Source organism: Engystomops pustulosus, chromosome 5 (assembly GCF_040894005.1).
Source record: "Engystomops pustulosus chromosome 5, aEngPut4.maternal, whole genome shotgun sequence".
Taxonomy (NCBI): Eukaryota; Metazoa; Chordata; class Amphibia; order Anura; family Leptodactylidae; genus Engystomops; species Engystomops pustulosus.
Genome location: NC_092415.1, coordinates 19479165 through 19623343, shown reverse-complemented (window position 1 = coordinate 19623343; position 144179 = coordinate 19479165). Strand labels below are relative to the sequence as shown.

General features: G+C 45.1%; 1 protein-coding gene, 1 long non-coding RNA gene and 2 other non-coding genes across 4 annotated transcripts in view; all 4 read right to left on the bottom strand.

Annotated features, from left to right (window-relative positions):
- Positions 1-42971: 42971 nt before the first annotated feature.
- EIF3H (eukaryotic translation initiation factor 3 subunit H) lies at positions 42972-123345 on the bottom strand. Its single transcript, XM_072151290.1, has 8 exons — positions 123158-123345; positions 101380-101536; positions 65303-65470; positions 59147-59246; positions 58014-58163; positions 51008-51128; positions 47259-47391; positions 42972-43169 (listed from the first exon to the last, which is right to left on the bottom strand). Exons 1-8 carry the CDS (start codon positions 123236-123238, stop codon positions 43072-43074), a joined length of 1008 nt encoding a protein of 335 aa, XP_072007391.1. The 5' UTR covers positions 123239-123345; the 3' UTR covers positions 42972-43071.
- A 17178-nt stretch (positions 123346-140523) lies between these two features.
- Positions 140524-144179, bottom strand: part of LOC140132481 (uncharacterized) — a 4217-nt gene continuing 561 nt past the window's right edge. The window contains exons 2-6 of the long non-coding RNA XR_011855663.1: positions 143013-143048; positions 142337-142403; positions 142025-142059; positions 140931-141063; positions 140524-140624 (exon numbers count right to left, since the gene is read on the bottom strand). This is a non-coding gene — a long non-coding RNA (uncharacterized lncRNA). The remainder of the gene's footprint in view (positions 140625-140930; positions 141064-142024; positions 142060-142336; positions 142404-143012; positions 143049-144179) is intronic.
- LOC140134482 (small nucleolar RNA SNORD103/SNORD85) lies at positions 140718-140796 on the bottom strand. The gene has a single exon (XR_011856308.1). It is a non-coding gene; the product is annotated as a small nucleolar RNA SNORD103/SNORD85 (small nucleolar RNA).
- On the bottom strand, positions 141910-141995 carry LOC140134481 (small nucleolar RNA SNORD103/SNORD85). Its single transcript, XR_011856307.1, has one exon. It is a non-coding gene; the product is annotated as a small nucleolar RNA SNORD103/SNORD85 (small nucleolar RNA).

Sequence of the window (144179 nt, the reverse complement as noted above, 5' to 3'; positions counted from 1 at the left end):
TAGGTATGGCTCACGCTCCCAACGCCCATCTAGCTTACTGGTAGGATGGTTGTTGCGCAGCCACACTTGATCTCCTGGGGCAAAAGGCTCAGCACAGGCATTACGATCGAAGTCCCTTTTTTGTTTCTTCCGGGCCTCTTCCAACCGCAGATCCACAACTTCTCTGGCATCCGCCAGGCGCCTCTGGTGTTCATGAACCCAGTCAGTCTGGGGGAGTAAAGACTGGGAATCAGGGGACTCCATGTCCCAGGTCATATCCGCAGGGAGATGGCCGTGCCTCCCAAACATCAGATAATACGGGGTGTATCCTGTGGAGCAATGAGTGGTATTATTGTACAGGTACACTAATTCGGGCAACAGTTTTGGCCAGTCAGCCCTTTTTGCAGGTGTCAGAGTCCTCAGCATATTGATTAGAGTCTGATTCATCTTTTCACAAAGCCCGTTGCCTTGGGGATGATAGGCTGTGGTCCTCAGCTTTTTGCAGCCATATAGAGTGCACAGCTCCTGGAAGACTTGGGACTCAAATGCTGTTCCTTGGTCCGTAAGGATCTGGTCCGGACAGCCATAGGGGAGGATGAAGCTCTTCCACAGGGCCGCTGCGGTGGTCCTTGCAGATAGATCTCTGACAGGTACTGCAACCACAAATTTGGTATAGTGGTCGATGATCGTGAGAGCATAACTGAGACCGGATCTGCTGGGCTCCAACTTCACATGATCCAATGCCAGAATCTCTAAGGGCCGTTGGCTCACAATGGGATGTAGAGGGGCCCTTTGATTGTGTCGCTCTCCTCGAGCGATGGCGCAGGCTGGGCATTCCCGACACCAGGCTTCGATATCGGGCTTCATGTTGACCCAGTAGAAGCGCCTTCGGAGGGTGGCTTCAGTCTTCTGAGCGCCAAAGTGTCCGGACTGGTCATGGTTAGAGATGAGCGAACATACTCGTCCGAGCTTGATGCTCGATCGAGCATTAGCGTACTCGTAACTGCTCGTTGCTCGGACGAGTATTTCGCCCGCTCGAGAAAATGGCAGCTCCCGCCGTTTTGCTTTTTGGCGGCCAGAAACAGAGCCAATCACAAGCCAGGAGACTCTGCACTCCACCCAGCATGACGTGCTACCCTTACACGTCGATAGCAGTGGTTGGCTGGCCAGATCAGGTGACCCTGGGATAGACTAGCCGCTGCCCGCGCTGCTCGGATCATTCTCTGTCTGGATGCCGCTAGGGAGAGAGCTGCTGCTGGTCAGGGAAAGCGTTAGGGTGTTCTATTAGCTTACTGTTAGGCAGGAGTGATTCTACAACAGCCCTTCTTAGGGCTACAATAACGTTATCCTTTTTTTTTTATTTGCTTGTGGCTGGGCTTGCTGGCACTAGTAGTGTGGTAGTAGTACCATATTGTGAGGAATTAGCAGGGGGACTTGCTACCGTTGTGTTTAGCTCTTAGTGACACACATATCCACCTCAAACACCAAAGTGGGAAAATTTATTAGGGGTTTGATTTCAATTAGGCACAGTCTGCCAGTTTCTTTTTATTTTACGTTTATTTTTTTCATAACTCAGCGTCATCTCATCTGGCATAGTAGTGTGCTTTAATACTTGGCTAGAAAATAGCCATAGGAGAATCCAAACGGCTTACTTACGCCTACAGTAGCGTTATATATATTTGATTTCTGGTTGATCTGCTGGTGGCTGTAGTTGTTGCAGTGCATCTACTAGCAAATTGTGAGCAATTTGGAGTGAGACTTGCGACCACTGTGTTTTGCGCTTAGTGACGCACATATCCATCGCAAAGACCGAAGTGGGAAAATTTATTAGGGCCCGGGGTTGGATTTCAATTAGGCACAGTCTGCCATTTCCTTTTTTATTTTACGTTTATTTTTTTCATAACTCAGCGTCATCTCATCTGGCATAGTAGTGTGCTTTAATACTTGGCTAGAAAATAGCCATAGGAGAATCCAAACGGCTTACTTACGCCTACAGTAGCGTTATATATATTTGATTTCTGGTTGATCTGCTGGTGGCTGTAGTTGTTGCAGTGCATCTACTAGCAAATTGTGAGCAATTTGGAGTGAGACTTGCGACCACTGTGTTTTGCGCTTAGTGACGCACATATCCATCGCAAAGACCGAAGTGGGAAAATTTATTAGGGCCCGGGGTTGGATTTCAATTAGGCACAGTCTGCCATTTCCTTTTTTATTTTACGTTTATTTTTTTCATAACTCAGCGTCATCTCATCTGGCATAGTAGTGTGCTTTAATACTTGGCTAGAAAATAGCCATAGGAGAATCCAAACGGCTTACTTACGCCTACAGTAGCGTTATATATATTTGATTTCTGGTTGATCTGCTGGTGGCTGTAGTTGTTACAGTGCATCTACTAGCAAATTGTGAGCAATTTGGAGTGAGACTTGCGACCACTGTGTTTTGCGCTTAGTGACGCACATATCCATCGCAAAGACCGAAGTGGGAAAATTTATTAGGGCCCGGGGTTGGATTTCAATTAGGCACAGTCTGCCATTTCCTTTTTTATTTTACGTTTATTTTTTTCATAACTCAGCGTCATCTCATCTGGCATAGTAGTGTGCTTTAATACTTGGCTAGAAAATAGCCATAGGAGAATCCAAACGGCTTACTTACGCCTACAGTAGCGTTATATATATTTGATTTCTGGTTGATCTGCTGGTGGCTGTAGTTGTTGCAGTGCATCTACTAGCAAATTGTGAGCAATTTGGAGTGAGACTTGCGACCACTGTGTTTTGCGCTTAGTGACGCACATATCCATCGCAAAGACCGAAGTGGGAAAATTTATTAGGGCCCGGGGTTGGATTTCAATTAGGCACAGTCTGCCATTTCCTTTTTTATTTTACGTTTATTTTTTTCATAACTCAGCGTCATCTCATCTGGCATAGTAGTGTGCTTTAATACTTGGCTAGAAAATAGCCATAGGAGAATCCAAACGGCTTACTTACGCCTACAGTAGCGTTATATATATTTGATTTCTGGTTGATCTGCTGGTGGCTGTAGTTGTTGCAGTGCATCTACTAGCAAATTGTGAGCAATTTGGAGTGAGACTTGCGACCACTGTGTTTTGCGCTTAGTGACGCACATATCCATCGCAAAGACCGAAGTGGGAAAATTTATTAGGGCCCGGGGTTGGATTTCAATTAGGCACAGTCTGCCATTTCCTTTTTTATTTTACGTTTATTTTTTTCATAACTCAGCGTCATCTCATCTGGCATAGTAGTGTGCTTTAATACTTGGCTAGAAAATAGCCATAGGAGAATCCAAACGGCTTACTTACGCCTACAGTAGCGTTATATATATTTGATTTCTGGTTGATCTGCTGGTGGCTGTAGTTGTTACAGTGCATCTACTAGCAAATTGTGAGCAATTTGGAGTGAGACTTGCGACCACTGTGTTTTGCGCTTAGTGACGCACATATCCATCGCAAAGACCGAAGTGGGAAAATTTATTAGGGCCCGGGGTTGGATTTCAATTAGGCACAGTCTGCCATTTCCTTTTTTATTTTACGTTTATTTTTTTCATAACTCAGCGTCATCTCATCTGGCATAGTAGTGTGCTTTAATACTTGGCTAGAAAATAGCCATAGGAGAATCCAAACGGCTTACTTACGCCTACAGTAGCGTTATATATATTTGATTTCTGGTTGATCTGCTGGTGGCTGTAGTTGTTGCAGTGCATCTACTAGCAAATTGTGAGCAATTTGGAGTGAGACTTGCGACCACTGTGTTTTGCGCTTAGTGACGCACATATCCATCGCAAAGACCGAAGTGGGAAAATTTATTAGGGCCCGGGGTTGGATTTCAATTAGGCACAGTCTGCCATTTCCTTTTTTATTTTACGTTTATTTTTTTCATAACTCAGCGTCATCTCATCTGGCATAGCAGTGTGCTTTCATACTTGGCTAGAAAATAGCCATAGCAATAGGATAGCAATAGCATCGTTTGGTTTTAAAAACTAAAAAACACAAAAAAAAACAAAAAACACAAAAAACACAAAAAAAAGTAAAAAAAAAATTAAAGTTATAACTCTCATTTTCAAAATGTTTAACCCGAGGGCTAGGGGTAGAGGACGAGGGCGGGGACGTGGGCGTCCAACTACTGCAGGGGTCAGAGGCCGTGGTCCTGGGCGGGGTGAGACACCACCTGCTGATGAGGGAGCAGGGGAACGCCGCAGAGCTACACTCCCTAGGTTCATGTCTGAAGTTACTGGGACTCGTGGTAGAGCACTGTTGAGGCCAGAACAGTGCGAACAGGTGATGTCGTGGATTGCCGACAATGCTTCGAGCAATTTGTCCACCAGTCAGTCTTCCACGCAGTCCACCCATGTCACCGAAATCGGCACTCCTCCAGCTCCTGCACCTCAGCCTCCTCCCCCCCAGTCTGCCCCCTCCCAGCAAAATTTGCCATTTGAACCGGCATACTCTGAGGAACTGTTTTCTGGACCCTTCCCACAGTCACAAACCACTTGTCCGGTTGCTGATGAGCAATTTTCCGATGCCCAGGTTTTCCACCAGTCGCAGTCTGTGGGTGATGATGACCTTCTTGACGTAGTGGAAGAAGTGTGTAAAGAGGTGTCCGACGATGAGGAGACACGGTTGTCAGACAGTGGGGAAGTTGTTGTCAGGGCAGGAAGTCCGAGGGGGGAGCAGACTGAGGGATCGGAGGATGATGAGGTGACAGACCCAAGCTGGGTTGAGAGGCCGGGTGAACACAGTGCTTCTGTGACGGAGGAGAGTCCTCGACCAGAACAGGTTGGAAGAGGCAGTGGTGGGGCCAGACGGAGAGGCAGGGCCAGAGCTGGTGCATCAGCGCCAAATGTGTCAACTAGTGAAGCTCCCGTGGCGAGGGCTCCTGCGGCGAGGGCTAGATTTTCAGAAGTCTGGAGGTTCTTTAAGGAAACACCGGATGACCGCCGGACTGTGGTGTGCCACATTTGCCAAACCAGGATCAGCAGGGGTTCCACCACTACTAGCTTAACTACCACCAGTATGCGCAGGCATATGAATGCTAAACACCCCACTCAGTGGCAACAAGCCCGTTCACCTCCGGCCGTGCACACCACTGCTCCTTCCCCTGTGTCAGCTGATAGTCAGCCCCCTGCCCAGGACCCTGCCACAAAAACCCCATCGTCGCCTCCACGATCCTCCACAGCATCCACCAGCATTCAGCTCTCCATACCCCAGACGCTGGAGCGTAAACGCAAATATAGTGCAACCCACCCGCACGCCCAAGCCCTTAATGTGCACATCTCCAGATTGCTAAGCCTGGAGATGCTGCCCTATAGGCTAGTAGAGACCGAGGCCTTTCGCAGCCTCATGGCGGCGGCCGCCCCTCGGTATTCGGTCCCCAGCCGCCACTACTTTTCCCGATGTGCCGTCCCAGCCCTGCACCAGCACGTGTCAGACAACATAATCCGTGCCCTGACCAACGCCGTTTCTGACAAGGTCCACCTGACCATGGACACGTGGACGAGTGCTGCCGGGCAGGGCCACTATATATCGCTGACGGCACATTGGGTTAACTTGGTGGAGGCTGGGACCGAGTCTGACCCTGCGGCTGATCATATACTGCCGACGCCGAGGATTGCGGGGCCTACCTCGGTCCAGGTGTTTCAGGCCTACTATGCCTCCTCCTCCTCCCACCCCTCCTCCACCTCCTCCTCCGAACGACCATCCGTGGGCATGGCGCCATCAGTCGGTAGCTCTAGGCACAGCAGCAGTGCAGTCGCTAAGCGACAGCAGGCGGTGCTGAAACTGCTGAGCCTAGGCGATAAAAGGCACACCGCCCAAGAACTATTACAGGGCATCACGGCGCAGACTGATCTGTGGCTGGCACCGCTGAACCTGAAGCCAGGCATGGTTGTGTGTGACAACGGCCGTAACCTGGTGGCGGCTCTGCAACTCGGCAGACTGACACATGTGCCATGCCTGGCCCATGTGTTAAATCTGATAGTTCAGCGTTTCCTCAAGACATACCCCAATCTGTCTGATTTGCTCACGAAGGTGCGCCGCATCTGTGCGCATTTCAGGAAGTCCAGCACAGATGCTGCCACTCTCAGGGCAGCGCAGCGCCGCCTCCAACTGCCCGCTCACCGACTGTTGTGCGACGTGCCCACGAGGTGGAATTCAACACTGACCATGTTATCCAGAGTTTACCAGCAGCGCCGAGCGATTGTAGACTGCCAGATGTCAACTTCCACCAGAACTGGTAGTCAGGTCAGTCAGCTTCCTCAAGTCTACAATGAGGAGTGGACGTGGATGTCTGATATCTGTCAGGTGCTGAGTAACTTTGAGGAGTCAACACAGATGGTCAGTGGCGATGCCGCCATCATCAGCCTCACCATCCCGCTGCTTGGCCTGTTGAAAAACTCTCTGGTCAGCATGAAGTCGGAAGCTTTGCGCTCCTCACAAGAGACGGGGGAAGAAGATTCCCTTGTTGATAGCCAAAGCACCCTTAGGTCTGTTTCTCAGCGCATATCGGAGGAGGTGGAGGAGGATGAGGAGGAAGAGGAGGAGAATGTTGGCGAGACACAAGAGGGGACCATTGTTGAGTCCTTCACTGTTGAGCGTGTATGGGCAGAAGAAGAGGAGTTGGAGGAGGAGGAAATGGACAGTCAGGCCAGTGAGGGGAGTGAATTCTTACGCGTTGGTACTCTGGCGCATATGGCAGATTTCATGCTAGGCTGCCTATCCCGTGACCCTCGCGTTCAAAGAATTTATTCCAGCACCGATTACTGGGTGTTCACTCTCCTGGACCCACGGTACAAGCAAAATCTTTCCACTCTCATCCCTGGAGAGGAAAGGAGTGTGAGAATGCATGAATACCAGCAGGCCCTGGTGCACAAGCTGAAACAGTATTTCCCTTCTGACAGCGCTAGCGGCAGAGTGCGTAGTTCTGCGGGACAAGTAGCGAGGGAGAGTAGGCGAGCAGGCAGCTTGTCCAGCACTGGCAAGGGTACGCTTTACAAGGCTTTTGCCAGCTTTATGTCACCCCAGCAAGACACTGTCACCTGTCCCCAGTCTCGGCAGAGTAGGGCTGATCTTTACAGAAAGATGGTGAGGGAGTACGTAGCTGACCATACCATCGTCTTAAATGATCACACAGCTCCCTACAACTACTGGGTTTCAAAGCTGGACATGTGGCACGAACTGGCGCTGTACGCCTTGGAGGTTCTTGCCTGCCCTGCCGCTAGCGTCTTGTCCGAGCGGGTTTTCAGTGCAGCTGGTGGCATCATCACCGATAAGCGTACACGCCTGTCGACTGACAGCGCTGACAGGCTGACGCTTATCAAGATGAATAAAGCCTGGATTTCTCCTAATTTCCAATCTCCACCAGGTGAAGGAAGCTCAACCTGAATAATTTATCCACTCCTCCTCCTCATTTTCCTCCTTCTCCTCCTCTTTGTACAGTAAAGCAGAGGAAACTGGCTATTTTTTTACAGGGCCCACTGGCTCTAGCTATAGTACTTTATGCATTTAATTTTTATGGAGGGCCACCGACCCGGTCCTCTGTTTTAAACAATTGTTGGGAGTGCCACATACAGGCACTCAATCTATTCCATTTTTCTGGAGGGCCACCTACCTGCTCCTCTGGTTTGAAAACTTTTTTGGACTGCCACATACAGGCACTCAATCTATTCCATTTTTATGGAGGGCCACCTACCTGCTCCTCTGGTTTGAAAACTTTTTTGGACTGCCACATACAGGCACTCAATCTATTCCATTTTTATGGAGGGCCACCTACCTGCTCCTCTGGTTTGAAAACTTTTTTGGACTGCCACATACAGGCACTCAATCTATTCCATTTTTATGGAGGGCCACCTACCTGCTCCTCTGGTTTGAAAACTTTTTTGGACTGCCACATACAGGCACTCAATCTATTCCATTTTTCTGGAGGGCCACCTACCTGCTCCTCTGGTTTGAAAACTTTTTTGGACTGCCACATACAGGCACTCAATCTATTCCATTTTTATGGAGGGCCACCTACCTGCTCCTCTGGTTTGAAAACTTTTTTGGACTGCCACATACAGGCACTCAATCTATTCCATTTTTATGGAGGGCCACCTACCTGCTCCTCTGGTTTGAAAACTTTTTTGGACTGCCACATACAGGCACTCAATCTATTCCATTTTTCTGGAGGGCCACCTACCTGCTCCTCTGGTTTGAAAACTTTTTTGGACTGCCACATACAGGCACTATCCAAATTGAATTGTCTCCATAGCAGCCTCCACACGTTGTCTCCATTGCTACCTCCAAAAGTCGTCCATATAGCTGCCTCCATACATCGTCCCTTTATCAAACGAGGTGTGTCAGGCCGAAATTTGGGTTGTTTTCATGGATTCCACATCAAAGTTGTTAACTTTGTCGCCACCCTGCTGTGTTATCCACAAAATACACTGGCAAACTTTTACCATTTACGGATATTATTTCAGCGCTTCTTGCGCATCTGTTTACATTCCCCTCACCCGCCATATCCTAAACTTATAAGAACGCTACTACACTTGATCTTATACAAAAGGTTCTTAGAAGTGCTGTTTGGGGAGTAGCCTAGAGACAGGGGCTTGGATTGGCGAAAGCTCGCCTGGCAGCGGAGCGCCAGCTCCATGCCAAGAACCAACTAACATAGTTTTAACTGCAGCACCTTTAATCTACTACTAGTTCACTGCCTCCATACATGGCCGCCTTATCAAACGTGCTGTGTCAGGCAGAATTTTGGGTTGTTTTCATGGCTTCCACAACAAACTTGTTAACTTTGTCACCACCCTGCTGTGTAATCCTCAAAATATACTGGCAAACTTTTACCATTTACGGATATTATTTCAGCGCTTCTTGCGCATCTGTTTACATTCCCCTCACCCGCCATATTCCAAACTTATAAGAACGCTACTACACTTAACTTGGTGCAGACTGGGACCGAGTCTGACCCTGGGGCTGGTCATATACTGCCGACGCAGAGGATTGCGGGGCCTACCTCGGTCCAGGTGTTTCAGGCCTACTATGCCTCCTCCTCCTCCCACCCCTCCTCCACCTCCTCCTCCTCCTCCGAATTACCATCCGTGGGCATGGCGCCATCAGTCGGTAGCTCTAGGCACAGCAGCAGTGCCGTCGCTAAGCGACAGCAGGCGGTGCTCAAACTGCTGAGCCTAGGTGATAAAAGGCACACCGCCCAAGAGCTATTACAGGGCATTCCGCATCAAACTTGTTAACTTTGTCGCCACCGTGCTGTGTAAGCCACAAAATATACTGGAAAACTTTTTTCATTTACGGATATTATTTCAGCGCTTCTTGCGCAGATGTTTACATTCCCCTCACCCGCCATATCCCAAACTTATAAGAACGCTACTACACTTGATCTTATACAAAAGGTTCTTAGAAGTGCTGTTTGGGGAGTAGCCTAGAGACAGGGGCTTGGATTGGCAAAAGCTCGCCTGGCAGCGGAGCGCCAGCTCCATGCCAAGATCCAACTAACATTGTTTTAACTGCAGCACCTTTAATCTACTACTAGTTCACTGCCTCCATACATGGTCCCCTTATCAAACGAGCTGTGTCAGGCAGAATTTTGGATTGTTTTCATGGCTTCCATGTTAACTTTGTCGCCACCCTGCTGTGTAATCCACAAAATATACTGGCAAACTTTTATCATGTACCGATATTATTTGAGCGCTTCTTGCTCACCTCCTTTGGTTCCTCTCTGCCACCCATTGGTTTGAAGCCTGAGTCCATTTAGGGTATGTCGCCATGACACTCTCTAGCCTGCTGCCGCTGCCTCTGCATGCCGTCCCCTATAGTGTCAGGGTCAATTATTGGATGTTTTAGATGCTATCTAGCCTTATTCGGTCACTCTGTCATGGCCATGCTGTTGCCCATAATTTTGGCATAATGGTGCGATTAAGCAGCCTCAGAGGCATCCATGCATGCTGCCCCTGCTGTTTCCTGTCCATTTCCGTGGTGTTTCCATCCTTTTCTGAGGTTCCCAGGTGTTTGGCCAAGCTTCCCTGTGCAGAGCCTTGGTCCCCTTGAAAAATGCTCGAGTCTCCCATTGACTTCAATGGGGCTCGTTACTCGAAACGAGCACTCGAGCATCGGGAAAAGTTCGTCTCGAATAACGAGTACCCGAGCATTTTAGTGCTCGCTCATCTCTAGTCATGGTACATTTCCAGTACTATCTTGGCGTCCCTCCTGGGAATCACAATCTGGTACAGCCGGTCATAAGTGATAGGGTCCAGAGTTCTTCTCTTTAGCAGACCCTGATGCATGTTCAGAGTCTTTCTCTGGCGCCACAATTGAGACAGTTCTCCGTCAGCTCTTCTGCGGCGGATTCTTTCTGGCACTCGCCCACTAGAGAGATAGTCCATTACTTCTCCTATGGCGCGGCTATCAGCCTGAAGACTTATCCAGAGGTCCTTTTCCGCAGGGGGCTCTGACTCTTCTTGAGGAGTAGCTGGCGCTGCCTCTGACGGTAAGGAGTAAACTCTCTGGGCATCTTGACGCACAAACCGGGCATAGAACGCTGGCATCTCCACATCTTCCCACTGAGCATCCGTGGAGGGTCCCTCCCATTGGTCAGGGAGACGGGACAGAGCGTCGGCGTTGTCATTGGTCTTACCAGCCCGGTACTTGATGGTAAAGTTGAAGTTGGCAAGTCTGGAGGCCCACCGTTGTTCCAGTGCTCCAAGACGAGCGGTGTTCAGATGCGCCAAGGGATTATTGTCTGTGAAGACAGTGAAGAATGATGCAGCCAGGTAGTCCTTGAACTTTTCGGTCACAGCCCAGACTAACGCCAGAAACTCCAACTTGAAGGAACTGTAGTTCTGGTCGTTTTGCTCCGGTTCTCGGAGGGAACGGCTGGCGTAGGCTATGACCCTTTCAGTTCCGTTTTGGAGCTGGGATAGTACAGCCCCTAGGCCTTGCTTGCTGGCATCAGTGTATAGGGTGAAAGGCAGACTGTAGTCTGGATATCCCAACACCGGAGGCTCAGTCAACCGTTGCTTGAGCATCTGGAAGGCAGCTTCTCGTTCGGCCGTCCACTCAATGGATACTCGGGAACGTTGGCTCTCTTTTAGCAGGCCCCTTAGAAGCTCTTGCAGGGGAGCCGCCAGCTGGGCAAACTTTGGGATGAAACGCCTGTAATAACTGGCAAATCCCAGGAAGCTTTTGATGTCCCGTACGGTTGATGGGGTAGGCCAGTCGTGGACAGCTGCAATCTTCTCTGGATCTGGCTCAATTCCATGAGCGCTCACCACATGTCCCAGGTACTTGACGCTAGGTTGTAGCAGGTGGCACTTGGATGGCTTGACCTTCAACCCATGTTGGGTCAGGATTTGAAAGACTTCAGCCAGATGGTGGAGGTGGTCTTCATAAGTCTTGGAGTAGATGATGATGTCGTCCAAATATAGCAGGACGGTCTCGAAGTTGCGATGACCCAAACATCTCTCCATCAGCCGTTGAAATGTGCCTGGGGCGTTGCATAGCCCGAATGGCATGTTGTTGAACTCGAACAGGCCCATTGGGGTGGTGAAAGCCATCTTCTCTCTGTCTTCCGGCGCCATGGCCACTTGCCAGTAGCCACTGGTCAGGTCCAGGGTAGAGAAGTAGGCAGCTGACCCTAGGGCTGCGAGGGATTCCTCGATTCGAGGCAGAGGATAGGCATCCTTGTGGGTGATATTGTTGATCTTCCTATAGTCAACACAGAATCGAAGGGTTCCATCCTTCTTTTTCACAAGGACCAGCGGGGCAGCCCATGGGCTGTGACTCTCCCGGATAACGTTGGCTGTCTTCATCTCTTGTACCAGCTTTTTCACCTCTTGGTAGCGGGCTGGAGGTATGGGCCGGTATGTTGGATGAGGGTAGTCTGCCCAAAATCCAGTGGGTGTTTGCTGAAGGCCTGGTGGTGCTTCATAACGACATCCAGGACACCTTGTACTTGGTCTGCAGGAGTAAAATCGTCGTCTCCAATATTGAGCTCAAGCCACCAGGATTGCTCGGCAGGCTCACATTCAGCACTTTGCTTCAGTTCCAACTGCTGGGAGGCAGACAGAGAGGTTTCCACCAAGTCTTCAGGATGGACGCTGAAGAGAGTGGCTACGGCTTGGTACTTTCTCAGATCCACTGGGGAGTCTCCCACATTTAGTAGTCGAATGGGTACTTGTCCTCGGGATACCGTGACTAGGCTCCTGGCGGCTAGAATGGGCAGGTCTTCATCAGCTGGTAGAGGTTCTACTATCGCCTGGTAGTCTTGACCTTGGACGCCCATGCAGGCTCGACACCATACTAACGTCTCAGTCCCAGGTTGAAGGCGGACAGGTTGGGGATCCTTGATCCAGGCTCTGCAGATTTCTCCATTAGGGCCAGCAAACTTCTGTTGCGCTGCTAGAACCTGCATAGTCTCCTGGATTACCTTCCGGGAACCGTTGGGCACTGTTGGCAGGGAGTCGTGGAGAGCCTTCAGCACTTCAGGGTAGCAGTTGCGGAGGACATTGGTACCCAGTACCAGTGGGAAGTTACCGTTTTCGGGCACTCGTGTCACCACTACGCCCTGTCTGGTTAACTCAGTGTCTCCAATGGTTAGTGTGGGCTCCCAGTAGCCGCGGATGGGTACGGGTTTTCCGTTTGTAGCAATAATGTTCAAATAAGCCCTGGGAGGCTGGACTAAGGATGCCCCTCCTCGGCATTTCTCGAAGGTAGCACTCCGGAGGGTGGTCACTTGAGAGCCGGTATCAATTAAGGCAGGTAGGGTAACTCCGTTGATGGTTACCTGAACCATGGGGCGAGTCCCCACGAACCTGGGCATCCAGTTGGCATCTCGGGGACTTACGGGTTCTTCCCTTGGAGGTTGTCCCTTAGCTCCAAGGGTTTGTCGTTTAACTGACGACATCCATCCTCTTCATGCCCATATTTACGGCAGTAACTGCACCGCTGGCGGGGTCCCTTCTGACTCCAGGTGCTTAACGACTTCGCTTCCCTTGGGCGCTGTTTGGCTGGGGAGTCACGAGGGGTAGCTGACCGTACAGAGTTCTCTGGAGGTTTCCTCCTCATGGCGGAGACAGTCACTTCCAACTGGGTCAACCAATCGAGTATTTTATGCAGGGTGTCTGCCAGATTAGAGACCTGTCCTGCTAAGTCAGCAACTTCCGTAGCCGCAGGAGTAGGTGATGTTGACTGCGTTGGATGGCAAGCTAGAGCAGATTCCTCCATTTCCACGGATTCAGGCTCTTTCTGCGGTCCAGTAGGCGGTCGGTCCCCTAATATGTCAATGGCAATTTCCTTAAACTCAAGAAAGGAGGCCTGGGCATGTTGAGAAGAGATAATCTTTAGTTGACACCTTTGATTTCTATCAACAAGTCCATTAATGAATTGTTCCCTCAGGGTTTGGTCAGAGGTTTCAGCGTCTTTGGGATCAAGACGGGTTATGGCCTTCCATGTCTCCTGTAGGGAGAGGGCAAAGTCTCGGAGGGACTCTTGGGGCTTCTGTCTTTTCCCGAAGAATTGCTGCTTCAACTCTGAGGCAGTACACTTGTCAAAGGTGTTCCGCAACCTATCAAGAATTTGGACCACATTCTGACACTGTTCTCGGGGCCAAGACTTGACTTCCCGGAGAGCGGGTCCTTTCAACTGCCCGGTTAGGATGCCCACTTTCTGTTCCTCTGTGAACGGGTACAGGGCCAAGGTGGCTAACAACTTGTCTCTGAATTCAGGGAGACTGTGTGATTCTCCCTCGTAGTGGGGTAACCAGGGGGCCCCCGGATAGTAGGGCATAGTCAGAGGCATCATGGTGGGGGTCCCAGGGACACTAGCCGTAGCAGGGCTGAAGGGACTCTCTGGAGGACTTAACATGCTCCGGTACCCTGAGGAGGGACCAGGGGACGGGACTTGCTCCAGTCCCGTATCTTCGTCCTGGGCGGACATGACTGGCCTAGCTGAGGGAAGTCTGTAGGGTTACACAATGTCCGTTGCTATGGGCGATGGCTAGAATGGGACGTGGGCACTTTAAGACACAGTCACTATTCCCTGGGAGGTGAGCCAATAACCTAGCGTCGGAAACAATCTCTACCCCCCTTTAACTTCCCCAGCGGTACTCACTCAGGATCAGCCGCGGTGACAGGACTGCTCCGGTGCATGAAGGACTCTGTTCCCGATGTCCGGCAGGCAGCAGGGGATCGGTGATGCTCGGCGGTGTTCTCCTCCAGTCGCAGGACACGTGCGCCGGAACTCCGGATGAGGCGCACGCTGCTGGCAGGCTTCAGGCGCGGCCTGCGCCGAAATCCAAGATGGCCGATTAACCCTCTTCGTTGCCGGCCGCACACGCTCCAGCTCCTCCTCCACGGTACTTCGCGCCACTCGCGCAGGGGGCGGAGCCTAGTGACGACTCTGGAGTTCCCGCCAGTGAGGATTTGGCGGGCTGGAAATACTTGCTGCGCCACACGTCTCTGAGGTAAAATGCTTCAGGCACAGCAGCGCCGGATGTAGCAGAGCTGACAAAGTTCTTTGCAGGATTTAACCTCTTGAGTGCTGGAGCGGAGCTCGACAGCACGTGGCAGCAGTAATACAGTTCAATGTGAAACACACAAAGTCACTTGGGCCTATACCCGAATGGCAGCAGGGTTAGGCAGTACAATCGTTTCTTAATAAAGTACAGTCTTTAGTGCCAGGATAAGGCACAGAAGTATATATCCTGTGTTCGTGACGCCACTTGCAACATCCCCCACCGGGGCCTAGCCTTTTCTTGGGGCCTGGAGTCAGCCGGGGCCCGCAGTACCTGAGTGGCTGGCGGTTGCGGCCTAAGCACGCTTGTGTCACGGTGCTTGGTATGGGGAACCGGAGGGCTGTCCTACAGCCTGGCAGGTCTCCAGCAGGGTGGTGTTGGCAAGAAATGATGAGGGAGAGGCTGCTATAGCGGATCTCCTTGGGGCGACCCTTTGGTGTCTAGAGTATGAGTCTCTGTGTGGTGGACAGGGTGCCTGTGATGATGGCAGCTGTAGTAGCAGGGACCAGACGGAGGCAGAGGTTGAACAAAAACAACTTACAGTTCTTTATTGGAACCGACAGGAACCGCAGCAACGTGCCTTTAACAAGATGGTGGAGTACTGAGATGCAAGTTGGAGGGAGCCACAGGAGGGATTCTCAGCCTGGATGCAGAGGGCAGGCTGGGAGGTAGCTGTGTCCTTGTAGGATGCTTCAGCTTTATCCTGGATTGCTGCAGGTATCACCCTTAAAGGTAGGATGATACCCCTTTCCTCACTCACTAGCTATTAGCTTCACTCTTCAGGCAGGGGCTAGGCTCACCTGCTCTTGGTCTGGTGTGCTGACTGCACAGACTCCTCTGAGTCTCTAATCTGAGAGAGTGAACTCTCTCCTCACACTGCACTCTCTTCTGAGAGAGGACTAACTTCTTCTGGAAGTTTCCAGGGATCTTGTTACTCCCCTGGTCAGGTGGTGGCTACTCCTCCAATTACATCTCAGCTCACAGCTCAGCTCACAGAGACAAAGTATAACACCTGTGATTGGCTGACACATATGACATCACATAAAGCAATTAACGCCTGCCTTACCAGGCAGGATCTACCACTGCAGAGTTCATCTGTGTTATGTAGTGACATGCTGTGAGGCTAATCAGACCCTACACAGGCTGCAAGCTACATGGTGGGACGTATTCGCAACCACTCCTCTGCCTTGCATCGGCGAGGGTGTTGCACATTTTTTAGAACTTTATTTCTGATTATACATTTCTTTTAAAACAGATTTTTGCACCATCTCGACTAACTGTAACTTATTAGAAGGTGTTGACCCATTGATTCTTGTGAAGTTGTCATTTTTTTCTCAAGTCTTAAACTTTTCCCAAGAAATCTGTTAGTTTTGGAACCCAATGGGGCAGATTTACTTACCCGGCCCATTCGCGATCCAGCGGCGCGTTCTCTGCACAGGATTCGGGTCCGGACGGGATTTATGAAGGTAGTTCCTCCACCGTCCACCAGGTGGCGCTGCTGCGCTGAAAATCATCTGAACGCGCCGGAATACACCAGCTCGGACCAAGTGAAGGTAAGCGCTTCCCAAGCGACACTTTTTCGGTTTTTAAATGCGGCGTTTTTTCCGAATACGTCAATGCGCCACAATCCGATCGCGTGTGCCACAATTCCAGGGCAATTCAGGTACAATCGGCGCAAATCGGAAATATTCGGGTAACACGTCGGGAAAACGCGAATCGGGCCCTTAGTAAATAACCCCCAATATGTTCCTGTTGGGTGGTCCTGTGCTGGACTAGACAGGTCTGCACAATGCAGTTTTCAGTAGAGAGCCTACAGGATGCTTAGAAGTGCTCGGGAATGGAGCTGCTATAGAAAAAAATTCCACCTGTGGCACATTCAGTAGAGTAAACGACACAGAGAATTGGAATTGGTGCAGATAGTGAAAGGCCCATAAAGAGGACCTGTCAGTCAGGACCTACAGCGTTCCGGCGTTCCGTGGTTATGGCACTGCATAAATCTAGCAGTCTAACACTGCTACACCTGGGGTAGGTACTTTAGTAAGCAGCTCCTAAAGTGTTTTTTTAGGGTGACAGGTCCTCTTTAAGGAATCCAGTGTAACTTGTATTCATTGTGCACCTAGTAGGCTTACATGTAGCCTTGGGGAACATGGTTTTCTCCTTCTGTATATTACAGGACCTGGCATCATTTATAGTGTTTATGAGTTACATCATATCATCCTTTCCAGTAACGTATAAAGAAACATCTTATTTCTGCAGGTTTCCTGTAAACTCCCAGGTTGCATGACCTCACATCTCCTGGTAACCCACTGCTGGTCCAGGGTCTGCACAAAGTATTCTTTATTGCAGTTCATTTTTGAAAACCTGAGGATTTTTATTGACTGAGAAAAATATTCCACTCCATCCACTTGTGCACCAGATTTATCACATGGTTTTGATACTTTTTGTGCTTCTGTAGGCCCTTGTAAAAAAAAAAAATGAGCCGACCCCTTCCAATTCAGGTTTGACCGAGTTCGACCTCACCAGAACCGCAAAAGTTCTGTATACGTCTGGGTCCCAAACCTAAACGCTCAGCAACACAAGTAACATCCACGATCAGTATCACAGTTTCATTACGTGGCATTTAGATGGCAATGTGATTAGTTGTAAATAGATGTAATGGGGGGTGAAATAATTTCTTAGGTCCGGAGGGGGGGGGGGGACATTTGAAGACCTATGCATTGGACTCTGAGTGGGGAGTTATTAATGGTTATAAGATTGCTCAACCTCCACCTGGTCTCTAGTGGAACTTTTTGGACTGTTGAAGGCACCTTGTGTAAGATCACTTATGAATCACCTGCTATATAAAAATCCTCAAACTGATAAGACAAGGGGAACAATGTTTTGAACTTCTGGGCTCCATATCTCACCATCCACTACAGCTTTGAACATGAAAGAACCATAATTTTATAGGTAATAATCTTTTTATGAGCTACATCCACTCCCGTGTCTAATAGCTAATAGACCTTGTGCTGAGCCGATCTGTGGACAATATTATACTTGGACATCCAACTCTTGTCTTTGGAATGGTTGGGCAGTCTTCATCCTAGCTGATAGGGGGCGCCAGGCAGTCAGGACTATATGATTATATGGTTATATGTTTAAAAAAAAGTTACTGCAGAATGGATGGCCCCAACAAGGCTTCTGGGGCACCCAATTTCTCCACAAGATGCTACTTCCACTAGTACTTTGCTGGACATCTCCTCCTCCTTTTACTTTAAGTAGTCAGATTAATTAAAGTAGTAGTATCAGCCTGATGTAACTGAAGCATGAGAGTTGTAGAACCAGTACTTCCCCATATATAGATGGTTGTGCACCCAATAATTATTCCATAAATAGACTTGGTGAGGAGTGGTCTGTTATCTATAAGAATGTCTAAGTCTTGATAAAGGAATGGCCTCTCAAAAAGTAGGTCATAAAATAGAAATTCCCTTCAAAATACATCTTTGGTTAATGGAAAGTCGTTACTCAATGGGGCAAATTTACTTACCTGGTCCAGTCGCGATCCCCGATTCAGACGGTCTGACGAAGATGAAGTCCGGCGCGATTCACCTAGCTTGTGCGCCCGAGTTCCTGCATCTGACGCTTCCACGCCGAGGTTTGCCGGAGTTCACCTTCTTCTTCCCGGTGCTTGTAAGTGCATGTCTTGAGACACAATTCAAAATGTTAAATCCTGCATGTAGTCCGAATCCGTCAGGTTGTCCGACGGCCCGCCCCCCGATTTGTGCCACATGCAAGCCGGCGCCAATGTGCCAAAATCTGATCGTGTGCACCAAAATCCCCTGTTAAATGTGGCGCAAAATGGAAATTGTCGGGAAACCCAACTAAAATGTGGTCCGTGGACCCTTAGTAAATGAGCCCCATTGTATAAAAAAGCCTGAAATGTGGTCTAGATACCTGGCCTTCCTGTTCAGAAAGAGGATGTTTTAAGGTTGGTCCATTGAAAATCAGGACAGTGATTCCAGAATTTTGAGAAGTTATCTGCTACCTGAGGCTCTAGCTGTAGCAATAGTATAACTCCCATCAAGTTATAGAAGAGGGTGTGGCATTGCGGACCCAGGAAGGGTAAGCAAGATCAATTAATTTCTGTATTCACAGACATCAAACACACAAGTTACGGGAGGGGCATCCCTCCGGTATTGCACAACACTAGCTCACAACCAGTTCAGTAGACTGCCACCAATGGTCCCTAACAGGATTATATTGGATAAGAGTCAACCAAGTAGTGTATTTATAACCAAAACATGGATGTAGGGATTCCGAGATCGAGATAAAAGAGCAACACTGGTTAAATTTCATTGCCTAAAGGGCACACTAGACAAAACAATACACAGTATACACAATAGATATATATACAGTTTTAGGCTGCATTCACACACATGTATGGGGTCGTATATACGGCCCATATCCGTCCCCCATACACTTCTATGGGCTCACGGCCCTGTACAGGAGCGGTACGGTGCCGTACACGTGCGGCACCGCACCGCTCCGTAGCCCGGGAAAAGATAGGACATGTCCTATCTTTTCCCGTAATACGCGCCATGGCCCATATCTTCCTCCTCTCCCCACGTTGCCGTGTGTCCGCCATGCTACGGTGCGGCGGGCTCACGGCAGTGTGCATGTAGCCTAACAGAGTAAATTATGCAAGTGTTGGACTACAAGTCCAAACAATTCTGTTACCTTGCGCTGGGCTAACTGGAGAAAGAGGTTAATCCGCACTTGTTGATCTTTCCTGCTCTTGACGATGGTAAAAGTTCCCCCTTAACACCCATAGGAGGGATCTAGGTACCCTTCTACCTTTCATCAAATCCAGGACCTTGGAGGAGTTCTATCATCTCAATGGGAAGTCATAGGGTACAGTTCTGGCCTCATTGAGACCAAATATGAACCACTTGCTATGCTCCCATTGAGAGTAATCTACATCTCTGTTTCCAAGGGTGCTAGAATTAATTGAAACCCAGATATTTGTTCCCTTTGCTTTCCAGATTCCAAATATGCATTTGGCCTTGGGCTGGGATGGACCAAAACTCCATTACTGTTCATAACTGACATATTGGTCATACAAGCGCATGGTTTTTATGATCCTTTGTCTGAAAAGCGGAGGGACTCTAAGAAAAGCCTGGAGTCGCTAAGGCTAAGCACGTGTTAGTTGATGACTACCCCTACAGAGCCAGAGTCCCTCTCCAGCCTTTGAAGTGGGGCTTCCAGAGAGTTCATTAGTTAGTCAGGATAAGGTTAGGGGGAAGTGAGGGACATGTGTGATGCACTGATGAAGAAGACAAAACCTGGTATGGGACCCATCTCCCTTGTGCATGTATATTCCTATATTCCATCACAGAGGGCATAGTAAAATTGTTGTTTTGAAACAGTTGGAGGCCTCGGTTTTTGAGAATGACAGAGAAAATATTTAAGATTTAGGAACATTGAGTAGTCCTCCGATCTCCAGGTGATGCTGATACAAGATTGATACCGTAAAACACTATCTGCATTTCAATCATAAATTGTATCCACGGTCAACACCTCATCTCCCACCGCGATTGTAGTCCACTCTCATTTTTTGGGAATGTATTACTCTTGTGATACCTGTGTACTAATATTTTATCCTTCCGCTGCTCTGACAGTTTAATCAGTGTGTTGTGGTGTACAGAACATTCGATAAACTGGTCCTTTCCTGACGTACGGCGGCCATAACAAATGTGCTCTTGTTTCCGATGGTAATAAGCAGGCTGCCGTTATTGCACTTGTCCCACTGTAATAGACTGAACTAATGTGTATTCCAAAATGTGAGAGCTGCTCGAGGGGGAAGACTGTGCCATCTATGTACAAATGTATTGTTCTCTGGAAATACACGACTGAAACCCAACAGTTCTTCACCTTTTACTGAGCAAGTATTCAATTACAACAGAAGATCACCCCGGCAATGTGGTAACGACTTTCGATACTTTATTGATCCATGTTTAAAAAAATCACCAACCAAAATACAAGAGTTCTCTAACATGTTTAGGGCAATATGTTACCCTTAAACGTAGATGTCATGTTCGGGCAATATACTGCCATTAATCATAGATGATTAAGGGCAGCAGTATTGCCCGAAACGCGCTAGCGAATTCCTATATTTTGGTTGATGACTTTTTTTAAACATGGATCAATTAAGATTTGACCACAATGCTGGGATGATCTTCTGTTGCTTTCTTACCTGTGGTCCAAAATGCTAATTGTGAACTATAATGGAGCTTTTAAGCGGAGATTCATAAGAAATATGGTGTCTCAAAAACATAGAGGGGATATTATTCAATTTGGGCAACGTCACATGTTGATGTGCAGTAGAAATAATACACATCACTCTATATATAACACATCGGGTGCTCCAGAGGATCCTCTGATACGTTGGTGGGCCAGTCTAACGTTGACTGCACATCAACATTGATGTTACCCAAATTGAACCCCAGAGATACAGCAGAAGACAACCTAATTTGGAGCCTGCTTGACTCCGAAGAATCTCCAATCAACACTGTCTACAAATGTATTGTTCGTTAAGAAGCGAGTCAGGACAATATTACTCAGCTACATTATATCCTAGACGTGACAAAATAAAATATTGTGCATATTGTTCTTGTATATCGGATTTGGGTGTCCATTCCAGTGTCTATCAAGTCCTTTTCTGTTGGATCTTCACATTGCGTGTGAAGAGACACTATTTTTAGGTTTCAAGTCCTGATTTATAGCAGATGACTGTGCCCCTGATCCTTCCCCCTGTCTTGCTGCAGGTGGTGCTGCCTGAGGCAAGAGGCTCAACTCACCCCTGCAACCACCGATTGAGTGGCCTCCATAGCAATGTCTGGAGGCACATAATGGACAGTGCAGCACTAAGAAAGAGTGGCACTACTGGAGTGGGGTGAGAAGCAGTTAGAAGACATCCCCCGTTATTGAAATTATAGGATATCTGGCAGCAGCGTACATCCCTTTTCCCATTCGAAACACATGCATGCTTGGCCAAGTGGTGTGATTCTGTGGGGTGTTTGGAAGGAACAACTGTCGACAGAATGAGCATTAGTACAGGAGTATGGCTAGCTTTACTCATTGCCTTTGCAATACCAACAAGTTATGCCCCCTTTGGCCATCAAAACGAGTCCACTATGCCTGTCCTTAAAGGGAAAGTCGAGAAAACGAGAATCCAGCTAGACTATCTGAAATATTCCATTGTTCTGTTCTACAGACAAAAAGGCTAGCCACTTCATTATCCTCTGCCTTAGATCCATCCCGATAAAGAACCTATTAAAAAAAAATCCCAGAGATATCTCCCGAAATATCGGTTTTGACAGATGAAAACAAATAGACTTGTGTTTTTCTAGGCTACTAGAAAAACACAAGCCAGAAGAAAATGAGATGTGAATATCTCCTCTAAGTCCGTCCTAACCCAATACTTAGCAATTCTCCCATTGTGTTAGTCACACAGCAAGAATGTAATGCAATTATTCTGAGATTCAGACATGGTTGCCCCCCCGCTCACACGAGTTGACTTTGAAGAGGCAGCTCGGCTCTCGCAAGGCGGAAAAAGCAGAACATCTAATTACTTTCCTTATATCCGAGATTGTTTTTTGTGTTTGGGGTTTCGCATATTGTGCGCTGGGTAGACAGGGAGGTTGCGTCCTTCACATTATTATTATATTGTTTTCGTTTTTTTTTGTTTTAAGCGTTTTTTTTCGGATCGCGCCCCCCCCCCCCTTCCGAAACCTAAAAAAAACGACTGGTGGAGAGGGGCGGCCGATAGAGCGAGGATGTGCTGTAATGACATGGCGGCTGAAGTTTCAGACTAACGAGGTACTTTACGAGGAGAAATAGCATCCGATGATCTCAGCCACCGCTCTGCCAGCTGTGCAGAGAATGAAACTCTCATTTTTTATTTTATTTTTTTTTTTTTTTTAGGGAATTTATTGGAAAGAAACAAAGAAGTCAAACGAAAATCTCAGTCAATTGTAAAAAATGTTTTATTGTTTTCTTAATTACCGTCCTGTTTTTGTTTATTTTGTTCTATATTAAGAATTTTTTAAATTTTTTTTAAGGGAAGGGAGAGGAGTTGTCCAAATGTAAGTTTTATACAAGTCAAAAGTCAGGGTTAAAAGGATTATACATTTGGGATTAGAATAATATGGCCGCTTTCTTGCCCATAAAATAGTTGCACTTGGGTGGGTTTGGGCAAGTGAACTTGTTCTGGGTATATACCGGAGATAGCCGCCCAATGCCAGCTCTGAAGACCTATATGAATCATGTCAGTTGACTTGAGGTCTGGTTGGGGTATTTCAGGCCTACGTCATGGGAAGTAGTGGATTAAAATAGAGGTAGGTAGTCTGAGGCCCAAACCATCTAGGGGGCCAATGGCCACCCTAACCACCCACCAAATTTGATACCGAGTTGCAATGGGCAACTAGAAATATTCAGATTTTAAGACAGCTTGATAAATCTGCCCCTATGTGTTAGAAAATAGCAAAATGTGACATTTCAGACATTTGGGCGTTATTTTCCACTACAGGCTTCACCGCCAGGAATAAACGTTTTTATATTGTGACAGATCAGGCATTTGGGAACGTGACGATACCCAACATGTCTATGATTTCTACTGTTTATTTTTATATCAGTGGGAGGGTGATCTGAACTTTTAGGTTTTAATTTAAAAATAATATATTTTTCTACTGTATATTTAGAACCCCTAGGGTACCTGAACCCTACACTACAGTATTGCAGTACTTATATTGATCTCTAATAGTGTGGCAGGGTGTACGAAGAAGGCTTAGCCAATGAGCCCTCTTCATGCACCCACTGTCGTACTATGAGGTTGGGAATCGTCATGGTGTGGCAACAGGTTAAAGGGAACCTGTCACCACATTTTACACAAATACAGCTAGTGGAAAGTTCCCTAGTGACTATCTGCAACCCTTATTTTATCTAAAAATAGTTTTGCTCAGATCTCCATAAAATCAGTTGTGATCTTCCATGTCATGTGACCAGGGCAACAACATCACAGGTCCTTTAGCCTCTTAACATTAGCAAACTGTGCTCCATGCACATATCTGAGCACATAAAAAAATCACAGCAGTCTCCATGGGCTTCTACTACTTTCCATGCAGGCTGCTGTAATGACATATGATATGCTGAGATTTCATGAGATATATGCTTGGTGTACAGTTTGCTAATATTAGGAGGCTAATGGACCTGCAATGATGTCATCCTGGTCTCATGATACTGCATGAAGAGGAGCTGCTGGATTCATCCCAAGGAGGCCAAGCCCACCTCGACTCGCTACAGATATCCTTGGATACCAGGTAAAATTATAAAGTTGAATATATGAGAATCTGCGGGGAACAATTTTTAGCTAAAAGAAGGGTGTTAGTTAGTTACTAAGGCCCAATGGGAGCCTGCCACTAGCTGTAAGTGAAAAATGTGGTGACAGGATCCCTTTAAGTTTTGTTTTACTACTCTATCAAATAAATATTTCATTCAACATAATAGTAATTCTATATTCAAAAATCAGACAGTGTGATTTGATTTTGATGCAAAAAACTTTAAAAAATTGATATGGTTTGTGTAAGAGTGTGTAAGTTTTGTAATTTTCCAATAAACCATCAAAGTTTAAGCCGAGTTCACAGGACAAAATGTCATGAAAAACCCTAACTTGGCTTATATTTGAGTCTATGAAAAAAAAAAACCTCTCTACTCACCTTTCCAACGCCCAATGCCCACCCCCACCCCTGGTGGTCTTGTGATGTCTTTGGGTCCCTGTGCACTGCATCACACACATTATGAAGTCAGCTGGTTGCCGAAATCATAGAGTGAATGCAGGAGCTTTAGAAGATAGAAGAGGACCTGCGGGTGGCTTTGAGAAGGTGAGTTTTTTTGGGGTTTTTTTTATAGGCTGGGCATACTTGGCGCAGGGGGCTGCTGGCTATATACTTTGGGGCAGGGGCTATAACCTGGGGTCTTCTGGCTATATACAAGGGGGCTAGGGCTGGCCGGCTGCTTACTGGGTGGAGGCTGTGATCAATGCATCTCCCTTCCTAGGCTTATACTCGAGTCAATAGATTTTCCCAGGTTTTTGTGATAAAATTAGGTGCCTCGGCTTATACTCAGGTATATACGGTACTTTCACTATGAGTTGATAGCGATTTTCTAGATCTCTGCTTGCTGCCCTGCTATAGAAAGCTTCTATGTTTACTTCCAGTGGATAGAAATCTGTCCATAGTCTCTTGAAGAACTCCCAGGTGCAGGAGCTACGTGACAAGACCATGTGCCTTTACTGACTCAACAATAATCGCTAAATGTTCATCTGAATGCTACTTTAGAGCTGTCTGTAGACTCTCCGTGGATCTTTGTTAACAAATCTGAACACTGATAAATGTGCAAGAATATAACTACTATAATACTGCCCCCTATGTACAAGAATATAACTACTATAATACTGCCCCCTATGTACAAGAATATAACTACTATAATACTGCCCCCTATGTACAAGAATATAATTACTATAATACTGCCCCCTATGTACAAGAATATAACTACTATAACACTGTCCCCTATGTACAAGAATATAACTACTATAACACTGCCCCCTATGTACAAGAATATAACTACTATAATACTGCCCCTATGTACAAGAATATAACTACTATAATACTGTCCCCTATGTACAAGAATATAACTACTATAATACTGCCCCCTATGTACAAGAATATAACTACTATAATACTGCCCACTATGTACAGGAATATAACTACTGTAACACTGCCCCCTATGTACAAGAATATAACTACTATAATACTGCCCCCTATGTACAAGAATATAACTGCTATAATACTGCTCCTATGTACAAGAATATAACTACTATAATACTGCCCCCTATGTACAAGAATATAACTGCTATAATACTGCTCCTATGTACAAGAATATAACTACTATAATACTGCCCCCTATGTACAAGAATATAACTACTATATTACTGCCCCCTATGTACAGGAATATAACTACTATAATACTGCCCCCTATGTACAGGAATATAACTACTTTAATACTGCCCCCTATGTACAGGAATATAACTACTATAATACTGCCCCCTATGTACAAGAATATAACTGCTATAATACTGCCCCCAATGTACAAGAATATAACTACTATAATACTGCCCCCTATGTACACGAATATAACTACTATAATACTGCCCCCTATGTACAAGAATATAACTACTATAATACTGCCCCCTATATACAGGAATATAACTACCATAATACTGTCCCCTATGTACAAGAATATAACTACCATAATACTGCCCCCTATGTACAAGAATATAACTACTATAATACTGCCCCATATGTACAGGAATATAACTACTATAATACTGCCTTCTATGTACAAGAATAGAACTACTATAATACTGCCCCCTATGTACAAGAATATAACTACTATAATACTGCCCCCTATGTACAAGAATATAACTACTATAATACTGCCCCCTATGTACAAGAATATAACTACTATAATACTGCCCCCTATGTACAGGAATATAACTACTATAATACTGCCCCCTATGTACAAGAATATAACTACTATAATACTGCCCCCTATGTACAAGAATAGAACTACTATAATACTGCCCCCTATGTACAAGAATAGAACTACTATAATACTGCCCCCTATGTACAAGAATATAACTACCATAATACTGCCCCCTATGTACAAGAATATAACTACTATAATACTGCCCCCTATGTACAGGAATATAACTACTATAATACTGCCCTCTATGTACAAGAATAGAACTACTATAATACTGCCCCCTATGTACAAGAATATAACTACTATAATACTGCCCCCTATGTACAAGAATATAACTACTATAATACTGCCCCCTATGTACAAGAATATAACTACTATAATACTGTCCCCTATGTACAGGAATATAACTACTATAATACTGCCCCCTATGTACAAGAATATAACTACTATAATACTGCCCCCAATGTACAAGAATATAACTACTATAATACTGCCCCCTATGTACACGAATATAACTACTATAATACTGCCCCCTATGTACAAGAATATAACTACTATAATACTGCCCCCTATATACAGGAATATAACTACTATAATACTGTCCCCTATGTACAAGAATATAACTACCATAATACTGCCCCCTATGTACAAGAATATAACTACTATAATACTGCCCCCTATGTACAGGAATATAACTACTATAATACTGCCCTCTATGTACAAGAATAGAACTACTATAATACTGCCCCCTATGTACAAGAATATAACTACTATAATACTGCCCCCTATGTACAAGAATATAACTACTATAATACTGCCCCCTATGTACAGGAATATAACTACTATAATACTGCCCCCTATGTACAAGAATATAACTACTATAATACTGCCCCCTATGTACAAGAATAGAACTACTATAATACTGCCCCCTATGTACAAGAATAGAACTACTATAATACTGCCCCCTATGTACAAGAATATAACTACCATAATACTGCCCCCTATGTACAAGAATATAACTACTATAATACTGCCCCCTATGTACAGGAATATAACTACTATAATACTGCCCTCTATGTACAAGAATAGAACTACTATAATACTGCCCCCTATGTACAAGAATATAACTACTATAATACTGCCCCCTATGTACAAGAATATAACTACTATAATACTGCCCCCTATGTACAAGAATATAACTACTATAATACTGTCCCCTATGTACAGGAATATAACTACTATAATACTGCCCCCTTTCTGGGAGGTTGTGTCAGAGTAGAGCTCCTGAGTCTCCTGATGCCTGGAGACAGCCCAGGGCGGGGCCACCCTGGGTGGGGAGATTCCCCAAGCAAGGCCCAGGCTTCCAGGCCTACACCGGGAGAAAACTCCCAACCAATTTCTACAAGGGATGGAAATCCCAGAGTCATTTGTAAGGAAGAAAGTCAGCAGAATATGGATGCTGTAAAGAAGACACAAGAAAAAAAAGTGAGTGAAGCAATGATGGAAGTGAGTCCCAGGCCCGGCCAGCATGGAGCAGCACAGGTGGTGAGTGCAGGACGAGCAGCAGGTGCACAGCCCCCCACTCCTGCACCCAGACAGAGAAGAACGTCCCTGGAGAGGCAAACCCTGCAAGAGAACTTACAGCAGAAGGATGTGGTGTCCAGCATGGCCTGCACAGGCCGCACCAGATCTACAGCTAAGCCGCTGAGTGTCCCTGCACAGTGTGAACAGGCCTCAAGCTCTGCCACTGCAAGCAGAAAGACTGGAGCAGCAAAGGAGACGGGTGCTCCAAAACCACCTGGGGCAGCACCCCGACCAGCACAGCAGGGACTGTGCGAGCGCCTGAGCTGAGGCTAGCAGAGGAGATCCCAGGACTGGTAAGGAGGATGGGGGAGCTTAGCCACCACAAGGAAATGCTGCAGATGCAGATAGACTGTTTGTATAACCTCAAAACTGCACATCCAGAGAGTAAGAGACTGTATGATACCAAGCTGCACTCACTGAGCATAGAGCTGGCACAGGTGGTGAGGGACATGGACTATATTCTGGAGAAGATGGGACCCCTGGCCAAGACATATCGGAATAGGGAGCGCTTCTCACAGCAGAAGCAGAGCTGTGACCCCAGACCCAAGATCCCAGATGTGCCCCGTGTTACAACACCTGTACTGAAACCTGCTAGTTTCTCCTTCCAAAAGGGACAGTCGCAGGATCAGCCGCAGACCTCTGCAGCAGTCACTGAGGAGCACGAGGATGTGGTACAACAAGTCCCAGCAGTGACTGCACAGCAGCAAGACAAAGCATTTTCTTCTGTGTGTCAGACTGATGCATTGTCCCAGGAGAACTGTTCTGCTGTGACCGAGACTGGGGACACTGGGGGACATTCTGATGAACCTGAGGGGTTGGGGGATGGAGGGGACCCTCAGTCTGTCTGGGATGTACAGCCATCTGATAATAGCATAGAGGTGGATGGGGGGCAGGGGGTTGCACAGGATGATGTATGTGATTTCCCCCCTCTAACATCAAGCCCCCCAAATAAGTCAGATCCCCCTAGATCAGACCCTCCCCCCAATAGCCAGAATGAACCCCGTCAAGAGCCTCCCAGAAACGCCTGGAGCCGCGGCGCTCCCTCTTTCACCTCCGGCGCACAATACTCTGGGCAGGCGTTTAAGAGGAGGAACGTGGTGCGCTTTAAGAACAGAGGCGCTAAGGAAGATCTCCCAGATAGGAGGTTTGTGGTGCGGGATCTCCTGTGCTACCAGATGGGGTTCATGCCAGATGACATCCTGGCGGTCATAAACCTTCCAGACAGACAGGGCTACGATGTCAGCTTTAAGCTCATGTCTAGTCTGGACAGGTTCTGGGATAAATTCCCCCGGTTCAGGGACAAGGACGGCTGGAATAAATTTACATTTGTCCCCATATCCAGACCAGGTACCGTAGTGGTAAATATCATCTTCTGGAACGATTCTGTTCCCGCTCAGGATATTCTGGTGTGGCTCAGGCGCCATTGTGATCTGGTGTCTGACCTCACCAAGAACCGAGACGCCGACGGTATCTGGACTGGAGGGTGGAAGGTGCTGGTGAAGTTACACCAGTATAATAATATCACCCTGCACCTCCCCAACAGCTTCTTCATAGGCAGAGAGAAAGGCGTTTGCTTCTATCCCATCTACTACCGAATATGAGGAGGCCAAAAAGAACAAAAGAAAGAAAAAAGACAAATCCTCTTGTAAGCCTGAGACAGAGTATGGTGCAGGGTCTAAGACCATAAAAAAAAGCCAGTGGTGATGCCGGGGTGATGATCCTTTCAAATAGATTTGATGCCTTATCAGAGTCAGATGGAGATTTTGAGTGTGACGGGGACACAGAAGACCCTCCAACAAAAAAGAAGCCCCCTTCTTCTGAAGCTGGAGACCCCCTGTCAGACATGGAGACTGGTGATAGGCAGCGGGAATCTGACTCAGATACATAATGATGGGGGTTGCTGCTCTGTTTTTCTGTTTCCTTATGATGGCTGGGTTCTCTCTAAGAGTTGCTTCTACTGTTGCAATGTCAACAGCATTAAAGTTAGAAGGACTAGACACGCTGTGTATGACCACCTAAGATATCTGGACGCTGATGTCATCTTCCTGCAGGAGACCCGTCTGACCACCTTAGGGCATCTCTGTGAGGCTGAGCGTGAGTGGCGGTCTGGTCCTTCTTACTGGTCACTGGCTGTGGAGCCGTACGCCGGGGTCGCCATATTATTTAACACCACAGATGTGACGGTGCACAGGCTGACGGAGGTCGCTATGGGGAGGTGCCTGGTGCTAGAGGTGACCGTCCATGGTAGGCGGCTCCGGCTGATCAACATCTATGGCCCACAGACAGTGACTGAGAGAATCCAGCTGTTCAATGAGGTACAGCAATATCTATTTACCTCGATCCCTGTAGTATTGGCGGGTGACTTTAATGTTACCATGACATCAGGTGACAGGTCCTCGGGCAGAGCAGTGGTCAGAGACTCAAAAGTCCTAAAGAGCATCATATCACAGGCCGATCTATGTGATGTATTTACCCTGGGTGGCAGGAAACCCAAGTACACCTACACATGTGCTGACAGGAGCAGTAGGATTGACATGGCGTTTGTGAGTCCCTCGGAGACTGTTAGTGGGATGAGCGAGAGAGTCGTCCCATATTCTGATCACCTGGCATTATTATTTTGTATGGGAGTCTCTAACCACTCTGTTATTGGTCGGGGGCTATGGAGGCTTAATTCCAGCATCCTGGATGATGTCTATGTCCAGAATTGTGTCCACTCTCTTTTTCAGGACCAGCTCCAGAGAGTAGACTTCTACGACAACATATCTGACTGGTGGGAGAACGTCAAGGAGGAGATCCGGTCCCTCTTAAAGAGACTGTCAGTGAAGAAGGGTAAGAGTAAGTACAGCCAGTATCTCAAGCTGCGGAAAGAATTGGAGTCACTGTATTCGGCGGGTGGGGATGACAAACAAAAGATTGACCGACTGAAATCTGAGATAAAGCAGTATCAGTACAGCCGCTACACGTCTCTCGTTGTAGAACGGGATTATGGGACTCTGGGGGTTCCTGATCCGTATGAAAATTGCCGGTAACGTGTGGCCAAGAAATCAATCACAGGTCTCACTGACTCCCAGGGAGTTTTACAGGAATCTCGGGAGGGTATCGTGGGGGTGGTGAGATCGTACTGTGTTGAATTATTTTGGAAAAAGGTTTTGGATAAAGAGAAAATGGCTCAATTCTTGGAGGCAACTCCAGGTCCTGACACTAAACAGAGGAGGAGGTTAAGAGGCCATTGATAAGTTATACCTGAAGAAGGCACCAGGTCCTGATGGTATAACATGTGAATTCTATAAGAAGTTCAGAGACCTCTTAGCCCCGATCCTTGTGGATGTGTTTACTAACTGTCCAGAGAATCACCTGATGCCTCCATCCATGAGAGTGTCCTCCCTTATTCTGCTGTCTAAAGGTAAGGAGCCTAGTGACATCAAGGACTGGAGGCCGATCGCCCTCTTGAATGTTGACCGGAAGATTTTGGCAAAAATTCTGTTTTCTAGATTAGTCTGTTTGTCCCCGTCACTGTTGGCAGGCTCTCAGTACGGCACAGTAAGAGGGCGGAACATCTCTGGAGCAGTCATCTCGATAAGGGAGTTGTTTGAGAGATGTAAAGCTCTGAGGTGTGGGAGATATGTTGTAGGTCTGGACCAGGCTAAAGCCTTTGACAGGGTTGACCACGATTATCTATGGGCCACTTTATCAAAGTACGGTATTCCGGTACAATTTATAGATTGGCTAAGAACTTTGTATAGAGAGGCGAAGAGCTTTCCTCTGATCAATGGTTGGCAGGGGGACACTTTTGAAGTAGAGGCCGGGGTGAGACAGGGCTGCCCCCTGAGTCCACTGCTGTATGTGTTTGCCATAGACTTGTTTCTGCGATCACTGCAGCGGTGTGATTTTCAGGGGGTGCCGGTCCCCTATTGCTTGCCTTTGAAGGTAGTCGCCTACGCGGATGATGTGACTGTGGTGATATCTGAACCTCGTGAGGTGGAGATGTTGTCTGCAGCCATCAGAAGTTACTCAGAGGCCTCCGGGTCTCTGGTCAACCTAGAGAAGAGTCAAGCTTTCTGGACATTGGATGCTGCTCCTGGCTTTGATCTGCCACAATTCGCCAAGGCCTCCACCCATATTAAGATCCTTGGGGTTAAATTCGGGAGGGAAGACAATGCCAAGCTAAATTGGGAAGAGAAGTTGGAAACGGGAAATGCAAAGGTTCAGCGATGGAAGAACTGGAGGCTGACCTATAGAGAAAGGGTTACTCTGATGAAGACTTACCTAGTCCCTGTCTTCCTCTACGTCTCTGTCGACTTTCCTTTGCCAGAATCTTTCTCCGCTAGGCTCTTTAGCCTGTTCTTCCAGCTTTTATGGGGGAACAGGTTGAACCCAGTAAAAGAGGGATCACCTACCTGCAGAGGAGAGAGGGTGGGCTGGATATGTTAAATCCAAGGGTTTTCTTTGACTCCATGTTTCTGAATCAATTTCGGTTGCCTGGACTCAAATGATGGTCTCCTGTGGGTAAGTAGTGTCAGGGACTGGATATTGGTGTTGGGTGCAAGGCGGCAGTCTCAAGAGGGGCCGATGGACTCCTGGCTTCCTCCCACCGTATCTGTTGTATGGTCTGAAGTGTGTCAGGATGTGGAAGCTGGAGAAGTCCTACATTGTCAGTAACACCAGGAGAGACCTCTATACTAGGATATGTCGGGCTTTCTACCACTCACCACTTGCTCTCAGAGACTGTGTGACCACCACCTTACAGAAGAGTCTCAGGTTCCTCAATGGGAAGCGACTTCCCCCCAAGTTGTTTGATATCGCTTGGTTGTCACTACATGGGAGGTTATTTGTGAGAGGGAACCTAAAGTTTGTGAGTGTGGCAGATAGGAAGTGTCCCCTGGGGTGTCAGCAGGAGGAGACGATGGAGCATTTCATCTCTGAGTGCTGGGGAGGGAGGAAGATCTGGAAGGAAGTATCTGACCTGCTGAACATCCTGAGGCTGCAATTCCTCCAGTATCCAGACATCATCTATGGCGTCCCATCTCCAGATGGTGATATAGATCCGGGAACCTTGTATTGCATAATAACTGTGATAAAATATTATCACTGGCATGCCAGAACCCGGGTGTCCCTACACAGAGAGGACTATAACTACACGGCTGTGGTATCCCAAATATTGTCTGAGCTAAGGTGGATAAAATCACTAGAAATCAGGAAAGACCAGAGAAATAGGAAATTATGGAGGAATGTATCTGGTGTTTAATTTCTATATATATTGATTTAGCTATTTTCTTTTTCCTTTCCAGCAGCAGCAGCAGCTATGGACTCTAAGTTACATTTACGATCCCTTGACAAAGACCTGCTGCGATTGAAACGCGCGTCGGGGTGCACACCAGGTAATATCATGTCCTCCTCTTGGTCACACTAGCTTCCACTCATTTTGCACTATTTGTATGTGTTTATCCATGTTTATCATTTGGCGTCTGTGACCTCTGTCATTATTACAGTATACCTGCTAGCTATATAAGGGCTCTACCTCATTATTACTTTACACCCATTGTCGTTCATTACTGTTCATTACATGTTTGGGTCCCTTATATTGTACATTTTACATTTGTTTATGTATTTTAGGACATATTACCTGGCGTGCTTTTTTGTATCTTTTCTGAGATGCTTCTCAGTCTATTTTATGCATTACCATTGTTGTTTACTAAATAAAGATTTTCCCTTTTATGTTGTTGCATTGAAGCCTTGTCCTTTCCTCTTGTTTTTATTTATTTGGTATTTTTTACATTTACTTTGAGTTTATATAGAAGAATGTATTTATGATTTTGTTTAATTGTATTTTGTGGTTTTTACAATAAAAATTGCCCCCTATGTACAAGAATATAACTGCTATAATACTGCCCCGTATGTACAGGAATATAACTACTATAATACTGCCCCCTATGTACAGGAATATAACTACTATAATACTGCCCCCTATGTACAGGAATATAACTACTATAATACTACCCCCTATGTACAAGAATATAACTACTATAATACTTCCCCCTAAGTACAAGAATATAACTACTATAATACTGTCCCCTATGTACAAGAATATAACTACTATAATACTGCCCCTATGTACAAGAATATAACTACCGTACTATAATACTGCCCCTATGTACAAGAATATAACTACTATAATACTGTCCCTATGTACAAGAATATAACTATTATAATACTGCCTCCTATGTACAGGAATATAACTACTATAATACTGCCCCCTATGTACAGGAATATAACTACTATAATACTGTCCCTATGTACAAGAATATAACTATTATAATACTGCCTCCTATGTACAGGAATATAACTACTATAATACTTCACCTAATGTATAGGAATATAACTACTATAATACTGCCCCCTATGTACAGGAATATAACTACTATAATACTTCCCCTATGTACAAGAATATAACTACTATAATACTGCCCACTATGTACAAGAATATAACTACTATAATACTGTCCACTATGTACAAGAATATAACTACTATAATACTGTGCACTATGTACAAGAATATAACTACTATAATACTGCCTCCTATGTACAAGAATATAACTACTATAATACTGCCCCCTATGTACAGGAATATAACTACTATAATACTGCTCACTATGTACAAGAATATAACTACTATAATACTGCCCCTATGTACAAGAATATAACTACTATAATACTGCCCCTATGTACAAGAATATAACTACTATAATACTGCCCCCTATGTACAGGAATATAACTACTATAATACTGCTAACTATGTACAAGAATATAACTACTATAATACTGCCCCCTATGTACAAGAATATAACTACTATAATACTGCCCCCTATGTACAAGAATATAACTACTATAATACTGCCCCCTATGTACAAGAATATAACTACTATAATACTGCCCCCTATGTACAAGAATATAACTACTATAATACTGCCCCCTATGTACAAGAATATAACTACTATAATACTGCCCCCTATGTACAAGAATGTAACTACTATAATACTGCCCCCTATGTACAAGAATATAACTACTATAATACTGACCTCTATGTATAAGAATATAACTAATAATACTGCCCCCTATGTACAAGAATATAACTACTATAATACTGCCCCCTATGTACAAGAATATAACTACTATAATACTACCCCCTATCTACAAGAATATAACTGCTATAATACTGCCCCCTATGTACAGGAATATAACTACTATAATACTCACCTTATGTATTGGAATATAACTACTATAATACTGCCCCCTGTGTACAGGAATATAACTACTATAATACTTCCCCTATGTACCAGAATATAACTACTATAATACTGCCCCCTGTGTACAAGTGTATAACTACTGTAATACTGCCTCCTATGTACAAGAATATAACTACTATAATACTGCCCCCTATGTACAGGAATATAACTACTATAATACTGCCCCCAGTGTACAAGAATATAACTGCTATAATACTGCCACCTATGTACAGGAATATAACTACTATAATACTGCCCCCTATGTACAAGAATATAACTACTATAATACTGCCCCCTATGTACAAGAATATAACTACTATAATACTGCCCCCTCTGTACAGGAATATAAGTACTATAATACTGCCCCCTATGTACAGGAATATAAGTACTATAATACTGCTCCCTATGTACAAGAATATAACTACTATAATATTGCCCCCTATGTACATGAATATAACTACTATAATACTGCCCCCTATGTACAGGAATATAACTACTATAATACTGCCCCTATGTACAGGAATATAACTACTATAATACTGCCCCCCTATGTACAAGAATATAACTACTATAATACTGCCCCCTATGTACAAGAATATAACTACTATAATACTGCCCCCTATGTACAGGAATATAACTACTATAATACTGCCCCCTATGTACAGGAATATATCTACATATCTACTATAATACTGCTCCCTATGTACAAGAATATAACTACTATAATACTGCCCCCTATGTACAGGAATATAACTACTATAATACTGCTCACTATGTACAAGAATATAACTACTATAATACTGCCCCTATGTACAAGAATATAACTACTATAATACTGCCCCTATGTACAAGAATATAACTACTATAATACTGCCCCCTATGTACAGGAATATAACTACTATAATACTGCTAACTATGTACAAGAATATAACTACTATAATATTGCCCCCTATGTACAAGAATATAACTACTATAATACTGCCCCCTATGTACAGGAATATTACTATAATACTGCCCCCTATGTACAAGTATATAACTACTATAATACTGCCTCCTATGTACAAGAATATAACTACTATAATACTGCCACCTATGTACAAGAATATAACTACTATAATACTGCCCCCTATGTACAGGAATATTACTATAATACTGCTCCCTATGTACAAGAATATAACTACTATAATACTGCCACCTATGTACAAGAATATAACTACTATAATACTGCCACCTATGTACAAGAATATAACTACTATAATACTGCCCCCTATGTACAGGAATATAACTACTATAATACTGCCCTTATGTACAAGAATATAACTACTATAATACTGCCCCCTATGTACAAGAATATAACTACTATAATACTGCCCCCTATGTACAAGAATATAACTACTATAATACTGCCCCCTATGTACAAGAATATAACTACTATAATACTGCCCCCTATGTACAAGAATATAACTACTATAATACTGCCCCTATGTACAGGAATATAACTACTATAATACTGCCCCCTATGTACAAGAATATAACTACTATAATACTGCCCCCTATGTACAAGAATATAACTACTATAATACTGCCCCCTATGTACAAGAATATAACTACTATAATACTGCCCCCTATGTACAAGAATATAACTACTATAATACTGCCCCCTATGTACAAGAATATAACTACTATAATACTGCCCCCTATGTACAAGAATGTAACTACTATAATACTGCCCCCTATGTACAAGAATATAACTACTATAATACTGACCTCTATGTATAAGAATATAACTAATAATACTGTCCCCTATGTACAAGAATATAACTACTATAATACTGCCCCCTATGTACAAGAATATAACTACTATAATACTGCCCCCTATGTACAAGAATATAACTATTATAATACTGCCCCCTATGTGCAAGAATATAACTACTATAATACTGCCCCCTATGTACAAGAATATAACTACTATAATACTGCCCCCTATGTACAAGAATATAACTACTATAATACTGCCCCCTATGTACAAGAATATAACTATTATAATACTGCCCCCTATGTACAAGAATATAACTAATAATACTGCCCCCTATGTACAAGAATATAACTACCATAATACTGCCCCCTATGTACAAGAATATAACTACCATAATACTGCCCCCTATGTACAAGAATATAACTATTATAATACTGCCCCCTATGTGCAAGAATATAACTACTATAATACTGCCTCCTATGTACAAGAATATAACTATTATAATACTGCCTCCTATGTACAGGAATATAACTACTATAATACTGCCCCCTATGTACAAGAATATAACTACTATAATACTGCCCCCTATGTACAAGAATATAACTACTATAATACTGCCCCCTATGTACAGGAATATAACTACTATAATACTGCCCCCTATGTACAGGAATATATCTACATATCTACTATAATACTGCTCCCTATGTACAAGAATATAACTACTATAATACTGCCCCCTATGTACAGGAATATAACTACTATAATACTGCTCACTATGTACAAGAATATAACTACTATAATACTGCCCCTATGTACAAGAATATAACTACTATAATACTGCCCCCTATGTACAGGAATATAACTACTATAATACTGCTAACTATGTACAAGAATATAACTACTATAATATTGCCCCCTATGTACAAGAATATAACTACTATAATACTGCCCCCTATGTACAGGAATATTACTATAATACTGCCCCCTATGTACAAGTATATAACTACTATAATACTGCCTCCTATGTACAAGAATATAACTACTATAATACTGCCACCTATGTACAAGAATATAACTACTATAATACTGCCCCCTATGTACAGGAATATTACTATAATACTGCTCCCTATGTACAAGAATATAACTACTATAATACTGCCACCTATGTACAAGAATATAACTACTATAATACTGCCCCCTATGTACAGGAATATAACTACTATAATACTGCCCCCTATGCACAAGAATATAACTACTATAATACTGCCCCCTATGTACAAGAATATAACTACTATAATACTGCCCCCTATGTACAAGAATATAACTACTATAATACTGCCCCCTATGTACAGGAATATAACTACTATAATACTGCCCTTATGTACAAGAATATAACTACTATAATACTGCCCCCTATGTACAAGAATATAACTACTATAATACTGCCCCCTATGTACAGGAATATTACTATAATACTGCTCCCTATGTACAAGAATATAACTACTCTAATACTGCCCCCTATGTACAAGAATATAACTACTATAATACTGCCCCCTATGTACAGGAATATAACTACTATAATACTGCCCCCTATGTACAAGAATATAACTACTATAATACTGCCCCCTATGTACAAGAATATAACTACTATAATAATGCCTCCTATGTACAAGAATATAACTACTATAATAATGCCTCCTATGTACAAGAATATAACTACTATAATACTGCCCCCTATGTACAAGAATATAACTACTATAATACTGCCCCTATGTACAGGAATATAACTACTATAATACTGCCCCCTATGTACAAGAATATAACTACTATAATACTGCCCCCCATGTACAAGAATATAACTACTATAATACTGCCCCCTATGTACAGGAATATAACTACTATAATACTGCCCCCTATGTACAAGAATATAACTACTATAATACTGCCCCCTATGTACAAGAATATAACTACTATAATACTGCCCCCTATGTACAAGAATATAACTACTATAATACTGCTCCCTATGTACAAGAATATAACTACTATAATACTGCTCCCTATGTACAAGAATATAACTACTATAATACTGCCCCTATGTACAGGAATATAACTACTATAATACTGCCCCCTATGTACAAGAATATAACTACTATAATACTGCCCCCTATGTACAAGAATATGACTACTATAATACTGCCCCTATGTACAGGAATATAACTACTATAATACTGCCCCCTATGTACAAGAATATAACTACTATAATACTGCCCCCTATGTACAAGAATATAACTACTACAATACTGCCCCCTATGTACAAGAATATAACTACTATAATACTGCCCCCTATGTACAAGAATATAACTACTATAATACTGACCTCTATGTATAAGAATATAACTAATAATACTGCCCCCTATGTACAAGAATATAACTACTATAATACTGCCCCCTATGTACAAGAATATAACTACTATAATACTGCCCCCTATGTGCAAGAATATAACTACTATAATACTGCCCCCTATGTACAAGAATATAACTACTATAATACTGCCCCCTATGTACAGGAATATAACTACTATAATGCTGCCCTCTATGTACAAGAATAGAACTACTATAATACTGCCTCCTATGTACAAGAATATAACTACTATAATACTGCCCCCTACTGTAGTAATGACAACACTGTGCACAGAGTTTGGCGTCTTGGTAGGTGTCAGGGTTACTGTGGTCCTAGGTTGGGGGTCGGAGGTTGAGGCTGTGTTGGGACATGTTAGACATATGGAGAGGAGGCATCGAGGCTCCTGACTAATCAATCATGGTTTCTGCATGTAGTTAGCGCGTTCTGTACGGTCACACGCGTGTAGTAGTGTGGAAGTGCTTTCGCTCCTCTGATAAGAGACAGCTTGTCACGCCGCTCTCTTAAAGGGAAGTTATACTGAGTATAAAGAGATGGGTGTAATTACCATTAACTAATGCGCGGCCTCTCCTCGCAGTCTCCCTGATGTGCGTCGCTTGACACCGAATCACAAAACCAGAAAACGAGACAGAAGTGCGGTGACTGCAGATGTCTGGCCGCGCCGTCTGTTACTTGTTACACTGACATATATTACCCCCCCACCTATGTGTATTCTCTCAGCACAGGGGTAGGGAAGGGGCAGGAAGGGGTTAAGGACGACACAGGATTTTATTGCAAATGCCTCCCGATTTATGCAAAATGCCTAAAGTACCGGCACATTGTGACTATAGGCTCCTGTCCGAACTCTCTGCCGCCACCTGGTGGTAACTGCCGGGACTGAGCATCCAAACCTGGTACCAACTGCTCCATTATTACTTACAGAACGCCCCCCCCCCCCCCCCTGAACATTTAAAGGGAACCTTCCACCAACTTCAACAATGTTCTTCCTTAAACTAGAGCCACCCCACGGATTCCAGTACATTTGGAATTTTGCATCTAGCCCCCGCCGTTCCCGAAGAATCAGTGACATCAATTTCAGCACTTAAAAGGTCATCTACCACCAGGATGAAGAATTGTACACAAAAGAGCCTCCGGGGCTCCAGGCTCCATAGGTGTTAATGGAGCCTGGAGCCCCTCAGGCTAATCTGCATACAGTCTTTCATCCTGCTAGTGGATGTCCTCGTACCATCCAAAATCAAGCATGATAAACCAGGGACACTTAAGAAATGATGCTAATAAGTCAGAAGGGCTTCTATGGGTTTTACCATAGCTCCTGAGTGATTTAGCTTCACATGCTGTTACACTGTGCAAGGAGCACTTCCTCTTCTGAAGTGAGATTATATCAGAAGTGCTGGAAGAGAAGGGGGAGTCTATGTGTTAGACTGTGAAGCTACAGTACAGAAGGGTGATAGCAACCCCAGAGCCCCTCTGACTCATTAGCATAATTTTAAAAGTTGATTTTATAAGGAAGAAGGTCATGGATAACAAATATAAGAAGATTACCACAGTCACAGGGTCTGGATCTACTAGTAAATGTTCCTGGTTGATCAAGATCGATTTTGATTGTAGTTTTTAAAAAAAAAAATAAAATAAATCATAATAAAAATTTTCTTCTAGATTATTAAGGGAGTATACAAGAAGAAGTTTTGACCATACAATACTGCAGACAGTGTTTTGCTCCGCCCCCCCCCTTTCATGATGTATGTAACCATACCTTTGTGTGTTATTAGAAGCAGGAATGCGAAATATGTCTCTATATCCCAGGATTGTAGCTGGACATAAAGCACTGAAGGGAGGGGCTTTTCTTACAATGCAATATTTTCTGATCTATTCCAACTTCTCCTGAGCCCTATCGTTTTAAAATCTAACCAGAAACGATAGCACTGATCAAAGGGCAGGAAGGGCTGTGGCGTGATCTGAGTCCAGCTACAATCCTGGAATATTAGACAAAATTCTACCCTCCAGGTAGAATATTTAAAGGGCATGTAGCACCAGGATGAAGGACTGTATGCAAATGAGCCCGATAGGCTCCAGGCTCTATAGGTGTTAATGGATCCCAAACGTGAGACATCCGATTTGCTTATAGTCTAATATCTATAATATGCGTCCAGGATATTCCGACCATAGAAAGATTTAGGTCCTCAAATAGATGCAGATTTTCACAAAGACTAAATGAAAAAAAAAAAATAAAGATTTAGAAACCCCCCAAACACACGAGGGACACAAATAATAGTAATTAATAAAGCGTCGCCTGGTTTGTGTTACTGTGGAGATGATTAAGTATTCAGTAATACGATTTTATTGCGGGGACCTCCAAGGCTTTCGAGCCGCTTTCCAAATCCCTGCGCTCGGAGGGAAGGCGTCTGCTCAAGAGATTAATTTTTCTCTAGTTTAGCACATTCACCTCCCGAAGATGTGCAGGGAAAGTAATAGGATTGTCAGGGGCACTGAGTGCTGGGTGCTGTCTTATCGGGACGCGATGCTGGGAATCCCGCAACGGCTATAGGTGGCGGTGACTGGCGACGGTGGACGTCCATGTGTTGTAGCAATGAGATAAGGCTTCATATTTGAAACTAAAAAAAAAAATTATTAGTTCATAAACGGTTAAAGTCGTCCATTTCATTAGATCTTTATCAGGAGCTTTGATCGTGGGGGGGGGGGGGGGGGGGGTCGATGCATCTTTGGAGATTTTACCAGAAGAGGCAAAGGCTGAACATGGTTTTTCTTGCGATCTACAGTCTGGATGGAACCCGATGCAGGATCTGTGCTAAAATTTCCTTTTTCACTCTTTTTCTGAAAAATATTCAAATGAACTGCAAGTGCTCTAAGGGGCGTCACCAGAGCACCTCCAGCAGCACTGGTAATTATCCACTCCCAAAGGATCTGCTTTAGCAAGTACGATCCAGACAGTAGATTTCCAATCTAAAATACTGATTGTTAAAGGGCATCTACCACCAGGATGAAAGACTGTATTGCAAAGGAGTCTGAGGGGCTCCATCAGTGTTAATGGAGCCTGGAGCCCCTCAGGCTCATTTGCATACAGTCTTTCATCCTGGTGGTAGATGTCCATTAAAGTAGCAGAGTTACTGAATGAATGTCTGAAAGAGCAGTTTCCCACCTGTCCCATAAGTATTGCAATGAGGTTTTTGCTACAAACGGCTCAAAATGTTCCCGCTTTCCCATTGCCTTCGTGTCGGTCCTTCAGCAACTCCATGGGTAGGTGATGACCTTCCATCCGAAGAAATTGTCATCGCTCAACCAATTGAAATCAGGCACACGGCTTTCCAAACAAAAGACACCACAAGGATACCATAGGGTGAAAATACCATACATGATTGGGTCCCATTATGGGTGGCACGCACAAGTAACGGATTACACCCGCTTCCCTCTACTGCACTAATATGGCATATGGAAATAGGTTTACTAAGTGGCTTATTCCATACAATTTTGAGGAAGTTTTAGTGAAACTGTCAACAGGAATGTAATTTTTAGCTGGTGACAGGTTCCAGATTTTAAAAATGCCTTTGTCAGCACTCTTAACACTGCCACTACTTTATAAAACTTTATTTCACATTACCTGGTTCGGTCAATCTCAAAGGCTTGGAACGAAGCAAGGTCACGGCTCAATCAAACTTCCCCCGAAAAAGAGTTACTAAGTTACTTAGAGGGGGACAACTTCTCGAGTTGCTCAATTTAGAGCTTGCTTTTAGACAATTAACAAATGTGCACGTTATTACTAGATCATAGCACAAAGGGAATACAGAAGGTGCCGAAGAAGTGAGCGCCAAGAAATGACCAACCACCACGATAACTCTGGATAAAAGATGTATTTATTAAATTGTACAGGAAATAATAGTTGCTATTGAGTCAGGGCAATGCTGTGGGTGGTAGACGCTCCGCTTTGTGGCTTGGTTAGTTGACCTGGTCTTGTAGAGCTTCAGCCATGAACAACTTCCCGAGGTTCTGAGAGGTGCATTCTTTAACGTTCTGGATGTATTTGTCAATTTGACCTATGGAAAAGAAAAGAAATAAAAGGTCAGGTGGGTACGTCCACAAATCCCATGAGCAAGAACTGAAATAGTTACAGAACAAAAAGACAAGAAACGACGGATCCACCAGATAAAGAGCACGAGCGTCAACGTTGGGTCATCTAGACCATGGTTAGGATCAACATCACAACAGAAGACGACGCCACGGGGGACTGGTTGTGGACTTGGCATTGGTTTCTGGCAATTTTTGAAGTACAGGCGGTCCCCTACTTAAGAACACCTGACTTACATACGACCCCTAGTTACAAACGGACCTCTGGATATTAGTAATTTATTGTACTTTAGTCCTAGGCTACAATAATCAGCTGTAACAGTTATCACAGGCGTCTGTAATGAAGCTTTAGTGTTAATCCTGATTCTTATGACAACCCAACATTTTTAAAATCCAATTGTCACAGAGACCAAAAAAGTTCTGGCTGGGAGTACAATGATAAAATATACAGTTCCGACTTACATACAAACTCAACTTAAGAACAAACCTACAGACCCTATCTTGTATGTAACCTGGGGACTGCCTGTATTGTCAAGTGTACAACTTGAAGGAAACCTACCATCGGCAATCAAGGTAGATCCAATGGTAGGTTTCTCCTAAGGTCCAAAGCCCTAAACTATCTCTAATCCGTTAATACGTCCTGATATAAACTAACTTGTACGCAACTTTTCGGCAGAGGCTACCGGAGCAGTGGAGTAGTCTCTGCCGACTGTGGGTCGCAAAATCTAGTGTACTAAAGCCTGTTCTGGTACGGATTACTAGGACAGAAGTGTAGGGGGCGTTCGGGTCACACAGAACTCACTTTGACCCAGGACAGGAAGTGGATGTCAAGTAGTCCAACAAGGCCGAGGATACCACCGACGCCTGGGGCTAACGACATGAAAACAAGGAGCTGGAGCAGACCAAGATTACCTAATGGTCACTCATGCTAGGCCTTCAAGGGTTTCCATGATTCCACCCTGCCCTTCCATTAAGCATCCTCAAACTAATGTTCTTCAAAATGTGTCAAGACTCAAAAAGTAATTGGTTTGAGGACATCCTCTCATGTAAAGCAGAAGAACATAGACCAGGTCCTCTAGATACCAAGTACTCAGCCTGCACTACACGTACTCCAGGAGGCATCCGATCTATCTTTAAGATGGCAAATCCTACAGTTAGTAACCACGGTTTGTGTTATGGGGTTTGCAGGTTATTGTTGGGGGTCACGGTCATCGCGGATCGGCAAATGCTTCAGAACCTGTGACATCATGCAGTCTCTCCGTACGCGTAAAGTCCGGACAATGAGGTGGGTTTTCTCGGTAATGGGCACACTTGCTAGCAATTACCAGCCACTTGTATATATACATTCAGGATGATGTCATGCGGAGAAGACTTTCTCTATTTTTTTGAATAGGCGTCTTTGTATTTTCTCCTCGGGCTTCAGAAACTTTGTCATTTTAGCAGGAAAGAAAATTAGGTTCCAATTTCTAACTTTCAGGATATGAGTAGCTGCTTTGTCCAGATTTATGAAGAAAAACTAGGTGTCTGGGACGTCTTGCCTTCACATGGGCACTGAGAATGATTAATAAGCTCGTGGCACGAGGCAGACTGTGGGAGTAATGGCCGAGAACCTGGGAATGAAAGGCGACTCCTTACATACAACCTGCACCCACACAGTGGAGATACCATATGGAGGCCAACCTATAGCCGCAAGAACATATCCCAGCATGGACAAGCCACAAATTTGTATTTACGCTGCATATTTTCAGGATTAACCCCATAATGCTGAGGAAATATAGCGGTGTGAAGTCAAGCAATGGTGCGCTACCACATTTCACCTCCTGAAAAGTCATAGTGCAACCCAAAAGTTGCTTTTGCCTCGACAGTCGGCAGAACCACATTGGGATCAGAACAAATTATGGACAGTGATATATTGCTGCCTGTTCCAAAATTAAAGGTCTAGGAACAGACCTGGAATGTGAGCGATGGGAACCCCCGAATCGGAACGGCAACGATGACCAATTTTGGTATGGGTACAGATTACTACTGGGTGCCACCCAGACGCCACCTTCAACATGGGAGGACTATGTATAACAATGTAGATTCTAACCTCTACACAGAATTGCAGGTATCTACATAACAACCACAACGCGGCTCTACTCGAAGTCCCATCTTCAAGAGAGACCGTAGAAATTTGGGTCTGGGACAGGTTACAAGATCACATTGAGGAATGAATCGGAAAACTTCAACATGGCCTATAAGGATGCCCATAAATTAGAGGAGAAGCAGCTCCTACAGGAACAGACCATAACTAATGTGTAAGGGCAGCACAGAAGCGACGTTACTAGACAGAACCTCCTAGGTCCATTACTTCACATCTAGTTCAGTAGCCCTATAATCTATCATGTGGACTGATGCCCGCTCCCTCCCTTTCCCCGGGGGTCTCTCCGTGTATTACAAGGCGTCTGTATAGCGAGGGGTGGGCCGCGCGGGCACGGTATGTGCTTTACCAGTGTCTGGAATGTAAATACACAATGTAATTACAGAACAATAATTGATTTCACTCACAAAGTATCCCGGGGTCTCGGAGGTGCATGAAAAGCACAGAAAGTATAATTGAGATTTTTTTTCTTCCTACCCCATATAAATACATGGCTAAGAAACCGTCTGTAGCTGCAGTCAGGTTTATTTATTGTAGACAAATGGTCTTCAAGTAGCAGGAAAGAAAAAGCTGCTGCTCCGAGAGTCCATCCGAGGGCAAACCGTATTCTGAGCCCAGTGAGCTCCACAGCAGTCACATATCAAGACCGGCCGCTAACCATGGGGCCCAATAACTAGATTTTCTTGCAGACTTCATCCGGGAAACTCAACCCCAATAATCAGACAAAGTAAAAAAAAACGTTACGTGCAAAGGGTTAACCCGTTAAAAAACCATTTGCTTTGTATATTCATGTGATCCTGCATAGTTTCCTTAACCATTAGGTGTAATTAGGCTGCAATTACGGACGGGTGGGGGGGGAACACTCAACCTTGTCAAGACCGGGAAGACTCGGAGGAGGGGGCGGAGGAACGTTCCCTGGAGAGGGGGGTGGTCAGCCGGAGACATGTGCGTGATGGTACAATTACTCTAAAGGAAGAACTAGACATAGACGTAGTCCTGAAAGATGTAATCAAGAAAGCCATAGAGCGTCACACACACCTCTCGACCATCCACCATACTGGACAGGGCGGCAATGGCTGCTCTGAAGACACCCACAATTGTCTGGTGAAGGGACCATTGTCAGTAACAGGAAACTCACTGCACATCTTATACTAGGGTCATAGGAGCATTGCAAAAACCATCACCTGGATATCAGTCAAGTGCCCCCGACTTTCGTAATTTTTTTTTACTGATACAATTGGACCACTTAATGAAATTAAAGCCCGAATGACCCAGTGTAAAGAGCTTCTCCAGGGTCAATCAGATCAGGGTATACCACCAACCAGCTGGTTGAAGTGGGCAGAAATTCGGTTCACAGGATTGCAACGATGTGTCCATTTCTTGGCCTGTTCCATTCAAGTTAATAAGGCCTTCACTGCAGTACCGAGCACCGCCACTATACAAAGTAGCGTGGCGCTGCTCAATAAAAGTCAGACTGTGGACTTTTTAGACAGTTGGTTGTGGGGGTGGGTTTCCAGTGTTCCCAAATCCCTTGGGGACCCCAAGGTTGGGTGACCAAAAAAAAAAAAAAAAATCTGGCTTTAGCTCTGGATAAAAGTAAATGTCCTACAAAATTATTTCCATTCTATATGAAGACCTAATGGGGGTGTGAACACATGCTCCCGGATATATAGATTACTTTTTAGAAAGTTGTGACCCGTCGTCAAAGTACGCTGTCCCGTCATCCAGTGTTACTTGCCCCCCTGCCCTCACACTCACCTCCGTAGTTTGCCATCCAACCCCTGATGCTCTGACGACACAGTAGTGGAAGTCAACTTCCTGTGACAACGTTTCGCAACTTTCTAAATACATTGACAACCCGCCATCATTTTGGACTATATGGACCAATTCGTTTTACGTGTAAGAAAGAAACAATTACCTGCAATGAGGAGAGAGTCCATTCGGGGTGGAGGAAGAGGAGGCTTAAACAACTTGCTAACATCTTCTTCAGGCAGCGGAGGTTCTCCACGACTCTGCCTCTGAATGTTTTCCTGCTGCCGCCTTTGAACGTACTACAAATAAGAAAAAAAAATAATCACATTAATTATGCAGGAAATTAACATATTCCTCACTGCGGCACATCTGGGGGCTGAGAGTCTCTTGTTTCTGATATGGGTGTAACGGTCTACGACAGGAGACATCTCTTTCTCAAAATGTGAGCAGGCGCGGGAGTCACAGCGCGGGCGACAGGATGAACACATTATCAAACGCACATGCAAATGTCACATACAAATAAGATGCAGTACCCCAACACCGGTCACGGCGGCCCTACCAGCCATATGTGGGGTGAGCCTTCTACAAACAACTGGATAAAGCAACAATCACCCAAACGGGTCGTATACTCCCACCAAAAGATGATACACACCCAACGGGAGAATGTTAATTGGGCTTCTTTTTATAGAGTTTCCATTTATACCCTGAAGAAATCCATATTATAGTTAGAGTTCTGTTTACCCGGAACCCACATCAGGACCCTCGCAGCCAATCACTGTGTGTGGGCGGGGTAATCAGGCACCGCGCTGCCAATCACTGTGTGTGGGTGGGGTAATCAGGCACCGCGCTGCCAATCACTGTGTGTGGGCGGCGTAATGAGGATCCACGCTGCCAATCACTGTGTGTGGGCGGGGTAATGAGGATCCACGCTGCCAATCACTGTGTGTGGGCGGGGTAATGAGGATCCACGCTGCCAATCACTGTGTGTGGGTGGGATAATCAGGCCCCGCGCTGCCAATCACTGTGTGTGGGTGGGATAATCAGGCCCCGCACTGCCAATCACTGTGTGTGGGTGGGATAATAACTCTCTCATCCAAGTAGGTGGGGTCATCAAACCATTTTTATAGTAAAGATCAAAACTAATGAACCTTTTTGTGTGCAGGTGATCGGTTATTGTGTAAAGGGCTGGTGCATAAGAAGAATTATGTGCACTAGGGAGACGTGCCCACCACAATGGCATAGACCGGTTGCTAAGAAGCCTGTAAAGTGTCCTGCATCAGGTTGTGTTTTTTATGGGATAAAACGGGAGTTACAAGTCCCCTTAGATGGACAAATTTAGAAACAAAATTACATATGTACTTTGCAAAAGAAGAGGAGGAGAGCAGAGCCGTTGTTGTAGCCGAGAGGCTCCCAGGTAATAAGAACGTCTGCATTACATCTTGCAGCTAACAGAGCAGTAAAACAGGTTCTTCACCTCTCACAAAATTAAGTTTGATCTTTTAATTACCTTCAATAACGATTTAAATGCACTTTCCCCGGCGTCTCCTGGAGGGATTGTGCTCGCTGCGCTGTGCAGGCGGCTGCTCATTGTTTGCACGCTCGGCCCTGGGTATACATGGCGTTACTGCCCGGAAAAAGATAGCCGTAACCGGCACTGGCCGAGAGGAGCTGTAGGACCCCGGGCCCCAATGTGCAGGGTATTAATGCTCATTTTCACCAATGTAACATTAGTATAAGTAACATGTCACAGATGGAGGAGTTTTTTTTCCCACCGTCCCCTGCAGCACATCCCCCCCCCTCCCTCTGCCTGCTTTCACACAGTGGGAGAGAGAGGAAGTGCTCCTGCACAGTGTAACATCTGGTGAAGATACAGCACAGAGCTGCTCTGATAACCCCAGGGCACTCATGGCTCATTAGCATAATTGTAAAAGTTGATTTTAGAAGGAAGGAGGCCATGGATGACAAATATAAGAACATACCACAGTCCCGGTGCCTGGATCTGTGACTAATGTCACTGGGTTATAAGGATGTATTTCTTATAATCTGTCACCATCAAATAGTGAGTCTGGGAGTCATAATCTTCCCGATTGGCTTGGTATAGACAGAGGATAACAATCATAAAGGATACAATCCCTTTAAAGGCCTATCAGTGGCTACATGATGAGTCCTCCTATGATATATCAAGGGGATGGGATAGTCCATGATGGGTTGTGTTACGCACCTTTATCTAGGGGGATGTGTAAGCTCACTGATGGGACACACATACAGGACACTAAGGTGCTCATTATAGGAACAATTAATATAAAAACCTATGAAGGTTTTCCCCGCCAAGTCATTAGAGCAGAACAATCCGAGCTGGAGAGGAGGTGTAGATTCTCTGGTTGGTATTTAGACCGGGAAACAAGGCGGACATCGCTTTTATAAATGACATTTAAACCAGGACGCATTTTTCTATCGGAATAAACTCCCCCCCCCCCCCCACCCCGGAACAAATGAGAATCCGGCTGATTGATGTCCGAGATATTAAGCATGTTGTAATAAACCAGAACCTGGAGCAATTAGGAATAAATGAAGCCTGCATGGATGAACTTTCTCCTCTGGCTTCATGCGATAAAATTCTATTCTGCCGAGTGATATTCTGCGAGAGATAACGTTGTAAACATATTTAATGACCGAGGTTCCGCTCGGCTCCTAAGTGCCTTTAAAGAGGATGTTGTTTTCCAGAAACAAATCCTAAAAAAATAAAAAATAGTTTATGTACTTCTGGCAGGGGCCGCTTCTATAGTCTACGTAGGGTGGAGAGGAGAGTGAGGGACCGTAAAAAAATGATGATGGGGAGGGGTCTCCATATCGGCAAATGTGGGGAGCACATAAAACACCATCTGAGAAGTACTAATAATCAACAGCAACATCTCTACCGCTTGTAAACTGCATCATTTCACTTGATTGAATGGTCAGTAACTTTTCAACCAACTTCTGAAAACAGTGTTACAAATCACTACATAAAACCAGAGGAAATTGCTTCCTTCTCCACTTACTTTGACTCATCACCCCCCTCCCCCTCCGACAATATGATTTTCACTCTGAAATTTCAATTGAATTTCATCTTGCTCACGAAAAGACAAACACACTTAGGTGTCAGATTACATAGAGGAGTAGCAGTGAGGTCTCCACCCACCAGGATACAGATATATATGGGGGAGATTTATCAGAAGTGTTTGACTGCAGAACTATTATAGTTGCTCAAGGCAACCAATCACAGATCAGTTTTCATTTTATAAACAGCTGTTTATAAAATGAGAGCTGAGCTCTGATTGGTTGCTATGAGCAACTATAACAGTTTTGATCTGACACTTCGGATACATCTCCCCCTACAGACGGCAGATGGAAAAAGTAATGACTGAAGTAACCACTTTATTCATTGTATGGACAATCCACTTCTGCAAAGTTTAGACTGTTCACTTGTGTAAGAGCAGTTCTGTCTCACAGCGGGAAATCCCAGCACACACTGAAGCACCGATACACACTACCTGCCACCAGGTATGAGGCCATAGCCATTAAAGGTAGTAGTGGAGAGACCTGAATGGTGGTGCAGCCAGGAGAATCGGGCATTGACTGTAGTCTGTAACCATTGAAGTGTGGCCTGGTGTAGAATTGTATGCCAGCACATCCATTCGCCAAAAAGATCAGGAGGCATTAGCCTCCCGATGTATCCAGCGGCACCAGGGGTATTATCACACAGCTGTAGTGGGCTTCTGGATTATTAATACAGCAGTCACTTGGCCCAAAGGGCTGGTGCAGAAAACCAAGAGCACAGCAGTGTGAGGACATAGTCCCGGAGCATTTGGAGTAGCTAGAACACTGAAACAAAGGTTTTTTCACTAGTTCTGGCACTATAGGTCTTGGATCCCCTACCTGATGCTTCTGTTGTGTCTGCTTGCTGGCGTTCCTCAGGAAGGTGTTGTACTTCACGATATCCTGGCTCATTTCATCCACTCTGTCCATGAGGAGCTGGAGACTCTTCTCTAGATGATTACTGCACAGGGAAATAAGCCAGACATTAGGATTCAGCAGTACACATTGGGGTATCAAGTGATTACACAGTCCAGCACTTCCACTTTCGTTTGGGGAAAAGAAGGCACCACGTGTGACGGATCCATACAACAAGCCAAGATACGCTAATGAGCCCCTAAGCTGCATCCGAGTGTACAACAAGCGGCCCCAACACAGTACGGAAGAGTAATGGGAGGGTGAAGACATGGGGTTAACACAAAATAACCAAAAACAAAAAAAGAAAAGAGACAACAATGCAACAACAGTTAGAACTGTTACCAAGAAGAAAACCTTCCACGTGAGTCACTCCAAATTGCTACATACAAGAGCTTCGTGGGTAGAATGAGTACACAATGCCGCACAAGGTCGGCTGCTCGCTTCGGGAGAAGTCGTTTAATAAAATTTCTACTTCCGTCTGATCCATTGTAAATTTTCCTTGGTAACGACACAAGTGGCGTACAAGTAGTTTAACTACTTCTCGCAGCACAACGTCTCGCGAAACGATCAAGGCCCAGCATCGGGGAGCTGCACATACGGAAATTAATTCATTGAATAACTCCAACACCAACGCATTTCGCATGCCACTCGTACATCCTTTGTAATAACCCGTGCCTTGCCCCCTAAAATTATCCAATATAGTACTCTTAATTATGAACCCAAGACCAAGATACAGCTGACAAAGTGCTTTTGGATAGGACTGGAGTCGAATCCGAGCCTCGGTGGCTTCTGTCATGGTTCTGCGTGGCCAATGCCAAGACTAGTGTTATCAGTCCATGAATCAGTGTGTCCCATTTCACGGACCAACCATGGTATCTATATATCACTACAATGTATTACAATGAGTCCCATCCTCCAAGACGCTGCGGTCGGTCTGTCAAAGAGGACACAACACGGTCCGTGCATCACAGAACGGAAACGTCAACCAGAAACGTCCTACGGCTCATGGGACAACATTACTGCAAATTTGGAGGCAAATCCGTAGCTGAAAGCGTGGGAAATAGTCATCTCCCACCTCTCTCTGCTTCCCACTTCAATAAATGTGAGCCATATTACCCAAGTTTGTCCGGGAAATCCCCTCTACAAATAAGGAGAACACATATAGAAGCATAGGATCAGAAATGCATAAAGCGCCTGCATGGATTAGAGATTGGTTCACATATAGATTTTGCAGGGCAGCAGTTAGATCCCCAATGACATAGGAACCAAGGATATGGCCATGTGATGTGTAGTGTCCAGCATTGTATACTATTTCTCAACGCAAATCATAAAAGGATATAATAGTCTACTACAAAACCCTATACACCTCAGTTTCCCATGACCGCCCGGCCTGTGAGAGACAATATAAAGCCGCATTCCCTGTACACAGCTGTAGACACGTAATGTACAGGGAGGACACATGTTGGAGCAAAGCAGAAGCTTCAGGGAGCCAACACAGGAGCCGGTCCAAGCGCTTCTATATAATACATCCAAAAGAGGGACAATGGGATTCCACGGCCAAGCCAAAAGAGGGACTACTGGGACCTACAGAAACATTTAATGATGTGCTGCAAGTGGAAAAATGGATCTGTTATTCAGGGACTTCAAATCTCTGTGTGTTTACCAGGTAATGAATGTAGGATTGTGCGGGAGAACTGCCAAAAACATTTAAAAAGTATGAAAAATATTGTACTCCGCTTCTTTATACTAATCCCATAGAAAGAAAAGGAAAGGGCATGAGCAGTCATAGAAACGAGACCCCTGATCCTGTGATTGGGGGGAGGGGGATACCAGAAGTTTGACTGCTAAGAGTCTCTAATTACCCTGCCCTCTAATTAAACCCCAAAAAATAATGTTATAATAAGGCCTCATGCACACAGGGGAAATTTTGAGGACTGTATTGCACAGGTGGACACAACAGGATAACCACTGAGTACCCTGCCAATGTCCATAGGAACATGACCACCATCTGGACCAAGTGCATCCATTGCCCCAATCAGATCAGTAACATCTCTTGTGGATCAACAGTGATCTGCACAGATTCTCCATAGATTCTCCCTCAGGTTCATAATGATTGGATCCAGCGCCTTCAGCTCTGTGTTCAGCACCAGAGACAACACGTCACATAACTGTGCATCACAGGGAACGCTTCTGGTTGTTGCTGTAACTTTCTGTGTTAATAACTTCTAAACCACAAAAATATTACAGATCTGAATGGGGGCAATCAATGTCCTTGATCCAATATGGGGGCCAAGTTCTGGAAATATCCTAAAGAAAATAGACCACCTCACCCATTACTAGTAGGGGTAGCAGGTCACTTTCCCTTTCATTTCTGAAATAGGGGGACTTGTGACTCGCCCTGTATATACTATAGTGACAACAACCCCTATGAGAAGACCCAACCCAAGATGTTTTTTCCCCCCCATTATGGAAGCTAACCCCCATGATGAGACCACCCCTATAATAAACCAAGGTTCTGGGTACAATTGTTCTGCTCAAACAAGTTTCATTCTGTGTGTGGGTATAGAGGTATATAATTTTCTTCACATACAAGTAATCGTGCAGCAGTCAGATAACATCTGGAAGTTGAAACCATTAACATAGGATTGGGACAGACGAGTCATGAAGAGACGTATCTAACATCTGAGGTATCTAAGAACACGAGTCCTGCTGACTGACTGACTGACTATTAGCGAGGATCTGCCCCATTTTCCTATTCTCCGGGGTGCGAAGTCTAACATTTACTTCACAGACGTCTGTCAGGAACAATAAGTGACAAGGAACAAGCTGCGAGGCCTAGGCGCAGGAGCCAGGCCCTCTCCCCCCGGTGTACCACAGCCATACATCACTATTTTTTTCCCTCCTTTTTACGACACTAACGCTATGAAAGAAAATGAGCTGTAGGAGCGGATTTTTATGTGAAACTCTGGGACCTGGGCCGTGGAACAGGGAGTTATTGTTAGGACTTTGTGGTAACGCGCTGTTTGCTTCTGTAGTCACGGAAACCCAGGCCTGGAAACCGATAACTAAAACAGATGTGGTGCGAGACATGAAGTAACTGATAAGTAAGGTCCAAGTGGACGGCCCCTTCTACTTTCCATAGATCTGCAGTGTGCGATACGCCCCCGGTGCTCCTATATAAGGGCCGGCGCTGACTGACACTACGCTGGTTTAATAAAAGGGAAACATGAATAAGGCAAGAAGCGAGGCTTAAAGGGACGGGACGACTCCCACACCAAGAAAAAAAAAAGTCACAAAATATTAAAAAGAGTGAAGTAAAGTTGAGAAACGCAGGCGAATACACAATACCGGAGACTAGATCAAGACAATGCAGAGATATAACAGAGACTGACTTGTTATATAAAGGTCCGACACTAAGTTCAGGCAGCTCTCAGGCATGAACAGCTGTAGGGTCCATATAGCATCAGAAACTTCTATACAAGAACCAGACCTCAGGCTAGGTTTTCATCGGACCTCCCACTAGTCTGATAATATATGTAAAGGTCATTGATATTAAACTGGAACACTCCTTTAACTATTACAGTACCCTGTAGGGGTGCGCTTTGGTTTGAGGCCTTAGTGGTTTGGACAGAGTCTAAACAAGTCTCAATTTGAGATCTGCCTCATCCTATAATTTAGTCCTCATAATTTGATAGGGCAGGATTATTCCTGTGGTGGTGCAATTGGGGGGAGAAAAAAACTAAAAAAAAAAATAAAAAAAAAAAAAAGAGAACCCGTTAGATAAACTAATCCACACTAACAGCTCTATGAAAGCTGCTATTATACAGATATACAACTATCCCTATATTGTTTCACACACTGCATATGTAAAGGTGAATTATTTATGCAAATGACCCTGTGAGCAAAATCCAGCTCATTTGCCCCATTGTCAGGAAGAATTCCTGAGGGAGGAGTGAATGAGAAGCAGATTTCTCTTTAGTCACACACAGATTCCCTCATTTCACATGAACATGCGCAGTCTGGGAGCATGCGTCATTGGCTTGCAAGGTCCGTTTTGGTGACAGCAGCAAAAAAAACAGCAACGACTGCAAACATGGGCAGGAAAAGGACCAGCTCTAATATGTGGCTTGGGCAGTCAGCTCATACACGGTGCCCGTCTAAACACTGCGCATGCACCACCTGCATGAATAAGACACAGGTCAGTGGAATCTCACAACTTATTCCATCTCTGGGGGTGCGAGGTGTTCGACGCCAACCAATGCAATATTTATCCCCTATTATAAAGTTATAAGGGTTAATCGGATATGTGTATGAGCCCATTGAAGTACACAGGGGGTGTGCTAGCCATTGCAACGACGGCGCATGCACAGAAACAACATTGGTGTCCATGAGGCCTAAGACTTGCTGCACACACCCCATACCTGTGAACACGGGATCTTATAATACTAAAAAAATACCAAACTATCAAGTTTAAATTGTACAGATGATTGCACATTCAATACATAGAATAGTTTAAAAAAAAAAATTAGAATTAAAAAAATCATTCAAATATAAATCATCGTCATGCCGCAAACATCGACCTATTACATGATTTATATCATGCCTGCATAGCCCAGAGAGCGACCCTGGCTCAAGTACTTACATTTAACGATCATAAATATCCTGTCATGACGGGTCATAGCGCGCTCACCCCACTTACATAAAACGGTCGCTGGTCGGGAGCGACACCGAATGTTGTTACGGAAAGCCAATGTGTGAACACCGTCAATAAAACTCAGGAGATCCCCGTGGAGTAAGGGAGGCTTTAGTATAAGTTGAAGGGGGGGGGGGGGGGGGGGGGGCGGTAATTCATTTTATTATATACACAGAAACGCTAAGGATGTTGTGGACCTGTGATTTTGCTTAAAAGTATATAAAAATACTATTTTTTAAAATATATAATGAAAATTTGATGAATTAAAAATAAAATAGTAATAAAAATAAAATAGAAAAAATAAAATAGAAAAAAATAATAGCAATAAAATAGAAAAAATAAAATAGTAATAAAAATAAAATAGAAAAAATAAAATAGAAAAAAATAATAGCAATAAAATAGAAAAAAGATAAAATAAAATAGAAAAAATAAAATGGTAATAAAATAGAAAAAAAATAGTAATAAAATAAATAAAATAGTAATATATTAGAGGAAATAATTTCAAGAGCTCTGGGCGCAATCTGCAGCAATGTGACCCCCTGTAAAAGTATAGAACGGAGCCATACGTTACACATTAAGCAGTAACACAGCCCGCAGACGGGAAAGCTTTATAGCGTGTATCATGACATTATATTAGCTCAGTTTATAATGTTACCGGATCAGCTGAAGTGTTACGCCTGGCCTAACGCCCCCGCCGTCATTCGTAACAAAAAAAAAATAAATAAAAAAAAAACCCCAACCAACTGTCATTTTCCCCGAGCCAACGAGATGATATATAGCGTGTCTTTCCACGGCGGCGCAGTAACAAGTACTTAATTCAATATATGCATTGTTCGGGAATTTGATTTCGGAGATCTCAGATGGCAAAATGTCTTTGGCAGGCTGCGAAATTGTGAGCTACCACTACAAAGTAATAAATGTGAGCGATCTGCCCTGAGCTGAACCACGGTCACCGCTTTACCTCCCCCCCTCCCCCGTACAGCCAGTGTATAAAAGCTTCATGAATCAGGAAACACATCTGCGGCTGTCAGTGACGCCGGCCGTTACTCGCAGGTAGCGCGGCCCCGCGTCCCACGGCTGGAGAAACGTAATAAAAAATAATAACAAGGTGATGTTTAGAAGGCTGCGCGATAAGGCGGGAACATGTCCGGGGAATGATGGAGGATGAAAGGTTCACTGATTGCCCGAGCGTTACGACCAGGCTCACAAATATGTGGGTGATAAAATGTTCCCGGAGACGATTGATAGAAGGGAACTGGACTGTGATGCTGTGTGCAGGGAAGAGTCATGTACTGCGTGCGAGGGAGGCAGATATACATTATATATACAGCTGTGCTATCTGCAGGCAGCATGTTATAGAGCAGGAGGAGCTGAGCAGATTGCACAATGTCCTATGTTATAGAGCAGGAGGAGCTGAGCAGATTGCACAATGTCCTATGTTATAGAGCAGGAGGAGCTGAGCAGATTGCACAATGTCCTATGTTATAGAGCAGGAGGAGCTGAGCAGATTGCACAATGTCCTATCTGCAGGTAGCATGTTATAGAGCAGGAGGAGCTGAGCAGATTGTACATAGTGTCCTATCTGCAGGTAGCATGTTATAGAGCAGGAGGAGCTGAGCAGATTGTACATAGTGTCCTATCTGCAGGCAGCATGTTATAGAGCAGGAGGAGCTGAGCAGATTGTACATAGTGTCCTATGTTATAGAGCAGGAGGAGCTGAGCAGATTGTACATAGTGTCCTATCTGCAGGCAGCATGTTATAGAGCAGGAGGAGCTGAGCAGATTGTACATAGTGTCCTATCTGCAGGCAGCATGTTATAGAGCAGGAGGAGCTGAGCAGATTGTACATAGTGTCCTATCTGCAGGCAGCATGTTATAGAGCAGGACGAGCTGAGCAGATTGCACAATGTCCTATCTGCAGGCAGCATGTTATAGAGCAGGAGGAGCTGAGCAGATTGCACAATGTCCTATCTGCAGGTAGCATGTTATAGAGCAGGAGGAGCTGAGCAGATTGTACATAGTGTCCTATGTTATAGAGCAGGAGGAGCTGAGCAGATTGTACATAGTGTCCTATCTGCAGGCAGCATGTTATAGAGCAGGAGGAGCTGAGCAGATTATATATAGATTGCTATATGTAAACCACATGTTATACAGCAGTAGGAGCAGGGATCCTTGTAGTTTTGATAAACCACCTGTGACCCTGAACATATCACAAAAAAACTCTTTCCATATTCTCACCTGCTGGACAGACTGAGGAGTTCGTGCTTCTCGGTTACGGGCGCCTTTTTGTCCAGCTCCCATACTAGGACGTTGATGAGATGCGAGTTCTTAATGACAATGGGAACCTCTTCAAACATGTGCTCATACGCGATGCTCGCCTTCTTCAACCTGCGAGGAGGAGAACATTTCCATATCAATAGAAGGACAATGACAATCAATCCCAACTGGAAGAAAACCAAGGACACAAAAACATTGTAGCAGGTGGCGGAGGTTCTTCTAAGGGTCCACATGCCGGTGCGCTGAAGATCGGAGTCATTGTGGAGTAGGAGCAGAGAAGAGGAGCAGAGAAGAGGAGCAGAGAAGAGGAGCAGAGAAGAGGAGCAGAGAAGAGGAGCAGAGAAGAGGAGCAGAGAAGAGGAGCAGAGAAGAGGAGCAGAGAAGAGGAGCAGAGAAGAGGAGCAGAGAAGAGGAGCAGAGAAGAGGAGCAGAGAAGAGGAGCAGAGAAGAGCAGCAGAGAAGAGGAGCAGAGAAGAGGAGCAGAGAAGAGGAGCAGAGAAGAGCAGCAGAGAAGAGCAGCAGAGTAGAGCAGCAGAGAAGAGGAGCAGAGAAGAGCAGCAGAGAAGAGCAGCAGAGAAGAGCAGCAGAGAAGAGCAGCAGAGAAGAGCAGCAGAGAAGAGCAGCAGAGAAGAGGAGCCACAGACTGGCCACAATACACCCAACTGATAACTCAATGTCTCGTTCCGTCTACCCTTGAAAACTGCCACAAAAACTATTTGTGGAAGTTGCGATCAGTTGCGTCTATCACGTAATCCAAGGGCCACCCAATCCCACCAGAACAGGAGGTCGAGGTCTACTTGACCAAATCCAATGGCGCCCTTTGACTTGAATCACATAAAAAGTATAGCAACTCAAAAGCTCCACCCCTTTTTGACGCCCAATTTTGTTTAAAAATAAAAAATTTAAAAAAAAAACGCATCACCATCCATACGCCAATTCTGCTTTAGTATTCACCAGCGTCGGGAATGTGGACAGACAGAAAAGATTTTTGGAGCCTGTACGCGGTAATCCGTCGCTAACCACTCACCTCTACAACCCGAAAATAGCCGCCTGCCAAGCTGTGCACACACACACACACACACACACACACGTACCCTTCCGCAGAGAAGTCTTTTTCCTTGCAGACTTCCATCAGTTTTGGAGTCAGTCGATAAGCCTTGAGCGACAGCGAACCCTGAGAAGTCTTAATGGGATCTAAAAAAAAAAAAAAAAAAAAAAAAAAAAATAGTAAGGAGAAAAATTGTAAAAAAAAAAATATATCATCAACGGGCACAAAGAAATCATCAAGAATAAACAGGAAAAAATAAAATTTAAAAAAAAAAACATTTCAATAACCCACAAAAAAAATAAAAAAAAATAAAAATCAAACACCTTGCCGTATACTTGATCAAGGGAGGACAATATCAAGAATTTTTATTTGTGTTTAGATCTTAAAGGAAACCTAGCATCAGGAATCTACTTATCCAGGTAGATCTGATGGCAAGTTCCTACTAACATCCTAAGAGCTAAACTATCTTTCCCTATTTCTTTAACACTTCCTAAACTTATCGACACCAACTAATATGCTAATTTTCGGCAGAGGCTACTAGGGCGTGGAGGAGGAGCCTCTCCGGGCTACGGGAGTAAAGACTACTCTACGCCCTAGGAGCCTCTGCTCTCCGGCCTACTTCTGCGCCGACACACTCTTAATATACAGATTGTGCGCCACCTGCTTCGAGCACCGCGCATGCGCAGTAACCCGTTCAATGCTGGCGACTGCCATGATATTCCTGTGCACGCCGACTAATGAACACGACTGGTGCGCGAGTTTTATATCAAAAAGCTTTGATGCGAAAGGAGGTGGGAGACTAGAGGCTACTGGGGCGTGGTGTAGCCTTTGCTCCAACAGTGGCCTCATCCAAAAATGTGCATATTAGTTATATAAAAGAGAGTGTAGGGCTCAGGTTGCAAGTAGGAACCTACTATCGGATCTACCTGGATACTTGCCCAAAATTAACAAGGACACACATCTGGTACTTTTTAGAGGAAATATTTTTTAAAAATAAATTTTCATAAATAGTGTCAGATTTATGGCCTATAAAAAAAGTGTGGTGGGACGCTTAATTTTTTAATATTTTGTTAGAATAGATGTGGGCAAAAAAAAAAAAACTTTTTAAAAATACTATAAATAAAATATTTAAAACAATTTAAAAAAAAATAAATAAAAGTTGCAATAAACCTAACTCTACACCAGTTCTCACGTACTAAAATGATATCAGTAAAGACTAATGTCAGGACAGTTCATGCATCATCCTACGCCAGAGTCATAGGCAACGTGAGGTCTGAAGACACCATCGCCCCCAGCCAGACCATTAGTAAAGTGCAGTAACTATCCTTGTACCACCTCTCACCCCCGACCACCCCCACAGGGTGTACACGGTCAAGTGTGCACTATCCAGGGGGTAGAGTTCTGCTGGAAGGTTTCTACTCCATGGAGGTTAATTGGTTGGAAGAAGCCTCAAGCTCAACGTCCACCGGATACATTTCCATACAGGTCATCAGCCTAACCCTACATCATTCTCAGCGGCATCTCGGTGACGTGTAGATTGTCTGCCATCTTTTTCTGCTTACCCGTAATGAGACAAACTTTAAAAAAAAAAATTTTTCAATTTCTATCAGAAACTGAATAAGCGATCTGTAGACAGAGCAAAAATGACAATTGGGAGGAGCCTAGCAAGAAGAGTCCTAATGAATAGCTTCTCCCAGTAAAGTGATTGTTTGGCGTCTGTTCACACCTGACAATATTCCCCATGAAAAGGATTTCCTAAAAATTTCTAGCTTCATGACGAAAATAAATTTAGAGCCGAGAGGGGAGAAGATTCACTTCATTGAACAACGCGGCTAATCCTTGTTGGTAAACGCTGGGGATCCATTTCATACCCGCAGCATTCCCAGTCCTCGAGGTCACATCACATATCGTTACCGATGTTTGAAAATTTTTGCTCCAATTTGTATTCAAAACATGATACTTCACCTTCCAGAACAACCGTGGGAGAAAATCTCATCTGATATTTTGATTTCCCCCAAAGTCGTTCTACCCAATGACTGCCAAGTGCCGGCCAATCATAACCAGTAGTGCTGTGGCCACGGTGAACAAATTGCCTATTGGTTGGTTCAGAGCACAAAGCTCCTCCCAAGTGTCATTCCAAGCCAATGATCTCGCACTTGTTACTCTGCTACCCGGGGACTGTACAATGGAAGCCTCTGGAATGTAGCGATTCATTAACCCTTTATGGGGAAGCACAAGATAAAGGTCTGAGGGCGGTTTTATGTACATTCCTGTGTCCTGTTAAATACCAAAAATAAAGAAAAATCAGCAATTAGTTCATCTATTTGTCTCCTCTCTTTGATTGCTTGCACCAGCGATTAGCTGGACAAAAGCCCGGGCGCTGAAAAATGACTACAATTTCAATGCTGGGCTTATTAGCATGCAGACTACGGAGCTCGCCGGCACACTGCTCGCCTCCGGTGCATCTCAAATCAGGGATACAATGGCCACAGAGCCGTCTTACTAGTTCACAGAGATACAAATACCCTCCGAGCATACAACGTGTGGCTCATGTCCGCAGGCCGAGGGGGTGAAGGAGCAGGCGGGGGGGATTTATATGGCAGGCCAGGGGTGGCTTTACATGGTGCACCGTGTTTTCATACGGAATATCGATGGTAAGGAAGGTCTTGTGAAATAGCTGGAGTTCTAGGGGGGGGATGACCCGATGAATACAATTTTTATGCGCAGACTGGGAAGTCAACACCTGCAGACCGCAGGCTATACTCAAAGCGGAGAGAGGGGACGGCAATTACAGAGAGGTCCCCAGGCTATAAAAGAGAAGCTGTAATTCTTCTTAAATCGGTCCAACTCCACAACAGTCACCATCACGGGACCATCGCAACAATTATCATTAATGAAAGGTTTAATCCCGTCACAAAATCTCCAAAAAAAAGACAGTTCTATGCAGCTGAAAATTTACCCAGACTCAGGAATTGATCAAAAAGTGGCTCAAAGACAGTCTTGGGCTCAGTCCACACCTGTGATCGTCAGGTTCTGTTCCCTCTACGGCTATCAAATAGCGAAAAATCTGCCACAGTAAATTTGGGGAAACTTTGGGGCACAGTGGGGGGGGAGGGAGGGGAGTTAAGGACCACCAGTCCATTTCGGTGCCTCCCTTCACTACAGGGCTCTGTTGGTATACAGAGTCTCTCCGTTGAGGTCTTGCCAACACCACGCTCCCGTGGCAGGTGTCGCACTGTTGACGCATTGCTGCCACCGATCCTCTGTATGCCAACACTGAGGTGAAGATTGGAGGAGCCACATTGGCCTGAAGACTACAACAAAAGGTAAGAGATCACTATTTTTACACCACCTAGGGCCAACGGAATAAAAAACATATTGGACAACCACCCTTTTAGGGTCAGTTCCCTATATTTCGTATTACACATGGGAAGATGCCTTAACCGTTACCATGTATTGAACACAGTCGGCCAATAGGAGGCGGCCGTGGTGGACTAGAGATGTGATAATAGGCGTCAATGCAATATGGCAGCGTTTAGGATCTTTTTGTCGAAACAAAACCAAGGTCGGAAGAAAACTTGGAGCAGCTGCCACAGTAGATTCCATAACATTTTCACCAAAAAAATTTAAAAAAAAGAGAACATTTTTTCGAGTAGACTGACAGATATTAATAGGAGTCAACAGAACCCATTATAAGTCACTGAAGTCTGTCGAGCTTTGCTGGCGTCCATCATGTCATGGATCGCTCACGGCTTGAACTACATTCTTCTGCTCCTATGATGGACTAGAAAAATTGTGCACCCAAACTAAAAAAAAAATGTAAAAAAATTGCCGCCTATTTGCAATCTGATCAAATAAAACTGCATCTGTTAAAAAAGAAAAAAAAATTTAAAAAAAAACACATAAACCTGCTTAAAAATCAGCCAGTATAATGAACAAAAAAAAAATTAAAATCCTAGCGCCAACCACCACAAGAAAACCTGGCCAGTGCATTATGATGTAGACAAAATTTCCTTCTCGCGTATTACAACAAATATTAAATCACGGCAGGAAGAGCGGCCAAAAATCTTGACACCTGGAAGTGAGGTGCTGGAAATATTCGGTTACCCCTAGCTGGAAAATATCTGGAAGCCTGAAGGACTAGGAATATTAAGGATTGCAGCATTTACATTGTCTGGAAGAACCGATTGGATTTTGGTTTTTTTTTTTTTTCCACATAATGCACTTTTTTTGCCCATTTTATAGTAGAAACTACTAGGGGTAGCGAGATTGATACTTGGGGTATTCTTAATACCTTGTTCCAATAGTTTTTGCATTCTGGGTTCAATCACAAATCCTTCGGCTGCACTCACTCTGCCGTGTGCTTGCACAACAGGTGCCCATGTTGTCCCTTGTCCTTGGATACGACCACCCCTCAACTTTGGCAGAGGTGACCACACATGCACTATTGAGGTGTACGACCTCCTGGATCCAGAGTTTATTACCACAGAACAGCCGAGGGACATGCAGTAACTTCAGTGCATTTCACATGCCAAATCAATTTGCTTCTTCGTGCAGTCACTCCAGCAGAGGTGGTCGTATCCAAGGACAACAATCTTGTTTCTAAAAGGACCACATTACTACATTAAGTTGAAATTATCTTTACAAAAAAGGTACATTTTTATATAAGATCCAATTGAAGAAATTACGTGTACGGCAGATGAATTAAAGTAAAATGTCAATGCTCAGATGAGATAAAATCCCATTATACTGCGTTTTATCCCTCCAGGTAGTGCCATTATCAGTACAAATCTACAATGCTGAAATAACTTACAAAAGTTCAATACAGGTCAAAAAACAAAAAAAATTTCCAACGTGCAAAGCAAACACAGTTTCAAATATTATCAAAAAGAATAAAAAATTGAAAATGAAAATAAAATAAATATGTAAATTTTTACATAAATATCTATACACACGCACAAAGTTATACTCATATACACATATGCTTCTTTGGACGGGTAGGAATACAGAACTGTTAGACAACTTTGGAACCCTCCATACTGTTCCTAACTTCCAGGTTCCTTTTTGAGAATTAATATTAATTTTGCCAATTACATTTTCATAAAAGTCCCATAAAACGCAGCGTAAGCACATAATAGGTTCCTCATATTGTGTTTTTAAAGAAAATTGTTCTTGGCTACCTCTCTCCCCGTTACGCGCCTCTGCACCGGCACATTTTCGGGTTTTTGACTCTCGGTTCTCGGAGCGGCATCTGTTCGAGCAGAAAGGCGACAAAACGAGACACGAGACGCGGAACAAGTGGAAAATTCATCAGGCCGTGATGTCATGTTTCCAGCCAATCTAAGTCCGACTTTAACAACTTGTTCTCTCCTGTAATCCGATTGTTAACATACTGGAATAATTTGGTAAGATTGATCGTGTTCATTAGGAATTTTTTTTTTTCCTGACAGATACGAGGGACGTTGACATTCGCCTCTCAGCTGGAAGCTATATATATATGCTGGACGGCCAGATACGCCATAGCGAACGCTCGAAGAAAAGAGGGGGGGGGACAGGGGGGCCATAAAGCTGTTAAATTGCCTACGGTCCTGATAGAGCACAGAACATCTGGTCTGGAGAGCTTGAGGAAACACCATTAAACCGGTCGGGGAAAAAAAAAAAAAAAAAAAAAACATTTGCATTCAGTGGAAACAAAGTAACAAAGTCGTATTTGTGAGCCCCTGTCAGGTAAAGATTTTTTTTTTTTTTTTAAATTAATAAAATGAAAAAAACTTTTTGGAGAGACTTGGCAAACGGCCTTAGGATTGGTCAGTCACGTATTCCAGAGCCAGACGTTCTAGTAATCGAGGTTTGTTAGACATCTGGTCTGGTTCCACCAGCCTTCACCGAGGGAGAGAAGCTGAGGAATAAAAATGAAGCGACCACTCTCCGGCATTCCTGAGCGTACACATCAGGTCTCTGATAGCAAGAAAAATAAACACTGAGAAGGAAACGCTGTCTAGACGGAGCTGCTGCTCGGGCCGCTACACACACACACAGTTGGTATTTACTTAAAAGGGACTGCCAGGCTACTTCAGACAGCTAACCCCTCCGACCCCCCCAACCCAATCACCGAGAGAGCACCTCGAAGAGCACAGCTAACGAAAACCAATACACAAAGCAAGAAAGTGCACAAAAATTAAAAATATATATCTCCCCTTACCGTAAATGAGCACGACGGATTCCTCAATGGCGTGCTGGTAGCTAAACTGGGAGTCCAGGAGGGCACGGCTGACGAAAGTGCCATAGTAGGTGGACTGGTACCAACCCACGTGGAGATGGTCAATGTTGACATGACGAAGGCTTCTCATCATTTCCATCTGATACTGAACTGTAGAGAAAAAGAAAAAAAATGGAATTGTAACTAAAGAAAACCATAAAATCGGGAGGAGAGATCAACTTTTCTTATTTAGTAAATTACTACAGATCTGTTGCTATTACTCAGCACTTGAGTTCTCATTTTTACACGAGTTACTTCAAGACCTTTCATAGAGATTTTCATTCTATGGTTGGGTTGGTTTTAGAAAGTTGATGCGTCTCAATCCTTACAAGACAACGGGGATCATACATCTCAAAACAGGACAATTTCATTCAAAAGAAAGACTCCGACAAGGGTCTCCTCACATGTTGGGTCCCCTTTATCCTATGATAATAACTGATGGGGGGTCTCAAGGGACCTACATTCAAATAGAGCCACCATATGGGTCTTCCAAGTCAGGGCACCTATATCCCAAGGTAATAAGCGAGTTGCATCATAATAAGGAGGGACACTTTCATACCGATAAATGGGTCTTGTGTCACATGGGACACCTTTACTCTAAGATGATAACCACTAGGTGGTCTCAAGGCAACTTCATTCGAATAAAGCCACAAAATGGCTCTTGTATAACAAGTCAGGGCACCATTATCCTTAGTTGATTCGTAATAGGGGTGGCATTATAAGAGCAGGCACTTTCATACCACGACAACCATCAATAAATGGTCCTTGGGTAAAAAGTTGGGTTGCCTTAATCCAAGTAGATAACCAAGAGTGGACTCGTATCGGAATTTGAAGGACCTTCATATTGGTAAGAAGGTGCTCATACAACAAGTCAGGGCACCTTCATGGCAAGATAACCAATAGTGATCTTATAGATCACAAATAGGGGAACCTTCATTCCAAGGTGACCAACAGAGACCTTATATGAAAAGTCACGGCAAGATCGAATCGGAGAAAGCCAAGCTAAATTTTTTCTTCAAAAAAACTCAACTTTAGAAAACTAACAATGGAGCGACACCTAAAAATTTTCCCCGTTCATGGCTACGACTTTATTTTGCGATGTATTGCCCAAACAGAAAAAGTGCAACCCAACTTGTGATCAGTGACTTAAGACCAAGTGGAAGCTGTTGGCTTTTTTTTGTTTAATCCTTTTCCACAATTTCGAGGCCGTCTCCGTGCAATCGAGAGCTCATCTAAGCCGTGAATGAAAAGCTTTGTCTAATATTAACAGATCGCAGCGGCGAGGCAGGAAACCAGAGCTAGTGAAGGGGAAAAAATGAGAGCCCTTGTTTGATTGAGATCTATATGTATGGCAATATTGTTATGCAAGTGGCTCGGGAAGGTTTTTTTTCGCCTTCTCATGGCAAGACAGCAAAGTTTTTGTTTGGCAGAAGACAGAAGTCCAATCAAATGGGCATCTGCTTTTGTTTATCCTTAATCTTCCCACACGTTTTAGATTTGTAAGTCGCTAGAGGCGGCCAGCGCAGTATCTCAGATCCGTATCATCAAGATGTCCATTCGCGTAAGTGAAGCATAATTTGTTCCGACTATGTGCCTAGCTCAACTCATGCGGATACTGAAGATATGGCCGCCGGGGGCAGGGGAGAAGCCAAAGTAATAGTTCATTTACTATCGACAGGGGCACTTCCTTAATTTGGAGATTTTAGGAGCTCAATGTAAATTCTTTAAAACACCAAGGGAAACTAAACCTGTACATGATCGCACAACCTATAAGACATGTTTCGGTCATTGACAGGGGGATCCCTGACCCATGATGGCCTATTAAAGTCAATAGTCCCGAGAATTGAACTTTAAACCTTTGAACAATGGAGTGATAAATGGTATGAATTTTTTTTTGAATTCTTGGCCTCCATTCTAAAATCAACTTTCAAAGTTGTGTTTAGGAAACAGAAGGGCTCTACTAAAGCCCATATAAGCTTTGAGCACTTTCCCCTAACACTGTGTGCTGCTGCCATGTGATTACAACAGAATGAGGGAGTGGGAATGTGCTGAGGGAGCAGTGGGGTAAGGGGGAGGCAGTGTAACAGTCTGTGAACCTAACACTGGGCTCTGGAAACCGACCCAGTAGTCTTTCAGTCTCAATAGAATGAATTTTAAAAGTTGATTTTCGAAGGAAGGAGACCATGGATAACATATGATTACTGCAGTCACGGCACCTGGATCTATAAGTAATTACCCCCAGTTTATCATGAAGGATTTTAATAGATTTCCTTTAGGCAATTTGTAGCATCCAAATTGAGGGCAAGATATAAGAGGGTAAATTGATGTTCCCACCCTCTTGTCGATACAGGGTGGTTCATGGCAAGAATCGGAAGAATCCTGTCCACAAACAGTGGTATACAATCTCTTGCAAGACCACTCGTTGATACAAAGAGCAGTCAATCATTGTGTGGGAGTGCCAACCAGGACTCTCTCCGCCTCTCCAAAGAGTCCACTGAAAATATACTCATAAATCCAAAATAATCTGGGCATCACTGCTTTATCTGTCATGGTCTTATCAAATACTGTCCATGTGAAGCCCCAGGAACACTAGAATTGATGCCCGTTACTTCATAAGTGATGTCCATCCAAAAAGAAGTCATACTTGACTCGACTAAAGAAAAATTAACATTATTACACTAATAGGCAACGCAAAACAAAAACAACTCATCCCTTTAAATAGGAGCAATGACTAATTATCATAAGTACCACAGGAAGTCATGGTCATCTCAAAACTGCGCACCACGTCTCCGACTTCGGATTGACGTGGAAAAAAAATTCTGCAAATAAACACATTTCACTTTTTTCCCCCCTTCTTTCTCCTCTCCTCCTTCTGCTTTGCTGGAGGAAATGCTTACAGACACTTATGAGACTGAAACAATCCCACGCAAAGTTATCAGCAGTAAGGTTAATCCATTTTTAATGATAAGAGGCACATCTGCTCAAGGCATTAAGATACATCTGAGTAGATTCACTGAAAACAAGGAAAAAAATCTGAATTCTGTACGCCACGCGGATGCAGTCAAACGTTGAGAGACAGGGTGAAGAAAATATACAGATGATGTTGACCAATCTGTAAGAAATCTACGCGTAAGATGTCACGGTAGAAATAACTCACCATAAGTCAACCGGTAGAAACTTCCCGATATGTGGGACTGTCACAGACATGTAATCTGAAGAGCCACGTTTGATAAATGTTCTACGTAAAGCCCAAGCACAAGGAAATCACTGGTCTACCTGGTATATCTATATGGACAAGTGCCTAAAAGCATAAATTTGTCCTTCCTGATCTACGTCTATGGCCAAACCAGTTCCCTGATGAGAGGTCAACATCAAAATCATCATCGAAGTCTAAAGTGTGAAGTCTATTCCTCTTGGAAAAGACCAACTGGTTTGGTTTTAAACTCACTTCATGTCAATAGGCTTCTTGAAACTCAGACATTGATAAAGGGAGCTGCCATATTTAAGGTGACTAAGCCTCCATTTTCTGGAAAAGGTGGTTTACAAAGGCAATCTCCATATAGATGAATGAATTCCTTTAAGTCCTATAATATCTCAGGAGCAAAGAGACTAGCCACCTGAGTGAATGGTTCAATTGGTAAGGAGATTGTTTAATGTCCATTGGCCATTGTGTAGAGAACATTGTAGGTCTTGTGCAGACAATCTGCTTAAAAGTCCTGTCTTTAATGGGCTTTCCAACCCGTTACGTCAAGTTGCAAAACTTCCGTTGGAAGAGTTCCAATGTAGAAGTGCAGGAGCATCCGCCCCAGACAGAACTATGGTCCTGCATCTGGAGGGAAGGTGGAAATGAGGTCTCCTAGTCTAGCGACTGGTGAAAGTAGAGAGGAGAAACATCAGGTGCTCTATAGTTTTCCCACAGATACTGGTTTGAACAGGACAGATGAAAGTTTTGGTGGTCTATATGACTAGAGTCATAATTCTCATGCTCAAAGTGAGCAACCTCATGGAGATTTTACTACAGGTACCAATAACGTGTGCAATCAATGGCTTCGGATATCTTCAGCATTCTCAAAATCACATGGCCAATTGATTCCAACACACCCATTGTTTGGGTAGTACTAAAACCAAAGTATTGTAGTTGATGTGGACAGAATCACAAGATGAACACAGCAATGAGCAACGATGAACATCCAAATAAGACTAGCAACCGGTTTTCATTCGATTGCAAAGGATTGGGTCATCCTTCTGGCCATCCTTGAATCAATGAAACCACCAAGCCCCAAAAAGATAGAGTCCGGTGAGGGTCGTCTTCACATCAATGCTTTGTTATGTTGCGTTAGGTCGAAAAAACATGGTCCAATTTGAAACAAACTTCAATTCTTCAATGCTGAGGAATACAATGCATCACGTCCTACGAGCCAAGATCTTCCAAGACAGCTGATTAAGGATTAATCCAATAGACTGCCAAAATTAATAAATCTAGCGCAAGAACTAGGCTCATGTATCGGGGGACAGAGAATAAAGGCATCGAACAGATTGTGAGCTCCTGTGGCCCTCAGCTTGCTTTTCGCCTTGCACGGCAATGAATAATGTTTATCTAACGTTACCCGTTGCCACAAAATATGTCAGAGGTTTATACATAATGTATAAACTTTGCGGTGGCTCCCGAGAATGTCAACATCTTGAAAGAAAGAGAGAAGCTCCCCTGGCCGCCCTTCAAAGATATCCCACAACTGTACAGGCTGAGGTAGCAGGGCTTTCATGCTCCGTCACTGAAGACCTGCTCGTAGATGTCCCTGGTTGTCAGTCTCTTATGGAAACATGTGGCAGTGCAGTCTTCTCAGCCATTTTATTTTTATCGACACCGAGGCTCACAGAAGAATGCGAGATAACAAAGGACGGCTCTTCTAATTTGCAAACTTTTGTCTTCAAGAGTTTTTGAGTTTGGAGAACTATCACAAGGATCTCCTGTACAGAAGTACTTCCCACTGCCGTCTCCTGAGCTAAAGCAATGACATCAATGATCACTCCGGCCAATCAGTGGTCACCTGTAGTAGTCAGGTGACAATCTCAGCTTCAAGAATGGCAACGCCAGAGACTAATCACCATGGCAAGCGATTGGCTACATCAGCCGTGTGCAGTTAATTCACATCACTCAAGCTCCGGTAACCGATCAAGAGAAACGGGCAAGGTAGTTTTAGGGTCTTCCTGCCATGACTGGGAAAACATGCCAATAAGTTTTCCAGGATGGGATAAGGAAATCCACAACTCTTTTAGGTACCTTGGAAGGCCTATTTGGTACTGAAGAGATCCAACAAGGTCGAAACAGAACGGTCTACAGTTGGGACTCTGTTCTTTCTGAAACATTTATTCTGCTTTGGTTTTAATCCCACATGTCATAAGGCTTCTTGTAGGTCATGCTTGATGTCAAGGAAGCAACCTTTTTAAGGTAGCTAAAAGAGGCGTGGTTTTCCTTATCCCATCATGGAAAACTTATTTGGATGTTTCTCCAGAATCCCCTAGTGGAGCGTCCATTGACACAAGTCTCCACAAGCCTACAAGGCGGCCTTAATTGGTTGTCTCCGTAAGGTGACAGGTGAACTCTTACTTAGTAGTTGACAGTCGTCTATGCTCAGTCACGAGAAAGGGTCGGAAAGTAAGAGTCCAGTGGGCAGTTCTAACCTGAGCACGTAGGCTTAAACACGCACATAACCAGTCTATAAAAGAGGAGCCAGGGAGGTTACAAAAAATAATAAATTTGCCTCAGTTCTATGGAAAAGGGGTAAATGCGAATAAACCGACTTAACAATTATTTTCTTACAAAACTATAAATCTATCTGCTCAGTTACTCCTCTATTACAGAGGACTTGCGAATTGCATATCTGATATTACGTCAATAGCCAGAACCGCCGAATGGTTTATAAAAACTGATCATCCAAGGCACTGGAGGTAGGATTGTCCACGTGACCCCACACGCAAACCCTAGGAGCTAGGATTGAAAAATTCTTCTAGCCGGTTAGAAATCCTAGCCATAAGCCTTCCTATATATGGGGCTTGTTTGTTTTCTCCGCTGACACTGCGGCTGACCCTAGAGATTTACAAAGAAAATTACATATAAAGAATTGCAGCCGCTGCTCTCCGAAGCAAGACGTTCGAGAGTATTAGCAACCCGTGGTCGTACAAATGAGGTGACCGGAACCCGCACACGCTGCTTTCCATAAGAGCGCCGCGGACACCTTGCAGCACATCCACACACTGTGACTTTGTATTAACACATCCAATAACACGCACAGTAGCCCTGACCACTGCAGCCTCCAATCTGAGCATGGTCAGGTCAGATCTCACGCAAGGAAGACTGAAAAACCCCCACACCGGAGGGCGGCTGTGGATTAATATATCAGCGAGGTGCACAGTCACACTGCAAATATATGGAAGGATAAGAGAGCTCTGCCGACATTAATCTCCTACATTCCCACTTTTGAAGCATATGGAGCCGAAGCTTCAGCGAGCACAGAAATGATCTGAGCATACAGTGCTCAATGCACCTGCTAAAATCTCATCATAGCGGTAAAGACCCCCTACCAGACAAATTCACCGGCAGAGGCCACAGTTCATAGTTCCTGAACATTAAATCTGGGGAAACGACTCTGAGCTGCAGCTTCTTCCAGTATCGGAGACGGCGAGGATAAATCACAACAATTACATACACCTGGTACCGAGAGGGAATAGGACGGCATCAGTATTCCCAACGTGCTCCTCTTACGGAAGTCTCCAACATATGCTGCTGTGTATGTACAGAGTGCACACAATGTTCAGGAATATACTGGTGGTGCCGGCGTATTGCTAAGTGTACACTCTATGGATACAACATTTGTACGATACAAATGTGTTCAGAACATTTGTCGTAAACTTTGCCCAATAATGAGATTTTTGATTAAAAAAAGGGCTTGTCAAATTCGTGGGCACCCATGACAAAGCCTCCGCTTTGCAAAGGTCTTGGTTGCAACACTTTTCACTTCCGGTACAATTCCACAGTCTAGTGGCCGCCATCGCTAGGCAGTAGATATGAGGTTACATCGGGGAAGCCTGACCACTAGGATTGCCAATGATTACTAGAAGAGGGATCCAGTTTCCCCTAATAAAAGGCAAGGTTGAGAATACGACCTATGAATGGACCTCCGATCATTGACCATTGGAGGGCCAGAGGTCAAAACCCAAACCAATCAGCATGTTATCCATTATCGCTTGGATAGGGGAAAACTTTACATTTTGTGACAAGCCCAACAGCGAATGTTTCCAAATTTTGGGACAAAACCCTTAAAAGAGCAACAGCGTGTAAAACTAAGACAAGGGGCTCCTCAGAACTTCCATTCCCATATTTGCAATAGAGGCCCTTGCAAATGGACACCCACCGGTCAGTCACACGGTCTGGTTTGAGACTTTTTTGCTGCAGTGTGTGAATCAATTTATCAAAAATTCTGTAAACTGCATTAAAAATGATGTAGGCATCCCGTGTAATAACTGCAGCCTGTGATATAAACACTGGTAATCCTCTACAGGTGATCCGTCATCAATAGTAAAAAAAAAGTTTGAAAGGGGGCAGAAAACTTTCAGGAACAAACGGCCCTTCTCCAAACCAGTAACGTAGTGGTTAATAAAAAGCAGTGATGGGAGCCGTGCATCGAGCATCTGCGCCCCCGTCCATCACGTGATGCAATCACATCATCCCCAGTGTAACGTTTGTGTCGTAACGCCGGTCTTGCTGGACTGGAGAAATCGGCAGCACAGCTGTACGTCTATGACAGAGGAAGGAGCAGGAGAATAACTACCATATGTATGAAGTCAACCCAGACAAGAAGCAAAACACGAGGCAGAAATGATTTCTCGTTGCTTAGCAGGCAAAAGGCAGAGCTGACAATGAGTAATGACATGTTGACGTTTTGTAAGGATTCGCTGGAAAGCGCACTTGTTAACCTGCCACCAGACGTAGATGGTTAAGATAATATCCAGCGCTAAAGTAAAAACACGGCTACTACGAATAATATAAATACGCCAAGAAGTACTCCGCCGTCCGCCCAAACCAAGTGCAGGTACGGGGACCACATGCTCATACGCAGCTTTATTCCCAACACTCGCAAGAAACTTCTCAGAAAATGTACTTAAAAGGGCATCTACCACCTGGATAAAGGATGTTATGCAAAGGAGCCAGAGGTGCTCCTTATGTCTTATCCTGGTGGTAGATGCCCTTTAAAGGGACACTCTGGCGCAAAATGTCTCCTAAAACCAATAATTGTGCCGAGTAAGTTGGGCCACTAATAAAACATAAAGAGTTTATCTTTTCGACAGATATGCCAATTTTCTGGAAGGTGCAATAGAGGCGGCAAATAGGCAAATTCAGCAGACTATTTTTGGGTCGATGTGGTCAATTGCAAAGCAAAAACTTTTCGACTAGATCTCTCCTCCACTGAAAGGCTTAAAAACAGAAATAAAAATTCAAGGTCATCACTTTGCCGAGAAGGCCATCGCTTTAACGTTACACGGTGGTGGCCTTCTACTGTGCTCATTCACCAAAACCTAGATGTAACCCAAGGCAAGAACAGACCAAACAAGGTCAAACATGGACCAAGTCACTGAAGCTCTAATTCAAAAATCTGTGAAAAGCCAAAAAGGACTGAAGCCCTAAATTTCCAGTGGTTGCATTCTCCTTGTTAGTTATAGAGATGGAGTCTTCACTTTCTCATCCATGTTGTCCAAGCCGCTCATGCAAATAGTTAAGGCTCCAGACTTACGAAAGTGGTAGGAAAAGCTTTGTACACCACTTTCCAATTTCATGGTCTTCCAGTTGAGTAAACAATCCAAAAAACTGTCCTGCAGGCCTCATCATGAAGACGCCCCCAGGAGAACACATTTGTGTAATGGCAACTACATTCGCTGTAAGCCAAATTTAAGCTCAAAACCAGAGCCTCACAATAAAGGGGGAGGGATACACACACATCTTGGGCTTTTAAAAAACATAAGTAAGCAGAGTCCAATGATACGGTAAAAATCTCCTATTAACACCTTGTTTTATAGAGCTGGGCACGAGGCCACCAAATCTCTACCAGAGCAGTTAGGTCTCACTTGCTCCATTTACACTAAGCTGTGCTCCAGCCATCTACTCCACGGAAAACGCCATCAATTAAACGGCGGAAAGTGACTGGGAACGGAGAACCAGGGAGAGGGGCTATGTAAAGTGAGACAGCTGCAACTCGGACACGAAAAAAAAAGGAAAGGACTTCATAAAAACGTTATCTGCCCCACAACCGGCCGGAGGTAATGTAGAAATAAATCTATAATGTACCGTCTTAACCGGTTTAGAAAGTTGCACATGTTCTAGGCGTCTGGTGGGTTGGTGCACAGAATGTGGTAGAATTGCAAAACAAAGTAGTATTCTTGCAATTTTTTTAGAACTATTTTGCAAAATTGTTTTAGATTTAGGTGCCAATTGCCTACAAACTGCATCAAGCTCATGATTTAACTCTTCTAAAACTTCACACAACATTGATGAAACATTGGCACAAGTTTTTTTTTTTTCAGCATTTTCACTGCTTTTCTGGAGGTGTAATTCCAATTCCGAAGCCACCTCCCACTGGTTTGCATTGCAACAATCATGAGCGGCGTCCCGGCTGTGGAGTGTGGTGGTCAAGCGTGTGCACCACCGACCTAAGCACTTGAGATCCAGAGTTCAACTGAGTGATTACAAGGGTTCTTACCAACCCTTTCTAAGTTCAAAAAATTATTTAGATAGTAAATGTCTCATACGCAATCAATCGAGGTTGACCAAACCCTTTGCCCAACAACTTCCGAATCTCTTATATAAAAAAAAAAGTGTGGTGTCTTCTTGCAAAGGTTTAACAAAAGGATCTGATGACCATGATTTAACATAACAAATGAGTATCTCCCGAATTTTTGCCATCAGTGGTGAGTCGGGAGACCACTTAAACATTAGATGGTTGTCCCAAAAAACATAATCTAATGCTCATGGAGGCCTTGTGGATGCCAAGTATACAAGATTTACAGAAGACAAAAGCCAAGTTCTAATAAGTTACATCAAATATCTAAATCGGAATGAGAAGTTTTAATTAAAATACCCATTGCTACAGAGTAAATGCACAACTAAGCTGAATTTTGACACCGAAAATATACAAAGGCGACATATGTACCTTATGCAATGGTCCCGCTTTACTCCGAACTGATAAACAAGTGAAATCTGTTTATACGGGACTTTGATATATAAACCAGAGCAGAAGACAGTCTTAAATATAATGAAACATCTGGTGGAACATGCACAAGGCTCCGGGCTCACATCTGCTACCGGAGCTGCCGCGCTCTGTTTTCATCCCAGACATGGAGCGAATTGAGCGCGGAGCTGCGTTCTCTGCTCTGAATGCTTAGTGTAGGTGCCAGAGAGTACAAGTCATTAATAAAAGTACAGAAAACAGTGTTATGACATGGAGAGGTCCACGAAGGTCAAAAATAGAAAATTCTCACGTAAAAAAATTTAAAAAAATTAGAAAAAAAAAAACGCACACCACGGGAAAGGGAAAGAAAAAGCACTAGGAAACAAGTGGGGAAATTATGCCGGTCAGTCTTTGACTTGAAGGGAGGAAACTACGTTGGAGGTTGTAGTTACATTGTAAAGGGCGAACCATTCTTCATTCCAAGACCTGACGGTAGGGAAGGAAAGGAGGAAAAGTCTCTACAGGAAGGCTCTGAAGGCTCAGGTTAGGCAGTAAAGATCAGAAAAGCGCTCACAGTGGGAATGGAAATTGAGTATGTGGGTCGAAGGGTCAGCCCATAAAGGAGATCAACTCATGAAGTGGACATTAATTCGGCTCTTACTGGGAAGTTCTCGGATCCGGGTGAACGGCTGGGGACGTGTAATTTATTTCACCTTTCCAGCGTTTGGCAGAAGACTGGAAGGCAGCAGGGTTAGTGTTAAGGCGATGGCCCGAAAAACACAGAAACATACAGGGATATGAAGTGATCCTCTGTGCCGTTGCCCAATAGGGTGCACACTATTGTCGGAGAGTCAACCCCAAAGGCGAGAAGATGAAGTCCTCAGTCATGTAGCACTGTCAAAGTGTCAACGGAAGGGTGGATCCAATGACACATTTCACCTGTTAGACAATTACTGGCTCTGAATGGACTGGGTGGGTGTCCTCACACAGCCGTGACTTTGCGGCTTCACAACAATTTCGATCTACCATAGTAGTGCTTAAACAGGAACAGGTTAATGCAGACAGTCGATGCACTTGGGGAAGCTAAAATCTTGGAAAACATATGCATCATTGGCACTTCTGTTACTAATCAAAAAGTTGCCAAGCTGGCCGTTAAACCTATCGATCGGCAATTGGATCACACATTGGACTGCAACATCCTGCAAGCCCGATACTTCATCCAGGAGGGCGTGTGGTCCTGAGGAATCTCAATCACCATAATGATATGATTAATGCACATGGGTTCAGACGATCAAATGACGCGTTAAAACAAACAAAAAAAAAAAAACCGTTAACGGCACTGCCCATTTCGTGTCAGGAGTTGAAGGCTAAAGTGCTGACCCGAAAGAGGTAGCGCCATTAAAAGGGTATTTAAATATGTATCTTGTAACTTATCAAACCGCCTGAACCTCAGTGATTAATCGCAAACTATTTACCCCCCAGATGGCAAAAACTACAGACTCCCTTTAAATGGGTACCAACCAGGGGATCCAAGCCGCAGTAGTATTACAGCACAATATAATCGGCACAGAACAGGTCACAAGCGCACAAATTGATCTGCATTTCCGACACATTTAAAACCCCCCCTATAGTATCGTAAGTGGTGTGGGATATACACATAGCGGCACGGCAAAGGGGAAACTGCTTCGCTTGCGTTTGATAACAGCTGTGAAAAATCTGTTCTCCGAAATGGTCTTAACCATCGGCCACCTGATCAGTGGTTAGAAATGAACATCTCCGTCGCAGCATCTTGACAAACCAGAGGAGAGTAAAATATAGGCAACACTGCGGTCAAAACCGATTAACCGTATGATACATGGTGCAGGGCGTGAGGGAGGAGCACGATTCCTAGAACCTAGAGTCCTGTTCCTTCCTTCCGGCCCAAAGACTCAAAGACTAAAGAGAATGAGTCCTGGGCTAAAAGTAGAATGTAGGATGCACGTTGCTAATGGCAGCAGAACTTACAAATATGGATAAATATTGAAGGAATGAAGCTCCTCCAAGTGGATTAGAAGCATATCCTCACACTGCTGTGCTCTTTTCTCGAAGAGCACCACTGCTCTGCGCCAGGAGTAAAAGCTCCACCATGCTTCTGGTTGAATACTACAGAGCAGAGGGGATGTGGAGCAGTTCAATGCAGAGAGCCAAGAGCACAGCAGTGTGAAAACACACTTCTAGTGCACCTGCAGAAAAGAAGATACTGGACACGTCAGAACTGTTTGGTCACCATGAGAGATACCAATACAAAGGGGCTTTAGGGCCGTGGTTGACTGATCTACTTTGGATGGCAGGGACTGGGAGTCCAAAGGCAACCTACCCCATCCATTTCCTTCCTCGATTGAACACGACGGACATGTTTCTCTTTTCGACCATATTTAAAAAAAAATTTAAGGCCATCTCACAATTTTGTGTAACACATGCTCTTAGACGTGTGTGTAGGGAGATGCGCAAAGACACTATACTTTTTTCTGAGCAAACCTAACATTGACATGGAGGAGGCTGAGCATAGCTTGACGTTCACTACCGGTGAGGGATGGGTTTACCGGTATGAAAGCTGCCAAGAGGTTTTCTAAGATACGACGCGAACATTGGAGATTAATTGTCGTTCAGATAGTTATTATAGAGCACCGCTCCTCAGCCAGGGCGCTGCAGAATAATTACCGGATCTCAGACGCTGCCGATACTGACAGAGTGAAGGGCAATTCTATCAGACTGGCCGGGGCAGCGGGCCAGCCGCTTCCCCCTCTCTCGGCCGGGGCAGCGGGCCAGCCGCTTCCCCCCCTCTCGGCCGGGGCAGCGGGCCAGCCGCTTCCCCCCCTCTCGGCCGGGGCAGGGCATGTTGAACACCTATACACCATGCGAGTACAGGTGCTCAATCGTAAGCTATACTGGCCATACTTAAGCTTCCTTCCTTGCTGCCCCTATAACACAATACAAGAAAAGAGAACTGCGAGATTATAGCTACAGCTATAACTTTACTCAATAAGCTAAAAATAAAGCTCAACAGCTGCCCCGACGCTGCCTACATGGCGCTACTCAACAAATGTGACAGTAGCCAAGGGGAGCTCGCAGGAATAAGGAGAAAAAGCTTTTCAATGGCTAAAATACTCATTTGGAAAATACAACGCTTCAGCGTCCCATGACTAATCCTGCGCAACAAATACTGATGGAGCCAAGACATCAATCTCCTGGCACGGGATCGGGACACCGCGCGCCATGAGAGGACCACTACTACTTTGGGTTCTCTGCATGGTAAAAAACTAAGTAAGTTGTGGTTGGTTACAGACAAAAGAAGCAAAGAGAATTGTGTCCATTAAGAAGGCTCTAATGCAACCCACTTGCAGCTTTCTGCCTCTGTGGGATTTCATATAAAACTTCATTACCGCTCGACATTTCCAAGTCTGAGCAGGAGCCTAGAGAGCTTCTGTATTAGTGGTGACATACTAACAAGTCAACCCAGTTACTCCGCAGCAAAGACTCCAGCACAATATTTATACACACATTTCAGGCCAGGAAATATTGAGTTAAAGGGGGTTAAGTTTTAAACCATCCCCTTATTATTGAAGGAAATCTACTACCAGGATTAAGGATTGTAAACCAAGTGCACTTACATACATGCTGGTGCCTCCTCTGCCAGGATCTACTCCATATTTAGCTCCTTATGCCTTTGTTTTTACAAAAAATAAGGCTTTAAAATTTATGTAAATAAAGCTCCATAGCTGTTAATTAAGCCATTAAGCTAATTAGGTAAATTAGCATAATTTTTAAAGCCGCCTTTACATAAAAAAAGCGAAAAAGTTAAAAGAATCCTTTCAGAGGGGGCACACACCAGTATGTCAGTGAGCTTGGTTTACAATCCTTCATCCTGGTGGCAGATTTCCTTTAAGCCAATTACATCCTCACCAGTGATATGTGACAGTCTAGATAGTAAGGGCTTAATTTCCCTGGAGGGCGGAGCTCCCATCTCTTCTATAAGCCCCACCCCTGGGGGGAGGGCCGCGATTTCTACAAAATGTTAAATGTGTGCCTCTGAATCGGCGATTCGGTATAATTCATTCTTTTTTATGTAGGAGATGCATGCTGCTCTAGAACATACAGTTGGATAGGTCTTTTGTGGCTGTGTCCAGTGTAGGACATTAAGACAAAGACTAAGCTGCAGAAAACATAAAAAAACTAAGGTTGCCGCTGCACAGGCCTAAGCCCATCAAACAGGAAAAAATCCCATCTATAACTCCGACAGTAGCCACAGTGCACAGAGCATCAGGCTGGCAGAGCGTGCTGTCACATGTAGTCCAACAGCTCGGGGCCACTGACCTGGCTTCTCCTCTGCCAGGCGCAGCAGACGCTGTGAGGCCGCTGTGATATACGGTTTTTCTCCATATGTTGCGTTTCCCTCTCAATGTCGTCGTCCTGCGGATATTTGTAAAGCATTTAAAAACAAGGGAGAGCGCTGTCATTTCAGACATGTCACCGCAGACGTTGGCTGGAAAAAGCTGAACGACAAGAGGCAATGAGTTTTCCCATTGTGCGGCCGCGAAAATCAGCAAATTGCCAGCGTGTGCACGGCCGCCAATCAATAACACGCCTTGATAAAATGATGTACGAAGAATGGGGTCCTGCAGAGCGTCTACATTTAGCAGCACACATCCGGAACGACTATGACCAAAGGAGAAGGAACATATTCCTCTGTAGATCCGCATGACGGAAGCCAGAAGATATATCTGATATATATGTGGGTTGGGTTCCACAAACTTTGTAGCATAGTTGTAAGAATTTGCTAGGGATTCTGGAAATCCATGGAGGCAGGGGTAAAGAAAAAAAGTCTGACGCAACTTTGGGTCCCCATTCCGTCCGAAGCATTGGCCGTCAGGAGGACTTGCTGCAAACCAGTGTCCTGCACTGGCCCTGGTGATGTAGAACAAATGACCACGACCAGGCTTCATTGGCCACTATGGGTCTAGTTACTACCAAAACATCTAGCCCAGCTGGGAGGATTCACTGTGTAGCACAGGATTGTTTGATTGCAGAGGGCTTGACTGCTAGGATGCCCAATCACCACAAGCACTTTGAATTGCCAAATGTGAACAAAGTCAGGACCCTTTGCAGGAACCAATTCTTGTAATAGCCATATACTGGAATATTTAGGAGCAGGGAACGGTCCATAATGAATTTTCAAAGGCCAGAGCGCAAGCCCCTGCTAGAGCCCGTGCTGAGCCCTGGCCAGAGCCCCTGCAGATTTTGCATGTTGAAATACCCCCTCGTTACCAGCAAATAAAACTAGCAAAAAAAAATTGGAAAAAACACCAGCCACCCCAAGAACCCCAGAAAATAGCCTGTTGAAAGGGCAGGTAAATAATAAACAATGTAAACAACCCTAGGAACTGAAGTAGCCCGATTTTGCTTAAAAGGACCATATGACATTGTGATTGCAGTATACGTTAAGGTCCTAAGAGCTCTATCTAGTGACCAACTGTAGGTAGCCTCATTTCTACGTCTATGCAGCATATAGTAGTCCAAAAAGTGTACAACACGGTCATTTTGCAACGAGTAATGAAGAATTTTCTAACAGCTTTCCTCTCTGCAACCACTTTTTGTAAATTTGCTGTGATACCAAAGCCAAGTCAGTCCTACCGCTCAACTCTCCATAAACTTCTTCAGATACAGACACTTGACTGAGCATATATCCATCTAGCCAAGAGTACATACGGTAATTTAGAAGGGATCTAAGAGTGAAAACCATTTCATAACCTCTAGAACTTTTTTGTAAAAACTTGCTGGATTACCAGAATTCTTGCCGTGATTAAACATTTTTGGAGTTTTTAAAGCCAGACAGCAAAGGAGTCCTCTAAAATATAAAAAAAAAAAACTTCAAGCAATGTTTGGTCTCCATCGCTCTGCCCTTAATTACAAGTGTTCTTGACCTCCTGCTGTACTCCTCCACCTTCTAAGAAACTCAGGGCTGATAACCAGGTAAATCAACTAGATATTAGTAGACAAGTCTGACTAAGGGGCGTGCAATGTGGTGCATGGCCTAGATTCTACGAGCACCGAAAACAACAGATCGAAGTGCGGAAGCCCCCCCCCCCCCCCCAACCTGTCCTGCTCTTGTCTCGTCACATTAAAAGATGCTCGGCATAAGAGCAATGATAAAAAGATATGGACCCAGACCAGTATACAAAAGTTAGTCTCGTTAATACTCCAGGACCTCAGGACCCAAGACAGTCCGAAGCACGGTGAGATACTTATAATGCTAGCTTTGAAATGCAATGTTCTCCACGGGGAAAAAAAAACGCTTAAGAACTAGAACGAGCCGAAACAGTAAGAATAGACAAAAGCAAGCTAAAACCAAATGAGGCCATAGCATATCATGTGCTGTACAAACAAGGGGTTACATACCCCAGTAGAAGTTTAGAGGGTTGGTTGTCCCCCTTCTGTGCAGTTTTATTAGAGATGCTCTGACCACAACATCCACCTCTATGGTATAAATGGGGGCGGGGGGGGAGGGGGGTGTCTACCGGAAAAGTACAGAGTGCTCATGGCAGACAGTATACTGGTGTAGGCAATCTTACGGCAATGGCCCCTGTAAAGGTTATGCAACAGAGAGCTCTTCCTTCTGGAGGCACAACGTATGTGCTCAATTGCTGGTCCACGCAATATTCCCCTTGCCGATCGAAGAGTTTTAGCAGAGAACCATTACCCCCTGGTGTCGGCATTCAGTAGAAATGGATAGATAAAAACACATCATGAGATACTAGAAACTCCGGAACCCAGTGCACTGCAACCATCTGCCGTGCAAGGCCAAAAAACCAGAGGATACTCCAGTAGGTCAAGACGGTAACCTAACGCACAACACCATGACTACAGCACATGAGGCCAGAAGGGTCTATTTCCTGGGGATGATTACGGATGAGCCCAATAAACCCAAAGTCCATCATTGTCACAGTACACCAAGGGGCTCGATGAGGGCTCGTATTTGTTTATGTGCCAACACTTGATCTTATCAACATGCAAATCAGAAGACTAAATAATCGGCCAACGTTGAAAAATTGGAGGGATGGACCGTCTGCAAATCGAGGAATCCAGGAAGCCAAAAAAATATTTTAAAAAAATTGTATTTGTGGTTTCTTTAGTCACTGGTTGAGTTTCTTAATTTTCCTATAATTGGACCCAAGGCTTGAACAGACAAGCAGCCCCCCCCCAAAAGTTGACTGGCACTACGGTAATTATGTATTGCTGAAATAGTTGCCGGGGTGGGGTAGACGTGGCTTCCTTTGTACCCACAGCCTGACAAGTGATTCAGCCATCAGTGCCGACTTATGTAGCGCCTCCCGATGATTGGAGAAAATGAGCCCGACGCAGGTGTTCAAATTAGAAAACTTCTCAAATCAACCATCAGATTCTTAAAGTCTACGAAACTTGAAGTTGTAATCGGAGGAGAAGCCTACGACTCGCGAAGCAAAATGAAGCTATCACAGATCTGGATTCTATTATTACATTTTACAAATTCCCCAAGGCAAACTCGGGGCAAGAATCAGCTCCGCACTCCATCTCATACAATAAAAAGTTATGAAACACACCATTCACTGCAGCTCCATACGTTCCGCTACTTTTTTTTTTTTCTTTTAAGGCTTTTTTGGCTCTTCTCCTTTCTGTGGACTAATGAGTCTACGGGGAATAGAAGGAAAGTTGCCCGGCCGAGAGATATTTGTAACTAACATCAGCGGTCATTTTTACCTAGAGCTAAAATACTTACATTTTTTTTTTGGAGGGGGGAGAATAATTATAAATATTTGCTTAGTTAGGAGTATTAAGAGTTTTTCCCGTCTGTTAGTCTACTTTTTAGTATCATATGCATAGGTTTCAGTAGAGGCAAATAATAAATCTAAGACATGTTTAACCTACATGCAATGGGATCTTAAATGGTGGCCAAAACAGAGGCAACGATGAAGGGTCATTGCACAGGGAGGAGGAGGAGATAAGCTGTGACATCATCTATTGTCAGTAGTGATGTAATGATGGGTCAGTGTTATCTATATAGAGGTCATTGCACAGGGAGGAGGAGGAGATAAGCTGTGACATCATCTATTGTCAGTAGTGATGTAATGATGGGTCAGTGTTATCTATATAGAGGTCATTGTACAGGGAGGGGGAGGAGATAAGCTGTGACATCATCTATTGTCAGTAGTGATGTAATGATGGGTCAGTGTTATCTATATAGAGGTCATTGTACAGGGAGGAGGAGGGGATAAGCTGTGACATCATCTATTGTCAGTAGTGATGTAATGATGGGTCAGTGTTATCTATATAGAGGTCATTGTACAGGGAGGAGGAGGAGATAAGCTGTGACATCACCTATTGTCAGTAGTGATGTAATGATAGGTCAGTGTTATCTATATAGAGGTCATTGTACAGGGAGGGGGAGGAGATAAGCTGTGACATCATCTATTGTCAGTAGTGATGTAATGATGGGTCAGTGTTATCTATATAGAGGTCATTGTACAGGGAGGGGGAGGAGATAAGCTGTGACATCATCTATTGTCAGTAGTGATGTAATGATGGGTCAGTGTTATCTATATGGAGATCATTGTACAGGGAGGGGGAGGAGATAAGCTGTGACACCATCTATTGTCAGTAGTGATGTAATGATGGGTCAGTGTTATCTATATAGAGGTCATTGTACAGGGAGGAGGAGGGGATAAGCTGTGACATCATCTATTGTCAGTAGTGATGTAATGATGGGTCAGTGTTATCTATATAGAGGACATTGTACAGGGAGGAGGAGGAGATAAGCTGTGACATCATCTATTGTCAGTAGTGACGTAATGATGGGTCAGTGTTATCTATATAGAGGACATTGTACAGGGAGGAGGAGGAGGAGATAAGCTGTGACATCATCTATTGTCAGTAGTGATGTAATGATGGGTCAGTGTTATCTATATAGAGGTCATTGTACAGGGAGGAGGAGGGGATAAGCTGTGACATCAGTGACAATGAAAGTTAGACATTTTTATTTATTAAATATTGATAATTGAAATGCAAATTAAAAATCCTTAAATAAAGGTTTTACAAAAAAGTCATTTTCTGGTGACGCCTTCCCGGTAGATATGATGATACTGCTCTCCCATTACAATGCAGTCGGTCTTGTACATTCCTGCCTTGGGAACCCTTCACACTCCTGGAAGGGATGGGAGGAGGGGGGGGGGGGGGTACTCCAGATGACATAGCGAGCTTCCATCACAGCTCCAATATACATCTCCATGTAGCATTGCAAATGAGAGAAGAGCGATGTATCGCCGGTCCCCCCGGCTCGTAAGGCGTAAGAGGAAATATTTGCCTTCGTTTGCTGCTGACAATTTTCACGAGAAACAATTGCTGCTGCTCCGTGAATCGTCTGACGTGTAATTAATCATTGTCCTATTGAAGTCACTTGTACATGCTGCATGCGTCTCGCTCTACCACAATGACATCACTACGTGTGAATGGTATATGCCCTGAGAGACCCCCGACGCCTCGAAAGCAAGACCCCCGTTATTTAGTCAACAAGAGAAGGGGGGAAAAAAAATCCTGTTCTTGGCCACCGAAACGCGTGTATAACGTGGGACTGCAGGAATTAAGTACTATACCATGTTAAACCAATCAATAGAGGAATGCAGGTTCACTGCACGGCGACCACAACGCACACATAGGGGGTGGCAGGAACATTCGGAGCAGACTCATGTATGTGCGTGGGTGGAATATCTGTAGACGCGTTACTCCAACCTCCAACCAGACTACCCTCTACCTGCAGCTGTCACTGCCAACTACTACAGCGTGCAGGTGCTGGTCCTAATTTGTAGCACTGTCCTTAGTCTGTGCACAATTCCCCCATTAACCTCAAGCTTGCAGAGGTCGAAACGCGTTGAACTGACTGTATAGATAACTAAATTCTTGAAGTCTACTGTAACTGAGCTAGGTCAACAAGAAATCGCCCAGTCCACTGCCCACCAGTGCGATTGCTTCGTCAACGGCTTCGTCCGCTCCGAGCAGAGACTCACTGGAGGGCACAACTGATAAATTGCGAATTTCTTCACGTCAAGTGGACGTGACATTGAGTGGTCCAGGCCCAGTGCATTACACATAGCCTCAGCCTGGAGCAGAAAACCACGAGATTGCAGGACTTGGTGTAGAATTAATCCAGTCGTATGTCTGATGAGATGGGGGATGACACGATGACCCAGCTCTCGAGAAAATCCCACCACCATATTGGACTCAACGGGGCGCATTTACTTACCCGTCTGCAGGAATTCACCAAAAGTGCATTGTCCAACGATAATGCCCTGTGCCGCAATTCACCAAGATCGTGCGCCCGATATCCTGCATGTGTCGCTTCCCCGCTCAGGTCCCCGGAGTTCACCTTCTTCCTGGTGCATGTAAGTTCTTGGGCTCGCGACAATTTTAAAAGTTAAATCCCGTACTCGGTCCAAATCAGTTTGATCGTCTGACGGCCCCCTCTCCCCCTTCCCATATTTGTGTGGCAAGAAAGCAGCGCAGCTGCGCCAAAATCTGATTGCGTGCGACATAATCCCCTGTTAAATACCTGTCACAGCCATGTAAAACCCGAAATTTTGGTCGGAAAGTACGGCGAAAGTGTGCAAGCAGGCCTTTAGTAAATAAGCCCCAACATGTCCGTTTAGTACAGCAAGTCTAGGTCTTGTCTGCGGACAAAAAACGTGCACAGGCGCTGGGATTTGGGCCAAGGTCATGTTTACAAGGCCGACTTTCCAAAAAAAAAAAATTTGCACCAGGATTTGCGACTTTTTCTAGCTTTATACGTCATGCAGAGGGCATACAGTCTGACGAGAGTTGTGGGCATGCTCTGTGACCCTGCTGAAAGGTCACTGTACAAGGGGGTTGGGAGTGTAGTGGTAGATCCCGCATTATCTACAGACAAACATCACTTCTCCTAATCCCACTTGTGAGGATAACGAGGCTTAGAAGTGATCTCTACAGAGCAGGAAGTGTATATTGATCAGAGTGAGAAACGTTTCCAGGCCGTTTTAAATTTATTCGATAAAGATTGACAAATTATGAAAATAAAAACTAATTTCGGATGCTATAAAGTTTCTTGCTTCCCCTCCAGTGTCCTGATGGCTTGCTAGTCTCCTATAGTCAGGAAGTGGGCGCTCAATAAACCCGTTTCCCCTTCACGCTCAAACTTAGACTCAATCAATTCCTGGATCCTGCATTAAGGCTCCTTGTATTACGAGGTCTAGTGATTGGTAAGGGGGGGGGGGGTCTTATGGAAAACGCAGATGGTAAACCTTGACATAAAGGACATTTACAAATCATTAGTATTCAATTTGTCATACATGTAAAGGCTTATTCCTATTGCACATGTATTAAAAATTAACCCCGTCACCCCTGTCTGCGCAGGAAACACGAGGGGCAGAAATTAGATGAAGATAAGGATGATTGAGGAGAAGGAATGTCCCTATTAGGAGGGCGGGCCGCACTCATTAGTAAATGGGGCTATTATAAGGCCGAGGCCTGTGGTGCCGGCTCACAGTCCTGATCTGTGACATCGCTGTTCTCCGCACACATGGAACCATTCTCGGATTTTTTTAACACGGCACAGAGTAAACATTTGCACGGTGGACCCCCTGGGGTACGAGGTTTAGATCCAAAAAGTATAATACAGCACACTGTAGTACATTAGGATGTGACTGATGTGTAATGATGTACTCCGCCAAGAGGAGGTGGGGAGGGGGGGGGTCAAACACAAGACAATGGTCAGTCACTGCGTTCTGTGTATAAAAACGGTCAGTTGTTACAGCACTGCTCCGTGCTTCTAGCATCTCATCAGAACAGGCTGGCATTTGATTTTGGTCTCAACGAAAAGGATTGTGGGTAAAGATTCCAGATTAATCGTTATGTGGCAAATGTATCATACGTCTTGCACCCCATCTCAAGCCGCCAACTAAAACCTGCACTGCACTGATGAATGGAAAAAAGTGTGAAACAGCTCTGTATGGGAAGTCCAAATCTATTTGTAAAGATCGAAGGCTCTTCATTGGATTAGACAGAGAATTGCCTCGAGTTGTGTAACCAATCATTTCAGAGTTATACATTTTCATTCATTTCTCCTACTAAAAAGCAAGTTAGCCCCGTATTGTGTGGATAGAGGGTAACGTGTGATCCCTGTATACACAAGATTCTGGAGACACAGCGAGAATATTCCTCCATTGTTAGCGATTAAGAAGTGACTTGTGTAGCGTCCGGCACGTGTAATGAGTCCGGGGCCCCCCCCCCCCCACGCCATCTCATCCGTTCTCTTGATGTTCCTTTAAGGACGACAAGCGCGGGGCCTCGGCGTCTGCTTGATCTCTCTCCTCCTTACATGTGTTTCATCTCTCCATCGCTCGGGATGATATACAGGCAGTGTCACGGCACTTGTGTCTTCAAATGCTTCTTCCCTTCCGCAGGCCACATTTGCTTATTCAAAAAGCTCCGGCTGCAAGACGAGGCTTCATTATTGTGTAACCGGCGAGGAAAGACAATGGCTGCCACCACAGACCGCCTGCTATGACGGGGTTAATGTTACTCCCAAAATTATAAAAACGGAGTTGCCTTCCCAAGTTCTTATTCCCATGCAGTTACAGCACGCCTACTGCCGCTCCATTCAATACTACAGGATATTGCTGAGCACAGCGCTCTGCCTCACTCTCGCCAGATATGCTGTGTTCAGCGATTTCCAACAACCCCATTATATTGCATGAATGGGCAGAACGCATGCTCGACCTGCTGCTCCACCCATTAGTGACCCTCCCCCCCCAACCCATCACATTGTTAACCTCTATCCTACTCGCTATATCAACCTCATTAAAATCTTTACACCCCCCCCCCCCCCCATCTAGATTGTCTATAGGGAGTAGATAGTCCAAGACACACCTCCTGTCTCCTCATTGGTCCAGGCTACTGCTTTGTCTCTCACCATGCAGTCCTGCCGCCTCCGATTGGTTGCAGAGGTCCATCACAAAAGCAAATCGGAAAAATTATACTGAACCACTAACGGGAACAAGCAACACATGTTGCGTATGTTGTTAGTAGCAGCAGGACTATGGATAATATGGATAATATGGATTTATATTTCAGTATTGTAGATTCTCCAAGTGCACCGCCGGCGTGTCCTCACACTGCTGTGCTCTGTGTCAATGCAATCGCCACTGAATAATCCCCAGACATGTGTATAATCCTTTTTCATATACAATCCACCTCCCCGGATCCTCCATTACAAGCTTATACACGAGTAATGTGATACATGGCCGGATGATCGGCAGCCGGTGGGGAGGGTCCGGCAGGGGACTTGGATGACCGCGCTCATTTCATTGCAACTCCGATATATCGATCTCCAGCTCTAAACCTTTTCAGCGATTGTTTGACTTGGGATTTTATTACTCCTGCAATTAGAAAAGCCGAGCGGCGCCTTTTATTGGAGATGCAATAAAGCGAAGGCGCTCGGCCATGTAAGAGGCGCGCCACGGACTAATAGCGTAGTGCGCTTCCATTAACTGTTACACGGCTCACAGCTCCGGCTTTACTGCCGCCCCGATATGTTTGGTCATTGAGACGAGGCGGCGAGGCATGGACGGACGCGAATGCAAAGTGTTAAAGGGATATGGGACGGAGATCTGCACCGTCCTCGTGAGCGATCATCAAACTGGGGTGATAGATGGCGGCCTGGCACCGGAGATGGCGACAGGGGAATGAGCACCCGCATCATAAGTGGTGCCACACTGCCTACAGGACAAACTCCAGGAGGCAAGTGACCATACAAACCTGCAATGTTCAGTAATGTCCCTGGAGATCTGTGTAATCAGACCTTTGTGAATGTTATTAGTAGCAGCAGGACTGTGACATATGGATTTATATTTCAGGATTGCAGATGCTCCAAGTGCACCATTGCGTGTCCTCACACAGTTACGTCCTGTTCTCTCTCGACAGTTCAAGCTGTTGACCCTGGAAATCTGTGTTATCATACCTTTGAGTATGTTAGTAGCAGCAGGACTATGAAAAATGGATTTCTATTTCAGTATTGTAACTTCTCCTAGTGTACTGCTTCGTGTCCTCACACAGTTGTGCTCTCTGCAGCCATCACTGTATAGATGTGTAATCTTATCTTTACATATGTTAGTAGCAGCAGGGCTGTGGAATATTAATTTGTATTACAGGATTGTAGATGCTCCAAGTGCACCGCTGCATTTCCGCACACAGTTGTGCCCTGTTCTCTCTCGACAATTGTAGGTGTTGACCCTGGAAATCTGTGTAATCATAGCTTTGAGTATGTAAGTAGCAGCAGGACTATTAAAAATGGATTTCCATTTCAAAATTGTAGCTTCTCCAAGAGCACTGGTGGCGTGTCCTCACACAGTTGTGCTCTGTGACCTTTGTGTATGTGGTTAGCAGTGTCCTCACACTGCTGTGCACCAGCTCTCTGCATCTAGATCCACCACAGCCCTCGCCTTCCAAGCTGTGGCAGGCTTGAGCTAAATACTGCAGCAATCATTTCCAGAAGCAGAGAGAAGCTGTAGAGCATCACAATACAGAGAGCTAAGAGCACAGCAGTGTGAGGACACGCGCCCAAAGTGCAATTTAGACAAATAACAGTAACAGTTAATTTCTTTATATTTGTTGGTCCTGATTCCTTTTAAAATTATTTTGTTTTTCATAATGCTAATGAGCCTGAAAAGTGCCCGAGTATGTTACCAGAGAAAGTCACTGTTACAGCTTCACAGGCTGTTACACTGTTCTGGACAACTTGTCTCTCCTACTGTGTGAGATTACAACAGGCAGAGGGAGACCGTATACAGCCTGTGAAGCTGCAGCATGCAGGGGCTCTGGTATAGACTTCCAGAGCTTTAAATTATGCTAATGAGTCAGAAAAGTTGATTTTTTTTTTTTTTTTTACAAGGAATGAGGTCATGAATAATAAATCCAGGCCCCGAGATTGTGGTGATCTTACAAGTGTCGCTGGTTTAATCTAGGTTTGACCCTAATGGTAGATTTCCTTCAGTCTTCATTCATTCACCTCTGTGCAATTTAGCTGCAATACCGGCACTGTCCATGCACAGTGGTGGCGCTGTTTTTTTTTTTTTTTTAACTTCTGGAAATCCCATTTAACTCTTGCCTACCATGGCATCAAGCAGAGCACCCATCATCCTCAGCTGCAAACAGAGGGTCACCAAGCGCTGCCTACTCCGCTATAGGGCTGCCACGGATCCACGTCGGCTAAGCTGATAGTTTATTTGCCGGTTAGGATATAGATTCATTAGATGTAGAGTGGAGCAATAAGTGTGTCCTTCGAGAGAACACTCCTCCAACATACAAAAATGTAACATTTTTTTAGTAATGGCAAACGGCAGTTATGTAAATGATACGTTTTCTTTTAAATTTCGAAACGTATCGGTTTGATAACTGCCACCCGGTGGCCTAGGAGCAGTATTATGTATAATGAGAGTCCGGACTACATACTATAACAATAGACTCCGGAGCCTGGTTAAGGGTAAAGCTGCGGAGATTGTTGCGGTTGGCAGCGAGTTGCCTGGCACAGTATGGGGCAGAGCGAGGGGATAGCCGGGCCCCCCCACCGCTGACCTCCTCTGGCCTCTCCATCTCATGAGCCGCTAGCGAAGCTTTCTCATAAAAACACTGGAAAATGTGATGGAAGGAGCTGTAAATGGTACAGGATCACATCTCAGCATGGGTGTCGCAGCATCCATCTCCCCGCACGCCGCAGCGGCCCGATTGTATATCACAAGAGCACCCGGCAGGGGCCCAGGACTTGTGTGTCATGTGCAGACAGCCATTTCTCCGAGGCACATTCTGCCGTCCTATCCTTTAAATCACAAGAATATTAACATAGGAGAGAAATCGCTCAGCTCTGGGCACGTGCCAGAGACTGATAGGGGACATAAAAAAAATAAAAAATTTTAAAAAAAAAGAGCATTCAATTGGCAATGGCTCAGCACCGCCCATCTTTCTCATCTGCATATTTTCTCTGGTGTAAGGAAAAAGCCACACATACCAGCGATTGACGGAAAAGTCTATTATTATATCACCCTTCACCCCACCAACCAAGAAAAGTACACCAGCAGAATAGTGAGCGCAGCTCTGGAGTATAATGCAGGATGTAACTCAGGATCAGTACAGGATAAGTAATGTCATGTATGTACACAGTGACTGCACCAGCACCAGAATAGTGAGTGCAGCTCTGGGGTATAATACAGGATGTAACTCAGGATAAGTACAGGATAAGTAATGTCATGTATGTACACAGTGACTGCACCAGCAGCAGAATAGTGAGTGCAGCTCTGGAGTATAATACAGGATGTAACTCAGGATCAGTACAGGATAAGTAATGTCATGTATGTACACGGTGACTGCACCAGCAGCAGAATAGTGAGTGCAGCTCTGGAGTATAATACAGGATGTAACTCAGGATCAGTACAGGATAAGTAATGTCATGTATGTACACAGTGACTGCACCAGCAGCAGAATAGTGAGTGCAGCTCTGGGGTATAATACAGGATGTAACTCAGGATCAGTACAGGATAAGTAATGTCATGTATGTACACAGTGACTGCACCAGCAGCAGAATAGTGAGTGCAGCTCTGGAGTATAATACAGGATGTAACTCAGGATCAGTACAGGATAAGTAATGTCATGAATGTACACAGTGACTGCACCAGCAGCAGAATAGTGAGTGCAGCTCTGGGGTATAATACAGGATGTAACTCGGGATCAGTACAGGATAAGTAATGTCATGTATGTACACAGTGACTCCACCAGCAGAATAGTGAGTGCAGCTCTGGGGTATAATACAGGATGTAACTCAGGATCAGTACAGGATAAGTAATGTCATGTATGTACACAATGACTGCACCAGCAGCAGAATAGTGAGTGCAGCTCTGGAGTATAATACAGGATGTAACTCAGGATCAGTACAGGATAAGTAATGTCATGTATGTACACAGTGACTGCACCAGCAGCAGAATAGTGAGTGCAGCTCTGGGGTATAATACAGGATGTAACTCAGGATCAGTACAGGATAAGTAATGTCATGTATGTACACAGTGACTGCACCAGCAGCAGAATAGTGAGTGCAGCTCTGGCGTATAATACAGGATGTAACTCAGGATCAGTACAGGATAAGTAATGTCATGTATGTACACAGTGACTGCACCAGCAGCAGAATAGTGAGTGCAGCTCTGGGGTATAATACAGGATGTAACTCAGGATCAGTACAGGATAAGTAATGTCATGTATGTACACAGTGACTGCACCAGCAGCAGAATAGTGAGTGCAGCTCTGGAGTATAATACAGGATGTAACTCAGGATCAGTACAGGATAAGTAATGTCATGAATGTACACAGTGACTGCACCAGCAGCAGAATAGTGAGTGCAGCTCTGGGGTATAATACAGGATGTAACTCGGGATCAGTACAGGATAAGTAATGTCATGTATGTACACAGTGACTCCACCAGCAGAATAGTGAGTGCAGCTCTGGGGTATAATACAGGATGTAACTCAGGATCAGTACAGGATAAGTAATGTCATGTATGTACACAATGACTGCACCAGCAGCAGAATAGTGAGTGCAGCTCTGGAGTATAATACAGGATGTAACTCAGGATCAGTACAGGATAAGTAATGTCATGTATGTACACAGTGACTGCACCAGCAGCAGAATAGTGAGTGCAGCTCTGGGGTATAATACAGGATGTAACTCAGGATCAGTACAGGATAAGTAATGTCATGTATGTACACAGTGACTGCACCAGCAGCAGAATAGTGAGTGCAGCTCTGGCGTATAATACAGGATGTAACTCAGGATCAGTACAGGATAAGTAATGTCATGTATGTACACAGTGACTGCACCAGCAGCAGAATAGTGAGTGCAGCTCTGGGGTATAATACAGGATGTAACTCGGGATCAGTACAGGATAAGTAATGTCATGTATGTACACAGTGACTCCACCAGCAGAATAGTGAGTGCAGCTCTGGAGTATAATACATGATGTAACTCAGGATCAGTACAGGATAAGTAATGTCATGTATGTACACAGTGACTGCACCAGCAGCAGAATAGTGAGTGCAGCTCTGGGGTATAATACAGGATGTAACTCAGGATCAGTACAGGATAAGTAATGTCATGTATGTACACAGTGACTGCACCAGCAGCAGAATAGTGAGTGCAGCTCTGGGGTATAATACAGGATGTAACTCGGGATCAGTACAGGATAAGTAATGTCATGTATGTACACAGTGACTCCACCAGCAGAATAGTGAGTGCAGCTCTGGAGTATAATACATGATGTAACTCAGGATCAGTACAGGATAAGTAATGTCATGTATGTACACAGTGACTGCACCAGCAGCAGAATAGTGAGTGCAGCTCTGGAGTATAATACAGGATGTAACTCAGGATCAGTACAGGATAAGTAATGTCATGTATGTACACAGTGACTGCACCAGCAGCAGAAGAGCGAGTGCAGCTCAGGGGCTCATTAAAGGGCATTGCGGTGCACCTTAAATGGAAAAGGTTGATAACAGGGAACAATATCTCATGTAAATTCCCTGAAGCAGATATCTGGATGGATTTTCCCTTTAAAAGGACACATGCGGCAATCCTAAATAAATCCGATATAAAGTAATAAGGTGATGAATGAACAATGCAGCAGTCACAGGAGCGGGCCGGCTCCCGGCTTCTCCTCTGCTTAGTATTAAAACATGTGGCTGACAAAAATGACATTCATCTGCCCTAATCTGCTGCGTCTCCTCATGGCTGGAGCTGGAGAGGAGCAGCGTCTTCGAGCCGCACTTCATAAATCACGTAACGCGCTGTTGACGGCCAATGGCTCTTCTTTTATTGTTGGTGGCTGGAGGAGGCCGGGGGCTCGTCTGCTACATGTTTCGTGAGGTGTGGTCTCCTCCGCCGAGTGGAAAAGCAGAGGGAGAAGTAGGTGGGGGGAGGTCTGGGCCCAGCGATCCGGCAGGATCTGCTTTAACACTTCTCATACCCCGAGCTGTCAAATCAGACGTGAAGGACACAAGCGAATAAATCCCGCACACCTGGCACAACATCAACGCCGACCGCACGTGGGAGGAACGCCGACACCCACGCTGATAGCACCCATTTATTACTACAGTCCGGAGAGGGAGAAGACAGAACATTCTGTGTGTCCATCACCAATCAGAAGCGGCCGGACTAACCGGACCGCCACCATGTGACCACACCCACTGCGCTACAATAGGATTGTGCCGCCATTATATTCCATGTGTACAATTATATCAACTTTCACTGGGTAAGAGGCCGGTTCACATTGTGCAGTTGCAAGAATATTTTTTAAGTATTTTTTTTTCATTTATTATGTTGTTTCAACAGTTAAAAATCAAAAACACTCTCCAGAAAAAAAAAAACTGCATCTATTGAGTTTTTAGGTGTCACAGGGTTCTCCCAACTTTTCAGCTTTCAGCTCCAGCCAACATGACCTCTCCTGGGTCCCTCAAATCCAGCATTGGCTTCACTTTGTTGGTTGCCGATTCCTGCAGATACCTTTGGGTCAGGTGACCGCTGCGACCAATCACAAGCATAAGTGGTGAACAATGGCACATGACTGACTGGTCTGGTCACATGACAAACACGGTAATAACATCGTAAGACACCAATGGGAAGGAAAGAGCAGCCACTGCTGAAAAGCTGAGTGAAAAAAGTATTTTTTAAAAAATAATAATAATAAAATACATCTTTAAAAAGAGGGTGGGGGGGGGGGGTCTTTCTACAACGTAAACCCAACTGTACAGTATAAATTACTCTTATGACATTTACAAGGTATGGCGCCACCTGGTGTTTAATGTATATAGAAACGTATATGTTTTCAGTACTGGTGGACGCACATGCTCAGTCATTCTCACAGAAAGGGGAGGATCCCTGTGCAGGCACCTAAGTGCAGGGCAGCCAATAGGAAATGTTTTCTGTCCCACTAGTCAGGGAAGGAGCCGAGATAAAATTCCCCAAACTGTTCTCATTTAGCACAAGTCTCGGCTGCACTCGTGTAACCTCCAGGCAGAAACAACTTCAAAACAATTAAACCATGTTGGAAATTATGCCAAACTTGGCGTCTTTCTTCCAAACAGCGTCAGCCATTGACCAGTTTAATTTGGTATCGCAGCTCAACCCGATTAACCATGGAGCAGAATCGCAATACCAGGTGCAGCCAAAATGAGGAGCCGATAAAAAAAGAAAGAAAAAAATGCATGATAAAGGCACTTACTCCTAGATCCAGGCACCGGGCCTGTGGTAATCTGCTTAAATGTGTTATCCATGGCCTCCTTCCTTCTAGAAATCAACTTTTACAATTATGCTAATGAGACAGAAGGGCTTTAGGGTGGTTAGCAGAGCCCTTCCATATTGCAGCTTCACAGGCTCTTTCACCATCTCCCCCTCACGTAGCACTTCCCGCCTCCTTGTGCATGCTCTAATTTAACACAGTGGGAGGGGAGCAAGTACTACAGCACAATATAACAGCCTTTGAAGCTACAGCACGGAAGGGTTCTGGTAACGCCTCCCAGAGTTTGAAAAGATTATTTTATATCAAGGTTTTGGTTCTCTCCTGCAGATTGGTTCCCTCAAGAGACCCAAATGTTACTTAGGAGTTGCCCAGTGTCAATAAGGTGGAGACAACCAAAATAATATCCCACTGTAAACCACTTTCCGAGGGACTGTACATATTGAAATTCTAACTACTCAAAAGTTATCCTATACAATGTGAAGGAGCTAATAAGGTCAGGACCATTCTGAGAGTTGTAGTTCATGCAGGAAAAAAAATATAAAAAAAAAATAATACACAGCGAGCTGCATGTAGTGAGATACAAGGAGAGAAGACCATGCAGAAGCAGCGATGGCACCTAATGGAGACATCCTAGATCTCCAGGCCGGTGTCTGAGCAGCCGCTCGGCAGATAATTACAGAGGATTCTTCATTATCAGCCACAACCTCTGCTCCGGCCTCGGCGACTAATCCACTAGCTGCGAGGAAGACTCCTGCCGGATCTCTGATAACAGCTCCAGGGGTCGCTAACTAAGCAGAAGCTTCTCCCAAGGGTCAACACCACGACGTAGAGCAAAGACTGAATTAAGTTACAGCTTCTGTGAAATCCTGTGCCGCTTCCATTTCCCGCTCCAGTCGTGAGGACGCTTACTCGTCACCCAAAAAAAAAAAAATTTTGCCAACTTTCATGCACTACCAGTCAAACATGTCCGTGCAGAGTCTTGTCTTATCGTAAAGATCTGAGGGGGTGTCCAGTGGTGACGTTATCAACCATCTGTGACACTGTAGTTCTTCTGGTTGGACCGCTAGCCCTCTCTCCCCGTACGGTACCTTTGGGTGCCCGTGAACCGGACCTCCAGTCGGACTTTCTTTGAGCACTTTTTGTAGGTATCAACCTCTAGATGGTGGTAAAACCCAGAATATCTACCATTTTGGAGATGTTCTATCCAACCAACCCAGTCGGTATATCCAGTCCATGAAGTACGGAACGTGTCGACCACATTGTTAGGGACTGAGCACATATAGGACCAATTTTGCCTCCCTGTGGTACCATAGTCCTGTAGTGGAAAGTATGGCTGCACTATGGGACCGGAGAAGGGTCCGGTGGCGACATGGAGCATCAAAGAGGACGAAACAATGAGACTGGGATTCCGCGTCCCAGAACAAGAAACGTGGTCAACACAGGGTCCTTATTTCAAGGACTGAACTGGCCAACCCCAATGTCCTGCACGGTCAGTGTAAATCTACATTTCTCTCCAATATGCTGTACACATAGCCTATATGCAGATCAGCCTAAGATTTCTCTATACAGGCGGTCCCCTACTTAAGGACACTCGACTTACAGACAACCCATAGTTAGACTCTCTGACCTCTGGTGACCTCTCTGGATGTTACTATAGTCCCAGACTGCAATGATCAGCTGTAAGGTGTCTGTAATGAAGCTTTATTGATAATCCTTGGTCCCATTACACCAAAAACAGTTTAAACTCCAATTGTCACTGGGGCCAATTTTTTTTTTTGGTCTGGATCGACAATTATAAAATATACAGTTCCGACTTACATACAAATTCAACTTAAGAACAAACATCCGGACCCCATCTTGTACGTAAACCCGGGGACGGCCTGTACTTCTGGAATGTCAAATATATTGATAGTTTTGGAGAATTTTTAATGACCCCTTGATACTGGATCGAAAACGTGGCAAAGATTCTCTTAATTTAGATTTCTACACGCATCGGATCCATGACGGATTTGATCGCTCCCAAAACGGATTTTTTTTTTAATTTTCCAGTTTTTTTTAGGATAATTTAAGAAATCAGCAGTACAAAAGTGGAAACAATCCCGATTATGTGATATATGTATCCATTCTAAGTGCCAACCAAAAAACCCATCCGAACTTAATATTCTGTAACCGTGGTAGTCAGACACGCCATGTAATTAACCCCTTTTGGGCATGACGTTCATCTCAGGTGCATAAGGTGGTGCGATGGATCCATGGACTTGTGATCCGTAGTGGTCCCACATCTCGGACACACCCGCGGTTCAGCAGGTGAGGCTTTATCTTGTGGACCGTGACTAAGAAGTTAAGATTTGTGTAGTTCGAAACGCGTAGGTCTTTTTACATGGATCCCACGTTTGTCACGTATCTTTCATTGATCATCAAAGGTTATTGGATTTTATTCATTATTGAGTGCTGGATATTATTTTTCCTCTTTGGACCTAACTGGCCATCACTGGACAACCCCTTTAAGATTGGGTTGGCAGAAAGGACAACAACATTTCTCTGTGTTACAACATGTTTTCCCCAAAAATTTTTTTACCAAAACAGATTTAAAAAGAGAACAGATTTTGTTTAAGGTTAAGGGGTGGTGGGTTATTGTCCCCTATTTGATCCCTTCCCCAACCCGAAAACGAGACCAAATCCACGTATCCCGGTGACAAACAGGAAGCTGCAGATGAGATGCAGCAGCGGCGGCGACACGAGCGGCTTATGATGAACGAGCGGAGCGGAAAAACCCTGCTGAGACCATATTGTCAGCACATCAGATAATCTGCTCTGTGCTTCAAAAGACGACAGCCAGCCGACACAATGCCGAGACGTGCGGCCGGACCCTCGTCATGCAGCGCTCCCCCCCCCCTGCCATCAGTGGTCTAAGAAAGGGTTAACTCATACAGGTTACAATCCAATGATCATAAAAGAACCCAGAGGGAGGTCATGTGATCGATTGGATGCCGCAACGCAGAGGGTTAATTTATTCTGGGGTATAATTAGCGGCACACGAACCCCTCGAAGACTCCATCTCCTTACTGTATGGACAGTAACCGGGGGCTCCGGGGGGTTAATAGTCGTGTAACTTATTCACAAGTTTATTTTTTCTGTAGGATCATTACTGAAGGAGCTGATGGAGGACGCAGCGCACTCGCCATCATCATCACCCACCGAAATCCTACCCCCCAATCTCCTTATATGTATGCTATAAGGTGGAAGAGACTGGAGCAAATGTGTGACAACACTGCCCCCTAGTGGTGGAAATAGCACTATGCCTCGTGATTACATCGATTTATACAGATTTGTATGGATTATTTTAAGGATCATTGGGAGTAAAGGCATTAGGGGCGAGTGTTGGGGGGTGACTGAGCCCCCTGCTACAAAGTGGCCGATACAGAATCCCTGGTGACCCTGGGGGGGTATCTTGAGGAGATTGATTAAAAGAGAACAAGTTTACCAAAAAAAAAATTCTCCCACAGAGTCATCTCATTTTCACATGAGACGAGTCAAGTTTAGAGGCTGCAGGGGAAATGTCACTTCAGAAGCCACCTTCTTCTGTACTATAGCACCTAGAAACATGCTGCTGGTGTCTTCCAAAAGATAAGATCCTTATCTTTAAATATCACATCCTACAGCTTATGGTTCGGTGAGCTGAATCTACAGTTTGCATTTCCAGCTATAAGTTTAGCTGCCGGTGTCTCTTATCTTGTTCTGTTGCTGTCTCATGTGAAAACGGGATGAGAAGAGTCATTTACCTATAAAAAAAACTCACCCAAAAAGGAGGAGAGTCAAATTTAGTGGTTGCTGCGGGAGTGTCAGACGCCCCCATCTTTGAGCTCCCTGCTCCATATCCCCCCCCCCTTCTGGTAGCAAGTTTCTGGTTGGATATTACAGCAGTCACTTTGCGCATAGGAGAGGAACTGTGCAAATAGTTCAATGCACAGAAAAGAAAGCACAGCAGTGTGAGAAAATCCCAGTGAAATATAAATCACAGTCCTGCTGCTACTATCACACACACAAAGGTTTGTCCAGATTCATCCAGGGACAATACCTTACACACACCCCAGTGCACTTTGAAGCTACAATCCTGAAATATACATACATACATATTTCACAGTCCTGCTGCTACTACTAACATCGAAAAAAGTTGTCACTACATGGATCTCCAAGGCCACGCCTTACACTGCATCGCTACATAGCGCCACCTGCTGATAGTTTCCCTCCAATAGGCTCCCCCTGCAGGATAAATCTATCCTCACACATGAACTTCCAAACAGAAGGAAGATCTAATGAATACAAAAACACCAAAAACCCACAAAAGAAACCAAGGCGAGGAAAAAACTTGAAGCAGCGTTCAAATCAACGGCAGTAAGATGCTGGAATAACCTCTAGATCTGCAGCTGGGGTAATAAATGGGGCGAGCCGAGACGTCTCTAGATGGGCGTCAATTCCGAGCACGGAGGAAATTCTACGACATCCGGATTAATCCCAAGAGGATTCAGCATTCCCAGTGATAACAGCAAAGGCCTGACAATATGTGTACAGTGGCCACTACAGGAGATGTGAGGTATTACATGGCGTCTATTCAAATTAGAGGGGTTGTCCAACGACTATCGGTTAAAAGTAGTACAGGCGGTCCCCGGGTTACGTACAAAATAGGTTTGTTCTTAATTAGAATTTTTATGTAAGCTGAACTCCAGTTGTAGCTACAGACAAAATTTGTTTTTGCCCCGGTAACAATCGGAGTTTCATAATTATTTGCTGTAATGGGACCAAAGATCATCAATAAAGCTTCATTACAGACACCTTACAGCTGATCATTGCAGTCTGGGACTATAGTAACATCCAGAGAGCTTCACCAGAGAGGTACGGTCTTTAAATAGGGGTCGTCTGTAAGTCGGATGTCCTTAAGTAGGGGACCGCTTGTAATACCCCCTTTATAAACCCTCTAGTAGTAACTAAGTGGGCAGGTCTGTTAAGTTCCTGCAAGGACTTCAGACTATTTTAGGATAAGTGAGGCGGGTGTTACTTCTTTACTTCTATTCTATAGGATCACAATTCATTTCTAAAAATAAAACTCATGGTTCGAGACCTTTGAAGTAGGCTCGGGGCCATCGATTTGAATTTATTAACTTGCTAAAATGAAAAATCTGGCTCTTCTGATTGCAACATTTTTACTTTTTATTTACTTAAATTGACGTTTGCTCTGCTCCTCATGGGCGGAGCCAACGGTAAAACCTGGGCGGAGCCAAAATCAGAGACAAAAGCTAGTCCTAGGTTTTTGTAGAAAATTTAAGTTCAGAAAGTCCACAAATTTTGTCAAATTTTTTTTAAAGGTAGTTGTGGGACTACTAGAGGACTGCTTTTCCATTAGTGAACTACAAAAGTTTTTGTAACGCGGTTACCTTCATCAAATTCCGCATCGTCTTCGGTGTGTTGTGGGAAGGGGAAGCAGTTTGTGATTTCCAGACGATCGTCGACCACGAGGCCCAGGAGGACTCCCTGCACCACCTCGCTCCCATGTCCTTCCTCCTGGTAGTGCTTGATGATCTTCAACACCACCTACAGGGACAGAGAAGACAGGACATGTTACCACCTAGACGTTCTCCATCATATTAGTGCCATCTACTAAACGAGCCGATCCTTGTACCCATTATGTTGTGGTGCAGCAATCTTGTCACATATTTTACATAAAACATTTTTTTTTTCCCATGGCAACCAATCAGAGCTCAGCTATCATTCTCCCACAGCCTTTTTATAAAATGAAAGCCAAGTTCTGATTGGTTTCCATGGGCAACTAATACAGTTTAACCTCTGATAAATATCCCCCATGGTCCGAGTCCTCTAGATACAGTCCAGAAACACCAGTGATCAGTACAGGGACCAATCGATAACCGTTACCCAATCCCTGTGGTGGGGGTGTATATCAATTTCCCAACATTTTCTATTTTTTCCAGCTTCCCTGTACATGACATGGAATATTCAAGATCACCACTTGTAAGCACAAATCTGTAATGCAGAAAGCGAACCCTCTCAAAGCGCCTTACGCAGAAAAACGTATAGATTTTTGAAGGCAGGGAGCAAAAAATGTTAACAAAAACTTAAAAAAAAAAAAAAAAAAAAGGCTGTCCCCTTCAGGGGGTTGGCCACTTTACCTCACTTTAGATATGAACAAAGCGGAGAATTTAATACACATTACAAAAAATGATGTAAAGTCTTTGGCAAGACTGATAAGGTAAGTGATGGGAATCCCAGCTCTTCTTAAGGATCATTGGGCTGCGCTCACTAAGAAGAGCCGGCTCTTCTGGCTCCCAAAAATCTCCCTATTAAATATATAATAGGGAGCCGCAGGCCAGTCAGTCACCGGACACCACTCCAAATTTAAACCCGATTTTATCAGGTTTAAAGGGGGTATGGTGCGCCATTTTGGGGGCGGGGTTTAGTGAGCCATCGGCTCATGGAGGTGAGCTGGCTCACGCCATTCATGTGAATGAGTCGGCTCTTTGTGCCGGCTCGTACATCACGAACAACCCATCACTATAAGCTATTCCTGACCGTAAAACGGCCGCATAGAGGCTCATGTGATCTCCGTCTGATTATCACCCTCCCGAGACCTTAAGCTTATATTCATGTATACAATCATAAGGTCCTGGCAGGGCGATTGTTCATGGACAGTTAGGAGATCACATGACCCTCCATCTGCTGCCATTTTATGGACAGGAATGTCTGGGCTGACGTCTGGCGCAGAACTTGTATAAGATGTATATTGGTAAGTTACCTAATATCGCACCCCCCCCCCCCCCGCCCCCCAACACTTACACAAAATATTAGGTAAAGTAGCCACCCCCTTTCAGGGGTTAAGCAAGTCACTGTGTAAGTAAAGGGATTATTTATCATTCATTTTTAGTAAAACGCTTCATATGCAAAGAGCAGGGGAAAAAAAAAAAATTTTTTTAAAACCCTGAGAATCGCTAATGGATCCTACACAAAGCCCCAGCACCGGGTGCTACACATATGCAAAACTGCGAGGCGATACACCGCGATCCCCCTCCCGAGCCGTCAGGCTAAGTATACAGGCAGGCGTGTCAGGGGCGCCACGTATGTGTAAATGGAGCGGCATACAGACATGACAGCTGCACTATACAGCGCTCCCCGCTGCCGGTGACCTGCAATTTAGTGGCCTCGCTGGGCTCCCGCAGAGCTGAAAACATTGCAGAGCATCGCGTAACCAGAAAGCCGAGGAGAGGAACGCCCCGTACTCCTAGAAATCACACAAACCACTCAATACTGAGAGATTCATAATAGAGGAGAAGCTTCACAGAAATCCAAAAAAGTCTGAATAAAACCTAAAAATGCAGAATGGGATTAATTACTATATATCTAACAAAAGGTACTAAAGATTTTGTAGAAAATACGGTAAATTACATTTTTTTATTTATTTTTTTTTAATGTTTGCAAATGGCGACAATCCTGTCCACAGGCCACGTCTGGTCAGTTTCAAGAACATAAAAAGGACATCTACCACCAGGATGAAGGATTGTAAACCAAGCACACTGACATACTGGTGTATGACCCCTCTGGCAGGATCTGCTCTTTTTTTTTCCAACTTCTTAAACCCTTGTTTTCAAGGAAAAAAAAAGGCGTTAAAAAATTATTCACAAGGAACCTATGGTGTCTGGACCCCCTCAGGTTTATTTGCATAATTTGTAAAGCTGTAAAAAAAATAAAAATAAATAAATAGGGTATAAGAAGTTAAAAGGAGAGCAGATCCTGCCAGAGGGGGCATACAACAGTATGTCAGTGTGCTTGGTTTACAATCCTTCATCCTGGTGGTAGATGTCCTTTAAAGGAAACCTACCAACAAAATCATGATAAACCAGGGACATTACCCATAGATCCAGGCACCGGGACTGTGGTAATCTCCTTATATTTTTTATCCACGGCCTCCTGCCTTCTAAAACCGCTGTTTAAATTTATGCTAATGAGCCAGAAGGAGGCGCGTTACAAGAGTCCTTCAATGCTGTAGATTCACAACCGCTTAGTGTCTCCCCCCTGCTCTGTCAGCACTTCCCCTGCTCCCTCTGCTTGCTGTAATCTCACACAGCAACAGTGAGATTGAAGGAGTGTGCTCATGCACAGTGTAACTGGCTGTGAAGCTACACTCCCTAAAACTGAAATATGTCAGCTTTTCAGTGATAAAAAAAACTTTCTACAACATAGATGTGAAACCACCCCGAATTCCATTAGTGATAAATTGTCAATTTTCCATCAGACTTGTCAGGATAGAGGATAAATGTACGACTTTTAGGACCACGCAAGAGCCAAAATGGGTACCAAGTACCCCATATAGCACCACCGATGGCGACGGCCAGCATCAGCTTATACCACGAGTCGTGTTGGAAGCTCCATAGAAATCTATGGATCTGGTCATTGCCTACAATGGGACTTCTGCAGGTTTGCTTGTTCTGTAAGTCGAAGTAGTCACATTATTGTAAAATCAGATGTAACATTCGGATCACAACTTGATAGCAGCTGCTGGTAAATGGAAACTGTATCCTACATAGATGGGAGAGCACAAGCCCTCCTTCCCCGACCCGTCAGCTGGTCCTGCTAGAGGAAGCATAGAAATCCACAGAGCGAGTCCAATTGGACTTCTACCATGGCTCACCGGACGAGTTCAGATGTCAACAGGGACGGTAAGAAGGACTTGCCGGAGTAGTGTAAAATCGGATATGAAAATCTGACAACCGACTACAAAACCAGTTACATAGCAATAGAACAGAATTCGTGAATTGTGCCAGTCGAGCTTTGCACAGCCCAGCGCCATAGAGGCCCGTGCCAGTCGAGCTTTGCACAGCCCCGGCGCCATAGAGGCCCGTGCCAGTCGAGCTTTGCACAGCCCCGGCGCCATAGAGGCCCGTGCCAGTCCAGCTTTGCACAGCCCCGGCGCCATAGCGGGCCCGTGCCAGTCCAGCTTTGCACAGCCCCGGCGCCATAGCGGGCCCGTGCCAGTCCAGCTTTGCACAGCCCCGGCGCCATAGCGGGCCCGTGCCAGTCCAGCTTTGCACAGCCCCGGCGCCATAGCGGGCCCGTGCCAGTCCAGCTTTGCACAGCCCCGGCGCCATAGCGGGCCCGTGCCAGTCCAGCTTTGCACAGCCCCGGCGCCATAGCGGGCCCGTGCCAGTCCAGCTTTGCACAGCCCCGGCGCCATAGCGGGCCCGTGCCAGTCCAGCTTTGCACAGCTCCGACGCCATAGCGGCCCGTGCCAGTCCAGCTTTGCACAGCTCCGACGCCATAGCGGCCCGTGCCAGTCCAGCTTTGCACAGCTCCGACGCCATAGCGGCCCGTGCCAGTCCAGCTTTGCACAGCTCCGACGCCATAGCGGCCCGTGCCAGTCCAGCTTTGCACAGCTCCGACGCCATAGCGGCCCGTGCCAGTCCAGCTTTGCACAGCTCCGACGCCATAGCGGCCCGTGCCAGTCCAGCTTTGCACAGCTCCGACGCCATAGCGGCCCGTGCCAGTCCAGCTTTGCACAGCTCCGACGCCATAGCGGCCCGTGCCAGTCCAGCTTTGCACAGCTCCGACGCCATAGCGGCCCGTGCCAGTCCAGCTTTGCACAGCTCCGACGCCATAGCGGCCCGTGCCAGTCCAGCTTTGCACAGCTCCGACGCCATAGCGGCCCGTGCCAGTCCAGCTTTGCACAGCTCCGACGCCATAGCGGCCCGTGCCAGTCCAGCTTTGCACAGCTCCGACGCCATAGCGGCCCGTGCCAGTCCAGCTTTGCACAGCTCCGACGCCATAGCGGCCCGTGCCAGTCCAGCTTTGCACAGCTCTGACGCCATAGCGGCCCGTGCCAGTCCAGCTTTGCACAGCTCCGACGCCATAGCGGCCCGTGCCAGTCCAGCTTTGCACAGCTCCGACGCCATAGCGGCCCGTGCCAGTCCAGCTTTGCACAGCTCCGACGCCATAGCGGCCCGTGCCAGTCCAGCTTTGCACAGCTCCGACGCCATAGCGGCCCGTGCCAGTCCAGCTTTGCACAGCTCCGACGCCATAGCGGCCCGTGCCAGTCCAGCTTTGCACAGCTCCGACGCCATAGCGGCCCGTGCCAGTCCAGCTTTGCACAGCTCTGACGCCATAGCGGCCCGTGCCAGTCCAGCTTTGCACAGCTCTGACGCCATAGCGGCCCGTGCCAGTCCAGCTTTGCACAGCTCTGACGCCATAGCGGCCCGTGCCAGTCCAGCTTTGCACAGCTCTGACGCCATAGCGGCCCGTGCCAGTCCAGCTTTGCACAGCTCTGACGCCATAGCGGCCCGTGCCAGTCCAGCTTTGCACAGCTCTGACGCCATAGCGGCCCGTGCCAGTCCAGCTTTGCACAGCTCTGACGCCATAGCGGCCCGTGCCAGTCCAGCTTTGCACAGCTCTGACGCCATAGCGGCCCGTGCCAGTCCAGCTTTGCACAGCTCTGACGCCATAGCGGCCCGTGCCAGTCCAGCTTTGCACAGCTCTGACGCCATAGCGGCCCGTGCCAGTCCAGCTTTGCACAGCTCTGACGCCATAGCGGCCCGTGCCAGTCCAGCTTTGCACAGCTCTGACGCCATAGCGGCCCGTGCCAGTCCAGCTTTGCACAGCTCTGACGCCATAGCGGCCCGTGCCAGTCCAGCTTTGCACAGCTCTGACGCCATAGCGGCCCGTGCCAGTCCAGCTTTGCACAGCTCTGACGCCATAGCGGCCCGTGCCAGTCCAGCTTTGCACAGCTCTGACGCCATAGCGGCCCGTGCCAGTCCAGCTTTGCACAGCTCTGACGCCATAGCGGCCCGTGCCAGTCCAGCTTTGCACAGCTCTGACGCCATAGCGGCCCGTGCCAGTCCAGCTTTGCACAGCTCTGACGCCATAGCGGCCCGTGCCAGTCCAGCTTTGCACAGCTCTGACGCCATAGCGGCCCGTGCCAGTCCAGCTTTGCACAGCTCTGACGCCATAGCGGCCCGTGCCAGTCCAGCTTTGCACAGCTCTGACGCCATAGCGGCCCGTGCCAGTCCAGCTTTGCACAGCTCTGACGCCATAGCGGCCCGTGCCAGTCCAGCTTTGCACAGCTCTGACGCCATAGCGGCCCGTGCCAGTCCAGCTTTGCACAGCTCTGACGCCATAGCGGCCCGTGCCAGTCCAGCTTTGCACAGCTCTGACGCCATAGCGGCCCGTGCCAGTCCAGCTTTGCACAGCTCTGACGCCATAGCGGCCCGTGCCAGTCCAGCTTTGCACAGCTCTGACGCCATAGCGGCCCGTGCCAGTCCAGCTTTGCACAGCTGTGACGCCATAGCGGCCCGTGCCAGTCCAGCTTTGCACAGCTGTGACGCCATAGCGGCCCGTGCCAGTCCAGCTTTGCACAGCTCTGACGCCATAGCGGCCCGTGCCAGTCCAGCTTTGCACAGCTCTGACGCCATAGCGGCCCGTGCCAGTCCAGCTTTGCACAGCTCTGACGCCATAGCGGCCCGTGCCAGTCCAGCTTTGCACAGCTCTGACGCCATAGCGGCCCGTGCCAGTCCAGCTTTGCACAGCTCTGACGCCATAGCGGCCCGTGCCAGTCCAGCTTTGCACAGCTCTGACGCCATAGCGGCCCGTGCCAGTCCAGCTTTGTACAGCTCTGACGCCATAGCGGCCCGTGCCAGTCCAGCTTTGTACAGCTCTGACGCCATAGCGGCCCGTGCCAGTCCAGCTTTGTACAGCTCTGACGCCATAGCGGCCCGTGCCAGTCCAGCTTTGTACAGCTCTGACGCCATAGCGGCCCGTGCCAGTCCAGCTTTGTACAGCTCTGACGCCATAGCGGCCCGTGCCAGTCCAGCTTTGTACAGCTCTGACGCCATAGCGGCCCGTGCCAGTCCAGCTTTGTACAGCTCTGACGCCATAGCGGCCCGTGCCAGTCCAGCTTTGTACAGCTCTGACGCCATAGCGGCCCGTGCCAGTCCAGCTTTGTACAGCTCTGACGCCATAGCGGCCCGTGCCAGTCCAGCTTTGTACAGCTCTGACGCCATAGCGGCCCGTGCCAGTCCAGCTTTGTACAGCTCTGACGCCATAGCGGCCCGTGCCAGTCCAGCTTTGTACAGCTCTGACGCCATAGCGGCCCGTGCCAGTCCAGCTTTGTACAGCTCTGACGCCATAGCGGCCCGTGCCAGTCCAGCTTTGTACAGCTCTGACGCCATAGCGGCCCGTGCCAGTCCAGCTTTGTACAGCTCTGACGCCATAGCGGCCCGTGCCAGTCCAGCTTTGTACAGCTCTGACGCCATAGCGGCCCGTGCCAGTCCAGCTTTGTGCAGCTCTGACGCCACAGCGGCCCGTGCCAGTCCAGCTTTGTACAGCTCTGACGCCACAGCGGCCCGTGCCAGTCCAGCTTTGTACAGCTCTGACGCCATAGCGGCCCGTGCCAGTCCAGCTTTGTACAGCTCTGACGCCATAGCGGCCCGTGCCAGTCCAGCTTTGTACAGCTCTGACGCCATAGCGGCCCGTGCCAGTCCAGCTTTGTACAGCTCTGACGCCATAGCGGCCCGTGCCAGTCCAGCTTTGCACAGCCCGGCGCCATAGCGGCCCGTGCCAGACGAGTTTTGCACAGCCCGGCGCCATAGCGGCCCGTGCCAGACGAGTTTTGCACAGCCCGGCGCCATAGCGGCCCGTGCCAGTCCAGCTTTGCACAGCCCGGCGCCATAGCGGCCCGTGCCAGTCCAGCTTTGCACAGCCCGGCGCCATAGCGGCCTGTGCCAGGTTTGTAAGGCCGGTCACCAGAGTCCTCAGTCTCAATGGATTTTTCATAGCCACTCATGCACAGTACGCGGTCACCCCCGTCACACTCCGTCCCGCTCTAGTCCGGCCTTTAATCCCACATGGTCTTGGGTGACTTGTGCATGCGGTGTGCGAGGTTTACGGCTTACCATGAATAAGTCTCTATGGCAACGAAATTTCAGAGAAACCTGAGAAAAAGGAAAACCACAGCGACAGTACTAGACAATTTCTCAACTGTGCAGGTAAAAGGCTTTTTACTCATATTATTCCCACTAATGTATGGATGATTTGCTATTGTATCCCGGTAAAATGCCCCGATTTCCGAGCGCGGGAGAGGTCCCTTCCTTTGTCACTGGCAGGCCCCGGCTGGTTGTGTTCCTCCGCAGCTTCCCAATCAGTGTAACCTCTGCCCCTTACATCAGTCTTACGAGCCTCGGCTTTATACAATGCACCACTGTGAAGCAGCTTGATTTCGGCAGCCGAAAAATGCGATAAGAGAACATTAAATATAGAAATAGTTTCTCCCATTGTCATCCTGCCGAGATATTCCGATTTTTTAACTTCCAGCCACCGTTCTGCCGCTTTTATTAGGTTACCTGGCCAGCTGCTCAGTTTCTGCTTTCCATTTGTTACAAGAAGTAACCGTGAATCTGGGGTCTCAATAATCCCGGTAGACCCCCAAGGCAGAAATAAGTGCCCCCTGGAGGAGGTTGGGGCAATTATGCACTGATCAAATCAGTATTGAACAACAAGTTACACCAAGTTTCTGAAGATAGTCTACATGTGAACTGAATTCTAGTTGTCGAAAGTAATGGAAAACTCAACCCTCAGGTTGCTCTACCCACTATCGGCTGTTGAAAACATCCCGTCATCCAAAAGAGACACCAGATCTTCTACAAATCCAACGATACATCACTGACATACAATGACTCGTTACTCTAAGGAATAATTAAACTTCAATTTTCCATATTATTCGATGATTTTGCAAAAGTTCAGGAAAATCCAATCCAAAAACAAGGTCTCGAAAAAAGACGGCTTAACGCCAGCGCATTGCAGAACACCAAACTCTCCGGAGAACGCAAATGAGAACAAATAAAGTAAAAGTCAGTGTAGTGGCACATACATCCGATGCCAAATGGGCAGGCGAGGCACCGGGTGGAAAGTGAGTTAATTAAGCTAATCACCACCATTTGGTCCAATGAGCCGACGCAAAGCCAGACCCGGGAGCAGCTGTTATCAGCGCTTACGCTCAAGTGAGACTTCACACGTAGCCCCCGGAGCTTGAAACGCAAGATCTCTCTTACTGGGCGATAGGGGCGAGAAAGAGGGGGGGAAAATGAAGTCACAAAATATGAAGCTAGCTACATCCTCAGGAGCTTCAATTTACCTTGGAGTATGTGGAAAAAAAAAAAAAATCTAAAGCGTTCTTTAATTATCCAATTAAGCTTAATTACAGGAGGAACACAAAGGAGTCCTCGGGGTGTTCGGTGGATTGAGGGCTATGTAAAAAAAATGGAGCTGCCAGATACATGATATGAAAGAATGAAGACAATCCTCTACGGAGCCAAAAAGTGGATCATAAAACGGGGGCAGTTGGACAAACGTGGGCAAGAGGCCAGAGGTGAATGAAATATTGTAGACCAGTGATGGTGAACCTTTTAGAGATCGAGTGCCCAAAATGAGACCCAAAAACCATCAGCTTTTCCCAAAGTGCCAACACGGCAATTTAGGCAGTAACAAACTTTTTGCTACCAGAATCTTTGAGCTCCAATCCGACACCTTTTCACTCTTTGGACAGGACCAAGCAGATTTGGATGGGTCACTTTACAATAGCAGGGCACTACTTGGACTGCCTGAGACTGCAGGAAGATGCCATGTCTGGCAAACTCTGTGCCTGGGAGACAGCCCGTGTGCCCACAGAGAGGCCTCCGAGTGCCATCTCTGGCACCAGTGCCACAGGTTCGCCACCACTGTTGTAGGCCATAACAGTTTCATCATCTAAAAGAGCTGGCCCCAATATTTCTGAAGACAGGGGCTAAAGGAAATATTCTATAGCCTAACTTGAGCTTCTCCAGCAATTATAGGACACCACATTCCAGGACATCACTGGATGTGCCAAAAAAAGCTGAAAAAATTGATGTGTATTCCAGGATTGGAACTTTAACTAGACAAGGGGTTTGCTCCTAATTCACTGTTCAGCCGACCCGAACCAAAGCAAGAAATCCCGTTTCGGAGTTTGACTCGCTTCTCCTGGATTAACATCCGCATGGTAAACCGTGGTCGATCCATGAAATCTGCCCAACAAATTACCAATTTTTCCAGGACCAAAAATGGCTGTGTGCCTCAGGCCTAGCACGGGCTGTAGTTTTTACATGCTCAAGACAGACTGTGGTTTTCCTTTAAGACAAAAATACTCTCCTTTTCGATAAAAGGTTCTGTAAATTTCACCGGGTCTGAAAGCGTGAAATTCCATTATCCAGGGAAAAAAATTAATGATTTCGCTGAAAGACACTGAAAGTGATGAGATGCAGCATAGAAAATAGCAAAACCCCGCATGCATGTGCGTCGCCGAAATAACCGCGCTGGCAGAGAGCAGAAAATTACACTGAAATCTGTGTCACAGGCCGTTTCCCGGTCTGCCTACAACATACGCTACAGACAGGACGCACGGGTTAACCCTTTAGGAGCTCGAAGCAAAACGTAGCGGTTTAGTTCTTGAAGTAGCGATAGGGTTAAAGGAGTAAGAGCGATTATTCCCACATCCGAGCGGACGGGAACACGGCGAAATAAAGAGCGGGATGGAGGGAGCAGCTATTTTATTTCTGACTGTCAGGCCCGAGGTTGTAATTCTTATAAAAGGCTTCACTATTACCCATCAAATACACTCAAGGACAGCGGCAAACCGGTTTTACAGTCTGGAAGCAACCGGCTCATCAATCACCTTTTACACCACCATGGTAAGTGGAGAACTAAACCGGGGATGACGTCTTTCCCATCCTGCAGCATTAATAGGAGGCCGGGAAGAAGCAAGGATGCCCTGATGAAACTTTAATAAACATATAAAAAAAACAACTTAACAGACATAGAAAACACACAAAAAAAAAAGTAGAGGTCCGGCTCCAAGCTCCCATGCACAACATATATAGTAACAGTCGACAAAGAAAGTCGAAGAGCAAGGGGTAAGCACACAAAAATCAGTGTTCTATATTAATGTTTAGAGGTAAAACCACAACACATTTCGGTGTCAACGTAGGGCCCGTTTTTCAAGCAGAACAAAGAAAGGATGGGTGATAAGAGATCAAGATCACATGATAAAGGGGGAGGGGGGGTGTACAATACATCCCTCACCTTTCAGGAGATGCTAGATGGTAGAAACCGAATGTGTGTGTCATCTCTTAAGTGTTCACAGTTGTACACAGTTTTTTAATATAAAGTAAAAGAGCCTCATGTTTATAAATACGCATGAGCCCTTTCCCCTATGCTCTGGAATGGAGTTTGGATGACTTGGAGCGGAGTTACTGAGGCCATGCCCCGAGCTCTTCATGCGACTCGGGACTGTAGCGCTAAGAGGCCGGGGCTTTCAAAGAGTTGTGTTACTATAGTCCCTTAAAAGATACACTTAAAGAGCTGAATGGACTGCTCCATGACGCAGGAAGGAAGACATCCCAAAAATGCTTAAAAAGGAGAACGGTATATTTTATTTTGCCAGGACAAGAATAAGTGTAATTTCTGCATCTCTCTTCGATACCGCACTAATGCAGTCCCTATTTTCAGGATTTCCAGGACTGAGCATTGCCCTCAAACTCCCCCACCTTAGTTATTCATAATGCAAGAAAATCTTCTCAGCCGTCCCAAACCGCCTACACCAACGGGACTACAATTCCTTACCATAATCATCCTCGGTGCAGCGACTCCTAGCATCATATCGGACTGAGATGGTAGGAGTACAAGTCCATGGAAAGCCACTGCCAGCTTCTGAAGGAACGTTTCGGCAGCCAATCACTTAAACGTTGACTCAGCAAGCCAATGTTGAGGCTAGCTATTGGCCGTTGTAGTGACCCCCTCCTTAAACGGCCCCTGGTTTGTATTTTAAGGACTGCATACTCCAGGGTAAACTGAGCCTATGTGGATATCATTCTGCGCTGGTACAACCTCAGCTGCACCTTGAAACAGTCCCTTCCCGGCTCTCTGCATAATCGCCCCAGCTGCTAGCAGTGATATACAGCTGCCTCACCACCGGCCATTACATCCAATTATGAAGGCATGGCTGACCTTATACTACAAGTTGCTGGGAAGCCGGCAATTAAATAACATGTAAACTCGCAAGTCAGCAAAACTCCCATAGAGGAGAAGATGGAAAAAAGTTTGCGGACGAGAGTAGAAAATGCCTCTTCGTGTAGCAGAAAAGGATGGAGTAGCATTCAAAACGAGGAACCATTCGTGCCATGAAGATGCAAAAGGTAGTAGGAGCTTTACGAGAAAACAGGATCTGGGGTTGTCCACCCTCACAAGTCCACATTGACGGCGGCCTCTGCTGTTTGGCTCTTCTACCGCTGCATCAATGGAAGGTCACAGGTTGCGTGATGATGTCATGGTGCAGCCTGTGCCTCAAAAGAGCACCAAGAAATCACTCTACAGTACGTTCTTCTAAAAAGGGAATGTGTCACCAAAGTTTACTCCATTAATCTTCGAGCCCCTCAGGTAGGGCATGCAATGTCCTTTCTAGAATTCCTTCCTTGTTATATGAAATCCCCACCCAGTTACCCAAAAAAAAACCCTACCAAGTCATATACAAGTGTGCTTAGAAGAGTCACAAAGAAAAAAAAGACACTTTAATAGCCCTCTAATAGTTGAGGTGTGGGGGAAATCGGATTCCAACCAATTTCATATTCATGACCCATCTTGTGGGTCATTTTCCGATTGAAAGCTTGGATATCAGAGTTCTGGAAAATATCTTTAACTCATGTGAGCCTTCTTCAGACGTTGCGCCCAAAGAACGAAATTGTGTTCTTAGTCTTCGTTGGGGATAATTGGGGCACCACCAAAGATGAGCGACCAACAGATCTTCCCATCAAGTTTTAATGTGTATTGGTGGTGTAAGCTACTAATGTCCTTTGGATAAAACGACGCTTGTCCTACACACTGGGACTTCATTCCCAAGAAGTTGCATGTAACATCTGCTCCTTTCAAAAAGTTGTAGGGGAAAGAAAAAACCCCACACAAGGCCAAAACTAACACCCACTAATTGTTAGGTAAAAATCTAGAGACACTTGCACAGAGAAGCTGCATTTTACAAGCAGAAACATCACTTGTTCACAAAGTGCTGGCGGAACATACACACAGCAACTGCTCCACGAAAAACTAAAAATTGGATCTACAACCTGGCCCGGCTTCCAACATCATTCACATTGATCTGTGTTACAAGCCAATTCTCAATCCATCTGCTTCACTGAGCCGACTCGGGAGTGTACTTTTCTAGCCTGACGTCGGGTCTCTGGTGTGAAAGTAGGCCAACTACTTATACAGCGCTTCAAACTCAATAAAACGGGCAGCTGTGTATTTGGCTGTACGGGAACCAGGGAGAAACCCATTCTATTAAAGCCAATTACCTACAGTCAAAGGGCTTGCTAGGAGTTCAGCCCAAATTGGTCCACCACCATGACCACCCCAGGTCCAAGAGGATCCTCAAACAATTTTTGAAAATTTTTTTGAAAATATGGTTATAATACTGGCGGGCTATCGGATTTCTTCAATTCCAATTCAGGTGAAGGAACGGGAACTAAAGTTTTTCACAAATCTTTTGTGAATAAATATATACGAGTATGATAGATCCAGGACAATCTGATATGTACACACTAGACATTGCCGACAACCATTTCCAAAATTTTCCACGTAAATGGACATCGTCTAGCTGGATTGGCAGAATTATGGGGGGAGAAGCCAATCTAGGGTTCCACACGTGGATCGGGGATTTGTTTGACTAGAAGGTCAATGATAAAAGCTAGTCACAGTCCCCTTTTTGACCTAACCGTGCCCACCTGTTTCAGCTTAACTGCCCTAAGAACAAAGGCTGGGGCAAATTGGAACCCATATTCCTCATTTGCCAAATGTGTTTGTTCAGCTTAATCTCATTTGAAAGATGTGACCCCCCCCCGTTGCCTCTGTACCGAGTCAGCATTGAAAGAGGCGAGTCTATGGCGCGTACTGGACCTAGCACAAAGTGGCCACCTCCTACATCTACCCATAGGACTTGGATAGACGTCTAGACATATGTCTAGTAACGACATCAGTGTACCCTTTAATATAAAGGATGCTCAAAACCATAAGGCAGTGGAAGAGTACAAAGTCAAAATCTCAACTACGCCATTGTCGTATTCTGACGAACCGGTTTGCTATTGTTCAAGGTCAGCGACCCAATACATCAACCCAAATTTTACCCAGATATGGGATAAATAAAGTTTTCTAGCTTCGTACTTCATATTCTAGTGCATGTATTATATGACACAGAAATCACTTATTTTGGTGACTTCATAAGATCTTCCCGTTACTCCAAGCCTCGGTAAGTCACATATAAGAATTACACATCTGGCCTTGGTGCATTTTCCTCCGCGCACCCAACCAGACTGTTGTATTTGTTAACTTTACAGCCTTTTAACAGAAGCGCCACGTTTTGTGCTGATTAAATCTGATTTTTTATGGGCCTGTTTGAAACGGCAGAGATAGTACCACAGTCAGCACTTTTACGACGCTGTAACTCCATTTTATCCAGTAATATTTTAGCTCTGAATGAGTATTGCAATCTGCCGGGGGAACAAGGAGCTGGAGACAAGAGGGAAAATAATCAGCTCGGCATCCTTGTAGGATAAGACGCTGGGATTGTTTTCTGGCGTGCTGCAATCTATAACCGTCGTTCCTGACACGCACAATCATCATATACACGTAAGCAAGTAAAGAAACGCGGCCGAGACGCTGAACTGTAATAAAACATGGCCCTGGGCTTCATTATCCATCTGCTTGAGGGTTACGGAGAACTACACTCAGCTTGGTGGTAGTTGAAATCACAGCTGAGGTGTGCACAATTTTAAAGGGGTTGGCCACTTAACCACACATTATAAAAAACGTGAGGTAAAGTGTGGGGGGCAGAGTGTTCGATGCATATTGGTAAATTACCTATTAATAGTCCTACTCCACTTTCTTGATATGTAAAGTGAAGTCTCCTGATTTTTTTACCTCATCAACCGGAGATTTGTCTCCATAAAATGGCCGCCGATGAAAGACCATGTGATTTCTAACTGTCCCGGACCTTATAATAGTATCCATGAATATGAGAGTAATGTCCTGGCAGGGTGCTTGTTCATAGACAGATAGAGATCACATGACCTTTCATCGGCGGCCATTTTATGGTCAGGAATGTCTGGGCTGATGAGGTAAAAGACAGGAGTCTTCACTTTACATATCAAGAAAGCGGAGGAGAACTTGTAAAAGATGTATATTATCCTGCCCTCCACACTTTACACAAAATATGAGGTAAAGTGGCCCAAAAAAAAACCCTTTAAGGCCCGATGCTGACAATGGAGATCAGTCTGAGAAAAACATTTCATACATCGACATGACATGTGGGCCAGACCAAACACAATGTAAATGGTGCTCATCTCATTAGAAGAGATCAACATTGGTGAAGTAAAGGGCTACAAATAGTCAAGTCTACAAGTGGGTGAAGTCAATGTGGGGGAGAGATTTATCTGAAGTGACGGAAAGCAGAACTGTTCTAGTTGCCTGTGGCAATCAATCATTTTCCGACAACTGTTTATAATATTAAAGCTGAGCTCTGATTGGTTGCCATGAGCAACTAGACCAGTTTTACCTCAGACACTTCTAATAAATCTCCCCCAATAAGCGTAGAGAACATACTAACTTAAAAACCTGGGGGGTATGGGGTTTTTTTTGGTTTTTTTTTAACAAAATGATTGAGGTTTTTTGTAATACTAATTCGAACTTTAGCGTTCAGCTATTTTCATCAGTCTCAAAGCTGGAATCGTACATGATGTCCATAGGGAAAGAAGTGTTACTTTAAGACTATTCACCCCTTGCACCAAAACGCACCCTCCAAGATGAGAAGCCATTGAAAATATTCCCTATCTACACTGATATTACAGCTTCCATCAATCATTGGCTCTGACGCAGGAGACGCTCACGATTAAACGCAAGGAGCGTTAACAGGAGACAAAACTGGAGACCCATGAAGGAAATTAAAGAACCAAGAAGCGATGTTACATAAAGGTGTAATTACTGCTCATCTTCAGCGGCTTTTACTAGGAGCAAGTCAATAGGAAAGGTCAGAAGGGATAAAACGTTGAAGTAAAGACGCAGTAGACGTCACTGTCATCTGGATGGTCTCGTTCCTGACAAACATTACGTATGGCGACATCAGCCCGAGAGCACAAACCTGCTGCAGGCCTAAACCAGCCCCAGTCATGAAAGCCTTGTAGACGTGAATTTACTGCTGAGCCTTCGAGAAGAACAGTGGTGGACCAGGGAGTCATACTTAGATAATATTGTATGAACCCATACAATGGAAATTCTCTGAGGAAATCCAAAAGCTCCCACACGAAAGCAGAAAGGACACACAGCAAACTAATGTTTACCTTGGTCGGAATCAAATCTTGGAAAGTCCCAACCACCAAAAGAATCTCTATCCTTCGTAACATCAACGAGTATCCTAGCTTAGGCTACATTCACACTGCCGTATGGGGGACGGCGTATATATACGGCCAATATACGTCCCCCATAGAGGGAAATGGGCGCACCAGGGGAGCGGTACGGTGCAGCACACGTGCGGCACCGTACCCCGTAGAGAGATGGGATATGTCCTATCTTTCTCCGGAATACCGCGCCATATATTCCTATGGAGAGGGGCGGGGGTGAGCAGTGCTCTCCTCCTCTCCCCTGGCATTGCCGTGTGCCCACTGTGCTACGGTACAGCGGGCAACGGCAGTGTGAATGTAGCCTTATCCCACAAAAATATCAATGAGTAACGGATCGACTAAATACGGCCGTTCGCAATCGATAATCACTCGCAAATAGTCTGGTAAAACATTTGCCCGTGCTTTAAGTTGATAACGTCCAAATGTTTCCCCCGGTTCCTGGCCAGTTTATTTAGAATCCTAAAGAATACTCGAAACTCGAAAATATCTTCTAGAACAGACCCTAATTTTTCTTTTAGTTACGACGAGAAAAATATAAAAACCTGTTCATTTTGCCAACTCTATGTTGTCCTCCGCCAAGCGCTTAGGATGAAATATCTGGAAGGTACGAGGGTAGGAACGATCTTGTATATACAAGGAGCAAAAAAAGCCATCGAGGCGAAAGTGAACTGGAGAAATATTCTGACACCAGAAAAGATGGTTCTACTAAAACATTTCTCCACTGAAAATATAAAAACTACAAAAGAAAAAGCATCGGTAAGAAGCGCTTACAACGGCACAATTTTTCCTTCTGAAATTTACAAAATCCCCCTCGTAGGACGCGGAGTCGTTTATATTAGTGAAGGTGTGGGTTGAGCTATGACTCGCTGGCTCTCCTCGACAGGGTTTTCCGTCTCCAGCAAGTGCTCCTCTCCGGATCTCGCTAGCTCGCCGGGGAAAGAGTGCCATTTATCTGCCGGACACCTTGTCCTCATCCTGCTCCCCAGAGTTGTCAAAGGACAAAAGGCTCAATTCATTTTCGCTTGCGGGAGATGAGGCCTCTGTAACTGCGTCCCATCGCTCAGACATTTTGGCGAGCCGGGGAGGGAGGGAGAATCTGTCTTGAACTTAAAAAAGCCATGTTCTTCATCTTACTAAGACTGTCTCCCATGTTCCCAAAGCAGTAAGTAACACCAAGAGATCAGAATCCTAAATCCATCAAGCTATTTAGCAGGCAGGCATGCATATCCAGCCTGCGGGAGAACAACAAGATACAGTATCTGTCTCATTACAGAGGCTCTTATTAATAGCCGGGCCTTACACCAACACAATTAGATATTCCGGCCGGATACACTACGAGCATAGCCATTATTTTCCATGGAGGATCTGTACAGACAAGGTTACCGCAGGTTCAGCAGGGAGCGAAGGACAGGTCTGGTCATCACACAGATGGCCGGACTGTCACTGCTTCGCCAAGGTTAACAAAGACTAATTATCTCAACTTTTTTGACGATTTTCAAAGAAACTTTAGTCTTCAGATGATAAACTTGTGGTGGATTAAGTTAAACCAATTTAGTATGTATCTGATAGAGAAGTCCTAGGCTCCTCACCATTCTCTGTTATAGGCTGTGGTCTTTCCATAATGGTTATTTATCACTTATAATCAGGATAGGGAATACACCCGTGTGATAAGACCACAAGCCCCTAATCTGCCTGTACGACCAAGCTTGGCTTCTCCTAAAAGTGTTCTTGATGTTTGGAAGGCAACTGTGCATGTGTGTCCATCGTTAGGTGGACGTACACATTGCTTTATACTCTGAACACCAGGTGGCGCCATACCAAGTAAATGTCAACGTTGATTATATTGTTCTTGTAACCAGCAATCATTGTTCATTTACAACGAATCATAGGAGTGGGACAATTTATGAAGCATCAACTCGGTTTCAGAGGAACATCTCTAGTAATCATACTTGTGTATGTTGTGATAAACGGATTCACAGTTTATTACAGGACATTCTCCAAGTGTACTGGGGGCATTGCTGGGGACACTGCTGTGCTCTCTGCATACAGTTTTAGGTATTGTCCATAGAGAGATGTGTAGGTATACCTTTGTGTATATTGTTAGTAGCAGCAGGACTGTGAAATAAGGATTTATATTCCGAGACTGTAGCTCCAACAACTGCACTGGGTTTGCGTCCTTAATCAAAAGACTTCTGGTTGAATACTACAGCAATTACAGGAAAAATATGCAAAGTTTTCCAGGAAGGGTACAGGAAAGTATGCCTCTTTCAGCTACCTTGTAAGGCAATTACAGGGCAGAGGAGAGAATATATGGAATATTTCAACACAGAAAACAGAGCGCAGCAGTGTTAGGACAATCTCCCAGTGAACGTGGATATACTATAATCTTGGAATAAAAAATAGATCTAAATATCACAGTCCTGCTGCTACTGACTACATGTATCAAACACAAAACGTACGATTACACATCTCTCCAGGGACTATACATAACACTGGCTGCAGAGAGCATAGAGCACAGCAGTGTGAGGACATGCCCCCAGTACACTTTCAGAAGCTACAATCCAGGAATATAGTGCCATATATTATGTAGTCCTCCTGCTACTAACACACATGACTCCACGTACAATACCCAACACTGGCTGTTAGCGGACTGTAAGATGAGAAATGCTGACAGGTTCCCTTTAACGCATTGTGAGTCGCCCTGTAGGGGCTTTATCTATCCCTCAGTTGACCATACAAAGTTATTTGTGCTAAAACCTGAAATTCTGAGACAGCTGAGATTGGCGCGACTGCATCCGCAATAAAACTTCTCATACGCCAATAAAGCGAGTCCATATAAAACCCATCATACAACAAGTACTCCGGCTTTAATGACACATATAAAAAGGTACGCTAATATTTAGTGCTGCCGAACGGTTATTGCACAAGAGCGCAAGGCCGCCCACACGGGAACGCACAACGGACTGATTTCCCGGGGTTCAGTTTGTTGCCGGCTGTAAGCGGAGAACCACTTTGTGATTACAGGGATTTTGAGTAAAGAATAAAACTGCTGACATAGAAGAAAAGCCATAAAGCGACAGGTTCCTGCCATCCGCCTGCCCTCCGCACAGCGATAACACAGGCGCACGCCAGGTACGTACAGACATCACATCAGATGAGACCGTTACATCTTATAGGGTTTTTTTTTTTCCAAACAATAAGCAACATCCTTAAAGGAATCTACCATCACAATCCATCATGAAAAACCAGGGACATTACTCATAGATCCAGGCACCGGGACTGTGGTATCTTCTTATATGTATTATCCATGGCCTCCTTCATTCTAAAATGAACTTTTATAATTATGCTAATAAGCCAGAAGGGCTCTGGGGGCATTAACAGAAGCCCTCTGGGTTGTAGCTTCATGGGCTGTTACACTGTCTTCCCCTGCTCCCTCAGGACTTGTATAGTAAGCACTTACAGAGGGAGCAGGATGAGACAATAAACCTGTAAAGCCAGATCACAGAGGGGCTAGGGTAGCCCTTTGGGCTAGTTAGCATAATTTTACAAGTTGATTTTATTTTAGAAGGAAGGAGGCCATAGATAACTAATATAAGAAGATACCACAGTCCCGGTGCCTGGATCTATAAGTAATGTCCCTGGTTTATCAGGATGGATGATGGTTGGTTTCCTAGTAGATCAGTCAGCCCTCTCCCTTTCAAACATCTCTATGGTGGAGTTTGTAGTGGCAGGACATGAGGAGCACACGGTTTGTGTAGGGGCATTTAGTGGGTCTTGGTTTGCAAGTGCATTAACCAAACATTAAAAATCACTAGTTAATGCCTTAACAGGGGTTGTCCATAGTATAGAAGATATGCTCTATCCACAGAATATGGGACATTTACATGGCATTTAGAAACACAATGCAAACGCCTGGGAGCAGGACTCTGCCCGATCCCACATAAGCATTTGCATTGGTAACGAGCAGCACATCATGCATGTAAACATTGCCAACAACGGGTGCTTGTTAGTGATCGCATGCGTTACAATGGGAATGCACATGCGATCGGGCAGAGCACGCCCAAAAGCAATGCAAACTCCCCAGGTAACCGCACCGATCATAAGAACAGGAAACCCAGGAGTCTGGAGAACGGGGCTCCTGTACTGATTAATGGGTAAAAAGGCAGGACGAGCTCACGCCACGCTCAATTCACTAACTGTGGTTATGTGATCCAAGACATTAATGGTCAATCTACCTTCCTAAACCTTATGATAGTATTCACAGATGTAATTAGAAGGTCCCGGAAGGAAGATTGATTCATGGACAGTTATGATCACATGACCCTCCCTCTGCTTACAGCTCCATTCTATACTATGGGAGTGTTGTGGTATCTCAGACACTCCCATTCACTGTCCATGATAGTGTCAGAGATACCCAAGCGCTGCACTCAGCAATCACTGCTCTGATAGTAATGAACGGAGCGGCAGGACACATCCTCCATCTTCCACTCCACCACTAAATGAGAACAGGACCCCTACTCTCGTGATCGGTGGGGATCCCCAACAACCAGATTCTTTCCCTCTACCCTGTAGATAAGGCAGAGCAATGCAGCCAATGTACAAATCAGCTCGGATCAATATCAGAACAGTGCCGGCCTAACATAAACTTTGAAGACGCAGCAGTGTGTGCAGCTTTTCAGTAGCGGTATCAATACACGGACCCCTCCAACGTGATACTACAACCACTAACATCCTACTGCCAGAAAATTAAATAAGAGGAGACCTTGCACCTAGGAAGCCACATAAAGTCACATCTCATACCGTCCTGCTGCTCAATTTATGTAGGTTTTCCTGCTATTTTTCTACATTTACAACACAAAAGATCCACCTGCAGGAAACAAGGGGAGTCCTGCTGCCTAAACAACACCAAATAATCATATGAAAGGGACCACCCTGCATTATAAAGGCTATGGGGTCTTTTCTTTATGCTTTTTGGAACAAAAATATCACCTATAAACGATAGGAAACCCTAAAAACAAGTGGTAAATCTCCCTACAGCTCCCCCGCAGGGGAAATGAAGTATTACACAGAGCCCATTCAAATCAACCTGTAACATATGGATGGGTCAGGTGCTCCGAATTAAACCCCCCACGCACAATGGGCCCCAAAGCGAGCCCTCCATATTACCCCCTAACAGGGGGGGGCGTGAAATTGTGCTTTCTAATCACTCTGTGACGCAAGATGCCCCTTTAAGTGGCAGACAAAGTACCATCACCTGATGGGGACAATGGACGGAGCACAAAATACACAAAGCAAAACTGTAGTACGAGAAAGACTGAGAAACTGCATAGGTTACATACAAGGGGGTGTAAAACATGATGGTTATCCACAAAACCAGCTGTATTGTGGAAGAAAACCGCCATGTTTTTTAGAACCTAATCATCCCCTTTAAGCAAGGTGGCAAGAGATAAGGAATAGCTATGGCTTCCCGGCTGTTACAGCTATAAGGATGATTCCACAGCTAGGAACACAGCGGTATGCTGGGAGTGGTAGTTCGCAAGATACAGATAACCGTTTTACTCCTTGTTGCCAGAACTCTCACTGAACTACATGTCCCAGCATTCCACAATACCACCACCGCCGCCGCTATAAGTAGGGCGCCTCCACTTTTCACCCCCTGCCCGCAGTTGGTACGCGCCGGTCTCTCTATTCCACAAAACAGCCAACTCACCAGCCCATCTATCTGCACTTGTTTCACGGGGATCTCAACGGGGGCAGCAGCCGCAGCGCCGGGTTCTCTGCGAGAGGCCATGATGTACTCAGCTGCCGGAGTAGAAAGAGCGAGAGAGAGGGAACACGCGCGCCGGAAACAGGAAGCGGACGCATACGTGACGTCACCTGCCGGGACGGAAGCTAACGCGGCGCCAGCTTTGTTATGGGCAGTGCCAGCTATACAAAAGAAAGTCTAGTGTCAGGGACGCCCACATGATTGTATTCGTTATTTTATTCATTTGTAAACAAGTAATGGATGACAATGAAAAAAAAATATAGAGTGCGTGGATAAGAGACATCTTTGCCTTATACTGAAAATGTAAAACTCAAATTATAAAAAGACACAAAAAACGGTGTTTATACAGAAGGTATACTGCATACAGCACTGCACCACTACTCCTATCCTGTGTATTTATATATATGGGCACAGCACAGTACTACAACCCCATCCTGTATATATGAGCATAGTACTACTACTCCTATCCTGTATATATGAGCACAGTACTACTACTCCTATCCTGTATATATGAACACAGTACTAATACTCCTATCCTGTATATATGGACACAGCATAGTACTACTACTCCTATCCTGTATATATGGGCACAGCACAGTACTACTACTCCTATCCTGTATATATGGACACAGCACAGAACTACTACTCCTATCCTGTATATATGGACACAGCACAGTACTACTACTACTCCTGTCCTGTATATATGGACACAGTATGTTATATGTATGTTATATATGGACACAGCACAGTACTACTACTCCTGTCCTGTATATATGGACACAGCACAGTACTACTACTCCTGTCCTGTATATATGGACACAGCACAGTACGACTACTCCTATCCTGTATATACGGTACAGCACAGTACTACTACTCCTATCCTGTATATATGGGCACAGCACAGTACTACTACTCCTATCCTGTATATATGGGCACAGCACAGTACTACTACTCCTATCCTGTATATATGGGCACAGCACAGTACTACTACTCCTATCCTGTATATATGGATACAGCACAGTACTACTACTCCTATCCTGTATATATGGGCACAGCACAGTACTATTACTCCAATACTGTATATATGGGCACAGTACTCCTCCTCCTATCCTGTATATATGTGCACAGAACTACTACTCCTGTCCTGTATATATGGGCACAGCACAGTACTAATACTCCTATCCTGTATGTATGGACACAGCACAGTATACTACTCCTACACTGTATATATGGTCATAGCACAGTACTACTACTCCTATCCTGTATATATGGGCACAGCACAATACTACTACTCCTATCCTGTATATATGGGTACAGCCCAGTACTACTACTCCTATCCTGTATATATGAGCACAGTACTACTACTCCTATCCTGTATATATGGACACAGCACAGAACTACTACTCTTATCCTGTATATATGGACACAGCACAGTACTACTACTACTCCTGTCCAGTATATATGGACACAGTATGTTATATGTATGTTATATATGGACACAGCACAATACTTCTACTCCTGTCCTGTATATATGGACACAGCACAGTACTACTACTCCTATCCTGTATATATGTGCACAGCACAGAACTACTACTCCTGTCCTGTATATATGGGCACAGCACAGTACTAATACTCCTATCCTGTATGTATGGACACAGCACAGTATACTACTCCTACACTGTATATATGGTCATAGCACAGTACTACTACTCCTATCCTGTATATATGGACACAGCACAGAACTACTACTACTATCCTGTATATATGGACACAGCACAGTACTACTACTCCTATCCTGTATATATGGACACAGCACAGTACTACTACTCCTATCCTGTAAATATGGACACAGCACAGTACGACTACTCCTATCCTGTATATATGGACACAGCACAGTACTACTGCTCCTATCCTGTATATATGGGCATAGCACAGTACTACTACACCTACCCTGTATATATGGGCACAGCACAGTACTAATACTCCTATCCTGTATGTATGGACACAGCACAGTACTACTACTCCTACACTGTATATATGGGAACAGCACAGTACTAATACTCCTATCCTGTATATATGAGCACAGCACACTACTAATACTCCTATCCTGTATATATGGGCACAGCACAGTACTAATACTCCTATCCTGTATATATGGGCACAGCACTGTACTACTACTCCTATCCTGTATATATGGTCATAGCACAGTACTACTACTCCTATCCTGTATATATGGACACAGCTCAGTAGTACTACTCCTATCCTGTATATATGGGCACAGCACAGTACTAATACTCCTATCCTGTATATATGGACACAGCACAGTACTACTACTCCTATCCTGTATATATGGGCACTGTACTACTACTCCTATCCTGTATATATGGGCACAGCACAGTACTACTACTCCTATCCTGTATATATAGGATCAGTCCAGTACTACTACTCCTATCCTGTATATATGGGCACAGCACAGTAATACTACTCCTATCCTGTATATATGGACACAGCACAGTACTACTACTCCTATCCTGTATATATGGGCACAGCACAGTACTACTACTCCTATCCTGTATATATGGGCACAGCACAGTACTACTACTCCTATCCTGTATTTGCAACAACCCTGCCAAGGTAGTTGTTGCGAATAGCGCCCTCTCCTTGTCAGGATCTATCTGGTGAGCCTGCCCAACTCATCCAGAAGCTACTGCTAGGTAAACTTACGGTAGTAATTGCAGCTGTAGCCACTGCCTGGTAAGGTAAGAGTTAACAATACCAAATGTTATTGTCCAATGATGTTCTTAAAGCAAACTGGAAGGTGACTGGAGAAGTGCTACCACCTGACCAGGGAGTATATAAAGCCCTGCTGGGCAGAGGCACGTGGTCTGTCTGAGCAGGAGAGTATCATCTCAGTGCTGCTACAGCCAGTGTCCACTACCAGCAACCACAGGCGCCTCAGGCACAGATCAGTACTACTGCTCCTATCATGTGTACATGGGCTCAGATCAGTACTACTCCTATCCTGTATACATGGGCTCAGATCAGTACTACTATTCTGTATATTAGGCAACAGCTTAGTAATGCTACATTTATCCTGTATATATGTGCACAGTACAGCACAGCGTATATGTGGGCTATAAGTCAGAGCGGCACTGGTGAGATGGAAGAGACAGGTAATGTTTGAGTACAGAGATACTAAAGTCTCTAAATTGTTATATGATTATTCATAAGGAGGCTGAGGATAACTAGTATCCACCACTATATGGTCACTGTATGGTGGTACACTGCTACACCTGGGTTGGGGCCTACTTCAGTGGGTTTTGTAGATTGGTGGGCTGTTGTCAGAGCAGGCGAAGTGCTAGATCCCCCTGCAAGAACCCTGCCAATGAATAGGGTCGGAAGTTTTTTTGCAAATAGAGCACTCTCTTTGTCAGGAATCTGGTGAGCCTGTGCAACTCACTCAAAAAGCTAGTGCCCCGCTAAACTTTGTAATTGCAGCTGGAAACCACTGCCTGGGAGGGCAATAGTTAACATGATCTCCTTTGTACTATTGTAAAACAAGCTGGAAGCTGATTTTAGAGTCATGCCACCTCACTAGGGGAGAATAAAAACCCTTTCTGGGCAGGAGCACATAGTCTTGGTCTAGCCAGCTACCTGACACCTTAAGCAAGTCCCAGAGCAGAGGTCAACCGTCCCGACTCCGCTCCATCTACCAGGCCAGCCTGAAGCTACTACCAGGCTGTGAGCAACCCTTCCTGCGGACCCGCTATATTCTACTAGCTTTCCAGCCTACTCAACCTGCTGCTGCGGATGTTAGGCCGTTGCCTGCAGTTTGTGCAAATCAACTTTCGGTTCTTTATTTGAACTCAATGTGCCTCCGTGTGATCCCTGGATCAGGCTGCTTCAGCATTACAGGCTCCCCATCCTCCATCACCTACATACACCTCAGGGGTTGCACAAGGGAGAAACCCCCTTCATCAGCCTCTTCCTCCTGAGGGTGATGGTACACGTGGCGTTTTGAACAAGGTTTTTACCAGTTTCTGAAAAATCATGTGTTTTTTAAAAACGCATCAGTTTTTGACATTGTTTCCAATTATCTTAATTGATAATTGTGAAAAACGGACAAAACTGGTAAAAACCGGATGCGTCTTCAAAAACACAAGCATTTTTAACGGACTGCTAAAAACATGTGCCACCACCCTTAGGGCTCATTCAGATGGGTGTTTTTATGGTCTGTATGCTATCCATTTTGTTTTGTTTTTTGTGCGATAAGACCGAGGCCGCCCCCCGCACACTAGCCCTGTGTTTGTTAGCGATATGTGTGACCGCACCTTCAAAGAGAAGCTGCCATGCAAATTAATCCACCCAAAATAAACCGAGTATCTAGTCTATTCAGTATCCAGTTCCCTTTAATTACCGTAATTTATTTATCAGGACACCAGTTTTTAGGTGCGCAACCCTAAAAAATTACTTGCAAACCTCCAGTTATTGCGATTAATTCCGACCCAGCAGACAGTCAGCCAAAGCAGCCCTGGGGTCCTTCATTGGACCTGGGGGAAGCCATTGAGACGATCGGCACCCCCTATACGCGGCGCGGGGGTGGCCGATCGCTGGCAGGAAAGGCTGGACACCCCTTTAGGTGCTGTGGTCATGTTTGACTGTGGCACCTAGAGGGTTAAACAGCCGGGATCAAAAAAATGACCAAAAACGCATTCGTTTTCTTAACGGACTGCTTAAAAACGGGTCCAAACGCCACATGTGACACCACCCTAAGTCTACCCTGCCCCTCTCCATAGCGATACATGGCCACAGAGACATGTCCTATCCTTCTCCCAGGTACGGAATGGTAGGGCACCGTGAGCCCATTGCCGTGTATGGGGGACGTATATACCTTGGCCTTATATATCCGCCCCCCCCATGCTTCGTGTGAATATAGCCTAAGGGTGCCATCCTCAGGCTAGGAGACAAAACAGGAAAATTAAGTCCCTTGGAAAAAGGAATTTGTGTTGTGCGTCATTGGATCCTGTAACCCCCTCAAAACTTCAAGTAAGTCGTGCACCTCAAAATCAGTGACACCGGTACAAGGGGCAGGAGCGTGGTAAGTATGCATTATTTTTTTGTTATCCCAGCCCCCCGAGGGTTTTCCATGAATAATCCATCACCGGCACGATGGCTGAGTTCCTGTATACATAAAAACCTCGTGAACAACATAAACTACAATAAATCTAAAAACCCTGCAGCTAAGGTAACACTACATCCTAATAAAATATATCATGGCAGCCATTGTAACTGTGGAAATGTCTTGTTTTCCGTGAGATATATCGCTCTATAGATTATACTTCTCCTTATAATAGCCGGGGGGGGGGGGTGGATTTACAAGAAATGAAAGCAGCGCACAGATATACTGCCGCGGTGTCACACGGAGCTGCGGAGCGGCCATAAGCTGCACACATCACATGGATTTAGACAGATATGTGAAGCTGGGATCAGATTGATCCATGAAGCTTATGTGTTGCATCAGCCATATAGGGTTAACCCATTCAGTCCCGGGGTATTGATCCGGCCGGTATTCCCTGGAGCACGTGTCCGTGTACATATCAATCAGCGCCAGTCATTAGTATTATTACTTGTGTGCACATTAAAGGGATCCTGAAAATAATCTTTACAGCCCTCCATACAATTGCTGCTTCGTATTGACAGCGCCGCGCCAGGCTCCATATTTTATTATTTGAAGCCAGACAAATGATATTTCTCACTGCGCCAGCTCGACTGTATAACCAATCCATAATGATAAACTACACAGCGCCATAGCAATCATAGCTACAAAGAGACAGACTCCCATAATGTCACGGCCCATTGACACCCAGCAAAATAAATTGCATTCCCCTCTCCTGCTCTCTAATGCAGAATAGACACGGCCATCCTTCTCGTTTCCAGCTTCCTCCTCTCTCTCTCTCTCTCTCGCCCGCTCGCTGTGAAATGTATACGGCTCGTATAGACGCTTATTTATCTGCTGGAGGTAATGAATATAGGAGCGGACAACGGGGATTGGGAGCGTTCATTCATTACTACTGATTTAAGGTTTAAAGGGGTATGGCCTTGTCTCAACGTTTATGGCTGCCACCATAGGATATGGACGTAGGACTCAGAGGTGGGATCCACCCATGTATCTTAACGATGAAGCCTCAGGGCACATTCACATGATGCGTTGCGTTTTTTGGATGCGTTTTTGACACATTCCAAAGGCTTGAGCCTTGATCACATGCTAAGGTTACATTGCGTTTCTACTGCGTCTGCTAAAACACAATGTAACCTCAGCATGTGATCAAGGCTGAAGCCTTTGGAATGCGTCAAAAACGCCGCGCAACACAATGGGGCTCATTTACTTACCCAGTCCTGTCGCGATCCAGCGGCGCGTTCTCGGACGAGGATTCGGGTCTTCTGGCAATTCACTATGATCGTGTGCCTGATATCCACCAGGTGTCGCTGCTGCGCGATGTCCACCGGAGTTCACCATCTTCTCTCCGATGCATGTAAGTGCTTGATTTTGCGACACAATTCGTTATTTAAATTCCGCGTTTTTTCCGAATCCGTCGGGTTTTCCAATGGCCATGCCCCCCCATTTCTGTTGTGTGAAAGCCAGGGCGCGATTGCGCGCCCAAATACCATAGCTCAGTTCTCGATATAGATTACGGTCCCACCTCTGAGACGTTGTCCATATGTTCTGGTTGGATTCCATTTAGAAACGCAATCCAACTGAAACGAGGAGGAGCTAGCAGTAGTGGATTCAATATAGGTGGTATGGGCGGTAGCCTGGGGCCTAAGCCTTTTAAGGGGCCCATGGCCACCCAAACTACCCACCAAATTTTTTACTGAGAAGGACCTTCACCTATGAAATTCACATACATGTGTTCCTACACTCAATACACATTCCAAAGATCCTGAAACCACAGATTGAAAGCAGCAGAAGGGACACATCCTCCATTCCCCAAGAAGCTGATTCTAGTAGAAGATGTAGGAAGTGACTCCAGACTTGTAGGGGAAATAATAGTCATACAGCCCAAGGCCCATGACAGTCTAATCCGACCTTTTGGTCTTGGCTCGATCCCATATGCGTTTCAACTGAAACACATGTGATCTGTAATTTGCATTTGCAACATCCCCCATCGGGGCCTAGCCTTGTCTTGGGGCCTGGAAGCAGCCGGGGCCCAGAATACCGGAGTGGCTTGCAGTTGCGGCCTAGGGTACGCTGTGGTCACGGTACTTGTTATGGGGACCAGAGGGCTGTCCCACAGCCTGGCAGGTCTCCAGCAGGTGGTGTGTGCAAGAAATATGGAGGGAGAGGCTGATGTACTGGTTCTCCCTGTGGCAACCCCAGAGTGTCTGTAAGATGAATCCCTGGGTAATGGATGGGGAAGCCCGTGGTGGTAACAGCCGTATCCAGGGGTCAGACTGAGGCAACGTTGTGCAAATCAACTCACGGTTCTTTATTGAACAGAAGAAAGCAGGCAACGGGCCTAAAACAGTTAAACAGCAGAATTGGATCCTGGTACTGGAGTGGTCGTAGAGAGTGATCTGCAGGAATAGTGCACCAGCCTGGTAGTAGATGCATGCTGAGATAATGGAGATGGAGCTGTGTCCAAACTGTGGAAGCTGCAGCTCTGGATTAAAGTCTCCTGACTCAGTGACTGGGATTGGTTTATGTGACAGCACTAAAGGTGTACTACACACTGCGGCACATTTACTTACCTGTCCAGTCGCGATCCCCGAAAGTGCATTGTCCGACGATAATGCACTCTGCCGTGATTCACTAAGATCGTGCGCCCGATATCCTGCATGTGTCGCTTCCCCGCTCAGGTCCGACAGAGTTCACCATCTTCGTCCTGGTGCATGTAAGTGCTTAGTGTTGCAACACAATTTGAAAGTTAAATCCTGCGCTCAGTCGGAATCAGTCAGATCGTCCAATGGCCCACCCCCTGATTTCTGTCGCATGAAAGATATGCAGCTGCGCAACAATCCGATCGAATGTGACACAATCCACAGTTAAATACCTTTCACAGCGGCGCAAATCCCAAAAACATCGGAAAATCTGAGGAAAGTGCGATCCGGGAACCCTTAGTAAATAAGCCCCTATATGACTCTTTCTTCACTCAAAGACTGGACCAGCTAAGAGACCATGTGCTCCCACTGCACAGGGGTTTTATACTCCCACTGGTCAGGTGGTAGCACCTCTCCAATCACACTCCAGTTTACAAAACAGCCACATAATTGGATAACTTCCCACACCCATTTAACTATTGCCTTTCTAGGCAGAATCTACAGCTGCTATTACATAATCTGACAGTGCTAGAAACTCACTAGTTGGTTCATGACTCCCTTTGACAGCTCCTTAACCTGGAGAGAGCGCTATTCACAACTACCAGCCTGCCTATGCATTGGCAGGGGCGTTGCACATTGTCAGTCAAAACAGGTGGTGTCTGTTGAAATGTATATGCGATGGGGCCAAGCTCCTCCCATTTCAGGCAATTTGCATTTCTAAACGCAATCCAACCTGAATGTCTGAACGCAGCCTGGAACTTGCATCTATAAACGGGGTATTCCAAGATTCTTATATGTACTCAGGATAACAAAATAACACATTCTCTAATTCTCTTATTAACAAAAATGCTGCATTTCACAGATATTATTCCAACCTGTCTCTATCACTCCTGCTGTACACAATTTCGGTTGCCCCAGGATCCGACTGTAAATCAGAAGGCTAGAGGCGGGAGGAAATATTGTTCTCTTGCCTGAGGGTGCTGTCATGCGTCGCATCTTACGGTGGCACATGTGGCGTTTGAACACGTTTTTAGGCCATTTTTAAGCAGTCCGTTAAAAAAATGCATCCGTTTTTTACCATTTTTCCCAATTATCTTAATTAAGATAATTGGAAAACGGACAAAAACGGTCTAAAAACGGATGTGTTTATCGGACTGCTTAGAAACGGGTTCAAAACGCCACGTGTGCCACCACCCTAACACATTTGTGTAATGCATTGCAACAGCCGAAGAGAGATTTGCCTAATTAAAACAGCTGTAAACACGGGTTTACAAAACACAAATGTTAACACAAGCGTTAACAATTGAATGTGTCAACATAATGTTAACATCACATTAACGGTTTATCAAGGTCAGTCACCTTGATGAACCTCTAAGATGCCTTGGTCAATTTTCAGTTTGGTTTCAAAAAATTAAAGCAGCACAATCAGCAGGAGCAGTCAGGTACCGTGGGTTTCCCGACAATTTTAAGAATAGCGGAGAACTCGTGGATCGTGTACGGTTTTCCTCGCTATAGAGTCAGAGTGCGGCTCCAGTTATTATCATGGGACTGCTGAAGATTAATATGGATGTCATTACAAGGCCCCGAGCCGTACACATTGTATCCCCTACTACGTTATAATAGATCTCACTAGCTCCGCATTACCTGTGATCTCACAGACGGGTCAAACAGATTGACCCCTAATTGCTGTTATACAGAAATATTGAGCAATGATTATTACTACGGCGTCCGAGCTCGGCTGCCATAACAAGGCGGCCATTAGCAGGAATAGCGCTGGATATTGACTTGTTAGAGCCGTTCCTTCAGGCTGAAGCTATTAGAGATCTACAACGTGAGGCGTATTGATGTGTAGCCGTCGTATGCGCCAGAGCTGGAGGATATTGATGGAGTAACCTGCAGCTCCGGGATCTCATTAGAGAAAACAACTCCCAGCGTTGGCCTACTAGGAGTTGTAGGTTAAGGACCAGATTGTGAAGACCCCTATTTTCCATCAAAACATAGAATAGATGTCTGGTCCTTGGAGAAAGCAAATATCACCACTTCTGACCCCACATCATGGATGGGGCACTCCTGTACCTCTATCTGTAATAGTAACATGAACAGTAGTGGATTATAACATATGCGGTTTGGGTCGTAGCCCAGGGCCCAAGACTTCTATGGGGCCAAGGCCACCCAAACCACCACCAAACTTTATATTAAAAAAGACCTTCACCCATGAAATCCTTGTACATCTGTTCCTGCTATTAATACACATGTACACAAGAGCCAGTTTAGGACCTTTGAAGGTCCTGAAACCACAAATTGAAAGCAGACTTTGCACGTTCTTTCTAGTGCAAACTGCTTGCACAGGTATTTAAAGGGCACCTACCACCCCGATTCTACCTATAAAGGTAGATCTGGTGGTAGGTGGATGGATGGGACGTGAGGATAGCCCTTTTTTGGGCTAATCCTCACGTCCCGGGTGTCTTTTAGAAAACTTTATTTCAGGTATATGCTAATTTTTTTATGCGGCTACTGGGGCGTGGAGTAGCCGGACGTGAGGCTACTAGTCGCGGCTACTTCACGCCCCAGTAGCCACGTTACTCCGCTTACTAGGTAATCTTCGGTAGCCTCATGTCCGGCTACTCCACGCCCCAGTAGCCGCATAAAAAAATTTGCATATACATGTAATAAAGTTTTCTAAAAGACACCCGGGACGTGAGGATTAGCCCAAAAAAGAGCTATCCTCACGTCCCATCCATCCACCTACCACCCCTTCTACCTTTATAGGTAGAATCGGGGTGGTAGGTTCCCTTTAAGAAGTGTCCGCACCACATTTGTGTCGCACGTGACCCTGCTGCACTATTCTGTGCGCCTCAAATGACAACTCCCCTTTGTTCTTCTGTTGAGTACAATCACTGCGATACCATCTATATGATTTTTTTAATATATCTTTATACTCATTTTTACATACTTTTCTGTATGGACCTGTGTAAGGTGTAATTTTTTCGGGATGAGATGAAGTTGTCATTACTACCATCTTGGAGTCTGTAGGACCTGTCAATTTTTTATTGAAACTTCTGTTCTGCAATGGTCAAAAAATGTTGGTACGGTTGGTTATTTCAGTCCTGGGTAAAGCTGGGCAATTTAAACAATTTTTTACATTTCTATTTCTTTTAATTTCTTGCACCCTAGGAGGTCTGATACAGGCGGTCCATCTACTTAAGAACACCTGACTTGCAGACGACCCCTTGTTACAAACGGACCCAAGGGTGGTGGCACACGTGCCGTTTTTAACCCGTTTTTGGGCTGTTTTTAAGCAGTCTGTTGTTTGTCCGTTTTTCCCCCCAATTATGATCATTATGATAATTGGGGAAAAAAAGGACAAAAACGCCACGTGTGCCACCACCCTTAGGCTACAATAATCAGCTGTAACAGTTATCACAGGTGTCTGTAATGAAGCTTTATTGTTAATCCTGGTTCTTGTGACAATCCAACTTTTTTAAATCCAATTGACCAAAAAAATGTTGGGTGGGGTAACAATTATAAAATATACAGTTCCGACTTACATACAAATTCAACTTAAAAACAAACCTCCAGAACCTATCTTTTACATAACCTGGGGACTGCCTATACATATAATGTAACATAACTATATTGCAGTATATGGAGAATTTACCACTCATGGGGGAACATGTATCAATTTTTCAACTGACACTTTCACAAGTTTCCTGAAGTTGGCTACTTAATCATTGTAATGTATCTTAAGTTTTTCCCCTCTGCGATGCACATGATGAGTTGCCCATTTAGTCTTTACTTTAGCGACTTTTCATTTCGGTGTGTAACTTTATAATCCCAAATAGTAACTGTGACATTAAAGGGAACCTACCACCACAAATCTACCTATAAAGGGTACTTTTTTACTAACTTTTATTAGACTTTTATGCAAATTTTCTTATGCGGCTACTGGGGCGTGGAGTAGCCACATCTGAGGTTACATGGCGCGTCTACTCCACGCCCCAGTAGCCTCTTTTCTCCTCCTACTCACCATCTTCGGCGCGCAGCAGCTCGTTGCTGCGCGCCCTCGTCCGACAATCCTGCAGTCTGCGCATGCGCAGAACAGCAGACCCGTGCGGTCACTGCTACGAAGCCGGGGCTGCACAGGCGCGGGCCTGCTGTTCTGCACATGCGCAGACTGCAGGATCGTCGGACGAGGGCGCGCAGCTACGAGCTGCTCCGCGCCGAAGATGGTGAGTAGGAGGAGAAAAGAGGCTACCGGGGCGTGGAATAGCCGTGCCATTTAACCTCAGATGTGGCTACTCCACGCCCCAGTAGCTACATAATAAAATTTGCATAAAAGTTAGTAAAAAAGTGCGGGGACGTGAGGATTAGCTCTTAAAAGGTCTATCCTCACGTCCCATTGATCCACCTACCACCCAATCTACCTTTATAGGTAGATTTGTGGTGGTAGATTCCCTTTAAGGGCTCATTCAGACGGCCATATAGGTGGCCGCACATATGTCCCCATAGACAGCAATGGCGGCACCGTTCCAGGCCGCACACCGGGAAAAGATAGAGCATGTTTCCTATAGAGGGGCCACTTCCTCCTCCTGTCCAGCGCATACCGCTGTGTGAATGTAGCCCAAGTCTGGGTCTAGCATACTGTTAGGCGAATTATTAGGCGGAAGAATGGGACAATTTCGGAGCCCAAAAGTCACACAAGTTGAACAAACACCTGGGCTGCAAAGATAAATACGGCCACTGCATAAAATCCTTTCGCCTGCTAACTTTGGTGCCTGCTTGATTCTGTGCGAAACGTTTTCCAAAAGAAAATGAAAAAGAATGCAATAGGAGTGATACACGTCCCCTATATTGGTCAGTGTGGATAGAAGTAAAGGGGGAGATTTATCAGAACTGTCCCAGAGAAAAATTGTTCAAGGTGCCCTTAACCAATCAGAGCTCAGCTTTCATTTTCCCACAAACGTTTACAACATGAAAGATGAGCTTTGACTGGTTGCTATAAGCAACTAGTGCCATTTTGTTCTCAATTTAGCTACTGCTAAAGCCAACGGGGGAGATTTATAAGTAGTACCTGAGAGCAGAACTGTTCTAGTTGCCCAAGGCAACCAATCAGATCACAGCTTTCATTTTATAAACAGCTGTGGGAAAATAAAAGCTGAGCTCTGATTGGGCAAATTAAACACTTCTGCTCTCAGAGACTTCTAATAAATCTCCCCCCAACATGCTCCGGACCCTAATAGTCACATCCGCAGAGTTTGTATGTTCTCTCTGTTTGCGTGGGTTTCCTCCCACACTCCAAAACATACTGGTAGGTGGATTAGATTCTGAGCCCCATTGGGGACAGGGATGGATTTGGCAAATTCTGCGCAGCGCTGCGTAATCTGTGTGCACTATATAAATTTTCTAATTTATGTTGAAACTGCATTTACATTTCAGCCATTTTGTCTTAAAGGGGTTGGCACTTCGTATCTGAACAAAAACATAAACCCTATGATGGAGACATAGTTATAGAATGATACGTCGCCATGTACAGCGATAATACGACTGTGCTAAGTGACGGATTGTGCTCACCAGGGGGAACACATTATCCAAATGTCCCTCCTGCTGCTCCGATGGGAGGATAGAAGCTGCTGCGATGGTGGACAAATGCACAAACATCCATTACATGGAACACGCAGCTGACAATTCGCTTTCACTGAGGGAGAGGGATTAGTCAGCAAAATTACAGGGTGCAGCCAAACTATGAAGATATCCAACTTATATCTAACGAGAGGACAACACGAATGTGGCTGCTGCCTAAAGGGGCTAGGTCTATGTTATATGTACAACCCACACTAAAAAAGATAGCAGCGCCGCCCCCCCCCCCCCCCCCCATCTCGTTGCCAGAGAAAGGCCATTACCTCTACCATCACCTTGGTGAAGGTTCTTGGCGCCGAGGATATGCCAAAGGGGAGTGCACAAAACTGGAAGTGAAGTGTAGAACCCCCTGGAGATAAGACCGCAAACCTTAAGAATTTTTGTGAGAGTGGGTGGATAGGCACATGATAATATGCCTCTTTTAGATCTATAGTGCACATTAACGCATCTTTGTGAATGAGGTGTGTGGCAGATCTTACCGACTCCATTCGGAATTTCCTGTAGATTATGAAGTTGTTCAGGCGCTTCAGGTTCACGATCAATCTGTTTGCACCGTTTGGTTTCTTCACCAAGAAAAAAAGAAGAATAAAATCCAGATTGTTCCTGATCCTTTGGAACAGAAGTCACTACCCCTGCTGTTAATAAGGACAACACTTCTTGCCAGATCAAACCGTGGGATGTAACAGACATAGAAGATGGTGATATATATCGCGTAGGAGGAAGACTGATAAATTCTATTTTGTATCCATTGAGTAGTATATCCATCACCCAGGGATTTGAAGTAACTTTTATCCACTTCTCTTTGAACTTTAACAACCTTCCTCCTACCCTGGCGTCATTGTTTTCTATTTCTATTTGTATCTGCGGGAGAGGAGAAGAGAAATCCCCTTCCTTTAACTCCATTTGGGTAGCTCCAGCGCCCCCACTTTCCTTTGTCTCTGTCTTTTTGGTTCTTGAAGTCCCGAAAGGGCAGTTTCCTCTGCGCTGGCTTTTCCGGAAACCCTTTCTTCTTGTCAGAAGCTCTTTCAAGAATTGTATCCAACTCTGGACCAAATACAAATTCTCCAGAGAATGGTAGGATGCGCAATTTCGCCTTAGATCGCATGTCCCCACTCCACTGTTTTAACCACAGTGCTCTTCTGGTTGAATTAGTAAGCACTCCTTCTTTGGAAGAAAACCGAATCCCTTCTGCCGCGGAATCCGCTAGGAAGGCTGTTGCGTACTTCAGTAGCGGAAAATTTTCCAGAATGGTTGCTCTCGGTGTTCCTTCCTTAATATGAGATTCTTGCTCATGGAGCCAGTAGAGTAGGTTCCTTGCTACGGACGTAGCTGCCAGGTTTGATTTTAGGTTTAACATCGACGTCTCCCAAGCCTTTCTTAATAAGGAATCCGATTTTCGATCCAAAGGATCTTTTAGCTGCGCTGAATCCTCGAATGGGAGGTCCTTTTTTTTTTTTTCACAATCTTAGTGACTTGAACGTCTACCTTGGGACAGGAATCCCATAGTTTTGATTCCTCCGGTTCAAATGCTAACAGTTTCCTGAAGTTTTTGGCCAAGACGATCCTTTTCTCCAGTTCACGCCATTCCTCAGATACAAATTCTTTTAGGGTATCATTTAAGGGGAATACCCTCTGACGTTTTGTTTTAAGGCTACCAAACAATTCCTCCTCCTTAGATCTGGGAGGAGGAACATCTATCTCGAGTCTGTCTAATGGCCCTCAGGAGATTGTCCAACTCCTCTATTTGGAACAGGCGTCTTGAATCCACAGTTCTAACTGACATGGAACATGACGGCACCTCAGAATCTTCCCCTTCCTCAGATAGCGATGAGTCGGGTTCAATTCTCGCTTTTTTTTACATGGGGGAGGTCTGGATGTAGCCGCAGCTACTGAAGACATCACTTTTTCTTCAATAAACCCCTTAAGTTCATCCAGGAAAGAAGATTTTTCTTCGCTCATAAAATTATCTATACAGGTTTTGCATATTGTCTTCCTGTAAGATTCGGGCATAGAACGAAAACACATATTGCATTTCTTTACTCTGCTTTTCTCCGATTTTTCAGGCCTACTAGCCTTATCCCCTTTATCCTCCTTGCCCTTTCCCCTAGACCCCTGGTCTTTCTCCTAAAAGGCAATAGGAGGATAATAAGTGACCCGATATCTTTTACATAACGTAAAACCATTCCTGCACAATTTACCCCACTTACTGAGACTGGAGGATGCAGGAAAGTCAGGTCTGCTTCATCAGCCATAACGAGACTACCAAAGCGCAGGAGACACGGGAACCAGCAGAAATCCACAGAGATCTTAGACCTAAGATCAACGTGACTAGCCCGCTTTAAATACCTTAATGGGGAGCCCATCCCCCATTGAAGAGGCTTTTGACCTAGAGGACGCCAGGATGTGTAGTTTTTCTTCGGCCGCCGCACGTACAACCTCCAGATCGTGGTGCGGCAGCCCCGACACAGCCAGCAGGGAAGGCCGAAGCCGACCGAGGACCCCCGTCCGCCCGGATTTCGCCGAGGACGGCATACCGGTAAGAACTTTGCCCCCCCCCCCCCCGGAGAAGAGAGGGCACCTCTCAACCTGACTTCAACAGGGACAGGAAGAACACTGGCGGGAGGATGCGGGAAGGGAACTTTTAACATCTCTTCTTCCTGTCCCTGAAGAGGTCAAGTGGCATCCTCCAGGTGGGCCGTCATGGGGGACGAAGTGGAAAATGAGAATACTAGCATATACTCTATGCTCGGTCTCATCAGGAACAATACACTACCTAACCTCCTAAGTGCAACTGCGCTACAACATCTCCACCTTAAAGAGAACCTGTCAGATTTTACCCCATTAAAATTAGCAGCCCCCCTCAGGCTGGGGAGGACATCTTTTCTAGAATTCCTTTAGTAAAATTTCACTTGTTTACTAAAAGGAAAAAACCCTACAAAACCATTTGAAAAATAGCAGAGTATAGCTATTAAACCAAGAGGAGCGACTTTTAGGCTGCATTCACCCCACTGTAGGGGGACATATGTAAAGCTGCAAGCTTGCGGCAGTACTTGCCCCCTCATAGGCCGGCAATGGGTGTACGGAGCAATACAGTACCGTAGCATGGGGGGAAAAAAGCCTGATGACATGTCCCATCCCAGAGGGCATGTTTATGTAGCCACAGAAGCTGCAGGAAAAGTCTTTGGCTGTCCTGGAAACATTGTATCCCACAAAAGATAAGAATTTCTCCTTTAAGATTTACACAACCATAGTACTAAAAATAAAAACTAAATGTATCTGCAGCTCACTTTATGGATATAACTGGCTGCATGTCTTGATTTGTAAATAAAAATATGAATAGACGTGATTCTTCTGTTTCATATGACACCAGCTGCATGTTGAGTAGAGCTTTCTGAAGTGACTCTCCCAAAGTTAAAATGTGACTATTCTCTGCTCCATTTCACAGACACCATATTTTATAGGTATACAGGGGACTGGGAATTGAAAGCAGGTAAATCCCTTCAAAATCAACACCATGTGCATTTATATTTCAGCCCTTTTGTCTTAAAGCAGCTGGTTACTCTTTTACCCAAGTTGGCCATGTGCCTTTACAATTCCTGAAAGTTTACCAAGTGATCAGCAGTCATGTACCTTTGTGCTGTCTGCAGACACTCCATTATGTTTTCTTTATGCCTGAACACTGATGAACAGGAGGAGCTGTAGTAGGAGTGTTAGGACTGGCTCCATCAGTCATTACCCATTTTGGTTGTCACAGAAACATCCCTTTAATAAACAGCATCAGATTTGGGTTATGAATTGTATATTGGACCTTTGACAGAACTTGTCTAGAACCCCCCCCCCCCATCCCGAAGAGTAGAAGTTACGGTTTATATAAATCATTTTATTAGGTATCAAAGTTTCATGAAAAATCTTCAAGGGACGCTGTGACCAGGCTCTTGGCGATAAGTCATTCCACCTGTGTAGAAAATTAGAAAGTTTAGAAATGCAATGGAACATGAATTATATCAAACCATAACTTATCCCACATCATACCAGATAAACACGAAGCTCCGGCTCAGAATCACATGAGTACAGATAGAGAATCATCAATACTGATCAGTGAGGGCAAGTGAGTCATCATCGCCGGCCAAGTATCTACTCATTTACAACAAGACTTCTAAAGCGGCTTCACAGATACTTAAAGGGATTTTACAATGACTACAGTCAGCTCCATGTCCCTTTTACAGGTCACTGATTGTGGCTAGTAATAGCATAAACTTGCCTTCATAGATTGTAAGCTCATGCGTTCTGGGCTCTCATTCCCATAGTTTCATCTGGCTGTTACTTCAGTCTTGCAGGTCGGATCATATGGTCCAGATCATATTACAACCAGAAGTAATGGCGAGTATGGGGACCTGTTAAAGTAAAATTGCAAAAAGTAAGCTTAGCTTGGAGTTCACACTGCTGTGCTCCAAGTCCTGTGCATTTCACTGCTCCTTACCATGTAATAAACAAGTTAAAAAATGTTCAACCATCCGGCTGCTAGAGTTAACACAAGGGCATGTGGATCATTGCTATGCAGAGAACCAAGAGCACAGCAGTGTGAGGACACATCACAGAATACATGAGGTATATGATAGCTGGGACAGGAAAAAGCTTAAAGGGACTGACAACTTCTGACATGCATACAAATTCAACTTAAGGGCATCAACCACCAGGATGAAGAACTGTATGCAAATGAGGGGCTCCATAGGTGTTAATGGAGCCCCTCAGGCTCATTTGCACAGTCTATCCTGGTGGTAGAGGTCCTTTAAGCACCCATCTTTTAAAGAACCCAGGGACTGCTCGTTTCTGAAAACCAAAGAACCTTACAGATCAATCTGACCCTTAACCTTACTCAGATTATCTTTATATAGCGCCATCATATTCTGTAGCGCTTTACAAATCAGATGAGAGTTTAATAAGGCACATTGGACACAGATCCACATAACCCACACCAGCACCTCCTGCCTCAGTGCAGCAAGTAAAGCGTGGATAACCCAGCTTCATTGCGCATGTGCCGGGGTGTACTACACCAGCTTCACTTGTTGGACTGCGCGGGAATCGAGCAGAAAAATTTTCATATGCAACAAAATTTTCTATAGAGCCATTTGGGACACTAAACCACTGGCCCACAATAAAGGCTTGTGGGTAGTTTGGAGTCCCAAACTGCCTCGACAGGTTCCCTTAAAGTCTATACGTGACATATGAAACTGAAAACATGAAGCTCAGCCAATATGAGTACAATGATATGGTCTCATTATAGAGCGCAGCTCTCAGTGAGGGCAAGTGTGACATCCTCGCTCCATGTTCACTTCTATAATCAGTCATTCTTACCTGAGTGGGAGAGCCGTGACCCCAGACATCAGACACTATGGAGAAAAATACAAAAAGTCATGTTATTGTCTCATAATGACATACAGATCACTACACGCCCCCTGACAATACCCCATCATACAGGATACACAGGGAGGTCCGGCTCAGGATCAGATGAGTACAGATAGAGAATCATCAATACTGATCAGTGAGGGCAAGTGAGTCATCATCGCCGGCCTCCATCATAGTGGCAGCAACTGGTACTGCAGCCCATTTTAAATTTAAGACACAGCAAAGGACATGAATTATTTATAAAACAGATCAGAAACTCACCGATATCCTAGCAGAAAGATCCAGAGGGCAGCATCTTACAGGTCGCTTCAAGTCCCCCATATTAAATCTACAGCAAAAAAAATCATAATACATAGTAAAGTGATTTGTACAAGTCCTAATACACATCTAACCATTTTATCAACCAAATACACCATTCACAAAATGAGTAATTTATTTGTCCTGTAGGTGAAATTTATGGAAAACCAAACAGATTTGGCGATATCCTATAATAAACGTATAAGCATGTAATGGCGATTTACTCAAATCAATTTATTGAAAGAAGCCCATCCCCCCCCCAAAAAAAAGTGCATCCCCAAAAAGAGGACAACATGTCCACAGCTAGTGGCCTTGAGCATAAATTACATCTGACAATGATGTCTAATGCCGGCCACATGTCACCATCTGAGGCACTAGACCAAACGCTCTTTGAAGGCTGGACCTCAGGTCATGGAGTTTCTATATGTTGCCTCAGATGATCCCTTAGATTTTCAACAGGATTTAGATCTGGAAAAAGTGTAGGGCCCTTCCAAGTGAGGTCCCCAAGTACCGTTCCCCAATTATGGGACCCCACAAGTGAACTATCATCCATGGTGACAGACAATATACCCGAGTAGTTCATTAAGAGGTACAATGACAAGACGCTCCATTATTCACCTCTTACTAGTCACATTCTTACCTGCTGATGGGAAAAGCCGCATCACAACATCAGACACTAAAGAGAAAAATAGGGAACGTTAGATGTGATTGTCTCATTATGATACATACAGATCACTACATACAACCAGGCAATCCCCCCATCACAGGATACACAGGGAGGTCCGGCTCAGGATCAGATGAGTACAGATAGAGAATCATCAATACTGATCAGTGAGGGCAAGTGAGTCATCATCGCCGGCCATGTCACCAAATTAGGAAGTATCCGTGACACAACGCAACACATAATACACACAACAAATATCTGACCTCCTGCACCTTCAAGTTAACCTATAGGTAATAACAATATGTGAGGGTCATTTATGCAGATAAGGTACAAGTGACCATGTAGACCTACACAATGACCCTTACATCACAAGGAGAAAATAAAACACCATGGCCAAAAAGGGTTAACCTGAAGGGTTGAAGTCAAGTTTCAGTATATAGTCCACGAGCCAAAAATGGATCAGAACATAAGTAGGATTTACAATGATACCAGTGATTTGTCTGGAAGTGTCATGGAGCAGAGGAGCCCTGGAGCACTTATCAGGAAGGGCTCCACCCCCAGAGCACTTGCTGGCTACTTAGTATATTGAAATAGAGTAGATTAAGTTAGAAAATAAGGGGAATATATACTTTATCTAGAAATGTTCATTATGGCTTAGCTAGAAATTCAAGCAGAATTGAAGCGGGTATCTATGCTTTATTATCCCATCAGCGCAGGGTATACTGGGAAATGTAATGGACAAGATAATGATCACCGCTTTAATCTTATTTCCATTACTCCCACAGAACTACATGTCCCAGCATGCCATTCAAAGAGTGCTCCAAAACTAGTGTGCCTTCACTACCCCTGGTCTTGTACAGGCGGTCCCCTACTTAAGGACACCCGACTTACAGACAACCCATAGTTACAGACGGACCCCTCTGCCCACTGTGACCTCTGGTGAAGCTCTCTGGATGCTTTAAAATAGTCCCAGATTGCAATAATCAGCTTAAAATTGTCTGCAATGAAGCTTTATTGATAATTCTTGGTCCTATTACAGCAAAAAAACTTGAAACTCCAATTGTCACTGGGGCAAAAAAAAAAATTGTCGGGAACTACAATTATAAAGTATACAGTTTCGACTTACATACAAATTCAACTTAA

Bases quoted from the DNA above. Each gene is read 5' to 3' on its own strand.
- EIF3H (XM_072151290.1), bottom strand. From the start codon at position 123,238: ATGGCCTCTCGCAGAGAACCCGGCGCTGCGGCTGCTGCCCCCGTTGAG. The intron at 101,537-123,157 runs GTGAGTTGGCTG...CTGTCCCTGTAG, and splicing joins AAGTGCAGATAGATGGGCTG to GTGGTGTTGAAGATCATCAA. The intron at 43,170-47,258 runs GTAATTGTTTCT...TCTTTTCCATAG, and splicing joins GGACTCTCTCCTCATTGCAG to GTCAAATTGACAAATACATC.